The 144,179-nt window shown below is 43.8% G+C and overlaps 1 protein-coding gene across 1 annotated transcript; it reads right to left on the bottom strand.

The window, feature by feature from the left end:
• Nucleotides 1-12,386: 12,386 nt before the first annotated feature.
• Nucleotides 12,387-58,166, bottom strand: CDC23 (cell division cycle 23). Its single transcript, XM_077265542.1, has 16 exons — nucleotides 58,016-58,166; nucleotides 53,788-53,860; nucleotides 52,182-52,319; nucleotides 51,755-51,797; nucleotides 50,255-50,360; nucleotides 50,041-50,173; nucleotides 41,274-41,451; nucleotides 41,095-41,192; nucleotides 40,921-41,002; nucleotides 40,691-40,844; nucleotides 31,675-31,794; nucleotides 30,849-30,924; nucleotides 29,948-30,009; nucleotides 14,579-14,657; nucleotides 14,373-14,492; nucleotides 12,387-12,830 (listed from the first exon to the last, which is right to left on the bottom strand). The coding sequence occupies exons 1-16, from the start codon at nucleotides 58,123-58,125 to the stop codon at nucleotides 12,654-12,656; spliced, it is 1,749 nt and encodes a 582-aa protein (XP_077121657.1). The 5' UTR covers nucleotides 58,126-58,166; the 3' UTR covers nucleotides 12,387-12,653.
• Between the last annotated feature and the right edge of the window lie 86,013 nt (nucleotides 58,167-144,179).

A 144,179-nucleotide genomic window follows, 5' to 3' on the forward strand; every position in this document is an offset into this window, starting at 1 on the left:
ATGGCTGATAACAGAGAAATAGACTAACAGCAGGATGGGGGAATGGCTGATAACAGGGAGAATAGACTGACAGCAGGACGGGGAATGGCTGATAACAGAGAGAATAGACTGACAGCAGGACAAGGGAATGGCTGATAACAGAGAGAAATAGACTGACAGCAGTACGGGGAATGGCTGATAACAGAGAAATAGACTGACAGCAGGACAGGGGAATGGCTGATAACAGAGAGGAGCTGATATTATCTGACTTGACAAAACCTGTTTTCTAGTGGGCTCGTAGGCGTTGGCATAGTAACTGGATCTGACTGCGCATATCAATGAGCTAATCAGCCAGGTGGCAGTTTGCAGTTATTTTTAGAAATTGCCTCAGAAACCAGGCCATTATACCCTATGAGGAAATTTCCGTATTGAAATGCATTGAGACAATGCTTTCCAATGAGGGGAAAACAATTTTAAAATGCAAATTGCGCCAAAACTACAAATCCGATCGACACGAAAAATACTTAGCACACCTCTCGTGGACGCTGGCTTCGAAATGACGCCTCACTGGAGTCTGTGAGTGCAGCGGTATGGGCCGCATTAATTGCGGAAAAAAGCCTAATAATAATAAGAATAAGAAGAAGTTTACCACGATGGAATAACAGTATAGTGCTTTGTTCCAAAGCACTATAACAATGTGCAGCAATAAAGACACCCCTAATTAACCCCTTTACCCCCAAGGGTGGTTTGCACGTTAATGACCAGGCCAATTTTTACAATTCTGACCACTGTCACTTTATGAGGTTACAGCTCTGGAACGCTTCAACGGATCCTGCTGATTCTGAGAAGGTTTTTTCGTGACATATTGTACTTCATGTTAGTGGTAACATTTCTTCGATACTACTTGTGATTATTTATGAAAAAAATGGAAATATGGCAAAAAAAATTAAAATTTAGCAATTTTCAAACTTTGTATTTTTATGCCCTTAAATCAGAGAGATATGTAACAAAAAATAGTTAATAAATAACATTTCCCACATGTCTACTTTACATCAGCACAATTTTGGAAACAACATTTTTTTTTTGTTAGGAAGTTATAAGGGTTAAATTTTGACCAGCAATTTCTCATTTTTACAACACCATTTTTTTTTTAGGGACCACATCACATTTGAAGTCATTTTGAGGGGTCTATATGATAGAAAATACCCAAGTGTGACACCATTCTAAAAACTGCACCCCTCAAGGTGCTCAAAACCACATTCAAGAAGTTTATTAACCCTTTACGTGCTTCACAGGAACTGAAACAATGTGGAAGACAAAAATGAACATTTATCTTTTTTTTGCAAACATTTTACTTCAGAACCATTTTTTTTTATTTTCACAAGTGTAAAAACTGAAATTTAACCATAAATGTTGTGCAATTTCTCCTGAATACGCCGATACCCCATATGTGGGGGTAAACCACTGTTTGGGCGCACCGCAGAGCTTGGAAGAGAAGGAGTGCCGTTTGACTTTTTCAATGCAGAATTGGCTAGAATTGAGATCGGATGCTGGGGGTAAGCTGCAGCCTGAAAGAGTTTTGCTATCGACAGATATATCTTTTGCTGATCAGGACAGGGCGGCTTTTGCCAGTAATTATCTATATGTGTATACTATTTGATCATCTGAGATATTTGATGTATGAATATTGGGCAGTGTTGGGCACACGTATATGGAGGGAGTTTTGTATGTATGGTTTTAATTGTTTTTATATATGTTACCAATAAAGCTTGTTTGATTCATTATAACTTCTGGTGGTGTGCATACAGTATAATGGCTCTCTTTTTCTTGTTTATTATGAGATCGGATGCCATGTCACGTTTAGAGAGCCCCTGATGTGCCTAAACAGTGGAAACCCCCCACAAGTGACACCATTTTGGAAACTTGAGCCCCCAAAGAACTTATCTAGATGTGTGGTGAGAACTTTGAATGCCCAAGTGCTTCACAGACGTTTATAATGCAGAGTTGTGAAAATAAAAAATATTTTTTTTTCCACAAAAAAGATTTTTTAGCCCCGAAGTTTTTATTTCCACAAGGGTAACAGGAGAAATTGGACCCCAAAAGTTGTCCAATTTATCCTGAGTACGCTGATGCCCCATATGTGGGGGTAAACCACTGTTTGGGTGCACAATAGAGCTCGGAAGGGAGGGAGCACCATTTGACTTTTTGAGCGCAAAATTGGCTGTGGCGTTTAGAGACCCCCTGATAAACGGTGGAAACCCCCCAAATCTAACTCCAACCCTAACCCCAACACACCCCTAAGGCTTCTTTCACACTTCAGCTGTTTGGCGTCAGTCAGCTCCGACATAGTGACGGATCGACGGTTCTTATGGATCCGTTTTTTTGACGGATCCGTTACTTGGCGGTTGTCTGGGAAAAGTATCTACTTTTTGGAGCACGCGCAATTGAAAAAGCGGATTGGGGCGACGGATCCGCCGAAATGACGGTAACAACGGATCCGTCGCCCATAGGCGGCCATTCTATGGAATGACGAACACGACAAATCCGTCGCGAACCGCCATTTCGGCGCAGACAAAAACGTTACAATGGCCGTCAATGTCTAGATGACGTCCGCCAAATCTCGACGGATCCGTCGCATGGCGGATGGAACGTACGACCATCCGTCGCAATCCGTCGCTAATACATGTCTATGGGAAAATAGCGGATCCGCAAAAAAAAATGGCGGATCTGCTATTTGATGGCGGTTTCAGACTGACGCCAAAAGACTGAAGTGTGAAAGAGGCCTAACCCTAATGCCAACCCGATCCATAATCCTAATCACAACCCTAAGGATAATCGCAACCCTAACCCCAAAACAACCATAACCCTAATCAGAACCCTAAATCCAACACACTCCTAATCCTAATCTCAACCCTAACCTCAAACCTAACCCTAATCCCAATACACCCCTAATCCCAACCCTAACCTTAACCCTAATCCCAAACCTAACCCTAATCCCAAACATAACCCTAATGCCAACCCTATTCCAAACCCTAATCCCAACTCTAACCCTAACTTTAGCCGCAACCCTAGTCCTAACTTTAGCCCCAACCCTAACTTTAGCCCCAGCCCTAACCCTAAATTTAGCCCCAACCCTAACCCTAAATTTAGCCCCAACCCTAGCCCTAACCCTAATTTTAGCCCCAACTCCTCTCTCCTGCCGGCCGCCAGATGGCAGCAGAGAGCGGGCGCACTGCGCATGCACCCGCCATTTTCTTTCCATAGGAAGAAGCCGGACGGCAGGAGAGGACGCAGGAGGACCCAGGGACACCGGTAAGTATGATAGGGTCCCCGACTCCCCCTATTTCTCTGTCCTCTGATGTGCGATCACATCAGAGGACAGAGAATTACACATCGCTTTTTTTTTTTTTTTGCGGTCGCCGGTAAACAGTCAATTACCGGCGATCATGTTCTTTGGGGTCTCGGCTGCTGGGGGTTGCCGAGACCCCAAAGAACATGATCGCCGGGTGCTGGCCAGCGGGCGCACTGTGCATGCGCCAACCATTTTTTTGCCAGAAGAAGATGGCGGCGCCCATCGGGAGCCACGAGGAGCACCGGGGGAGACAGGTGAGGGACCCCATTTCTCTGTTCTCTGATGTGCGATCACATCGGAGGACAGAGAAATTAAATGGGAAATCTTGTTTTGTTTTTGTTTTGCGACCGCCGGTAAACGGTTAATTACCGGCGATCGCAACTCGGGGGTCAGTAAAAAAACCCCGAATCATGTTCTCTGGGGTCTCGGCTACCCCCGGTAACCGAGACCCCAGAGAAAATCCGACTCTGGGGGGCGCTATTCACTTTTTAAGTACCCTTAGCGGCCGCCATTAAAAGGCGTATCGGCGGTCGTTAAGGGGTTAAACTGTTCATGGAACATCTTTAGCTGTGGTTCAGACTCCGTCCAGATGATTAAAATGTCATCAATGTAGCGGTAGTAGGCCAGAGGCCTGATGGGACATGAGGACAAAAAGTCGCTTTCAAGCTTGGACATGAAAAGATTTGCATACTGTGGGGCCATTTTACTTCCCATTGCTGTGCCAGTCTCCTGTAGATAGATCTTTTTGTCAAATTCAAAGTAATTGTGGGTGAGGATGAATTTTATAAGTTTCACCACAGAATGGATCTACCTGTGGCAATACATTTTTGTCTCCCAAATCATAACATTATGGACATGAAATTACTTGTGTTAAAAGGTAGCTTCAAATCTAAGAGAGACAGAAGAGTCTGGGAATATAAACTGATGACGACCTTTGACTGTCTTAGTGGTGGAATGAATGTGTCGCATGGATTTATGTCTTTTTACATCAACTAAGGAACTTGCCCCTCAGACTATGAGGGGTCATCACAACAGAGACCCCAGAGGAAAATAAAACATTCCTTATCTAAGAACTGGCCCAACATTTATGGACAAAACTGTTTATCACTCATGGTAATTCTGCTTCATGCCACTTGTCTTACCATGGTTTTTTTTTTTTTTCTGTGCTATGTTGTGCATAAATATGTGATTCTTCAGATTTTGTATTAGTCTTTGCCTGATGAAGAGACCTGTGTATTCTCGAAAGCTTGCAATTTGTTACAATCTTTTCAGTTAGCCATTAAAAGGTATCAACCACTGAGGACTCTCAATTCTAAACATTTTTCTATCTACTGGCTAACACGGTACCAAGATATATATCTTTCCTGTAAATAAAAATGAACATTTCACTTTTTTTCACAAAAAATTTACTTCAGCTCCAATTTGTTATATTTTACCAAGGGTTACAGGAGAAAATGGACCCCAAAGTTGTTGTACAATTTGTCCTGAGTATGCCGATACCCCATATGTGGGGGTAAATCACTGTTTGGGCGCATAGGAGAGCTCGGAAGGGAAGGAGCGCTGTTTGACTTTTAAATGCAAAATTGACAGGAATTGAGATGGGACGCCATGTTGCATTTGGAGAGCCACTGATGTGCCTAAACATGGAAACCCTACACAAGTGACACCATTTTGGAAAGTAGACCCCCTAAGGAACTTATCTAGAAGTGTGGTGAGCACATTGACCCATTAAGTGATTCACAGAAGTTTATAACGCAGAGCAGTAAAAATAAAAAAAATCATATTTTTTCACAAAAATGATCTTTTTGCTCCGAATTTTTTTATTTTCCCAAGGGTAAGAGAAGAAATTGGACCACAAAAATTGGTGATCAATTTGTCCTGAGTACGCCGATACCCCATATGTGGGGTAAACCACTGTTTGGGCGCATGGGAGAGCTCGGAAGGGAAGGAGCGGTTTGACTTTTCAATGTAAAATTCACAGGAATTGAGATGGGACGCCATGTTGCGTTTGGAGAGCCACTGATGTGCCTAAACATTGAAACCCCCCACAAGTGACACCATTTTGGAAAGTAGACCCCCTAAGGAACTCATTTAGATGTGTTGTGAGAGCTTTGAACCACCAAGTGTTTCACTACAGTTTATAACGCAGAGCCGTGAAAATAAAAATTATTTTTTTTTCCACAAAAATTATTTTTTTGCCCCCAGTTTTGTATTTTTCCAAGGGTAACAGTTGAAATAGGACCCCAAAAGTTGTTGTCCAATTTGTCGTGAGTACGCTGATACCCCATATGTGGGGGGGAACCACCGTTTGAGCGCATGGCAGAGCTCGGAAGGGAAGGAACGTCATTTGGAATGCAGACTTAGATGGATTGATCTGCAGGCGTCACATTGCAGAGCCCCTAATGTACCTAAACAGTAGAAACCACCCACAAGTGACCCCATTTTGGAAAGTAGACCCCCTAAGGAACTCATCTAGATGTGTTGTGAGAACTTTGAACCCCCAAGTGTTTCACTACAGTTTATAACGCAGAGCAGTGAAAATAAAAAATCTTTTTTTTTTCCACAAAAATTATTTTTTAGCCCCCAGTTTTGTAGTATCCCAAGGGTAACAGGAGAAATTGGACCCCAAAAGTTGTTGTCCAATGTGTCCTGAGTACGCTGATACCTCATATGTCGGGGTAAACCCTTGTTTGGGTGCACGGGAGAGCTCGGAAGGGAAGGAGCACTGTTTTACTTTTTCAACGCAGAATTGGCTGGAATTGAGATCGGACGCCATGTCGCATTTGGAGAGCCCCTGATGTGCCTAAACAGTGGAAACCCCCCAATTATAACTGATACCCAAATCCAAACACATCCCTAACCCTAATCCCAATGGTAACCCTAACCACACCCCTAACCCTGACACACCCCTAACCCTAATCCCGACCCTATTCCCAACTGTAAATGTAATCCAAACCCTAACTTTAGCCCCAACTCTAACTGTAGCTTTAACCCTAGCCCCAACCCTAACTCAAAAATGGAAATAATTTTTTTTAATTTTTCCCTAACTAAGGGGGTGATGAAGGGGGGTTTGATTTACTTTTATAGCGGGTTTTTAGCGGATTTTTATGATTGGCAGCCGTCACACACTGAAAGACGCTTTTTATTGCAAAAAATATTTTTTGCATTACCACATTTTGAGAGCTATAATTTTTCCAGATTTTGGTCCAGAGTCATGTGAGGTCTTGTTTTTTGCAGGACGAGTTGACGTTTTTATTGGTAACATTTTTGGGCATGTGACATTTTTTGATCGCTTTTTATTCCAATTTTTGTGAGGCAGAATGACCAAAAAACAGCTATTCATGAATTTCTTTTGGGGGGAGGCGTTTATACCATTCCGCGTTTGGTAAAATGGATAAAGCAGTTTTATTCTTCGGGTCAGTACGATTACAGCGATACCTCATTTATATAATGTTTTTATGTTTTGGCGCTTTTATACGATAAAAACTATTTTATAGAAAAAATAATTATTTTTGCATCGCTTTATTCTGAGGACTATAACTTTTTTATTTTTTCTTTGATGAGGCTGTATGGCAGCTCGTTTTTTTGCGGGACAAGATGACGTTTTCAGTGGTACCATGGTTATTTATATCCGTCTTTTTGATTGCGTGTTATTCCACTTTTTGTTTGGCGGTATGATAAATCGTTTTTTGCCTCTTTTTTTTACGGTGTTCACTGAAGGGGTTAACTAGTGGGACAGTTTTATAGGTCGGGCCGTTACGGACGCGGCGATACTAAATGTGTACTTTTATTGTTTTTTTTTTTTATTTAGACAAAAATGTATTTATAGGAACAATATATATATTTTTTGGGGGAAATTTTTTTTTTACATTTTTTTTTTACACATGTGATTATTTTTTTTACGCTATAACATTGCCCCGGGGGGCATCATGTTATAGTGTAAGCTCGCTGATCTGACACTTTGCAATGCACTATGTCAGATCAGCTATCTGACGTGCACTCCTGGAGGCTGTGAAGCCACCTCCCTGCAGGAGGTGAGACCTCGGAGCAACGCGATCACATCGCGTTGCTCCGGGGGTCTCAGGGAAGCACGCAGGGCGCCCCCTCCCTGCGCGATGCTTCCCTATACCGCCGGAACACTGCGATCATGTTTGATCGCAGTGTGCCGGGGGTTAATGTGCCGGGGGCGGTCCGTGACCGCTCCTGGCACTTAGCTGACACCCGGCCGTGCTCCCCCCGTGAGCGCGGCCGATCGCATATGACGTACTATCCCGTCGGTGGTCATACGGGCCCACCCCACCTCGACGGGATAGTATGTCTAATATCAGAAAGGGGTTAATACTTGGCTGCACATCATTTGGCACTGATAACTGTTATCAAACGTTTCTTGTAGCCATCTGTAAGCTTCTACTTCCCAGCTGGTATTTTCTCTCACTCTTCCTTTGCAGTTTGTTCAAGCTCTTGAATATATGCAGGGTTCTTTTTCCCAGTGGCAGATTTCAGCTCATCCCAAAGATTTTCAATGGGATTGAGGTCAGGACTAGTGATGATCGAGTATACTCGTTGCTCGGGTGATCTCAGAGTATTTGTTAGTGTTCGGAGATTAAGTTTTCATCTCCGCAGCTGAATGGTTTACAGCTATTAGCCAGGCTAAGTACACGTGGGGGTTGCCTGGTTGCTAGGGAATCCCCACATGTAATCAAGCTGGCTAATAGCTGTAAGGCTACTTTCACACTTGCGTCGTGCACTGCACGTCGCAATGCGTCGTGCACTGCACGTCGCAATGCGTCATGCACTGCACGTCGCAATGCGTCATTGTGGCTAAAAAACGCATCCTGCAAAATTGCTTGCAGGATGCGTTTTTTGTCCATAGACTAACACTAGCGACGCATTGCCACACGTCGCAATCGTCGTGCAACGGTTGCGTCGGACCGTCGTCACCAAATAAGTTGCATGTAACGTTTTTTGGTGCGTCGTGTCCGCCATTTCCGACCGTGCATGCGCGGCCGAACTCCGCCCTCTCCTCCCCGCACCTCACAATGGGGCAGCGGATGCATTGAAAAACAGCATCCGCTGCCCCCGTTGTGCGCTTTCACTGCTTGCGTCGGTACGTCGCAACGACGCAATTCGTCGTGCGTCGTACGACACTAGTGTGAAAGTAGCCTAAATCATTCAGCTGCGGCGATGAAAACTTAATCTCCGAACACTAACAAATACCCGGGAAAACCCGAGCAACGAGTACACTCGCTCATCACTAGTCAGGACTCATTGTTGGCCATTTAAAAAATTTTTTTTTTTCTTTTTCAACTATTCCTGTGTAGTTTTGGATGTGTGCTTTGGGTCATAGTCTTGCTGAAGGACCCATGGTCATCAACTCAAACCAAGTTTCCTTACACAGGGTAGAATATTTCACTCTAAAATCTCTTGATAATTCTCCGATTTCATGATTCCTGTGATACAGTCAAGACCTCCAGTACCAGACAATGCAAAGCATCCCCATAGCATTATGGATCCTCCACAATACTTTACTGTTGCTAGGGTGTTCTTTTGCTTATACGTTTCATTGCGCCGTCTGTAAGGTGTTGCTTTGCATTGCCAAAAAGCTCTATTTTTGTTTCATGTGTCCCCAGAACATTTTTCCAGAGGGATTGTAGTTTGTCAAGGTACTCTTTGGCAAAGATCAGTCTTTTCTTTTTATGTATTTTCTTCAGCAATGGCTTCTTCCTTTTTCTTTCGCCCATAAAGTTCTGCTTTATTTAGTGTGCGTCGTATGATACTTGTTGAAACAATGACCCCAGACTGTTCCAGGTCTTTGGATGTTTGACGTGGTGTTTTTTTCCCACCAACCGAAAACAACTAGTCTTTTTTCCGCTTTCTGTCACGTCCGGGGAGGTTCTTGATGGTTCCTTGCTTGGCAAATTTCTTAACATTGTGCACTGTTGAAACTGGGATACCAAGGTTGTTGGAGATGGCTTTATGCCCTTTAGAAGTCTTGAGTTTGCTAATAATAGCAGTTCTGATGTCCTCAAACAGCTCCTTTGTCTTCACCATTGTGACAAAGGATCCAGGCCTACCATGTGGCTTTTTAAAACACTGAAATCATCATTCATTGGCTAATGTCACAAGTGATTCTCATTTGTGATTTACCACAGGCATGTCAAAATGTGTTTCCATACTAATTTAATGTAAAGGGTGCCAATACCAGTGTCACAGCAAGCTTCAGGCTTTTCTATTTTTCCCTCCCATTGTTTGTTTTAAATTATTGTTTATCATTTGCTGTTTTGTATTTAACACGAGTGCTCTAGCCAAAAAACTGTTTCACGTGATTCATTTTTTCAGGACATATTCCACATTATGTACTTACACTTCATGGGTGCCAATAACGATGAGCATGACTGTAAGTTTTCCCTTTTAGTTGGGAGGTCAACTGTTCAAACCGCTGAATCCCAGGCCCTCCTCAAGAATATTTCAGCTTTCCTATCCAGAAGGTTCCTAAAGGAACCAATGTCGTCAAATAGGGGAGATTTCCTAGAAAGTATACATTTTTGGTGCCCTATCCATTCAGGCAGGCTCAAATTCATAAAATGTATATTTATGCTTAACACTTAAGTATAAACATTTTTAAGGTTTCTTCCATTCTCTTAATTAAATAGGAAACAGTTTTACTAATGAAGAAAGAAAGCCTTCTCCTAACGTCCAGGCTACCAAACGTGCTGTCCTGGATGGATCTGGATTCCTCAGGCTCCTCAACATTCACTAACTGCTTTTAGTAGTAAATCTAGCTCTTCAGATGGAAAGAGTTTTTCCCTCTTTGCCATCATCTGTGGAGGAGGAAGACATGGAGGAGTTGTATGAGTCCATTTCACCCCTTTCAACCAGATGCCAAATTCTTTTCAGAACTAAACAAATCAGAGTAATGCCCTGTCTTTAAACCAGATCAAACTTCACTTTTAATCAGCTGCTTAATATCTCTAACCATAGGAGACAACTGAGGGGCGATCTAATAACCATATATAAGGGAACAATACAAATATCTCTCCGAGGATCTGTTTATACCAAGGAAGGTGACGGTCACAAGGGGGAATTCTCTGCGTCTGGAGGAGAGAAGGTTTTTCCACCAACACAGAAGAGGATTACTGTTAGGGCTGTGAGAATATGGAATTCCTTGCCTGAGGAGGTGGTGATGGTGAACTCAGTCAAGGGGTTCAAGAGGCCTGGATGTCTTCCTGGAGCGTAACAATATTGTATCTTACAGTTATTAGGTTCTTTAGAAGGATGTAGATCTGGGGATTTAATCTGATAGAGTATAGGCTGAACTGGATGGACAAATGTCTTTTTTCGGCCTTGCTAACTATGTTACTATGAGATTCATCAATACTCTTTTTGTAAGGCAATTTATAATAGGCTATACCCAGCTTAATTTTACATACAGCACATTCCTTATTCTTTGTTTTTGCAGTGTGCGTCCTATGTCTGCCCTGCAATTTACTCACCCAAACCCAGAATACCATAACAGAATGGGTTGAGGGATCCAGCTTTTCCTAGACTCTCCATGCTTTCAGTCCCAGAAGCCTCCCAAATGTGACAGGGACACGATTAAACCCTAGACCCTCCTTTTTTATAGTATAGGCGATCACTGGGTTGGCCGTCATAGTTCGTCCGTCCTACCTATCAGCTGAGAAGTGAGCGAACAGAAAACATGGCAAATCCCAGCATCACCCGCCCAGCCATGCCGTTGTCTTCCTACTGTCCACGCACTTCCAGTCTGGGCAACCTACTCTTTGACTTCCAGAAGTTGAATCATGTGACATCACCCACTGAGTCATCCAGCAGCATCCAGGACCTTCGGGCTGTTCAGCAGGTATGCTACAGAGCAGCTAAAATGAGGGTAGATTAAGCAACAGCTTTCTACCGTCTTCCAGGACCACCAGGAGAAAAAAAACTGGAGGTAAAACTATCCCCCTACCATGTCCAGATAACACCCAGATCCTACAAATGTTCACATTCGAAGATAGGAAAATACTGAGAGAAGTTGGGAGGCGCTGCCTTAAACCTACAGATTTCCACACCAAGGAGGCGGACCCTCTATAGTATAGTAGTGCTGTCATTGCGATGGGGGATTTCCCATGAATAGGCTAGGGGATAACTTGCTGAGCATCTGACCACTGGGACCCTCTAGTGATCCCAAGAATAGGGCTCTGCAGAGTCCAATCTTAAGTGGAGCAGAGGTGCCCATGGCTCAACCTCATTGTCTATGGCAGGGGTGTGGAATCTTTTTTCTGCCAAGGGCTATTTGGATATTTATACCATTCTTCGGGGGCCGTACAAACTCCGTCCACAAAGTGCATCCTGACTCTGGCACTGGTTTCAGGATGTAATCTTTCACTGTATGCCCTTCAGTGTTCAGTAGTGAACACTGCATGTGTGTGCTAACAGAGCAAGAAGAAATTAATGATTTGGTTGTACTCAAAATACACCTCTCTGCCCAAGAATGCGGTCCCTGAGAATCTTTTTGGGGGCCTGATAAAAGGTCATTGAGGACCGTAAATGGCCCAGGGGCCTGAGGTTCCCCACCCCTGGTCTATGAGTCTGCCACAGAAAGTTGAGTACAGTTCAGTTATTTTTTTGTAGTCCCATTGACAAGCCATAGGACAGAGAATAACTTGTGATTTTGGAAAATACCGTTACCTAGGTTATCTCAAAAGGGTTAGGCTTGTGACAAAGGAGTTTCCGCTCGCCATTACCCAGAACAAAACTTTATTTGAATGGGCTTTGTGAAATACTACTTTATCTCTGCAGAGTGGCATTTTTCATAGAAGATGCTGTAATGATAGTACAAGGTTCTGTACAGCTGGGACAAAATGCTCTACGGTTCCTTTGCCTATCAAAATCTTTTACGAAAAAATTTGTTTGAGAAACCGCATACACATAAAAGCCTACCCTGTTCAAATGGATTAAATTTATTGAACCATACTGGAGCCTGACTGTAGGTTACATTGACACCTACATGTATAAGAGTTTAGGGTGTAATCTATCCAAATAAATGCATTTGAGGTCACAGTATAAAAATTTATTGAGAATAAATTGCAGATAATCTTATTAAGGTAAGAAATCTGCCTCTCATAGCACTCTCTAAAGCTCTGTCTTGTGCCAGCACAAACCCAACCAGTCCGACATCGATATCTCAGCATGATTTGTTTTTTTTTTGTTTTTTTTCACCAGACGAGCACTAAGTGGAGCTTCAATAGAAGCAACTTCTCTCCACAGTTGTTGCACTGTTTTACTGCAGGCGAAGCACCAAGGATCCTCTTGGAGGATGCTACTATGGAGTCACTGAGGAAAGGTTTAAAGGAGAAACTCTTCTTGTAGGGGTGTTGCTGGCAGAAACGGACTGTGGGAATAAAAATGGAGCGTTGGCTGGCAGGTCGGCAGAGGGGCTTTCATTTTGGTTACGGAGCTGCAGAATCTGGCGCAAAAGTGCTTTGCCTTCTTCTCTCGTCTGAAAAAGTAACACTACATGTTAATACTAGAGCAACACAACAGAAGAACATATGATTGTGATGTATATAATTGATGTCATGCTCCTTAAATAACCTTCATTAATTTGTAGAATAGTCATCAAGATTTTTTTTTTCAGAATCAAACATTTTAAAACGGATTTACATCATCTGTACAGACAGATGCTACTACTGAAAATAATTAAGTTGACTAGAAATGGCAATACTTTAACCTAATCATCTTTTATTATTTTATAACATTCCTTGCCTTTTAACATTTTTTATTGTACGTTGGACAATACTTTTAAGTAAGGATTTTAACTGCATGTAAATTCCTATGAAGATTATAAATACAATTGGTGTACATTGGCTATTGCCAATGCGCTTGGAAACTCCTCTTCAAATAGTCTGTGTTTGCCTCTGTCAGTGTAGTAAAAATTGAGCCCCTAGTCTCCATCTTTCCTTGGCATAAGTCCCAATCACCCCCAGGAGGTATAACCGGCATGTCCCATTTTCTAAGTAGACACCACAGTACCATTCCGTAGTAGTCACTGCAGCCACCCACCACACCTGCACATCACACAAGGCCTTGTCATTCTCGTAAAAGAACCAGCAACAAATTCCTGCAACTATTTAATTGCAGCACCATGTGTTAAAAGAAATGCATTTGCATTTTAAACAGTCATTTACAAAGAGGTCAATTCCTAAAGAACGACAGAATATAATTACCGTATATACTCGAGCATGTCAGAGTATAAGCCGAGGCACCTAAATTTGCCATGAAAAACTGGGCAAACTTATTGACTCGAGTATAATCGGGTATGCATTGTCCCCTCATCCCTATCCTGGTATGCATAGCTCCCCATCCCTGTCCTTGTATGCATGGCTCCTTATCCCCTACCCTTGTATGCATGGCTCCCCATCCCCGTCCTTGAATGCATGGCTCCCCACCCCTGTATGCATGGCTCCTATCCCCATATCCCTGTATGCATGGTTCCTATAAAAAAAAAAAAAAAAAAAAAAACTGAACAAAAAACACATCCTACTTACCTTCCCTGCATGCCCTCACTGCATCTCATTCCGACGCCAGCAGCTCTTCCTGCCGAGCGATCACGTGTCACCGCTCATTAAGGTAATGAATATTCACTCCACGCCTATGGGAGTGGAGAGACGTGAATATTCATTACCTTAATGAGCGGGGGACAAGTGATTGTTCAGCCGGAAGAGCTGCTGGCGCCGTCCGGAACTAGTTGCAGTGAGGGTGCGCAAGGAAGGTATGTAGGATATGTGTTGGAAACCGGCGGCTGCAACTACGCGCTAAAAGAGAAATTAATATTCACTGCCAGTGCAGTGAATATCCATTTCTCTTTAGCAGTAGGCACAGGCTTCAGCTGCAGCCACTGGCTCCTGCTTCTATGACCTGCTGCTCTGCCACTTCCCCTCCCCCCCATCTTTCTGGGACAATGACTCGTGTATAAGTCGAGGGGGGTGTTTTCAGCACAAAAATGTGCTGAAACACCCGAGTATATACGGTACATACTTACATCATTAAAATTAAAACACTTTTGGGCGCATGCGGAGGCCTCATCCCACAGTTTACACTTGAAGTAATACTGAGCCAGGTACCTATACGCTGTGCTCACTTCTTGATGTTCCACTCTCTCCTGGGAAAAAAAACAAAACAATGTAAACTACTGTGAGATGATCCACACCAAAAAGGCTAAAGACAGACTGTAACTTTTACACTTACCCCACAAGAGTATATATCCTGTATATATTTAATGTAGCACTGTGCAGCCTGTTCAGACTCATTCAGCTGTTCATGGAGTCTTCAAGAAGAAAGACAAAGACACAGCTTGTTAGCAGGTCAAAATCACCATTACCATAATTAATCAAGATATCAATTATGTAATGCATGTGTCCAGATTAAAAGGGAATCCGTCACCAGATTTTTGGAAAGTCATCTAACAGCAGCCTAATGTAGGAGGAGACCTGATTCCAACAGTTTACTGGGTGAAGCAACTGTGATACAATTAAGAGTTTTTAGATGTAGCATGCAGCAGAGCTCAGAATGTCAACCCTGCCCACAACAGGGTCTCTGTGTACATAGTCTATTGACAGTGAGCTACTTATCAGATGAGGAGGCACAGTCTGTCAACTGCTCACACAATCACCAGTCCTGAAAGTGATAATGTCCTGTTGACACACCGCCTAACAAGTAAGGGTACTGTCACACTCTGCGACTTTCCAACGATCACGACCAGCGATACGACCTGGCCGTGATCGTTGGAAAGTCGTTGTGTGGTTGCTGGAGAGCTGTCACACAGACCGCTCTCCAGCGACCAACGATGCCGAAGGCCCCGGGTATCCAGGGTAAACATCGGGTTACTAAGCGCAGGGCCGCGCTTAGTAACCCGATGTTTACCCTGGTTACCATCGTAAAAGTAAAAAAAAAGGAGATTTTTGTTTACTTACCGTAAAATCTTTTTCTCCGAGCCAATCATTGGGGGACACAGACCGTGGGTGTTATGCTGCTTGCCACTAGGAGGACACTAAGTGATACAAAGAAAGTTAGCTCCTCCCCTGCAGTATACACCCTCCTGCTGGCCCTCAGCTAACCAGTTCGGTGCAAAAAGCAGTAGGAGATCAGTAACAACATATTAGCTTACAGCATGTCATATTATATATGAGAGTATAGCATATCGGATTGTAAAAAACAAGCATAAGCCAATACTAGGGTGGGAGCTGTGTCCCCCAATGATTGGCTCGGAGAAAAAGATTTTACGGTAAGTAAACAAAAATCTCCTTTTCTCCTACGCCTCATTGGGGGACACAGACCGTGGGACGTACCAAAGCAGTCCCTGGGTGGGGACAACATCAGATCAGGCTCTGTGTAACCGCTACTTACAAGTGCGCCACCGCGGCCTGCAGAGTCCGCCTGCCCAGAGTCACATCTGTGGAAGTCTGGGAATCATAATGCTTCAAGAATGCATGCGGACTGGACAAATCCGCAAACCTGCAGGCGTGTCTTGTTGACGCCTGGTGCCTGGAACCCACGATAGACGGGGAGATAGGCTGTCATCTAACACGGAAGGACTACTGGATGTTGAAAGAATACACCAGGCTAAATGGCCGATGGAGACGGCCAAACCCTTCCTGTAAAAGTCAGGAAGCCTTCCTCTTACCGGTAGGAAACCCAAGATACAGTGTCCAACCTTCGGAAGGACGCCGTCCTCAAGACATGCCTAGTCAGAGCACTTGCTCTGTCCGGAATATGGGGACCTCATTCCATTTTGTGGAGTGGTGCCAAAAGAGATGAGGGAGAAACTATGCCCTCATGACAGTAGTAATACAATACCACCTTGGTAACTAGGGACAGGGAAGGCTTGAGGACAACCTTGCCTTGAAGGAAATAAGAGAAAAAAGTCTGAAAAGACCCGTTAGCACCGAAGACTCGTCAGGATGAGGATATAGCCGAGAGAAAAGGACAACCTTCCCTAATAGAATAGATCCCAATGATCTAACGGTATGCAATAGGGAAGAATTACATGTGAAAAACATCCTGCGAGGTGGTCCCTACTTGCAGTTTTGTTGCAGAAATACAGAAAGCTACCAGCTCCGCAAGCGAACTGGCGTGGTCAGTACGGATTTACGAGGATCACTGGGGCCCTTTCTGCTTCTGAAAAGCTTTCGGAAGTGGAAACTGGTACCACGGAATAACCGGAGCATGCAGTGCGAAGGCTCCTGGATCTCGAGGCCGAACAACCAACTCCAGTACGCCGGCGATAGTCAGGACGCTATCCGAGCTACAACTGTAGAGCTCCAGTGAAGGCGGGTCTGATGGAATACTTCCGGTGAAGTTCCCACTCACTTGAGATGAAACCCTGACGACTAAATATGTTCGCAGCCCAGAGTTCTACTTCTGGGATATGAACTGCCAATATCACCGAGTGATAGATCTCGGCCCATGTGAGGTACTTTGGCCATGGTGCTTGAACGTGGGTACTCGCTAAATGATTGACGTATGACACAGCCGTGGCGTTGTCCAATTGAATTCGGATGGGTTGACCCGCCATAAGGAGTGGACCTACTATAGGACTACCCTTGAGATCTCCAGAGCAATGATCGGGAGAAGAGGACTGGCATTGGAAGTTACTAGTAACCATGGAACCGGGAGAAAAAACTCCGGATGAAGAAGGAACTCCGAGACTATCGTCTGAAAGGCTGCTTGACTTGCTGAAAACTAACGGAGCAAAGGAAACTGTTTCCATTGTCGTCTCCGTTTTTTTTTTTTTTTGAACCCTCCCAGCAAATCAAATGAAATGAGGGGATGAGTGAGCAAGAGCGCGAGCTCCCTGTTGAAAAACCATGACCTTGTCCGGAGGGAGATTTACCACCCTTCTGGAAGAATATTGGATCATCCTCAAAAAGGATATCTGCTGGGCTGGAAATGAGAAGTTGTCTAAGTCTAGCCACCAGCCCAGGTGAGAGGGTATCGCAAGAGATATAGACGACTTAGCGTAGTCCTGCAAGGGTGGGTAAACAGTCGGTCAAACAGGATAGGACGACCACGCCGCTAGGTGCAAGATGACAGCCACCATGACCCTTGCGAACACCCTGGATGCGGTAGCAAGGCCGAAGAACAATGTCGTGACTTAAATGCTATTCACGAATGGAAAAGCAAAGGAATTTTTGAAGAGGTTAGGCATCCCGAATGTCGATGGATGCCCGAAACTGCACCTTTTTTGTTGAAGTAATGGCTGAACGGATGAGACTCCATTCGAAGAAGAAGAAGAACCTTGTGAAAAGATTGTTAGAAGTTTGAGGTCCGGAATCGGTCCTACTTATCGTTCCACCTTTTAGTAACCAAGATCCCTTAGATCTAGACTGTCCTGGACAACCCTTTCACTGTTGGTCGGGGCTGCGGAAACGTACGATTGTTCGTTAGTCCCCCGCTCAAGAATATGATTGACCAGCTGAACTGTCTTCAGGAAAGGGATACTGGTGTGAATCAAAGTAGTTAAGGGCTCTAAGCAGGAGACCGTTGCTCTAGCATCCATGCGGCGGATAGGGAGGTTAAAGGGCTGGATGCTATTTGACAGATCGTGGCATTTTTAATTGAGGACATATCGGGCAGGGATACTGGTAGGTAACCCATAGGAGATTATACCCGGTTAATCTGCCGAGTGGCAGAATGCGCCGCTGCTTCCATCAGGTCATTGCAGAGTTAAAAATTAGGAGCCTCGATCCACCATCCTCTTAACAAGGAAGTGGAGAGGGAAATTCGCCTACTTGCATCCTCTGTTAAATAGTGGTGATGCAGAGAGGGGTGCTCAGACGCCCGAAAAAGCGGATGCCTCTGTACATCCACAGAGTACAGGTCTCCGGGTGGACAGGACAGGCTGTCTGGCGTTAGGCATGGGCCTTCGAGTGCCCGTCTGTTGATGGTGTGGGGAGACCGGCGCCCTTTAAAGTGCCTGTCGCCCTTAAAAATCAGACCAGGCATAGCGTCCCGCGTAGAGGCTTCTGTCCAGTGAATCGCATATCCGGACTGGATGGAAAAAGCTCTACGAGGGAGTATAGGCTGAGGGAACTAGTTACACTGGGATAAACTGGGATCGGCGGCAGAGGGCTCCTCATCTATGACCAGTTTCGGATTGGTCATGGTGCCCTCAAGACCAGGGAATACTGGTCGTGTGCCGTTAAGACCAGGGAAAACTGGTCGTGTGCCTTTAAGACCAGGGAAAACTGGTCGTGTGCCTTTAAGACCAGGGAAAACTGGTCGTGTGCCTTTAAGACCAGGGAAAACTGGTCGTGTGCCTTTAAGACCAGGGAATACTGGTCGTGTGCCTTTAAGACCAGGGAATACTGGTCGTGTGCCCTTAAGACCAGGGAATACTGGTCGTGTGCCTTTAAGACCAGGGATTACTGGTCGTGTGGCTTTAAGACCAGAGAATGCTGGTCGTGCGCCTTTAAGACCAGGGAATACTGGTAGTGCGCCATTAAGACCAGGGAATACTGGTCGCGTGCCTTTAAGACCAGGGAAAACTGGATGTGTGCCTTTAAAACCCGGGAATTCTGGTCACGCGCCCTTAAGACCAGGGAATACTGGTCACGCGCCTTTAAGACCAGGGAATACTGGTCACGTGCCTTTAAGACCAGGGAATACTGATCACGCGCCTTTAAGACCAGGGAATACTGGTCACGTGCCTTTAAGACCAGGGAATACTGGTCACGTGCCTTTAAGACCAGGGGATACTGGTCACGTACCCTTAAGACCAGGGGATACGGGTCACGTACCCTTAAGACCAGGGAATACTGGTCACGAGCCTTTAAGACCAGGAAATACTGGTCACGTGCCTTTAAGACCAGGGAATACTGGTCACGTGCCTTTAAGACCAGAGAATACTGGTCGTGTGACTTTAAGACCGGGAATACTGGTCATGCGGGTTTAGGTAAAATCTCGCAGCGAGCGAGAAGCGCCAATTTAGGGGGCGGAGCTACAGGCACGATGTGGTCGGAGCCTCGAAACTTCCATGATAGGCCCCAGCCGGGGCGTAAATTTCTGCAGCCGGCGTCAGCGTAAGAGTTAGGGGTGGTCACCCGTTGCTCGAGAAAATTGAGCGCTTCCGCGTCAGGCGCTAAGCGCCGGGAAAAAAGGCTAAGCCGCCTTGAGGCGACACAGTGCGCTTCTGGAGGTGCGGACTACACATCGGCCGAAGCCGGGAGCTAAATTTGTTAGCCGGCTGGAGCGTTACCTCAGGGAGGTGGCCACAGGGAAGTCTGAGACTGCCTGTCAATATCCCGCTGCAGAAGCCCATTGCTGGCAGGATCCACTTACCAACGGTGCGCGTCCCGGCATGGAGCCGCCGCGGATGTCGGGTATTGCAGCGTGGACGGTGCAGGGGTAGAGAGATAAACCTCAATCCATCATCCCTTTATTAGGGAGGTGGAGAGGAACCGTCCGCCTCCTTGTCCGCTTTCACAGTGGTGGAGGCTGCCCGGACCATGGAGAGGGGCTTCTGTACATCCACGAAGTTCAGCCCATCGGGACCATGAAAGCACCTCCGCTCCTGAAAGGGATTTCACTGCGGCCTAGTCCGGCTGCAAAAGCCGGGGACTAAATTTATGGAGCCTGCCGGTGGAGCGCGTCGGCGGGCCGCGCGCCGAATGATTGCCGCTGGCGTACCGGCCAGTGGCACCCCCAGGACCGCATCTTCCAGTCAGGCAGCGTGAGGAAGCATGGCTCCCGAGATCTGCAGGGCGCCTCTCGTCCCAGACGAGAAGCGCCGATATAGGGGGCGGAGTTACGGCCGTGGGCGGATCTAATCACTGCGGCCTAGTCCGGCTGGAAAGCCGGGGACTAAATTTTGAGGGCCTGCCCGGCGATGCGCGGTGTCGGCCGCGATGGAGCGCCGCTAACCGCCGCTGACCCCTGCTGGCGGCGCCTCTCCCCAGGGACCCGGACCGTACCTCATGCCGCCAGAACATCCTCCTGAAGAGCTCCGGAGCGTGGAGGAAAGGGAGGAGGAGGGGGGGGGGAGTATGTACTCACAGCCTCCAGATGCGCAGGTCCCCTTGACACAGTGAGTGTACGCTCTCAATCCATGCACCTTGGTGAATGGAGAGAATTCTTCTTCCAGATGGAAGTGTGCAAACGCCATATAATGTGGGCCTTGTCTGTCGGGCCCCGGAGAGGAACATTAGAGCCAGGCTCTATGTGCTCGCCGTTTTGCAGGGGGGAAGGGAGATCGGAACCAAGGAGGGAACCGTCGCCCCAAAATTGGCGTGCTCCAACGTCGCAGGAGAGGGACGGGGAGGTATACTCGCCGTGCTCGCCTGTTGCTGGTTCGGGGGAGAGCGGGTCCCATAAAAAAGGATCCGTCGCCCCCTTCACTCCGTTGAATAAAAAATAAAAATTTACAGAAAAATAAAAATTAAAATTAAAATAAGAAAGTTGGGGTCTGAAAACAGACCCAAGTGCCTCCTACAGACACTAAGCAAGAACTGGTTAGCTGAGGGCCAGCAGGAGGGTGTATACTGCAGGGGAGGAGCTAACTTTCTTTGTATCACTTAGTGTCCTCCTAGTGGCAAGCAGCATAACACCCACGGTCTGTGTCCCCCAATGAGGCGTAGGAGAAAAACAAACAGTACATACTCACATTCCGGTGTCACGTCCCTCGCAGTCTGCTTCCCGCTCTGACTGAGTGCCGCCGTAAAGTGAAAGCAGATCACAGCGGTGACGTCACCGCTGTGCTCTGCTCTTACATTCCGGCCGGCAGTCAGTCAGAGCGGGAAGCAGACTGCGAGGGACGTGACACCGGAATGTGAGTATGTACGGTTTGTTTTTTTTTACTTTTACGATGGTAACCAGGGTAAACATCGGGTTACTAAGCGCGGCCCTGCGCTTAGTAACCCGATGTTTACCCTGGTTACAAGCGAACGCATCGTTGGATCGGTGTCACACTCACCGATCCAACGATGACAGCGGGAGATCCAGCGACGAAAGAAAGTTCCAAACGATCTGCTACGACGTACGATTCTCAGCAGGGTCCCTGATCGCAGCTGTGTCAGACACAGCGATATCGTATGGATATCGCTGGAACGTCACGGATCGTACCGTCGTAGCGACAAAAGTGCCACTGTGTGACAGTACCCTAACAGATCCCTAAAATCTGTGTTTCAGCCACTACCTCGTGCGGTCTTAAAATTACATAGTAAACAGCTGCTGACAGATTCCCTTTAAAAATTGCATATGTATGATTTATCTAGCACTGTCTGGGATGTCTCTATAATTCAGATGAGGACCACAACGCTGAAACTGACCGTTGGCTCTCCTGACTCAAGCATGACGTTATGTATTTCTATGCAGCGGTCATGCTCGGGTTGAGAGAACCGATAGCCAGTCCAAGCATTGCGTTGCGGTCCTCAGCTGAGTTATATGGCCATCTGACTATCCTCTAAGGGTGAGCTTTTTTTTTTTGCTTAGCTTTTAGAGCAGAAACTCTCCAAATGTCCAATTAAAACTCATTCTTTTAGCCGTTTTTCTTTGAAAACTAAAAAAAAAACTCACTATGAACACACCCTTAGAGTCTGGAACTGCTGTCACAATTCTGCTCACTTCACAGCAGAAATCCCACAGCATTACTTTAAATATTCCCTCCATCCTGCCCATCCATCTCATCTCCTCCGCTGATCTGTTCTTTAACATAAAATCTTTTGTCTCCAAGCACAGACACCTCATACCCTCTCCTGCATCCACGTACAAACACTTTCTCTGTTCCTCCTCCCTGCTGGTGATATCTCTCCAAATCCTGATGCTCCTCACCACATCCCCACAGTCAATTCCACCTCCCATCTATCACAAATTTCCACAACCTCTCTAGCCTAATACCCATTCACCCAGCCTCCGCTTCTCCAGTCCCTTATGGAACGCTTGCTCTGCAACAGACTTTCATATATCCATTATCTTTTCATTACTAAAATAAACCCTCTCCTTCCTTGGCATCACTGAAAGCTCGCTCATCTCCCCCCCCCCCCCCCCCTCCAGACACAGCCTCTTCCCACAATCACATACTAGATTTCTCCTGTAGATCCCCTCTACTCCAACATCAGACTCTCGCCTTCCATGGAAACCTTCAAAAGGAACCTGAAGACTCGCCTCGTCCGACAATCCTACAACCAGCAATAACCCTTGTTCCATAATACCACTGCACAACCAGCTCTACCCTAACCTACTGTATCCTCACCATTCATCCCTTGTAGACTGAGCCCGAGCAGCAGTATCCCCTTTCCTTCTGTACCAGTCGGTGACTTGTATGGTTTAAGATTATTGTACTCCTTTTTTATTATGTATACCCCTTTCACATGTAAAGCGCTATGGAATAAATGGTGCTATAATAATAATGTCATCTTTTCGGAGCATCTTCTGATTGTATGCCATTTGAGAAGCGTAGTACCAGACACTGTACAGTTATCTGATGTAGGAAATACTAAAGCTGGTAAGGTACATAAGATATTTATAGTCTAAATAATTGAACACGTGTGCATATTTTATACAATGAGAAGACAGACTGCCAGGTACTACTGGTAGAAGCTGATCTGTCAGTACAACCAAGGATTGTGCATGTTGAAATCTAACATACATGATCCTTCTCATTCACATCTGCCGTTTGAGGCCTCTTATTCACATCATGCTTGATGTGACATCTGAAAATGAGTGCACACAAATGTCTCAAAAAAACTAACAGTTTATTAAATATACTTCTAAAAGATTTAAATACAAAAGACATACATATACCAAAACAGAATGTTCCTAGAAGTGGCACCAGTAACATGTACAAAGTGAGAGATGTAATGTAACACGACAGATTCCAAATTCGGATAAAGAACCCCCTCTACATATTCAAGTCAACTAACAAGTTGAGGCTTTGTCAGGGGGTGAAACGTGAGTTTGGGCTGGTGGATCAGGACTGATGTACAAGAACCCCCCTTTTTCACTGACACACCATCTTGTGTGTAAGTACTTACCTTATGCATTTTTTCACTAAACTATTTAGTACTAGTCATGACACTTGTTAGTTGACTTGAATTATTACGTAGATGGGGTGCTTTGTCCTATTTGGAATCTGTCGTCTTACTTTAAATCTCTCACTTTGTACATGTTACTGGTGCCACTTCTAGGGACATTCTGTTTTGGTAATATATATATATATATATGTGTGTCTTTTGTATTTAAATATTTTTTAAGTATAATTAATAAACTAAGTTTTTATGAGACCCTTGTATGCACTCGTTTTCAGATTTTGGTTGGTAAATTAGATTTAGAGTGTGTCTCCTTAATATTTTCTTCTTGTTTGCGCAGTCTTTTGTGTTGGTATTCATTAATAGGCTGTAACAGTAGCACATGTTTATATAAAAGTTATTTAAACTATGCTCTCATAAGTTTATATTGATCAAACTTATGCTAAATGAATGCCATAATAATGGCTTTACACAGTCTTGCAACAATACGCTTGGCATTTACGGGGAATTTACATCAAAAACATAGTTGTGGTAAATAAATTGATTACATATTCTTTACGGCCAACTTAATCTATAAGATCTCAATGTGTTAGGGATGTGTCTGACATCAATCTTGGTGACCCTTACCAAAACTCCTGATGAGCTGGATATATGTAATGCAATATCATAACATAATCACTTATGTATCACTTTAAGTAAACATTTAGCATTAACCCCTTCACCCCCAAGGGTGGTTTGCACGTTAATGACCGGGCCAATTTTTACAATTCTGACCACTGTCCCTTTATGAGGCTATAACTCTGGAACGCTTTGACGGATCTTGGCGATTCTGACATTGTTTTCTCGTGACATATTGTACTTCATGTTAAATGTAAAATTTATTCGATATAACTTGCGTTTATTTGTGAAAAAAATGGAAATTTGACGAAAATTTTGAAAATTTTGCAATTTTCCAACTTTGAATTTTTGTGCCCTTAAATCACAGACATATGTCACGCAAAATACTTAATAAGTAACATTTCCCACATGTCTACTTTACATCAGTACAATTTTGGAACCAAAATTTTTTTTTGTGACGGAGTTATAAGGGTTAAAAGTTGACCAGCAATTTCTCATTTTTACAACACCATTTTTTTTTAGGGACCACATCTCATTTGAAGTCATTTTGAGGGGTCTATATGATAGAAAATACTCAAGTGTGACACCATTCTAAAAACTGCACCCCTCAAGGTGCTCAAAACCACATTCAAGAAGTTTATTAACCCTTCAGGTGTTTCACAGGAATTTTTGGAATGTTTAAATAAAAATGAACATTTAACTTTTTTTCACACAAAATTTATTTCAGCTCCAATTTGTTTTATTTTACCAAGGGTAACAGGAGAAAATGGACCCCCAAAGTTGTTGTACAATTTGTCCTGAGTACGATGATACCCCATATGTGGGTGTAAACCATTGTTTGGGCGCATGGCAGAGCTTGGAAGGGAAGGAGCGCCATTTGACTTTTCAATGCAAAATTGACTGGAATTGAGATGGGACGCCATGTTGCGTTTGGAGAGCCCCTGATGTGCCTAAACATTGAAACTCCCTACAAGTGACACCATTTTGGAAAGTAGACCCCCTAAGGAACTTATCTAGATGTGTGGTGAGCACTTTGACCCACCAAGTGCTTCACAGAAGTTTATAATGCAGAGCCGTAAAAATAAAAAATCATATTTTTTCACAAAAATGATCTTTTCGCCCCCAATTTTTTATTTTCCCAAGGGTAAGAGAAGAAATTGGACCCCAAAAAATGTTGTGCAATTTGTCCTGAGTACGCTGATACCCCATATGTGGGTGTAAACCATTGTTTGGGCGCATGGCAGAGCTTGGAAGGGAAGGAGCGCCATTTGACTTTTCAATGCAAAATTGACTGGAATTGAGATGGGACGCCATGTTGCGTTTGGAGAGCCCCTGATGTGCCTAAACATTGAAACTCCCTACAAGTGACACCATTTTGGAAAGTAGACCCCCTAAGGAACTTATCTAGATGTGTTTTGAGAGCTTTGAACCCCCAAGTGTTTCACTACAGATTATAACGCAGAGCCGTGAAAATATATATATTTTTTTTTCTCAAAAATGATTTTTTAGCGCCCAGCTTTGTATTTTTACAAGGGTAACAGAATAAATTGGACCCCAAAATTTGTTTTCCAATTTGTCCTGAGTACGCTGATACCCCATATGTGGGGGGGAACCACTGTTTGGGCGCATGACAGAGCTCGGAAGGGAAGGAGCGCCATTTGGAATGCAGACTTAAATGGATTGGTCAGCAGCCGTCACGTTGCATTTGCAGAGCCCCTGATGTACCCAAACAGTACAAACCCCCCACAAGTGACCCCATATTGGAAACTAGACCTCCCAAGGAACTTATCTAGATGTGTTTTGAGAACTTTGAACCCCCAAGTGTTTCACTAAAGTTTATAGCGCAAAGCCGTGAAAATAAAAATTCTTTTTTTTTTTTTCACAAAAATGATTTTTTAGCCCCCAGTTTTGTATTTTCACAAGGGTAACAGGATAAATTAGACCCCAAAAGTTGTTGTCCAATTTGTCCTGAGTACGCTGATACCCCATATGTCGGGGGGAACCACTGTTTGGGCGCATGACAGAGCTCGGAAGGGAAGGAGCGCCATTTGGAATGCAGCCTTAAATGGATTGGTCTGCAGGCGTCACGTTGCATTTGCAGAGCCCCTGATGTACCCAAACAGTACAAACCCCCCACAAGTGACCCCATATTGGAAACTAGACCTCCCAAGGAACTTATCTAGATGTGTTGTGAGAACTTTGAACCCCCAAGTGTTTCACTACAGTTTATAATGCAGAGCCGTGAAAATAAAACATCTTTTTTTTCCCACAAAAATGATTTTTAGCCCCCCAAATTTTTATTTTCCTAAGGATAACAAGAGAACTTGGACCCCAGAAGTTGTTGTTCAATTTGTCCCGAGTACGCTGATAACACATATGTTGGGGTAAACCCCTTTTTGGGCGCACGGGAGAGCTCGGAAGGGAAGGAGCACTGTTTTACTTTTTCAACGCAGAATTGGCTGGAATTGAGATTGGACGCCATGTCGCGCTTGGAGAGCCCCTGATGTGCCTGGACAGTGGAAACCCCCCAATTCTACCTGAAACCCTAACCCAAACACACCCCTAACCCTAATCCCAACGGTAACCCTAACCACACCCCTAGCCCTGACACACCCATAATTCTAATCCCAACCCTAATCCAAACGTAAATGTAATCCAAACCCTAACCCTAACTTTAGCCCCAACCCTAACTTTAGCCCCAACCCTAACTTTACCTCCAACCCTAGCCCTAACCCTAACCCTACCCCTAACCCTAACCCTAAACGTGACTGAAATACGTGGCACTGAAATACGTGGCACTGAAATACGTGGCACTGAAATACGTGGCACTGAAATACGTGGCACTGAAATACGTGGCACTGAAATACGTGATACGTGGCACTTAAATACGTGGCACTGAAACACGTGGCACTGAAATACGTGGCACTGAAATACGTGGCACTGAAATACGTGATACGTGGCACTGAAATACGTGGCACTGAAATACGTGGCACTGAAATACGTGGCACTGAAATACGTGGCACTGAAATACGTGGCACTGAAATACGTGGCACTGAAATACGTGGCACTGAAATACGTGGCACTGAAATACGTGGCACTATGACTGTCAGAAAATGTTCATTAAACGGTTAGGGGTGAGGTTAGGGGTAGAGTTAGGGTTAGGGTTTGGATCCCTTTATCACCTTGATGGTGGTGGGTGGCTTTTCAGTGTGTTTTCTGTTTTTTTCGATAAAAATGCATGCGTTTTTAATGCAAACAAACGCATGTGCTTAAAAACGCAAGAAAATACTGCAGGTTGTATTTCTGAAAATGAACGCATGCAGAAAAAAACCGCATGCGTTTTCAATGTTAAATATAGGGAAAAAACGCATGCGTTTTTTTGTGCAAAAAACGCTGCAGACAAAAACGCAAGTGTGAAACCAGCGACGCTTTTTATAGCAAAAAAGTTTTTGCGTCTCCACATTTTGAGACCTATAATTTTTCCACATTTGCTCCACAGAGTCATGTGAGGTCTTGTTTTTTGCGGGACGAGTTGACGTTTTTATTGGTAACATTTTCGGACACGTGACCGTTTTTGATCGCTTTTTATTCCGATTTTTGTGAGGCAGAATGACCAAAAACCTGCTATTCATGAATTTCTTTTGGGAGAGGCGTTTATACCGTTCCGGGTTTGGTAAAATTGATAAAGCAGTTTTATTCGTCGGGTCAGTATGATTACAGCGATATCTCATTTATATCATTTTTTTTATGTTTTGGCGCTTTTATACGATAAAAACTATTTTATAGAAAAAATAATTATTTTGGTATCGCTTTATTCTCAGGACTATAACTTTTTTATTTTTTTGCTGATGATGCTGTATGGCGGCTTGTTTTTTGCGGGACAAGATGACGTTTTCAGCGGTACCATGGATATTTATATCAGTCTTTTTGATCGCGTGTTATTCCACTTTTTGTTCGGCGGTATGGTAATAAAGCGTTGTTTTTTGCCTCTTTTTTTTTTTTTTCTTACGGTGTTTACTGAAGGGGTTAACTAGTGTGGCAGTTTTATAGGTTGGGTCATTACGGACGTGGCGATACTAAATATGTGTACTTTTATTGTTTTTTTTTTTTAATTTAGATAAAGAAATGTATTTATGGGAATAATATTTTTTTTTTTTTTTCATTATTTTGGAATATTTTTTTTTATTTTTTTTTACACATTTGGAAATTTTTTTTTTTACTTTTTTACTTTGCCCCAGGGGGGGACAATACAGATCGGTGATCTGTCAGTTTGCATAGCACTCTGACAGATCACCGATCTGCGAGAAGTGCAGGCTGCTTCACAGTGCCTGCTCTGAGCAGGCGTCTGTGAAGCCACCTCCCTCCCTGCAGGACCCGGATCCGCGGCCATCTTGGATCCGGGTCTGGAGCAGGCAGGGAGGGAGGTAAGACCCTCGCAGCAACGCGATCACATCGCGTTGCTGCGGGGGGCTCAGGGAAGCCCGCAGGGAGCCCCCTCCCTGCGCGATGCTTCCCTGCACCGCCGGCACATCGCGATCATGTTTGATCGCGGTGTGCCGGGGGTTAATGTGCCGGGGGCGGTCCGTGACCGCTCCTGGCACATAGTGCCGGATGTCAGCTGCGATATGCAGCCGACACCCGGCCGCGATCGGCCGCGCTCCCCCCGTGAGCGCGGCCGATCGGCTATGACGTACTATCCCGTCGGCGGTCATACGGGCCCACCCCACCTCGACGGGATAGTACGTCAAATGTCGGGAAGGGGTTAAATATTAGGTGTATGTTAGCACATTTTGAGTAATGTGACTTTAAAAAGCTATTTCCCAATATATTTCTAAACACTTCTCCATGATACTATCCCAATATTTTGAAGGTGTAATAATAATATTAGCAAATACCTCCAGTGAGAAATGTAGTACAGTTCTTCAGATTTGTTATGTCGCTTACCCCATGTAGGGCATTGCAGTAGCTTGGGTATCCATGGTTACAACCACTCATATAATCACATTTAGACAGCTCTTAGTGGTCGTAACCATGAATACCTGAGCTCCTGCAATGCCCTACATGAGGCTAAGCGACATAGTGAATCAGAAGAACCTTACTAAATTTCTAGTGGAAATATTTGCTAATATTATTACACCTGCTACATACTGAGATAGGATCTTGGAGATGGGAATACCCCTTTAAGGATGGAGTCTATTAACTAGAGGAATTCTTTTATTGTGCGTTGACATTCAATTTATTACAGCACTAAAATTAGGGAAAAAATCAGCTAGTGTATTACCGCACCTCAAAAGATCTGTAGTTACATATTAATTTTATTATTTCCATCTTCAGTAAGTAGTGGTGACTGCAGACAACAGAAAATACTATAGGTATTAGAAGTAAAATATACATAGCTACTGTTCTGCAGTCAAGGAGATTTTTCAATTAAAGCTCTAAATTTTCCTCATGTAATAAGCAGCTGATCTATTCTGAAGCATTGACATGGTCTTATATGCTGAAAATATGTCTGTATGTGCCCAATTCATCAAAGCTTTCATGCCAGAATTCTCAGAGCTGCGCCTAAATGCTGGCAACTTCTGGCATCTTCACAATTTCTCGCAGCTCTGCCAAAATGAGTGGGGCTGCGGCGGGACAAGGGCGAAGCGCACGCCTCTTAATGAGGCAACAGTGTTTGACTCCAGGACATCTTCTCATCAAGCCTGGCATGAACAATGCCTATCTTGATGAATCGCGCCCTATATTTGAAGTTATCGTAGACAGATTCAGCTCTAACAAGCATTTTAGATTTTGATTGCAAAGATAACTGATGATAAACGTAGATAGCATCAGTCACCAAGAAGCTAGAAAGAACAACGGTTCATTTTCAGCACAAAATATTTCTGAAGAAAATGAGTCATTCCCTAAATTATGTTGTCCCTCATTAACAGTCCATTCTAAATAATTACAATCGTTAAGTGATAAATGTAAAACTTACTTTGCCAGCTTAACTAAAGCCATTTTTTCCACATCACCAACAGCATAGGCCCTCCAGTAGCACTGTCATGGGGAAAAATCACAACATTGCTCTATCAATGACTGACAGGCACTATATACATTTAATAGTAATACATGCAGGTCTTGTTCCCACAATCTGAAATATTTTACATTCAGCCTTTATATAGATTCACATTTTTCAAAACTGGTGCAAAGGAAGAGGGAAATGGCCTACTGCGTCCAATCAGCTTTCTACTTTCCTTCTCCTATAAGTGCTCTGAAAAATGAGAGGCGAGATCCAATTAGCTGTAATGTGTAGCCGCACCGTTTTTCCTTTACATCTGGCCCAGCAGTCTTTTACAATGGGAAGTGTGCTTGAAGTAGTCCATGACTGTCTTATATGCATCTGTACAAAATGGTTATTGGCCAAAAAGCAATAAGTACCGATACTCTCCTTCCATTCTTCAAACATAACTTACATTAGCAACAAAAAAGCATTTTCAAGCTCGGACTATAGCAAATTTATAAAATGAAAATGCATAACCCCTAGTATTGTTTCAGGGACCTGTGTACTCCACCAGAATTACTTCATGGAGTAAATATCAACAGGTTAACTATATGTGCCTACTATCCTTCCCTTACGCATAGAGGCAGTTTATAGACTTGCTCCAAAGAGCTATTCTTCAAAGAGCATTTCATTTGTTCCTTTTTTTTAGTGCAATACTTGCTAGAAAAAGAATGGTCTATGTACTCTGCTACAGCAAAAAAAGGCTGACTTCACATCTACAATTCAAACTGTAATAATCATCTGCAGAAAAATCATTTCCAGCTTTCAAAATTTTTTTTTATTCCTTCACTAGAAAACAATTGCACGGCTCATTAAAATGAACTTGAAAACATACTTTTTTAGCTTCCACAAGTTGGTTCAGTTTTTCATAACATTCACCTAAGGCAACGAGCATCCGGGAGTCGTTTGGTCTGAAAAGAGATCAAAGATTCTTTGATTTTTTGTTTTCAGATCAACTCATGGACTGGGCAGTTGCATCACAATAGTTTTTACACGCATTACAATGCCTTCATTCCGGTCACAAATACAATTTTAAACATATTATAGACTTTAAGATTTACATTTCCAATGGCATTTGCATCACGTAGATCGTTCCATGTAGCATCAGCATAAGCAGCACAATTGCTTAATAATGGGTCATAGAGAAGTGTATGAAAAATCATCAGTTTTATCCTGAAAAATCGGAAGCTTTTCATCTGTGTCAATTTTTTTACATTACCTCTACATTAAAAATGTACATTATGAAATACAGTTTCCAACAAATGAGATGTATCTGCAAAAATCAGATGCCACAAGGATGTTATGTGTGGGATCTGATTTTTTTTAATTAAAGTCAGACTTGAATGGGCAAGTCTCATCCAATACTTAGAATAGTGCACATTGACATTTTGTTATTACAGTTAGACTGAGAGAAAAATTGGCCATCTGACAGCCTCCTTGAATAACATGGGTCAGTGTGCCATCAGATGTCCGATTTATACGCTTGTCTGCACAAGCCCTGTGTTGGACTGTGCTGAAAAAAATAAAATGCAGCAAAAAGGTCAAATTATTTCATTTCAATTCATTCAAATTCACATGAGGTAAAAGTACATATGAAATGTAGTAAGTCTTTAGTCTGTGAATTTGTATACGTAGGTTTTTAATAAATAAACATGCAATACCGTAGCTGGTGGGCACGTCTATAATAATACAAGCAGTAGAATGGCATCTTTAGGATCTCATAGGTCTGTCCCAATCCATACCATGCCCGATAATCTCGCTTATTGACCTCAATTGCATGCCTGTAAAAAATAAATAAATAAATAAATAAAATGATCCTTCATTTATGGCTATTTTTAAATCCCATTTCTTTGTCTTGTGGTATTTGTTGATGTTCTTATGATGTGCCAAAATTATTCAAATTCACATGTGTGGTTTATGAATTTTGAGCAAAATCAAACCTGCTCTTAATTTTGGCATTTGACCGTTTTTGTGCCTTTTTATGGTACAACGTTGCATGTTGTGCTAAAATGTTGCAAAAATTTCAGGTATAAATAAAATCATTCCAGAGGGGGAACTGGAGCACAATTGCACAAAAGTTTTTCAATCTTAACCCCTTCATGACCCAGCCTATTTTTACCTTAATGACCTGGCTGTTTTTTGCAATTCTGACCAGTGTCCCTTTATGAGGTAATAACTCAGGAACGTTTCAATGGATCCTAGCGGTTCTGAGACTGTTTTTTCGTGACATATTGGGCTTCATGTTAGTGGTAAATTTAGGTCGATAATTTTTGCGTTTATTTGTGAAAAAAATGGAAATTTGGCGAAAATTTTGAAAGTTTAGCAATTTTCAAATTTTGACTTTTTATTCTGTTAAAGGAGAGAGTTATGTGACACAAAATAGTTAATAAATAACATTTCCCACATGTCTACTTTACATCAGCACAATTTTGGAAACAAAATTTATTTTGCTAGGAAGTTATAAGGGTTAAAAATTGACCAGTGATTTCTCATTTTTACAACAAAATATACAAAACAATTTTTTTTTTTAGGGACCACCTCACATTTGAAGTCAGTTTAAGGGGTCTATATGGCTGAAAATACCCAAAAGTGACACCATTCTAAAAACTGCACCCCACAAGGTGCTTAAAACCACATTCAAAAAGTTTATTAACCCTTCAGGTGCTTCACAGCAGCAGAAGCAACATGGAAGGAAAAAAATGAACATTTAACTTTTTAGTCACAAAAATGATCTTTTAGCAACAATATTTTTTTACCCAAGGGTAAAAAGAGAAACTGGACCCCAGAAGTTATTGTACAATTTGTCCTGAGTACGCAGATACCCCATATGGGGGGTAACCACTGTTTGGGCGCACGACAGGGCTCGGAAGGGAAGAAGCGTCATTTGACTTTTTCAATGAAAAATTGGCTCCAATCTTTAGCGGACACCATGTCGCATTTGGAGAGCCCTTGTGTGCCTAAACATTGGAGCTTCCCCACAAGTGACCCCATTTTGGAAACTAGACCCCCCCAAGGAGCTTATCTAGATGCATAGTGAGCACTTTGAACCCCCAAGTTGCTTCACAAATTGATCCGTAAAAATGAAAAAGTATTTTTTTTTTTTTTTCTCACAAAACATTTCTTTTAGCCTCAATTTTTTTCATTTTCACATGGGCAACAGGATAAAATGGATCCTAAAATGTGTTGGGCAATTTCTCCTGAGTACACCGATACCTCATATGTGGTCACAAACCACTGTTTGTGCACACGGCAAGGCTCGGAAGGGAAGGAGCGCAATTTGACTTTTGAATGAAAAATTAGCTCCAATCGTTAGCGGACACCATGTCGCATTTGGAGAGCCCTTGTGTGCCTAAACATTGGAGCTCCCCCACATGTGACCCCATTTTGGAAACTAGACCTCCCATGGAACTAATCTAGATGTGCGGTGACCACTTTAAACCCCCAAGTGCTTCACAAAAGTTTATAATGCAGAGCTGTGAATATAAAAAATCATTTTTCTTTCCTCAAAAATTATTTTTTAGCCCTCAATTTTTAATTTCACAAGAGTAACAGGAGAAATTGGACCCCAATATTTGTTGCCCAGTTTGCCCCGAGTACGCTGATACCCCAATATGTGGGGGAAAACCACTGCTTGGGCACACGTCGTGGCTCGGAAGGGAAGTATTGACGTTTTGAAATGCAGAGATTGATGGAATGGTCTGCGGGCGTCACGTTGCGTTTGCAGAGCCCCTGATGTGCCTAAACAGTAGAAACCCCCCACAAGTGACCCCATTTTGGAAACTAGACCCCCCAAGGAACTTATCTAGATGTATGGTGAGAACTTTGAATCCCCAAGTGCTTCACAGAAGTTTATAACGCAGAGCCGTGAAAATAAAAAAATCATTTTTCTTTCCTCAAAAATTATGTTTTAGCAAGCAATTTTTATTTTCGCAAGGGTAACAGGAGAAATTGGACCCCAATAGTTGTTGCCCAGTTTGTCCTGAGTATGCTGGTACCCCATATGTTGGGGTAAACCACTGTTTGGGTGCACGTCAGGGCTCAGAAGGGAGGAAGCACCATTTGACTTTTTTAACGCAAGATTGGATGGAAACAATGGTGGCGCCATGTTGCGTTTGGAGACCCCTGATGTGCCTAAACAGTGGAAACCCCTCAATTCTAACTTTAACACTAACCCCAACACACCCCTAACCCTAATCCCAACTCTAGCCATAACCCTAATCACAACCCTAACCTCAACACACCCCTAACCACAACCCTAACCCCGACACACCCCTAACCCTAATCCCAACCCTAACCCTAATCCCAACCACAACCCTAATCCCAACCCTAACCACAACCCTAACCCCAACACACCCCTAACCCTATCCACAAGCCTAATCTTAACCCTATTTCCAACCCTAGCCCTAATTCCAACCCTAACCCTAAGGCTATGTGCCCACGTTGCGGATTCGTGTGAGATTTTTTCCGCACCATTTCTGAAAAATCCGCAGGTAAAATGCACTGCGCTTTACCTGCGGATTTCCAGTGTTTTTTGTGCGGATTTCACCTGCGGATTCCTGTTGAGGAACAGGTGTAAATCGCTGCGGAATAAGCACAAAGAAATGACATGCTGCGGAAAATACAATGCAGCGTTTCCGCGCTGTATTTTCCGCACCATGGGCACAGCGGATTTGGTTTTCCATAGGTTTACATGGTACTGTAAACCTGATGGAAAACTGCTACGAATCCGCAGCGGCCAATCCGCCGCGGATCCGCAGCCAAATTCGCACATAGCCTAACCCCAACTCTAACCCTAGTGGAAAAATAAAAGTAAATATATTTTCTTTATTTTATTATTGTCCCTACCTATGGGGGTGATAAAGGTGGGGGGGTCATTTACTATTTTTTTTATTTTGATCACTGTGATAAAACCTATCACAGTGATCAAAATGTACCTGGAACGAATCTGCCGGCCATTTTGAAAGATGGCGGCGCCCATGGAGCAGACGGACGGACACTGGGAGGCTCGGTAAGTATGAGGGGGGGGGGATCGGAGCACGGGGGGGGGGGGGGGGGGGGGGGGGGGAATCGGAGCACAGGGGGAGCGGAGCACAGGACGGAGGACTGGGGAGGTAATCGGTGGTGGTGGGGCAGATCAGGGTTTCCAGCCATGGCCGATGATATTGCAGCATCGGCCATGGCTGGATTGTAATATTTCACCAGTCTTCATAGGTGAAATATTACAAATCGCTTTGATTGGCTGTTTCACTTTCAACAGCCAATCAGAGCGATCGTAGCCACGGGGGCTGGAGCCACCCCCCCTGGGCTGAAGTACCACTTCCCTGTCTTAGCAGATCGGGTGAAATTGGAGTTAACCCTTTCACCCGATCTGCAGGGACGCGATCCCTCCATGACGCCACATAGGCGTCACAGGCCGGATTGGCACCGACTTTCATGACGCCTACGTGGCGTCACAGGTCGGGAAGGGGTTAAAAAAGTACCAATTTATGAATCAGCTAATAATAATCTTTATTTATATAGCGTCAATATATCCCGCATCGCTTTACAGTTTAACAGTTTCAAACACAACAGCCATAAGTAACAACGTTAATAATATAATGATTAAAGCAAAATAGGACGACCCTGCTTGTCAGAGCTTACAATCTACAATGAAGTGGGGGAGATACAAAGTACAGGTGTGTATTTACAATGATGGTCCAGACATCTTGAGGGAATGGGGGATAGATAGAGATAGTGAATGGGCTACACGCACACATAAAATGACTGATTAGTGAACATGATGGGCCGCTCTGAACAAATGTGTTTTGAGGGAGCGCCTGAAACTGTGCAAGTTGTGGATGGTCCTAATTTCTTGGGGTAGAGAATTTCAGAGGATTGGCCCAGCACGGGAGAATTCTTTGAGTCGGGAGGTACAGATTAGTGCAGAGGTTAATCAAAAGTCGTTTGCAGAGCGCAGCAATCAGCTAGAAGACAGACAGAAATGAGGGAGGAGATGTAAGGGGGTGCTGCACTGTGAAGAGCTTTGTGGGTGAGAACAAGTACTTCGGGATCCTGTAGTGAATTGGTAGCCAGTGTAACGACTGGCGAAGAGCGGACACGTCTGAGTACCGATTAGCCAGATGGACAAACCTGGCTGCTGCATTAAGGATGGACTGGAGAGGGGAAAGTTGAGTAAGGGGGAGGCCAATTAATAGAGCTTTACAGTAGTCCAGGCGGGAGTGGATCAAGGCGACAGTGAGGGTTTTTGTTGTTTCCATGGTGAGAAAAAGGGCGGATTCTAGAGATGTTCTTAAGGTGTAAGCGGCAAGAGCGGGCAAGAGATTATATATGGGAGGTGAAGGAGAGATTGGAGTGAAACATAACACCCAAACAGCGCTCCTGCTGCCGGGGTGTTATTATGGTGCCACCCACGGAGAGGGAAATGTCGGATTTAGGGAGGTTAGTAGATGGCGGGAGCAGAAGTTGTTCAGTTTTGGAGAGCTTGAGTTTCAGATAGAGGGCGGACATGATGTTGGAGACTGCAGACAGACAATCACTGGCATTCTGTAGTACAGTGGGGGTAGTGTCAGGGGATGACGTGTATAGTTGTGTGTCATCAGCATAAAGATGGTACTGAAAGCCAAATCTGCTGATGGTCTGTCCAATTGGGGCCGTGTAGAGAGAGAAAAGAAGGGGGCCAAGGACTAAGCCCTGAGGTACCCCAACAGTGAGAGGAAAAGGGGATGAACTGGAGCCAGCGAACAAAACTTTAAGGAGCGGTCAGAAAGATAGGAGGAGAACCAGGAGAGAGCAGTGTCCTTAATGCCTAGTGACTGGAGCCTAGAGAGTAGGAGATGGTGGTCAACAGTGTTAAAAGCTGCAGAAAGGTCAAGAAGAATGAGCAGAGTGGTCACCATTATGTTTTGCGGTCAGAAGGTCATCGGTCACTTTGAGGAGTGCAGTTTCTGTCGAATGTAGGGGGTGGAAGCCAGACTGTGAAGGGTCTAGGAGTGAGTGAGTGGAGAGGTAACGAGTAAGGTGGGAGTAGATGAGGCGCTCCAAGAGTTTAGAGATGAAGGGGAGACTGGAGACTGGTCTGTAGCTAAATACATCTGTAAACATCTGTAATCCCCAAACATTGTCGACAATTGGGAACATAAAAGAAAAACACATGTTGAACACATAGAATAGATGTTAAAAAAGTGCAAACTAAAAGAATAAAAGGTGCAAATGAAAAACAGGCTAAAACTACCAAAAAACTACAAAAAATAATGCACAAAATAATGCACAATTGGGAACCTTCCTTTCTTTGATGGCAGCACATGAAACCAACACAAACTATAAAATTTTAATACCAGGAATAAACATTTCAAAACAAGAGAATTCAGTAAAAGTAATACGTTTACATCAAATTATTATTTTTTTTTTTAAACCAGTTTCTCAGGTATTCCATGGCTTTACAGCTCTTAAGGTACCGTCACACTCAGCGACGCTGCAGCGATATAGACAACGAGCCGATCGCTGGAGCGTCGCTGTTTAGGTCGCTGTAGAGACGTCAAACACAGCAGCTCCAGAACGATGCAGGAGCGATCCTGTGACGTAACGGTGACTCACTTACCGTTCTCACAGGTCGTTAGCTCCATCTAATACATTGCTGGCATCGTTGCTTTTGCTGTCAAACACGACGACCTGACGACCAAATAAAATTCTGGACTTCTAGCTCCGACCAGCGATATCACAGCAGGATCCAGATCGCTGCTGCGTGTCAAACACAACGAGATCGCTATCCAGGACGCTGCAACGTCACGGATCGTTGTCGTTCTCGTTGTAAAGTTGCTGAGTGTGAAGGTACCTTTACACTAAAGAAGCACAGATGCCAATTAAACCTTTTCCTCAAGACGAAGTATCCCTTTAGTAAATTGGTTTTATTTTCTTTCTATGGTAAAGTCTTCATTTACGTAAAAATAAAGCTTGCTGTAGTTAACTGCTGCCTCTAAAGTGCCAAAACTCCGCTGTTGAACGCAGTGTTTGTTTATATGATGGCAGTGGTGACTACTTGATTGGCTGTTGATTGATCAGTCACATGATCACAATACCGCTACAGTAATAACAGCAAATACCAGTGACAGCAGAGTAGATCTGGCGCTGGAGATGCTGAGGTGAATGAAGCTTACTTTTATATTTTTGCATATAAGAAGTCTTTGCTCATATATAAAAAGTATATCAGGTAACCTCTAACTCTTAAAGAGATGCTAAATAAAGTAACAGTGTATTGTAATTTTCATGTGTGTAAAAAGAGGTAAAAGAGGTAAAGATAAAACAAGTAGCACGTTTCATAAAGAAGTTATTATGGAACAGTATCTATACACTGAATAGTCACCTGGAGACAAACTGAATTAGCAAAGTTTGATCTTCATAAAATAATACGGGGCAGTTTGCAAGAAATTGTAAAAAATTTTAGCAACCCCTAGAAAAAGGGAATGTTTTAAAAAGACAACCTCTTTTAAAATATGAAAGTGATGTGGTGATCACTCGATAGTAGCAAATCCAGCTTCTATCACCTCACAATAACCAACAGTAAGTGGATATAAAAAGTCTACACATCCATGTTAAAATGAAAGGTTTCTGTTATGAAAAAAAGAAAAAGTGCATACCAAGAAGAATCATTTGAGAACTTTTTCTACATTTTATGTCAGCACAAACCAGCACACAGATATTTGAAGCTCCTGGTGCCTCTAGAGTCCCTTGAACCTCAAGGTGTAGGATCCTTCAAAGGCTTGCTTTGGTTCATAAACCTACTATTCGGCCACCCCTAATCAGTGTTCACAAGCAGAAACGGTTGCAGTGGGCCCAGACATACATGAAGAATAAATTTTCAAAAAGTCTTGTTTACTGATGAGTGTCGAGCAACCCTGGATGGTCCAGATGGATGGAGTAGTGGATGGTTGGTGGATGGCCACCATGTCCCAACAAGGCTGCGACGTCAGCAAGGAGGTGGAGGAGTCATGTTTTGGGCCGGAATCATGGGGAAACAGATGGTAGGGCCCTTTAAGGTTCCTGAAGCTGTGAAAATGACCTCTGCAAAGTATATAGAGTTTCTGACTGACAACTTTCTTCCATGGTATAAAAAGAAGAAAAGTGCCTTCAGGAGCAAAATCATCTTCGTGCATGACAATGCACCATCTCATGCTGCAAAGAATACCTCTGAGTCATTGGCTGCTATAGGCATAAAAGGACATAAACTCATGGTGCGGCCACCATCTTCCCCTGACCTCAACACTATAGAGAACCTTTGGAGTATCATCAAGCAAAAGATCTATGAGGGTGGGAGGCCGTTCACATCAAAACAGCAGCTCTGGGAGGCTATTCTGACTTCATGCAAAGAAATACAAGCAGAAACTCTCCATAAACTCACAAGTTCAATAGATGCAAGAATTGTGAAGGTGATATCAAAGAAGGGTTCCTATGTTAACATGTATCTTGGCCTGTTAGGATGTTTTGGCGTTAAATAGCTTTTTGTTCAGTGAATGTGACCTCCTAATGCTGCAAATTCCACAAATGAGCATTTTCAGTTCTTTAAAAATATCAAATGTTTAGAAATTCTACTGTGCCTAATTATTTGGAACAGTGCATTTTGAGTTTTTATTCATTTTGGAGATTATACTGTTATCATTGGGAGGTTTCTTCAATAAAATTCGATGTATACTCTAACGGGTGATGACTTATTAGACTGACATTTGCACCGTCCATTTAGGAAAATCCGAGAAAAATGTAATTTGCAGATTTGTAGATGACGTCTCTGTTGTGCCAGAATTAAGCCACTTCTTGATGACAGTCTTTACAGTTTTCTAAGGCTACGTTCACATTTGCGTTGTGCGCCGCAGCGTCGGCGCCGCAGCGCACAACGCAAACAAAAACGCGGCAAAACGCACGCTAAAACGCTGCGTTTTGCGCCGCATGCGTCGTTTTTGGCCGAAAGTTGGACGCAAAAAAAATGCAACTTGATGCGTTTCTTGCGTCCAACGCTTGCGGCCATGCGGCGCAAAACGCAGCACAACGCATGTCCATGCGCCCCCATGTTAAATATAGGGGCGCATGACGCATGCGGCGCCGCTGCGGCGCCCGACGCTGCGGCGCTGACCGCAAATGTGAACGTAGCCTCAGGTATACCTAATGCCCTGGAATTGTCTTTTTCTTACTCTTCACCCGATTCATTGTTGAAAGTTGTGTTGTAATCGGTTTATGGCTTTTGCTGTAAAATTCAACTAAGAACCTGTCAGGAAACTCCTACTAGAACTAATCTTTATATGGAGTTAAACAAAATCACTTTAAATAATGGCAACTGTGTACTGACTACTATTTACCATTAATTTAAATGTGATTTGCAAATTCTGAACACATTTTAGTTAGTTCCCCAGTCACAATTGGTTTCCCAATAGATTTGATCAGATTAGGATTGACATTAAGGTAGAACATGTTGTGAGATGATGATAGACTTTTTATATCCACTGTATCTAAAGGGGATGCTGGGTCTAGACTTACATTTCCCCAGCAGTGGAAATGTAGCATCATATGCCAGCTTTTCAAATGAATAGCCAGCCAAGTAATGTAGTGAGGCAGTGGCTCTGGAATAATGCGAGTGGCACATAAAGGTGGACCTGAAATCCCACTGTAAGCCCATAAGTGATTTTGTCATACCTGTAAGCCTGTATGGCTGCAGATGTGTTCTTCATTTCCATATACTCATGACCCATTAGGGTCCATGCACCAAGATATCTGGGATTGAGTTTCAAGGCTCTTTGAAAATAGAGAGCTGCCTTCTCATGCTGAGAGCGCAAGCTGTAATAATTCCCTACAAGAAACAGATGGTATATTCAGGGAAACACAGACCAAGTTGACATTATTGACTAGATATGTGTATTACTTACCAATCACACAGCAGGTTTCCACACGATACTTGTCAATATCACATAAGTTATGTGCCAAGTAACTCAGTTCTGGTTTTAGACCCTTGGGAAATAGAATATAACAATTGCTGTAATGCATTTTGAAAAAAGCACTGCAAAAAACAAGAGACAAAGCTAATAAATGTGATTCCTTACTCTGACATACAGCAGGTTAGAAAAAGTGTCCATGTTTTCTATTCTATAAGGGTCTTGTTTTCGTAATTCATTGAAAATAGAAAGAGCTTTATCAATATCTGTCAAAAGCAAATAGCCATTAGGTCAGGAGATACACAAATGTCCTAAAGTAGAAGATAGCCAGAATTCTGCAGACCTACCTCGAATATTATGATATGCAACTGCGATCTGAGAAATAATGTAGGTACTTTTGGAGAATCCAGCATCAATGAGACTCTGATATTTTTGCAAAGCTTCTTCAATCAGTTGCTGCTCTGTGTATATATGTGCTAGGAAAAATTCCTTTATCCAGCAGTCTGGCAATGACAAGAACTTCAGCTGCAAAGGTTAAAAAAAAAAAAAAAAAAAAAGATGATGTGACATCTGGTCTGTCAGTTAAAGCCAAAAGATAGAGGGAAAGTATAAAATGCCTCTCCTGCATGGACACAAACAGAATAGGGCTTTCATTTCTTCTTCATTTTTGTTTTCTTACATGGAATATATGATATGAAGGAATCACTGTGATCTGTTAAATTTTTTAATTTTTTTTTTTTGTTAAATCCGTAGTTTCTAAACCTTTACAATAAGTTTTGTTCTTGGGGTGCATTCACACGTGTCAGCTGCAACCTTTAAACAGTTGCCAGTTGGCTGCACGTAAGCAGGGTGTTTAATAGCCTGTTCAGAAAGAAAGACTGCATTTCTATGCACACTGCCTGGTCTTTAACACTCGTTCTGTGCACATAAAAAATAATTTTTCTCGGTGGGATATCCTTTTTTCACAGGACAATGTGCTGAAGAGAACTATTAAAAATCTGGCTGATTTACTTCTCAAGCATCAACCATTTTTTTCTCATCTGTTTTTTTTTTTCTCACTGAAGTCAGTAAACTAACTTTATAATTTTAAGCCATTATTTCTTAATGTATCAGTTAGAAACAGAAGAAACTTGAATGGAGCTCTGAAGTACCAATTATGTTTTCAGTTTGTCGTCCATTTTATACGGATTCCAATAGACCGTAATCACGGAGTCTAAACAGCAGGAAAAACAAACAAACAGCACAAGGACGAGTCACACAAATGTAGCCCTATCTCCAACTGAGCAAGCACAGAATAGAAGCATTTTGAGAATTGCCAAGTAATGAGTACTGAATAGAGAGGGAAAAAATCTAATTAAACCACCAATGAAATTATTTAAAAACCCAAGGGGACTTTCAGCAACTATAGTTGACAGTTATAATTGGAAGTCACAGGGTAAAAGCAACATGGCCGCCTATATACACCACGTTCCATATTATTATCTAAATTGCATTTGTTCTATAAAGATGTAATTTTTTGTTTTTCAAATAAACCCATGTATGGTCTTGTGACTCGGGGTTCTTTGGATCCCTGAAATCAATCTCAAACACCTTTGATAATTAGTTTGCCAGATGAGCCAAGTAAAGGAAAACTACTTAAAAACTTTACATATTAATTAGACCACAGGTTTCAAGCAATATGGGGAAGAAAAAAATCTCTCTGCTGCTGAAAAACATCAAATAGTGCAATGTGTTGGACAAGGTATGAAAACATTAGATAGTTTAAGAAAACAAGCATGTTCATTGTAGTGTGGGTTTGTGCAGATAAAGGCATAATGAGGAAGATTTCTGCCAAATTCATCAGTTTAAGAAAGCAGCTGCTAAAACACAATTATCAGGTAGAAAACATGTATTATAAGCTGTTGGTGCACTGGAGTCCCATAAACCTCAAGGTGTAGGATCCTCCAGAGGCTTGCAGTTGTGCATAATCCTGCTATTCAACAACCCCCTAAACACTGCTCACAAGCAGAAATAATTGCATTGGGCCCAGACATGGATGAAGATGAATTTTAAAACAGTCTTCTTTACTGATGAGTGCAACCCTGGATGGTCCACATGGATAGAGTAGTGGATGGTTGGTGGATGGCCACCATGTTGCAACAAGGCTGCGACGTCAGCAAGGAGGTGGAGGAGTCATGTTTTGGGACAGAATCATGGGAAGAGAGCTGGTAGGCTCTTTTAGGGCCCTGGAAAGTGTGAAAATGACCTTGTCAAATTATATAGAGTTTTGGACTGACCACTTTTTTCCATGGCACAAAAAGAACTGTGCCATCCGTAGTAAAATCATCTTCATGCATGACAATGCATCATCCCATGCTGCAAAGAATACTCTGAGTCATTGGCTGCTATGGGCATAAAAGGAGACACTCGATGTGACCACCACCCTCCCCTGACCTTAACCCAATTGAGTATCCTCAAAGTGAATCTGTCAGTAGGATTTATCCCTACAAACGAAAGGCATGGTTATAATGGCGCTGTGATGCTGATTAATATGATACTTGATGTGAAGGGAACCACTCAGTGGCTGAATACTCACCTCATGAAGTATTCAGAAAACAAGATTTATCTTTACTCATCGTGAAATCTGTTTCTCGGAGCCTTCATAGGGGGACACAGGAAACCATGGGTGTATGCTGCTGCCACTAGGAGGCTGACATTATGCACAAAAAAAGTTAGCTCCTTCTCCATAGTGTACACCCCTCAGACTGGCACTAGGTTTATCAGTTAGTGAGAGAAGTAGGAGAAGCAAAATGTAAAAGAGAAAGAAAACGCACAAACTCACACTGTAACAATATAATTCAGTAAACAGAGCTGTTAAACTTCGGAGGGTGCTGTGTCCCCCAATGAAGGCTCCGAGAAACAGATTTTACGGTGAGTAACCAAAAATCCTGTTTTATCGCTTCATTGGGGGACACAAGAAACTATGTAATGTCACAAAGCAGTCCGATGGGAAGGAACAGCAGAAAACTCCATTCAGGTAGGAGAACTAATCATTGCCGCCTGCAAGAGCCTTCCACCTAGGCCGGCATCCGCCGTAACATACAGAGGGTATGGAAAGTATTCAGACCCCTTTAAATTTTTCACTTTGTTTCATTGCAGCCATTAGGTAAATTCATAAAAAAAAATGTCACATTAATGTACACTCTGCATCCCATCTTGACTGAAAAGGGCGGAGGCCCTATGGTGTACCGCCAGGAGGCGCCCACTGCCCGTGTAGAGTGTGCCTTAAACCCAGGAGAAGGCGCTCTGTTGTGACCCGATATACCTCCAAATTGCCATCTGGATACAGCGAGCAATCGTTGCCCTAGAGGCTGATAGGCCTCTACGCACACCCTCGGGAATGACAACAAAAGAGTCCGTCTTCCGAAAGGGGGGCAGCCGACGCCAGATAGACACGCATCGCCCTGATCAGGTCTAACCTGATCAGAGAATGCTACGGAGGATGAGTCAGAGCCGGATGAAAAGGGAAGATAATATCCTCGTTCAGGTGAAAGGCAAACACCATGCTGGTAAGGAAAAAAGGTATTGGGTCGCAAAGCCACCTTATCCTGGAGAAGAACTAGAAAAAAAAAAAAAGAGTCAACAGGAAAGAGCTGCCAACTCCGAGACGCGCCTAATGGAGGTGATAGCCACCAGAAACACCACCATCCAAGACTGAGAGCCTTCATGAAGTGGTTCAAAGTGTGAACTCCTAAGGGCTTCTAGGACTAATTGAGGTCCCAGGAGTCTGATACAGGGGCACAGCGAATTCTGGTGACAGATCGGCCTTTAGGAAAGTTCCGGTCTGTATGGGAGCCTCCAGCGGGCGTCCACGAGAAGACTGACAACTTCTGTGTCCTGGGCCAATCCGATGCTAAAAAAAAAAAGAGACCAACACCCCTTGAGACAGGAATTCGAGAACAATGGACAGGCCTTCCAGGGAATGAAAAAAAGGAAGGAGTAATGATGAGAATGTCAACGAGGTACAGGAAGAGCACTGGACCTCTGATCCACAGAATGTGCAAAACCGCTGTCACAATCTTTGAGAAGACCGAGAGCGGTTGAGAGCCAGAAAGGGAAGGCGACTAAAAATGGTCCTACCCACCCTAAAACACAGGAGTTTCTGATGCCCTGAGGAAATAAGGACATGGATAAAGGCTTCCATGGAGAACGGTGACTCCCGCCTCCTCCTGTGGTTCCAAGGAAGCAATTACTAAACGAAGAGACTCCATCCTGAAATGACACAGAGGGACTCCGTTTGTTCAGTAATCTTAGATCTATGATGGGTAATGCGGAGGACAATCTGCCAGGACTGGTCCTGGGAGATCTACCCTGCACATTACAGGAATGCCCGGAGAATTTAAAAAGAAACCTTTTTCCTAACCTGGCGAGCCTGTGGCTTCTCTTGACGGAAGAACTCCTCTGTCGAAGGGAAACGGTCAAGGGGCCGAAAGTACCGAAACTCGCGAGTCAAAGGAGTAAGGTGATGTTTGGCAGAGATTGTCCCTCCGATGGCCTCTTTAATAATTTGATCCAGCTTGGAGCCTAAACTGACGGGAGCCCTGGAAAGGCAAGTTGGTAATGGACTTTTTTAAGGATAAGACCGCCTGCCACGCCTTGAGCCAAATGATCCTTCGGATGGCCACCATATTGCTGGATGCCTGAGCAGCACATGTAGCAGTGTCCAGGGAGGTGGATACCATGTACTTTCTTTTCTGCATGAGCAATTTGGTCCGCGAGGTCGGCCAATTCCTCCAGTTGGGTTCCAGAAAGTATGCTCTGACAGACCTGCTTAGCCCATGCGGGTAGACTGCCACCCAGGTGGAGGCAAAGACAGGGCACAATGTAGAAGCAGCCACTTCAAAGGCTGACCTTGCAAAGGAATCCATGAGCCTGTCATTGGTTCTTTGGTGTCCTTGAGGGATGCTCCATCCATAAGAGGAAGGACCGTGTTGGTGGACAGTCTGGAAACCAGAGGGTCCACAGTAGGAGAAGCAGTTCAGTTTGCAGTGAGCTCAGGGAAGAAGGGACATAGGATGCCGAGGCGCTTCCCTCTTTGTAAGCGGTCGGGTTGTCCCACACCCTGGAAAGTACCTCCTCAAATTCCCCATGAGGGGCAAAGACCTTAAGAGCTGGTCTCCACCGTCTAAACAAAACTGTCTGTTCTGCAGGTTCCGTAGCAGTATCCTTAATGTTAAAGGTCTGGTTGACAGTCACAATGAGGCTCTGGACCATGTCTGTCAAATTAGAGGCCGGGTCAGAATCCGGGTCCGAGTAATCCTTGGACAGTACATCCGAAACCACCATGGCTGACTCCAGAGAAGAGGATAGGTATGAAGTTGTTGGCTGGAGAGGCTAGAGGAAGCGGGAGGAAGATCTAGAACGACGCTCCTGCCTAGATCTACTACGGCCCATATTGGTAGGCACAGCCGGAGAGTCCTGTGATCTGCTAGTAACGACTGAGACAGCAACGGGCAATCTGTCAAGAAAGGATTCCAGGGTCTGCAACACCCTGGTGAAGTCCGTCACAGATTGCGACAGAGAGTTAGCAAACACTGGGATAGGGGCACAACTCTCTCCTGGGGCAGTAGGCGATACCTGGGTAGCAGGTGTGGGGGAAGGGCTGGGGCAATCCTGACAGAAGGGAGAGGACTGACCTGAAGGGAGTTTGCATTTGCATCTAGAGCAAATAAAGTGCCTGACAAGAGCAGAAGAAAAAGCAGGAGGGCAAGAGCGCTCTCCCTTAGGATTAGGCATGGTAAGAAGCAGACCAACTAACTAATGCCATAAGGGTAGGTGACAGACAAGAATATGCTGAGGACTGCTTCCAGGCAGTAGAAGGGCACCAGGAGCAAGCAGGGCTGCAGGGGAAGATGCCGAGATCCCTGCAGAGAGGCGCCACCATCTGGGTCCAGATGTCGGCAAATGGCAACTGCAGGAAGGAAAAGGAGAGCCCGCCAAGAGGAAAAGTGCTTGCAGATTGCGCGCCACTAAGAGGGAAGGAGGGGGCGAGATCAAAAAAGCCCACTGGATTGAGGCCTGAAGGGGGCAGAGCTAACCAGAGACACGGAGAGGAGGCGCGCCAACGACGGGCGGGAGAAAGCCCACCCGAAGATGCCAGAAGGGGGCGGAGCTAACCGCCACAAACTAAGTCATGTTGAAGCCGGGGCCTAAAGTAGAAAAAACTGCTGCCAAGACAAAGGACGTTGGCATGGAGGCCCATTGATTACCAAAAGGTAATCCTGCGCCACCAACCTAGCTGGAGGTAAAGAAGGGGGACAGGCCCGGTATAGACCAAAAAGGTCTATACCGGCATAGAAAGCCCTAGGAAAACATACCTTGCACCCGTTCTAATAAAGAACCCCATTCTAATAAAGGAACCCCATTCTAATTAAGGAACCCTAGACTAAAAGCGGGATCAGGGGAGCAGGAAAAACCTAATTCTTTTTCTTCATCCATCTCTTCTTCCTTATTTTCTGGTTTATCTTCTTCTTTATCTGAATCTTCTCCTCTGTCGCCTCTGGACCGGAACCTGATGGAGAGAGAAAAAGGACATGTACCTCTTCATCCTGAAGACTAGTTCATTATTAGACGTCCGACATGTATTGTAGGATGCCCATGCCTCCTGAAACCGACAGGCTCTGGTGGGCGAGTGTGTAGGAGACGGGGGCCAGGGCCGATATTCGGATCATCTAAACACTCTTCGTGTGTTAGGGGTTGGGGTCCTTCTGGCTAGATGTATGAGGATACGTTGCCATCATTGTGTGGGCCGTGCATGCTCAGTGGGAGCTGGCGTCCAGTGTGCAAGACTTCAATAAAATGGTGCGGTAGCACAGAATTTTAAAAAGGAGGCAAGTCACTGAACAATCAGTGACCTGCACAAGAAATAGAGGAGCAAAGAACGAGAAGACGACCCTGCCCCCCACGTCCTGCCCCAAAGCATACAAAACAAAATTTTCTGAAAACTTCATAAGGTGAGTGTTCAGCAGCCACTGAGCGGATCCCTTCAAATCAGGTAAATTCTGCCTACAGGTTCGCTTTAAGCAAAAGATCTATGAGGGTGGGAGGCAGTTCACATCAAAGCAGCAGCTCAAGGAGCCTATTCAGACATCCTGCAAAGAAATTCAAGTAGAAACTCTCCAAAAACTCACAAGTTCAATGAATGAAGAATTTGTGAAGGTGATGTCAATGAAGGGTTCCTATGTTGTCAACATGTAACTTAGCCTGCTAAGATGTTTTTGATTGCATAAGCTTTTGATTTCAACAAATGTGACCTCTTAATGCTGCAAATTCAACAAATTACAATTTTCAGTTCTTTACAAGCTATAAAATGTTTGTAAACTCTATATTGGAAGGTTTGTCCAAGAAAACTGATTTATACTCGGTTGAGAACGGTTGATGATTTGAATTTTATACTGTCATTTGCATAGACCATTTAGGAAAATCAGAGAAAAATGGCATTTGTATAACTTGGAAAGCAGCGTACAGTGCTGTGTTAAAAGAGATCCATGAGTGGTAGTAAATGCATAGAAAGAATATTCCTAGTAAAGTTATTTTCGCATGGGGCAATTTCTTTACAGAAGTAAAAACTTGATTGTGGGCAACCCCATTAATGAAAAGGTAACAAAACAGATCTTGTGATGGAAATATACACTCACCGGCCACTTTATTAGGTACACCTGTCCAACTTCTTGTTAACACTTAATTTCTAATCAGCCAATCACATGGCGGCAACTCAGTGCATTTAGGCATGTAGACATGGTCAAGACAATCTCCTGCAGTTCAAACCGAGCATCAGTATGGGGAAGAAAGGTGATTTGAGTGCCTTTGAACGTGGCATGGTTGTTGGTGCCAGAAGGGCTGGTCTGAGTATTTCAGAAACTGCTGATCTACTGGGATTTTCACGCACAACCATCTCTAGGGTTTACAGAGAATGGTCCGAAAAAGAAAAAAAATCCAGTGAGCGGCAGTTCTGTGGGCGGAAATGCCTTGTTGATGCCAGAGGTCAGAGGAGAATGGGCAGACTGGTTCGAGCTGATAGAAAGGCAACAGTGACTCAAATCGCCACCCGTTACAACCAAGGTAGGCCTAAGAGCATCTCTGAACGCACAGTGCGTCGAACTTTGAGGCAGATGGGCTACAGCAGCAGAAGACCACACCGGGTACCACTCCTTTCAGCTAAGAACAGGAAACTGAGGCTACAATTTGTACAAGCTCATCGAAATTGGACAGTAGAAGATTGGAAAAACGTTGCTTGGTCTGATGAGTCTCGATTTCTGCTGCGACATTCGGATGGTAGGGTCAGAATTTGGCGTAAACAACATGAAAGCATGGATCCATCCTGCCTTGTATGGAGCATCTTTGGGATGTGCAGCCGACAAATCTGCGGCAACTGTGTGATGCCATCATGTCAATATGGACCAAAATCTCTGAGGAATGCTTCCAGCACCTTGTTGAATCTATGCCACGAAGAATTGAGGCAGTTCTGAAGGCAAAAGGGGGTCCAACCCGTTACTAGCATGGTGTACCTAATAAAGTGGCCGGTGAGTGTATATCATATAGATCTCACTTGCGTAGATACTCCTATATAATTATATATACTCATGTATACTTATATATCCACAGCTAAATATATACACTATAATCAATTGCTTAAAATGGTTGACATAAACTGATATAAGCTAGACAGACTGTTTGGGGATTTCCAGCCATAAAGCGGAACAGCACCAGATGTACTAAATGGTGATCAGATGTCTCAACTTTGTCCTAGATGCAGAAAGATGCAGAGAGCTACACTTTAGTAGCTTAATCAGCATTCATATGTGCATTAATCACAATATTCCATATATATTTAGATAACCAATAACAGAGGAGCTAGACAATATGGTAATAAACTAACCACCCCTAACCACCTCCTTTCTATATGCAATTATAAAACCATGTATGTACAATAAATCATCAGTATTGGTGGAATGTTATTGTCACAATAGTGCACGGTGTCATTCTTGAGTGCTCAAAATACTCAGTCTTATTGGGAACAGCCGCAGCACACACAGGGATAGATTTATCCGAACCAAATTTCCATAACAATCTTACCATTTCCTTGTCTGTGATTAGGTTACATAGTTCCAACCAGGTTCCCCAATGCAAAGGCAAGATATGTGTCGCCTCCACGAAAACATCCAAAGCCTCCTTCACCAGATCCAATTTTCTCAGAACTACACCATATCTGTAAAACAAAAAGTATATACAATTTCCATAAAATAATGTTTCAGTTCAACAAAAGCAGGGAAAGAGCTCGGCAACTCACAGGTAAAGACCAAATCCATCCAACTCTCTGGCCTTATGTTTCTTACTGAGCTCAACACGCAGCTCACGCAGGGCCTCATTCTTTACTTGTCCTTTCTCAAGAGGACCTAGAAAGACAGTAATATTCCACAATAATCTCCATGTAACAAGGCTACTATTAAAAATATTTAAAGGTGTTGATCCCTTTCTAAAAAGTTAAGTCAGAGGTTAGTCTTCCGATTGGAACAACCCTCTAAGTCAGAGCACAGAACTGCTGCTAAATTCAGCTCCTGCTTCAGGTTGCTCAATATGACTAATGCAACAGAAAAGTGAAGGGTGCTCCATTGTTTGTTATTCTATAAATCAAATCGTTAACCAGAGGAGCTTATACTACTAACCTACTGGGGTTGTGCAGAAAATAGGCACAATGCTAGAAACATCTGGGCTGGGATAAGTACAGCTCCAAGCTGGTGTGGGCTGCTTCTCTACGGGATTGGGATTTTCCAAGGCTTGTTGCCATCGGGATATAAACAAGTTCCAGGGGAAGTAAACAGGCTATATTCGCACAATCCAGCCAAACACACGATGCCTGCGAAGTAGTTGTACAGATGCAGAAGAAAGGGTTTTAATCCAAAAAAGCTAAGCAATGTGTTTTGGTGCAGCAGTCTTTTCACCTTCAAGAGGGTTTTCAAGTACAAGGGAAAACAACATATTTATATCTACTTGCGTTTGGGAGAAGCCAAAGAACACACCCGATCACTGCGATGTCAATGTGTTCTTTGAATACTCCCAAGTGCAGGTGTATAGATATCTGCGTGGTTTCCTTACTTGTAAGACATGATGAAGGTGCAAGGGAGATGTGTCACTGCACATACTGCTATCAGTGATGTAAAATCAGAATATTTTTCCTCGAGCAACACATATGCCAAGAGGGTTAATTTAAAGTGGTATACATGGGCTGGTTTTATGTGGGCACCCATAGAGTGGGAGGGAGTGTGCTCACCATATCTCCACTTGCAAAGCGGACACCGGCATGTGTACGGACAGGACCTACGGTGATGTCATGGTCATGTGATCATCACATGGTTCTGGTTAAATACCTGGACATGAGAGTTAGTCTGGGTTGTGACTTGGGAGAGGAAGGACTCCCACATGGCTCCAGGAGGAGCTGAGGACATTGTGGTGTCTGCAGGTGAAACCGGCAGAGAAAGGACACTTTTGTACTTTGCTTGTTTTGTTTTCCGTTAAGCCAGGAAAGCTCTGCTAATTTTTCCTGAACCCTGCTTTGGTCCTTATGACTATAATATACCAGCATGTAATTTACTATCAAAGCGTTCCTGTGTCTACCTTAAGAAGCAGCTAAGCGTGTCAACCCCTCACACAATAAATAAAAATGTTGAGTCAAACACAACCTTCCCCAACAATTTAATCTTACATACTGACGAAGCGTTTCTTGAACATTCACCTAGCTATGAAAGACTATACTACAAGTAGCCCACCCTCCGAAGATGATTGTACTCACCCAAGCTATCTACAGTCTCATCATCTTTCCTCTTCTCTCCAGACTACAAGGCAAATGTAATCATTAGCATATAAAAAAAAAAAATTAATATTTATTTTATTCCCCATACAGCATGCTAATCTCCTAGCATACTGGATAATTGAGAGGTTACCAGGACAATGACTTTGAAATGGTAAAAAAAAACAAAAAAAAAACCACGACTTGAGAAAACTTAACAGTTGATTCAGAGTAGATGTCAAGAGGATTTTTATCACCTAAACAGAAATTGATTGGTCACATTTAAGACCTGTGGGCTTCATTCTACTGGAATGGAGCATCTCACTACTTGTGATCATCATACATAACAATCGAGTATAGTTCAAACATCAATTATATAAAGACAGACATGTCAATAATAAGCACAAACACATATAAACTGCGTTCTTACCAAATACCTGGAGTACATATACAAAAAGTAGGCTTTCTGGCTTTTACACCCTCGGAGGAAATATGCAGCTCTGTCATATTCTTTTAAGTCGAAGTAAGACTTGGCCAGTGTATATGCATCCAGATCTTGGGCGTCCTCCTAAAATAAATATATATAATACATATATATGTAAACCGTTTCAGCACATGGCAGTGTGCCCCAAGATCATTAACTCGGAAGGAATTGATGTGCCTTCCAGACAAACTTCGAGAGGTATTGCCTGCTTCGGGTGCCCTCTATGAGCCAGAGCAGAGATACACTAATAAAGTAGTGTTTTTCACTACGAAAAAGCCGGTAGATCCATGTTTCACAAACAGTCATTAATTTAAATGCTCACATGTAAAACTACGTTTCAACTTTCATAGCCACTGCATGGAAGTATGTTGGTATGTGCACAAGACATCTCTATCAGGGAAGATACCGCTTGGCATCCACCTGAAGCAGCCCATAAAATGTATGTAAGGTACAGAAATGTCAAAAGGACATTCCTGTGCACATGTTGTCTTATGCCCCTTCTTTTAACCACTTCAGGGTTTGGAAACTCCCAAGCAGTTAAAAGAAGTGGCATGCTCATTCTTCAGGCAGACCCACAAGAACAACGGCAGCAGTGCTGGCGCCTAAATAACACCATGAGCACAAATACTATAGCTAGCTGCACTTACTTCCCCTTGCAAAACCAGCTGCTTCACCAGTGTCTTGGGAAGCAAACTGGCAGTGAAGAGTCACTCTCATACTAAATGAGAGCTGTGATGAGGCATTTCCCTTTACTTCTGCACTAAATCCTATTTCCAGGTTACCTCAGTTTGGCTGTTCGGCAAGAACATAAAAAGCTAAATGGGTTTTCTACTTTCCGCAAAGTGAACCTCCAACGCTTGCAAGATGTAAAATAGCAAAAACATATGGTACTTATCCTCCACAAGTCCAGGGTTGACTCCAAACTGTTTTGGCTGTGGCAGTGACTCAATGTAGACATTACCCATCAGCGCTGCACTTAATCACTGAGCTGGGCTGGGCTGGGTTGCAAGGTCTAAGGGTGTGAAGCATCTGGTTTTGTTATTTTACCTGCCTGCAAGTATTTGGGATCCACTTTGCTGAACGTGAAAGACCCCTTTAAAATCAATGGATAGTAGTCCTTAGCCGGTCTTAAATGACTAAAATCAATCAACTGCTATCTGTGAACAGAGACGAAAGCCGAGAAAGGCCTTTGTACATCACAACATATTCCTTACTACAACAACTGAAACAGAGCTTCTATAGTCCAATATACATCATCTGATGAATCATGTTGTGATTTCGTATACGGTCTCTATAAACCCTGCTTATTACTGCTTGAAGCTAACATTAGATTATGATGCCAAATATTGTCATACATTTAAACCCCAGGTAGGAAATTAGACAATCATCGAGTTGTTATAAGAAAGAAAAAGAAAACTATGCCTTAGACTTCCCTTAACAAATCTTGTAAATGTACCATGGGCTTCATCGAAACACATCAGATGTTGTTTGATCCTGCCAAAAAGCACAACTGTATCTTTATAGATAAACAAACTGATGACTTTAAACCTACCTCTGTTAGTGCAGGTGTAGACGGCAGCTCACTTAAAGGGATAGATTCCAAAGAAAAAGCCAATTCAGATGCCCTGAGAAGGAAAAAAAGTTTCAAAGTCAAACTTATGTGAATATTCTTAAAATGTTCTAAAGTTGAAGACAATGTGTCTGATTTACCAAAATTGATGCAAAAGGACACAGAGCAGTTGCCTATGGAAACCAGATTTTATACATCAGGGATCTTTCTGGAAAGGAAAACAGTAATCTGAATGGGCCTACCACACTGTATAGATGTAACCTGGAGGCGCAATGTTTGCAGCCTAATGAGACTGGATTACAAAATACAAAGTATAAAGCGATACCTGCATTCTAATCCAGCCACCTAACCTGACTTCTCAAGGAAGGAAAAAGGCAGGTAGCAGGTCTTACTGCTCTACTGTTTATGGACTTTTCCTATTCGGTTCATGCACCAAACGGAGTGGTGCTTAGCTCAACGGTTGGCACTGTAGCCCTGCACAAAAGACAACACATGCATGGAATAGGCTTGTCAGATGATGGCATGGAAGAGAAGGATCAGCAGGTGGAATTTACACACACAATCCTTTATTTCTCTCACTAGGTATGCCTCTCCCAGAGGTGTCTGACAATGCTTTCCTGTGAAAACACATGAACGTTGGCTGTACCAAAAGGCTAATGAATTCCAGTGAGATGGTTGTTGGGAAGAACCAGCGTTCAGCTGACAGCTACCTGGTGTAAGTGGACACCTTTACAATGCCAGGCCATTCAGTAGGAGTGGATACGAGCAATTCCAATGTTTGTACAGCTCTGTGGAATATGTCTGCACTATATAAGTTACAGTAAACAATACGTCACATGCACAATATCTGGCTCTGCAAACACCATCATGAAAAAGGTCCTGTCAACCAACTTCTGCCATGATTCTATTATCTCAAATGAATACTGAATAAGGCTATGTTCACAAGTTGTGTTTTCCTGCAGCACAAAACCTGCTCTCTTGGCAGTAAAGAAGCTGCTTACAAAAAGAAGGCTTTGAAGTGTTTTCCAGGATCCCAGAGTTCAGTTGTGCTTCTACTATAGAAGCATGAACAATGCAAGGTGTTAGGTCACCAATGCAAGATATATGTGTAACCATAAAAAAAATTTTGGGGAAAAAAATACACAATTACAAATGTAACAGTGGAGGGAGTTGAATAGGTTGGGAATAGTTTATAGTGATGAGCTTATATACTCGTTACTCGAGATTTCTCGAGCACGCTCGGGTGACCTCCGAGTATTTTTTAGTGCTCGGAGATTTAGTTTTTCTTGCCGCAGCTGAATGATTTACATTTGTTAGCCAGCATAAGTACATGTGGGAATTCCCTAGCAACCAGGCAACCCCCACATGTACTTATGCTGGCTAATAGCTGTAAATCATTCAGCTGCGGCAAGAAAATCTAAGTTTCCGAGCACTAAAAAATACTCTGAGGACCCCCCGAGCATGCTCGAGAAATCTCGAGTAACGAGTACATTCGCTCATCACTAATAGTTTAGCTAAGAGTATGTGCAGACGATCAGGAATTGGCAGCGCTTTGGTCACAGTACATGTTCGCTGCATCCAAAGCGCTGCCGGCTATTGAACACAGGTGAATACACGTGTTCACTGAACCATGCGGATTCACCATATCCAATACATTGTATTGGTGAAATTCCTCTTGCGGAGACAGAGTCTTCACAAGACAAAGAGACATGCTGTGGTCTGGAGAGACGCGCCACATGTCTGTTTCTGCAGGTAAGCCGTGGGCATCTGTGGATGCATAGTGGGATTTCTTGAAATCCCATCCACTATACTGTAACATCTGGATGCTGCGGGTTAGACGCTTCATAAGTACACAGCATCCATCCTACAGCGTTTACTGATCATGTGCACCTACCCATAAGACATTGGCAGAGTGCTGAGTTGGTAGGACCCTGTTCACTTTCACATTGCATTGGTCGGGCATTGTTCAATTTCACACCCTGGTCGGCCAATGTTTACTTTTTACACATCACTCATTTAATTAAACTGTACTAATCATAAATGCTATTCTAAGGTGAGGACACCAAGACATTGTGGTTTAAAGTTCTCAAAAATCACAAAAATAAATGGGTTTCACATACTGCTGTACCTAATATCACTCCATCTAACAGAGCCGCTCAGGGAGAGACCTGGCTTTTCTGATGCAATCTCTATCTTCTCCTGCCAGGCTCCAGTTGATTGGCAGGTCTCTCTCTCTATGTACACACAATGGAGAGATCTGTCAATCAATTTGGAATGGGACAGATCAGTCCACGACCAGTTCTTGAATCTAATAACAGGTCACTTTTAAAATAAAAAAGTGCAATGTCCACCAGTATGCACATCACAAGCTGTTAAGAGCAATGACTGACTGAAAAGGTTACGTGGCTAGGCAGTGTGTGACCAGCTGCGAAGACACAAAAACTAGAAAGGTATTTATGTGGAATGTTGCAAAATTCATTTGCATGCATGATGCTTCTAAATTGCTAAAGCTGTCCCCTGCCAGTCTCCCTACCTAAAGGCTACTTTCACACATCAGGTTTTAGCCGTCAGGCACAATCCGTCGAATGTTGAAAAAAACGGATCCGTCGCAGATTGTGAAAAACTGATGCGACGGATCCGTTTTTCGATGGATCCGACTAGCATATCCAGATAATTGGATTAAAAAAAAATTGGAGCATGCTCAGTTTAAAAAACGGAATCCGGAGCCGGAATCCGTCATTTTCCGGATCCGATACCTTCCGGCTCCCATTCTAGCAAAAAGCTGGAAGCGCCGGATCCGGCTTTTTCGCCAGAGACAAAAAACGTTACTGTGTAAGTTTTTTTCCTAGAAGCCAGAAACGAAAACCGGACAAAACGTAAGGTCATCCAGCGCTAATACAAGTCTATGGGAAAAAAAAACGATTCAGTGGCAGTTTTCGCCAGATCCAGTTTTTTCAAAATTTGCCGGATTGAGCCTGACGACAAAAGACGGATGTGTGAAAGTAGCCTTACAGTAGTGGGTGGTGACATTAATTAACTTCAGCAGTCATATTCCATCACAGCAATAATGAACAGTTTCCTTGCTCTTTCTGAAAATGACAGCTGCAGTGGTAACATGTCAGGAGACTGGTGGGGGACCCCGGCAGCAGTACAATGGGGTGCGGATCTGCTAGGTGGGTATATCCCCATATAAGATCCCCACAATCCCATTTTTAAAATACAAAGTAGTGCTCAATCCCTTCTATTTATAGTAAAATTCTGCTAATAATCCACAACCTAACAAAACTCTGCAAAAGTAAAAATGCCACTATATGGGCTATTGTTTATCACTGCTCACATAAAGAGCTGATTGTATCATTAAAGAGGTTGTCCCCGTTCAGAAATCCCTGTCTCTGGACCAAGTTATAAGAAACAAAAAAAACTGTACTTTTCTCACCATCCACAGGTCAATTGCGGAGTCTCCATCTCTGCTCCCTGTGTCCGATATTGGCTGCAGCGCTGACGGAGCATTGGTGTCAATCACTGAGCTCAGCCTCCATCTACACAGGACCATACCCTGAACTCAGTGATTGGCTGCAGCGCTCTCGATGTGAGCACCGTAGCCGATATCAGGAGCCGCGATAAATGTGATTGGCTGCAGCGCTTGATGTGAGCACCGTAGCCGATATCAGGAGCCGCGATAAATGTGATTGGCTGCAGCGCTCGATGTGAGCACCGTAGCCGATATCAGGAGCCGCGATAAATGTGATTGGCTGCAGCGCTCAATGTGAGCACCGTAGCCGATATCAGGAGCCGCGATAAATGTGATTGGCTGCAGCGCTCGATGTGAGCACTGCAGCCGATATCAGAAGCCACGATGGACCCACGGAGGGTTGATAAAGTGCTGTTAGTTCTTTTTAATAACATGTTCTGGAAGGGAACAACCTCTTTTAATAGTGATGGATGCGAATGGCAGAATGGTAGGTAACTGCTGCAGCCAATCTCAGTGTCGCCCCCTATGGAAGGGCCACCTACACAATCCTACCTCTCAATGCTGTGCTCGGTCCCTGCAGCTGACCTTAGTAATGGAGGGGGATTTTACACTTATACTCAGCCTCAGTGATGACAGGGAACAATACATGTTAGTAACAGCACACACCCAGGAGCTGTCAGTGACTGCACGTACACACGCCTGCCTCTTACACAAGGCCTGTGCTGTGCAGCCTCTCACCATTTCACGCTGTGCATGAGGCCCCGCTCCCGGCACAGCCAGCTTATGCTCAGCAGCTGCTTCTTTATTTCCCGTAGGTCAGAAAACAGACTGCTTGAAGCCGCCATCATGCTCTCCTGGCGTCAGCGCGGCAGCTGGCTAACGTCCGCCAATCAGCAGTCAGCTTACTACGAGGACGTCAGAACAACGCACGTCATTACGCCAATGCAGGCGGTTGGTAGGGGAATCCTGATTGGCTAGATGTGCTGCTCAGGAAATGGGCGCCAATTACGAGTAGCGAGAGAACGTGGAGGCGGCGCCGAGTTGTTTCTTCTTCTGCAGGAGAGGAGAGAGAACGTGTGGCACTGTCTGTGTGGGCTGCTGGTCTGTTAGGGCGCAGGCTAGCAGCTCTGGGAAAACTGTACTGTAGCCAAAATGGTGAATTAGATAGCCACAATCCCGAGTGTAGTACTGCGCATAGATGCCTGTGCGATGTCAGAACCGAACCTCGGAATTATACATACATTATACAGACTGGAGAAGCTTATTAACCCTACAAGGATCTGGGAAGTTTTTATTTTCTCCTTCCCATCTTCCTAACTCTTACCTTTCCTGCCACACGAGGGAGTTGTAGTCGTCAATGACGCCATTAATTTTACCCTTCATTCTTCTGAAAAACTGGGAAGAGCATTCAAGTGCGGCCTAATTGTGGGAAACAATGCAATTCTGCTGTTGGTTTTGGGCTTTTGTCTTTATGGCTTTTATTGTGTGGAAACTTTTCAGGTGTAATTACCAAACTGGCATCGAGAGAACCTGTCAGCAGAATTGGGCTCTATAAAGTAAAGGCGCGGCCATAATGGGGTCCGATCAGTGGCGGATTATTAGCCTCTAAAGTATATCCGTGCATCGGGGTGGGTCCTGGAGGGCAGGGGCTTTTCTGCTCCTCTACCAGCCTCCTGTGATTGCTCTTACACTGTTATTCAGTGGCCTGCCTCCTTTGCTCCCCTGTCGTTGATCTGGGCAGCACATATGCAGTGTGATTCCACAGACTGTTTTCAGGTCTACAATAAAATGGTGCCAGGATCAGTGCATGTGCACAACGAGATCTCAACTCAATGGCGTCTTCATTAAGCTGAAATTTCTATCTCTGCATGCGTTGCTTCCTGTGCCATTTTATTAAAGACCTGTGTCAGTGGAATCGCACAAGCCGCTAACCCCACTGACGGTGGTGGTGCGGAATTTAAAAAGGAGGCAGGTCACTGAATAATCAGTGACCTGTAAAAGAGTCACAGGAGGCTGGTGGAGGAGCAGAAAAGACCCTGGCCCACCTCGATGTATAGATACTGTTATTTGCAGACTTTAAGACGCACCCCAAATTTTGAGGACAATAGAAAAGCATTTTTTTAAATAAAGCGCGGTCCATCTTTTAGGCTACGTTCACATTTGCGGTCTGCGCCGCAGCGTCGGGCGCCGCAGCGTCGCCGCATGCGTCATGCGCCCCTATATTTAACATGGGGGCGCATGGACATGCGTCGCACTTGCGTTTTGCGCCGCATGCGTCACTGCGGCGCCCGCGTCCGGGCGCAGAGGACGCAGCAAGTTGCATTTTTGCTGCGTCCAAAATCAATCAAAAAAAGGACGCATGCGGCGCAAAACGCAGCGTTGTGCATGCGTTTTGCTGCGTTTTTGTTTGCGTTGTGCGTTGCGGCGCCGACGCTGCGGCGCACAACGCAAATGTGATCGTAGCCTTAGTCCGAATTCACAGTAGTGGGGTCGTTGTTGCATTAAGCCGGCGGAGGCAGGAGAGGGGCAATGCTGCAGGCCCCAGGCTGGGAGGATGTGTTGTCCCGGCGGTGCAAAGCTGCAGGCCTTGGTTTTCCTCAAGATGCCGGCAGTGAGGCAGGAGTGCAATCACTGCTCTGCGAGTTCTAAATGTTAAGGGTTTTTTTGGGGGATCCGGGAGTTGAGTAATGAGGACAATGAGCTTACTGGGAGACCAAGGCTGGTATGTTTCTATTGGCCATACCTGAGGATGATGGTGTACTGGCTGGTTATCTCCTTCCACCCCCATGGGTGTAAACTGTACATGAATGGTGGTTCTCATAGGTAAAAGAGGCACCTTGTGCATTATTGCTGGGCGTGAGGACCCACAATAGAAGCAATAGTTAGCCCCGGGGGAATTCTGTTGGCCTCAAGACCTATAAATCCATCCTGTTGATCCTGTATAAGATGTGGGTGCAGGCTTTACATCTAGTACAGGGACTTTAGTGGTTTCAGGGTTTTTCATACTATCATAGATTACGTACACAGTGCCTTACCCTGTTTCTTTTGATTTATGCTCACTCATTGAGAGACACTTGGCTACTTCTCACCATTTCCTAGGCTGCTCAAGTTTGTTCTTACCTTTCAACCATCCTTCCCAATTACAGATACACTTCTCACATTCGTTCTCTTCCAGATATCCTTACTTACCCATATCACATTTCTCCAGTATCATTTCCCATTCTTCTGCTTCTTTTCCTTTCAACCTCCACAATCTTACATGCTGGAACCAGGGCCATGCCCTTCTGGTCAGTTAATTTCTTACTGTTGCCAGTCCCCATAACCTCAACTCCTATGCCTTTGTTAGCCATGGAGCTCTTTTTTTTGGCACAATTTGAGTATCTCATTTTTAATTTAATCCTGTTCCAGTCTCCTCTGAGACAATACAGATTTTTTAATTTAAGGAAGTCCTAACATCGCTTGTCTAGCCCTGTGAGCTAGGGAGATTCTTACACACAACCACATAACCAACAATATAAAGCTTACTGCTCCAATAGCAAAAAGGAAAAGAAAAAAGTTCCAGCACCAGGCGTCTCTTCATAAAATCTTCAGTACTTTATTCTCATGTCAAGAGAAAAAAACATCATGCGGGGACGCAGCCCCTAAGGCTGGAGTCACACTAGCGATTTTAAAAACGGTCCCATTCTGTTCTTGCAAAGTCGGATGAGTGTAATGCAAGTGTCATGCGAGTTACATGCATTTTTCATGGGAGTACAACCCGTTTTTTCACACCTAGCATCCAAATGCAGTGTGATTGCTATCTGACTGCAATGTGACTTTACATCATTTTCAAAGGAAATATTCTTCAAAACATAAATATGTACAGTGTCTTGCAAAAGTATTCGGCCCCCTGGAACTTTTCAACCTTTTCCCACATATCATGCTTCAAACATAAAGATACCAAATGTAAATTTTTGGTGAAGAATAAACAACAAGTGGAACACAATTGTGAAGGTGAACAAAATTTATTGCTTATTTTAAATTTTTGTGGAAATTCAAAAACTGAAAAGTGGGGCGTGCAATATTATTCGGCCCCTTTAACTTAATACTTTCTTGCGCCACCTTTTGCTGCATTTACAGCTGCAAGTCTTTTGGGGTATGTCTCTTATCAGTTTTGTACATCGAGGGACTGAAATTCTTGCTCATTCTTCCTTGTGAAACAGCTCGAGCTCACTGAGGTTTGATGGAGATCATTTGTGAACAGCAGTTTTCAGCTGTTGCCACATATTCTCTATTGGATTGAGGTCTGGACTTTGACTTGGCCTTTCTAATACCTGGATACGTTTATTTGTGAACCATTCCATTGTAGACTTTGCTTTATGTTTGGGATCATTGTCTTGTTGGAAGACAAATCTCCGTCCCAGTCTCAGGTCTTTTGCAGACTCCAACAGGTTTTCTTCAAGAATGGTGCTGTATTTGGCTCCATCCATCTTCCCATTAATTTTAACCATCTTCCCTGTCCCTGCTGAAGAAAAGCAGGCCCAAACCATGATGCTGCCACCACCATGTTTGACAGTGGGGATGGTGTGTTCAGGGTGATGAGCTGTGTTGCCTTTACGCCAAACATATCATTTGGCATTGTTGCCAAAACGTTCAATTTTGGTTTAATCTGATCAGAGCACCTTCTTCCACATGTTTGGTGTGTCTCCCAGGTGGCTTGTTGCAAACTTTAAACAACACTTTTTGTGGACATCTTTGAGAAATGGCTTTCTTCTTGCCACTCTTCCATAAAGGCCAGATTTGTGCAGTGTACGATTGATTGTTGTCCTATGGACAGACTGTCCCACCTCAGCTGTAGATCTCTGCAGTTCATCCAGAGTGATCATGGGCCTCTTGGCTGCATCTCTGGTCAGTCTTCTCCTTGTTTGAGATGAAAGTTTAGAGGGACGACCGGGTCTTGGTAGATTTGCAGTGGTATGATACTCCTTCCATTTCAATATGATCGCTTGCACAGTGCTCCTTGGGATGTTTAAAGTTTTGGAAATCATTTTGTATCCAAATCCGGCTTTAAACTTCACAACAGTATCATGGACCTGCCTGTTGTGTTCCTTGGTCTTCATGATGCTCTCTGTGCTTCAAACAGAACCCTGAGACTATCACAGAGCAGGTGCATTTATACGGAGGCTTGATTACACACAGGTGGATTATATTTATCATCATTAGGCATTTAGGACAACATTGGATCATTTAGAGATCCACAATGAACTTCTGGAGTGCGTTTGCTGCACTGAAAGTAAAGGGGTCAAATAATATTGCACGCCCCACTTTTCAGTTTTTGAATTTCCACAAAAATTTAAAATAACCAATAAATTTCATTCAACTTCACAATTGTGTGTATATATATATACATCAAAAAAAATAAAGGGAACACTAAAATACCACATCCTAGATAACACGGAATGAAATATTTACATGATCACTGTAAATCAAAATTAATATCCCACAGAGGTCTGGATTTGGAATGATGCTCAAAATCAAAGTGGAAAATCAAATTAAATGGCTGAACCAACTTCAGTGGAAATTCCTCAAGACAAGAAAATGATGTTCCATTGTGTATGCGTTGCCTCCATGTGCCTGTATGACCTCCCTACAACGCCTGGGCATGCTCCTGATGAGGTGGCGGATGGTCTCCTGAGGGATCTCCTCCCAGACCTGGACTAAAGCATCCGCTAACTCCTGGACAGTCTGTGGTGCAATTTGACGTTGGTGGATGGTGTGAGACATGATGCCCCAGATATGTTCAATCAAATTCAGGTCTGGGGAACAGGCGAGCCAGTCCACAGCTTCAATGCCTTCGTCTTGCAGGAACTGCTGACACACACCAGCCACATGAGGTCTGGCATTGTCCTGCATTAGGAGGAACCCAACTGGCCTGTCTCCTGGTAGCGCCTCCAACCTCTGGACACTACGCTGACAGACACAGCAAACCTTGCCACAGCTCGCATTGATGTTCCATCCTGGATGAACTGCACTACCTGAGCCACTTGTGTGAGTTGTAGAGTCTGTCTCATGCTACCACGAGTGTGAAGGCACAACCAACATTCAAAAGTGACCAAAACATCAGCCAGAAAGCATTGGTACTGAGATGTGGTCTGTGGGCCCCACCTGCAGAACCAATCCTTTATTGAGTGTGTCTTGATAATTGCCAATAATTTCCATCTGTTGTCTATTCCATTTGCACAACAGCATGTGAAATTGATTGTCAAACAGTGTTGCTTCCTAATTGGACAGTTTGAATTCACAGAAGTTTGATTTACTTGGAGTTATATTCTGTTGTTTGTGTTCCCTTTATTTTTTTTGAGCAGTGTATATATAATAGAATAAAAGTTGGCAATTCAGCAGCCGCATAGTGTGATATCACAGCAGGAGCTGACGGGATAGAATCGATGGATTAAATATAGCAAGTACTGTGATGCTGTGACCCCTGTTACAGCTAGGGGGCACTGTAGGTGCTCCCTGGGATGCGCATGGAGGCGTATATGTGATTATGATGGTGAAACAGTGACCGGCAGGATTGTAAATGGCCGGTATGTGTTGCAAAGGGAGTCTGCGCTGTAAGCCAGTAATGTTGTTGTTCTTGGACCTGTAGTCCTACAAGTGTTTGTATAGTTTATAAAGTTTATAGTTTATAAAAGGAGGCTTGCAGGGCTAGGCTACTTTCACACTAGTCCGTCAGTACGGGCCGTCCGCCCGACGTACTGACGGACAGTGTGTTAATTAAGCACAACGGAGGCAGCGGATGCAGTTTTTCAACGCATTCGCTGCCCCATTGTAATGTCCGGGGAGGAGGGGGCGGAGTTCCGGCCACGCATGCAAGGTCGGAAATGGCGGACACGTCGCACAAAAAAACGTTACATGTAACTTTTTTTGTGCCGACGGTCCGCCAAAACACGACGCAACCGTCGCACGACAGTTGCGACGTGTGGCACTGTGTCGCTATGTATAAGGCTACTTTCACACTTGCGTCGTTCGACGCACGTCGCAATGCGTCGTTATGTAGAAAAAATGCATCCTGCAAAGTTGCCCGCAGGATGCATTTTTTCTCCATAGACTTATACATAGCGACGCATTGTGACGAAGTGCCACACGTCGCAACCGTCGTGCGACGGTTGCGTCGTGTTTTGGTGGACCGTCGGCACAAAAAAAGTTACATGTAACTTTTGTTGTGCGTCGTGTCCGCCATTTCCGACCGCGCATGCGCGGCCGGAACTCCACCCCCTCCTCCCCGGACATTACATTGGGGCAGCGGATGCGTTGAAAAACTGAATCCGCTGCCCCCGTTGTGCTTAATTAACACACTGTCCGTCGGGCCAACGGACTTTCACGGACTAATGTGAAAGTAGCCTATGTCTATGGAGAAAAAACGCATCTTGCAGGCAACTTTGCAGGATGCGTTTTTTTCTACATAAAGACGCATTGTGACGTGCGTCGAACGACGCAAGTGTGAAAGTAGCCTCAGTTGGAGAGCTGGACGGGTCTGGCTAACCACACACCACCCATCTATGGGAGTGGTTACAACTACAAAATGTGACCATGGTGTGGTCACATGGTCTCTGTAATGGAGAGTGTGTAGATCCTGGACAGCTTGTGTATTGGGAGGTCCTGTGTGTGGACCGGATCCCTGAGTAGCGCACTGAGAGACTTGTGTGTTGGATGGTCCCATGTGGGGACACACATCCTGAAGAGCGCATGGAAAGGCTATGTATGCAGAGTCCGCAACGGTACTGCGTTGGGGGAGCTACAGCCCTTCTGAGGATCTGGACTGTAAGGTGGCTTGGTGAGCAAGGCATTGTCTGGGACGGTGATCCCAGTTCGGCAGCTTCCCTGGGAGAGAGTGAGCTGACCAGCAGGGTGCAGCAGGAGCTCCCATAAGGTACCTCCACAGACTGTTGGTGCTTAAAGTGTTCCATGGATATTGATGAACTGTTCGGCTTACGGTCACCCATGGTAACTGGACGAAGTGAGATGTCCAGCATGTTTAGTGTCTAAGATGAAGCTGTATATGAAGTGATGTAATGAACTGTGCATGACCCGGTTTATGCTGCATAAAATAAACCGGATAGACTGTTTTGTGTTAAAAACCGTGCCCATGTACATTTATCCTGTTGCCAAGCGAGTGTCCCCCAACACATTCAGTAAGCGCTATCTTACAATACACATAGAATAGGTAGATATATAGATGTCAGTGACATATACAATTAGTATAGTGTGTATGCAGCTTACTGTACATGTATTTAATTAATAAAAGATTATTTATCTGAAAAAATGGCTTGGGCTCCCACGTAATTGTCTTAACCAGCAGAGGGAAAGCAGATGGCTGGGGGCAGATGTTTGTAACCTGGGAAGGGGGTAATACCCATGGAGTTTTCCAGGCTATTAAAATCAGCTCACAGCTGTATGCTTAGGTTTACTGGCTATTAAAATGGGGACTCCCCAAAAAATGACTTTGGGTCCCCCTATAACTAATAACCAGCAAATTTTATGCAGGCAGCTGCAGGCTGATATTAGTCAGCCTGCAGTTGCCTGCATAGGAAAGGGGCCATGGGTACTGCCCCTACCCAGGCTAAAAACATCAGCTCTCAGCCGCCCCAGAAAAGGCTCATCCATAAGATGTGCCAATCCTGGCATTTAACCTCTCTCTTCCCACTTGCCATGTAGCGGTGGCAAGTGGGGTGATAGCTGGGGGGTTGATGTCACCTTTGTATTGTCAAGTGACATCAAGCCCAGAGGTTAGTAATGGAGAGGTGTCAATAAGATGCCCCCATTACTAACCCCATAGTCACATTGTATGAAAACACAGACCCCCTGGAATAAAGTCATTTAATTGAAAGAATGACACAGACTCCTTTAATAAATTTTAATTACAGAGGTGTAGCTAGCCTTTCCAGCACCCGGGGCAAAGGATCAGTTAGGCGCCCCCCCCCCCCCAAACCGTCCCCCATTTGAACCTTAACTCTATTGCCAAGGTACATTCCTGAATCTCCATAATGTTAAAATAGATACCAATAAAAGTAAAATTAATTGAGACATCAGTAGGTTAAGTGTTTTTGAATATCCATATTGAATCAGGAGCCCCATTTAATCCTGCATAAAGGTTAATAATGGCCCCATAAGATGCTCCATAGAGACATTTGCCCCATATAGTGCTGCACAAACGTTATGGCCCCATAAGATGCTCCATACAGACACTTGCCCCGTTATAGTGCTGCACAAATGTTATGGCCCCATAGATGCTCCATACAGACACTTGCCCCGTTATAGTGCTGCACAAAGGTTATGGCCCCCATATAGTGCTGCACAAACATTATGGCCCCCATATAGTACTGCACAAACATTATGGCCCCCCATATAGTGCTGCACAAACATTATGTCCCCCATATAGTGCTGCACAAACATTATGGCCCCCATATAGTGCTGCACAAACATTATGGCCCCCATATAGTGCTGCACAAACATTATGGCCCCCATATAGTGCTGCACAAACATTATAGCCCCCATATAGTGCTGCACAAACATTATGGCCCCCATATAGTGCTGCACAAACGTTATGGCCCCCATATAGTGCTGCACAAATGTTATGGCCCCATAAGATGCCCCAAACAGATATTTGCCCCATCTGCTGTTTCTGCGATAAAAAAAAAAATCACATACTCACCTCTCCGTCGCTCAGGCCCCCGGCACTTTCAATATTCACCTGACTTCGTTCCAGCCACCGCTCCATCTCCCGCCTCCTCTGCACTGACGTTTAGGCAGAGGGCACGCACTAACTACGTCATCTCGCCCTCTGACCTCAGCGTCACTGCAGAAGACGGACCGGCGACTGGAATGAGGAGCAGGTGAATATCGCGCAGCGCAGCGCTCCCCTCCCTGTTATACTCACCTGCTCCTGTCACGGTGCAGTCCCTGCTTCCCGGCGCTGCTGCTTCTTCCTGTACTGAGCGGTCACCGTTACCGCTCATTACAGTAATGAATTCATTACTGTAATGAGCGGTACCATGTGACCGCTCAGTACAGGAAGAAGCCGGGGCGCCGGGCAGCCAGGGACCACGCCAGGAGTAGGAGAGTATAATTAGTAGACAGCCCCTGCTCCCTGGCCCTGCCAACCCCCTCCTTGGACCGCCGCATCGTCAGGTGGCCCGCTGGCACCCCCCTGTCGGCTGCGCCCGGGGCACATACCCCGGCTGCCCCCCCCTGGATATGCCACTGCTTAATTAAACCATACTGCTGTTTTTTTATTTTTAACTCTTTTGCAGATGACTAGGGCGTCTGTGGAATGGGCGAGGTCGTAAGTATGGTTTAATTAAGATTTATTAAATAAGTCTGTCATTCTTTCAATTAAAGGACTTTATTCTAAGTGTCTGTGTTTTCATACAATGTGACTATGGGGTTAGTAATGGGGGTGTCTTATTGATGTCTCTCAGATAATAACCTCAGGGCTTGATGTCACCTGACAATACAAAGGTGACATCAACCCCCCAACTATCACCCCACTTGCCACCGCTACAGGGCAAGTGGGAAGAGGGAGGCTAAGTGCTAGAATTGGCACATCTTAGAGATGTGCCTTTTCTGGGGCGGCTGAGAGCTGATGTTTTTAGCCTGGATCCATGGCTTCTTCTTAGGCTATTAATATCAACCCACAGCTGTCTGCATAGCCTTAGCTGGTTATTAATTATAGAGGAACCCTACGTCATTTTCTTGGGGGGTCCCCCATTTTAATAGCCAGTAAAGGCTAAGTATACAAATAAGAGCTTATATTTATAGCCTGGGAAGCTCCATGGGTATTACCCCCTTCCCAAGCTACAAACATTTGCCCCCAGCTGTCAGCTTTCCCTCTGCTGGTTAAGAAAATTACATGGGAGCCCATGCCATTTTTTCTTCTCAGAAAAATAATCTTTTAGAAATTAAATACATGTTCAGTAAGCTGCACACACACTGTACAAACTGTATATATCCCTGACATTATTATAACTATTCTATGTTTATTTACTGTATGAAATCCATCTACTGGCTCCTGCAGTGATTTTACAGTACATGGCACATGAATTGCTGGCTTTTCTTCTATCTATGTATCTATGTAATATATATACTGTAGGGATTTCACTCACTCAGGTGCGATGGCTGACACTCAGGAGGCACATTCCTTTAAAGTTCAGAGGGTTTATTGCGTCATAAACCACATGGAAAAATAACAGCAAACCAAAATAGCCTTAAGTTCAGGAAAAGAAAACAAAGTGTCCAGTCCACCAGGCTCACTCTTGTAGCCTTAACACACTCAGGAGGGTTTCACCTCCACACATATCCCCTGTGTAGAGCATTTGCCTGTCTTATATAGAGCTAACCACACCCAGTAACCCATCACATGATTAGCCATGTGGTCTGACATCACCACAGGTCCTGAAGCAGATATATACATGGTTATATACAATAAAGAAATAGACCGGGCTACATTACAGCAACAAGGCACTTATGTGGCACATACCTCCCATCGACTACACACCCTTTAGCCATGCTACATACCTCCCCCCTCTGCCTAAAGCCGTGGGGCTTGGCACTTTTCCCCACTAAACAAGGGATTCTTGATAGGGCATCCGCATTACCGTGCAGCTTTCCGGCCCTATGTTCCACATGGAAACTGAAGTCCTGCAGGGCTAAGAACCAACGGGTGACCCTAGCATTTCTACCCTTTGTTTCCCTCATCCATCTAAGTGGGGCATGGTCAGAGATTAGTCTGAATTTACGACCCAGCAGATAGTACCGTAACGTGTCCAGTACCGTAACGTGTCCACCGCCCACTTTATGGCCAGACACTCTTTTTCCACGACTGAGTAGTTCTTTTCAGATGAAGACAGCTTTCTACTCAGATAGAGAACCGGATGCTCCTCCCCATGTAGCTCTTGGGAAAGGACTGCTCCTACCCCAACATCTGAGGCATCTGACTGAAGAATAAATTCTTTATTAAAGTCTGGGGCCATCAGAACGGGTTGCTTACAGAAAGCCTCTTTCATTTCTTGGAAGGCTGACTCTGTTTCTTCGGACCACTTAACCATTACTGATTTTGTCCCTTTTAGCAGGTCAGTCAGAGGCGCAGCCATCGTGGCGAAGTTTGGGATGAACCTCCTGTAATATCCCACAATTCCCAGGAAGGCTTTAACTTGCTTCTTGGAAACTGGTTTTGGCCATGTTTGAATTGCCTCCACTTTACTGATTTGGGGTTTTATTTCTCCACGACCCACTATGTATCCAAGGTACTTAGCTTCTTCTTTACCCAAGGCACACGTCTTCAGGTTTATTGTAAATCCGGCCTCTCTTATAGCATCAAACACCGCTTGGACCTTTTCCAGATGACTCTCCCAGTCCGGGCTAAAGATGACAATATCATCCAGGTACGCAGCAGCGTATGCTTTATGGGGTGCAAGGATTCTATCCATAGCCCTCTGAAAGGTCGCCGGAGCTCCCTGTAGGCCAAACGGCATCCGGACATACTGGAAACATCCATCTGGTGTAGAAAACGCCGTCTTCTCCTTGGCTTCCTGTGCCATGGGGATCTGCCAATAACCCTTCGTCAAATCCAAGGTGGTTATGTACCTGGCGGGCCCAAGCCTTTCGATGAGCTCATCAACGCGGGGCATGGGATAAGCGTCAAACTTGGAGACCTCATTCAACTTCCGATAGTCGTTGCAAAACCTCCACTCTCCATCAGGTTTTGGGACCAGGACAATTGGGCTCGACCAACCGCTCTTGGATTCCTCAATGACTCCAAGCTTCAACATACGCTCCACTTCCTTGGAGATAACTTCTCGACGAGCCTCAGGTATACGATAGGGCTTCACATTCACCCGCACATGTGGCTCTGTTAGGACCTCGTGCTCTATGAACTTCGTGTGTCCTGGCAACTCTGAAAACAGGTCCCTGTTTTTCTGGAGTAACTCCCGGCACTGTTGTTTCTGGGTCTTCGATAGCGTCTCCGCTATAGTAACCGCTCCAACCTCACCTTCTGGGTTGCTTAACAACGATGGAGTTACTGTCGGCTCTCTATCTTGCCACGGCTTGATGAGGTTGACATGGTACACTTGGAATGGTTTCCGTCTTCCTGGTTGATGAATTTTATAATTTACTTCACCAAGTTTCTCGACAACCTCATATGGCCCTTGCCATTTGGCCAAGAACTTGCTTTCCACCGTCGGAACTAACACAAGAACTCGGTCTCCCGGATTGAACTGCCTCACTCTTGCAGACCGGTTGTAGACTCTGGCCTGAGCTTCTTGTGCCTGGAGGAGGTGTTCTTTCACAATAGGCATCACCTTTGCAATCCTCTGCTGCATCAGGGCCACATGCTCAATGACGCTTCTGTGGGGCGTGACTTCGGCTTCCCAGGTTTCCTTGGCTATATCCAGGAGTCTTCGTGGATGTCGGCCATATAGAAGCTCAAACGGTGAGAATCCTGTGGAGGCCTGTAGAACTTCACGAATAGAAAACATCAGGTAGGGTAAGAGACAATCCCAGTCTCTACCATCTTTCTCTATAGCTTTTCTCAGCATGCTCTTCAGTGTCTTGTTAAATCTCTCAACAAGGCCATCTGACTGGGGGTTGTTCACCGAGGTCCTCAACTGGGAGATTTTCAGGGCTTTGCACAACTACTTCATCACCTTGCTCATGAAAGGTGTCCCCTGGTCAGTCAGGATCTCTTTCGGCAGACCTGTCCGGGAAAAGACATGGACCAACTCGCGGGCTATATTCTTTGAGGAAGAATTTCTCAGAGGAATTGCCTCAGGATAGCGTGTGGCATAGTCCAGGATGACTAATATATACTGATGGCCCTGGGCTGATTTAACTAAGGGATCGACCAAGTCCATGGCAATTCTCTCGAACGGCACCTCAATAATGGGCAGGGGCACAAGAGGGTTCCGGAAATGAGGAGTGGGAGCAGTTAGCTGACATGTAGGGCAGGACCTGCAATAGTTCACTATTTCCCGGTGACACCCAGGCCAATAGAACCTCTGCACAACCCGTTCCTGCGTTTTTTCCACCCCTAGGTGTCCACCCAAGATGTGTGAATGGGCCATGTCCAACACCTTCCGTCTATATGGACCCGGCACTAACAACTGCTCTACAAACTCCTCCCTTATTTTCGTGACCCGGTACAACAACTCTCCCCTCATCAGAAAATGGGGAAATCTTGTGTCTGCCCCCGGCTCCTGTTCCACCCCGTCAATAACCGTGACATTATTAAAGGCTTCCCTCAGAGTGGGGTCCCTATGTTGGGCAGTCCCAAAATTTTCACCGGTTACCTCTAACTCCATAGTGTCAGATGCAGGGGATACTTCCTCCTCATCCCCAACCAGCACACAAAAAGGAAACCTGTCTGTCTCTGGGTGTGGTGACACCCTTCCAGAGTTCATTGGTTCCCTACTCTTGCTAGGGAGCTCAGAACCTTTTCCCCACAAATCCCAAAACAGACAGAAATCCCGGCCAATAATTATAGGGTGCAACAAGTCCTGCACGACGCCGACTATGTGGGACTCAGTGCCACATGCCGTTTCAATGTCCACCCTGGCCAAAGGGTAGTCCTTGGCATCACCATGTATGCACCGCACGCCGACCTTCTTTCCCGGGAGCAGGTGGAGAGGGAAAGTGGCCCTCACCAGGGTCACTAAGCTCCCTGAGTCTAACAGCGCCGTTGCTGCTCGACCGTTCACCTTTACGGGACACGCTTGAGGTCCCTCATTGGGCGGAGAGTTCACACTGCAGGCTGGATACGCATAGTATGAACAACGGCGTCCCATGCTGCAGTCCATCTGCTCAGTGGTCTGGGAACAACGGGCAGCTATGTGTCCTGGCCGGTGGCACCTCCAACAAATAACATCACCCGTAGGGACCTTGGGCACCACCTCCCCCGCCCTTTGTGACCTTGGACGCGCCACCCCTTTTTGGGACTCAGCTCCCTTCTGGGACCCCCAGTACGGCATGGGTTGCCTCCCGGAGGAGCCTTCCAACCCTTGGTATCTCTCAACCAGTCCAATCAGCTCGTCGGCATTCTGGGGAACACCCTGGGCAACCCAAGTCTGTATGGACCTCGGGAGGGAATGCACAAACCGATCCATCATCACGCGTTCCACCATCTGTGCAGGTGTACACGATTCTGGCTGCAGCCATTTCTGGACCAGGTGCAACAGATCAAACATTTGAGAGCGAGGCGGTTTGTCCCGGTGATAGGCCCAGCTGTGAACTCGCTGTGCCCTGACAGTCAGTGTCACCCCCAAACGTGCGAGAATCTCGACTTTCAACTTGTGATACTCTTTGGCATCCTGCAAGGTCAAATCATAGTACGCCTTCTGGGGTTCTCCCGTCAGGTATGGCGCCAGTACCTCTGCCCACTGCTCTGGCGGGAGTTTTTCCCTCTCAGCGACCCTCTCAAACACCGTCAGGAAGGCCTCAACATCATCCCCGGGGGTCATTTTCTGCAATGCGCGTCTTACCGTCTTCCGGACGTGGGTGTCATCAGCCAAACCTGGGGTTGGGGCACTCAACTTGCCCTGGATGGTGGTTGCCAGAAGCTGCATCTGCTGCTGGCTCTGTTGTATCTGCTGCATCAACAGCCTGTTGGTCTCTTGCTGCCGTTGCTCCTGCTGGCTCTGCGACTGGACCAAGTGTTTCAGCAGTTCCTCCATTTTCCCCGGCTGGCTTACAACAGACTTGACCCAGGACATTCAATAACAGACTTTTCGTCTCCGCTGGGAACGCTGCCCGCACGTCTACCACCAATTGTAGGGATTTCACTCACTCAGGTGCGATGGCTGACACTCAGGAGGCACATTCCTTTAAAGTTCAGAGGGTTTATTGCGTCATAAACCACATGGAAAAATAACAGCAAACCAAAATAGCCTTAAGTTCAGGAAAAGAAAACAAAGTGTCCAGTCCACCAGGCTCACTCTTGTAGCCTTAACACACTCAGGAGGGTTTCACCTCCACACATATCCCCCGTGTAGAGCATTTGCCTGTCTTATATAGAGCTAACCACACCCAGTAACCCATCACATGATTAGCCATGTGGTCTGACATCACCACAGGTCCTGAAGCAGATATATACATGGTTATATACAATAAAGAAATACACCGGGCTACATTACAGCAACAAGGCACTTATGTGGCACATACCTCCCGTCGACTACACACCCTTTAGCCATGCTACAATACATATACTGTATATATATATGTGTGTCACTGATATCTACATACGAATTCTATGTGTATATTTCTATTCTAACCTGTTACGCTGTGATATTACTGTACGCAGCTGCTGAATTGCCAGCTTTTCTTCTGTCTATGTAATATATGTACATACAGTGCCTTGTGAAAGTATTCGACCCCCTGGACCTTTTCAAACTTTTCCCACATATACTTCAAACATAAAGATACCAAATATAAATTTTTTGTGAAGAATCAACAACAAGTGGAACATAATTGTGAAGTTGAACAAAATTTATTGGTTATTTTAAATTTTTGTGGAAATTCAAAAGCTGAAAAGTGGGGTGTGCAATATTATTCGGCCCCCTTACTTTCAGTGCAGCAAACTCACTCCAGAAGTTCATTGTGAATCTCTGAATGATCCAATGTTGTCCCAAATGCCTAATGATGATAAATATAATCCACCTGTGTGTAATCAAGTCTCTGTATAAATGCACCTGCTATGTGATAGTCTCAGGGTTCTGTTTGAAGCACAGAGAGCATCATGAAGACCAAGGAACACAAGAGGCAGGTCCTTGATACTGTTGTGGAGAAGTTTAAAGCTGGATTTGGAAACAAAATGATTTCCAAAACTTTAAACATCCCAAGGAGCACTGTGCAAGCGATCATATTGAAATGGAAGGAGTATCATACCACTGCAAATCTACCAAGATCAGGCCGTCCCTCTAAACTTCATCTCAAACAAGGAGAAGACTGATCAGAGATGCAGCCAAGAGGCCCATGATCACTCTGGATGAACTGCAGAGATCTACAGCTGAGGTAGGACAGTCTGTCCATAGGACAACAATCAGTCATACACTGCACAAATCTGGCCTTTATGGAAGAGTGTTAAGAAGAAAGCCATTTCTCAAAGATATCCATAAAAAGTGTCGTTTAAAGTTTGCAATAAGTCACCTGGGAGACACACTAAACATGTGGAAGAAGGTGCTCTGGTCAGATTAAACCAAAATTGAACTTTTGGCAACAATGCCAAACGATATGTTTGGCGTAAAGGCAACACAGCTCATCAACCTGAACACACCATCCCCACTGTCAAACATAGTGGTGGCAGCATCATGGTTTGAGACTGATTTTCTTCAACAGGGACAGGGAAGATGGTTAAAATTGATGGGAAGATGGATGGAGCCAAATACAGGACCATTCTTGAAGAAAACCTGTTGGAGTCTGCAAAAAACCTGAGACTGGGACGGAGATTTGTCTTCCAACAAGACAATGATCCCAAACATAAAGCAAAGTCTACAATGGAATGGTTCACAAATAAACGTATCCAGGTGTTAGAATGGCCAAGTCAAAGTCCAGACCTCAATCCAATCGAGAATCTGTGGAAAGAGCTGAAAACTGCTGTTCACAAACGATCTCCATCAAACCTCACTGAGCCCGAGCTGTTTGCCAAGGAAGAATGGGCAAGAATTTCAGTCTCTCGATGTACAAAACTGATAGAGACATACCCCAAGCGACTTGCAGCTGTAATCGCAGCAAAAGGTGGCGCAACAAAGTATTAAGTTAAAGGGGCCGAATAATATTGCATGCCCCACTTTTCAGTTTTTGAATTTCTACAAAAATTTAAAATGACCAATAAATTTCGTTCAACTTCACAATTGTGTACCTCTTGTTATTAATTCTTCACCAAAAATTTCCATTTGATATCTTTATGTTTGAAGCATGATATGTGGGAAAAGGTTGAAAAGTTCCAGGGGGCCGAATACTTTTGCAAGGCCCGATGTATATATATATATATATATATATATATATATATATATATATATATATATATATATATATATATATATGTATATATATACTGTATATATATGTGTCACAGACATCTATATATATTTATTCTTTGTGTATATGTCTATTCTATCCTGACACTCTGTGATTTTACTGTACCCGGCACATGAATTGCCAGCTTTTCCAAGGAGAACGGTGTGAAAAATCGGACAGCACTCACATGGTCCGAGTGTTGTGCGATTTTTTTTTCTCGCACCCTTTGACTTCTATTGCGGGATGCGATCCGATTTCCTATTACAGTCGTAGCATGCTGGGAGTTTTTTCCAGTCCGGTCGTGATCCAATCCGAGCTGTAAACAAAAATGCAGATGAACACACAATGATAGAATAACATTGGTCCGAATGCAATCTGATTTTTAATCAAATTGCATTAATCCGATTTCATCGCATGTGGAAATGAGCCGGAAGGCTGCATTCAGTGCTCCTTTCAAAGAGTGCTATTATCAATTTACAGGGGATATATTATGCCCCCAGAGTGCTACCTTACCGTGAATTATTCCTCTGTTATAGACAGTCACACTTCCCTATAGTACCAATTTTTCTCTACACCACATGTGAAGGATCCCTTATCAATCAGAGACTGTAGTCCCTTATAGGCAACCCAAATATCATCCAGTCCCACATTCAAGGAACCTCATAGTTTACACCAATATTATTCTGAAATTACGGTCATAGGTAGAACTGCGGAGGCACCTGAGTCATTAGGCAAGGTTTGATACTTGTCATGATTCAATTTTCATTCAATCGTCATTTATACATCTAAAGACACATTCAAACATATAAGACCACAAATTATACACACAAAATTAAAAACTGGCAAGGGTTCAACAGAGATTGTTTTGTTAGGATCACCAATTACCGTGCTCATCCTAGAGCTCTCTAGGTAACACTGAATTATTAGTAACACAATGGGTTACATACTGCGGTTTTATTCAGTGGTTCCCAGACAGATCCTTGTGGTCAGAAACAAATGGGGTCCAGTTATGACAACCCAGGATTCCAGGCACCATGTACTATGGTGGAAATCCTTCTTTATGGAGAGCTTTAAGAGTAGATCCGAAAGGGTCTGCATGTTGCCAGGTGTTGTTTTAGATCAAGTCATCGAATGATGGAGTCAGAACAAACATACACACGTGTCTGCATATAAAGCCTTGATCGACTCCTCCCTTTCATGCACTAGGTTTTATTATTTTTCAGAAGAACAGGAAGTTAAAGTACATTAGCAAAAAAGATAATCTATAAGCTGTAAAAAGAGCAAGCATATTTCCTGTGGCTAAAACCACATTCATCTGTCAAAAAATCTGAAGATGGAAACTGTTGTTTTAGTCAGTTAGCTTCATGACACAGCAGTAACTTAACCCCTCACAACTCATTTTTGGAGTTGTGACAGCTCTGGTTCTGCTTTAATTTAAACGTGGTTTTTACTTTTGTGCCAGCAAGGGTTAATGTCAGTTTCCTTGCTGCCAGCAGCCGCCGTGCTGCTGGTCAGCTGATGTGGGTGGTGACCATTCCCACCATCCTTTTCTAGCCGCATGAAGCATCAGCTGACTGTTGGTGATAGTTTGTCTCTGAAGACCAGCCTAGGAGTTGGGAGCTCTCTGGTGCTAGCAGTGTATCAGCTGCTTCGGTGGAGTTGGTGAACCTGGTTCCGTGTTCTTTGCTTAAGAGCTTTGCAACAGAGGCTTGAACTAAGTTTTTGTTCTCTTTCCTTGTCTGTCTCGTGCTTGTCACTACTCCCTGTGTTCACACCGTCTGCAGTGGTGAGGCTGGCATTCTTGCCGGTCAGTGCACTAGCCAGGGTTTAGTGAGGTGACAGCTAGAGACTAGGCATGTGATGGCGGCGGGGGGGAAAGACCCGCATAAGGCGTTAGGGGAGCTGGGGGATAGGCACAGGCTGTGTTAGGAGGTGCACCATCCCTAGTTCCCTACTGTTAGGACCTTCCTCTCCCTTTTTCTATCCCGTTGTTGGTGTCTGTTGTGCCGTCCACTTGACCGACCCTTGTGAGTCGTGACATTACCAACCATACGATTCTTCCGGCAAACCAATGGTGCAAGCGGAAGCTTTTGCTTGCCTGATCCAGACCCTCACGAATGAGGTAGCGGAGCTGTGGTCTCAGGTGGTCAGCAGTTTCAGCAGGTGTCTGGGTTCTTGGTCTTGGCTCATGTCCAGGCTCAACCGGGACCCAAAATACCTGACAGGTTCTCTAGCGGGAGAGATACTTTTATTGTGTTCAAAGAAGCCTGTAAATTATATTTCAGGCTTTGCCCTCTTTCTTCAGGGAGTGAGGAACAGCGTGTAGTTTCCCTTCTCAAGGGTCATCCCCAATCCTGGGCCTTCTCCCTGCCGACCGATTCACCATCTTTGCAATCAGTGGACGAGTTATTTGTGGCATCGGCACTGTTGTATGGGGATCCTGATGGCATTTCCCTGACTGAGTCTCGACTCCATAAGATCAAGCAGGGGGGCCAGTTGGCTGAGGAGTACTGCTCAGAGTTTCGGAGATGTGTGGTGCCCCAGGGTCCTTGTCATTACAGTAGCATTGCTTACCTCATGGGGAGAGTGATGTTACGTTTGGAAGCGATGAAAGATATCTTTTATCAGGTAACCACCATACACATAACATGTTCACACTCCAGGCTACAAAGGGGGAGCTTTTGATCCTATTTTCTAGGCGACTCCCCTATATATATAGTGGCTTTGGAGGGAAAGAGAGGTCAGATTGTGGGAGAGACAGAAGGGAGCAGACCGACATAGTGTCAGAAGGTCTGAAGGGGCCGTGTAGTCTGAAGTACTACAGCTCCTGGAAAGAGACATACAAAAAGCCGAACATTGTTCATTGAGCCTGAAAGAGAGCGAAGCACAGAAGAGTAACATCAGGGAAGACCAGCTAAGAGCAAGCTGCCTCCCTCTAAGGCGCAGATAACTGGTAGCCTTCTATCCATGTGCTTTATTCCTATGCTCCCATGCAATCCACATTCACCGCCCAATACCCCCTCCATCACAACTCATGTACATCAGCTCCTCTCTAATTCCCTCTCTCATGTACAGCTCCCATGCACTTCTCACCTTCCTGAAAAACCTCAGCCCATCTTGCCCAAACACACTGCACAAAAAACTTCATACAATTCCAAAAACTACTTGCTCTTTATCTTCCTACTCCTATTGATTTCAGGGGACATCTCCCCCAACCCTGGTCCACCATCCACCAACCTCAACCCCTACCCCACCTCACATCGAAACCTTAATAATCTTACTAATATTAATTGCACTCCTTCATCTCCTTCTTTTAATTGTGCCATTTGGAATCCACAGTCTGTATGCAACAAGCTTCCTTTCATACACAATTACTTTCTGAAAAACTCTCTGAATCTGTTGGCCCTCACGGAAACCTGGATTCAGGATTCTGACACTGTCTCTCCTGCTGCCATTTTCTGTGGTGGCTTACAATTCTCACATTCCCCGAGACCCACAAACAGACATGGTGGTGGAGTCGGCATACTCATTTGCCCACAATGCACTTTCCAGGTCATCCCCCCAGTTTCATCACTCATTCCCTTTTTTTGAGGTCCACACCATCAGGCTCTATCGTCCCCTCTCCCTGAGAGTAGCGGTCATATATCGGCCCCCAGGCTCACCCACCCACTTCCTGGACCATTTCTCTGCCTGGCTGCCACACTTCATGTCCTCAGAACTCCCAACCCTTATCCTGGGAGACTTCAACATCCCCATTAACAGCCCCACTTCCACTTCTGCATCCCAACTTCCATCACCACTTCTCTAGGCCTCTCACAGCTCTCAACCTCTGAAACACACAAAGACGGTAACACCCTGGACCTGGTCTCTGTCCGGCTCTGTTCAATCTCCTACCTAGATAACTCACTGCTTCCCCTCTCTGACCACAACATTCTCTCTTTCATGCTCACAAATCCTCGCTCACTCCAGCACACTTCTACCTACCACACATTCAGAAATCTACATGCTATTAATCCTCACGCACTTTCAGACTCCCTACACTCATCATTGTCCCCAATCTCTTCTTTTTCCTGTCCTGATCTGGCTGTACATCACTTCAATGACACTCTTAGAAGCACCCTTGACCAAGTAGCTTCCCTCACTCTCAGAACCTCCAAACACAGAGTGAAACAGCCCTGGCTCACATCGCAAACCCGATTTCTCCAGCGATGCTCTAGGTGTGCTGAACGCTTATGGAGGAAAACAAGCACACCAGAAGACTTTATACACTTCAAATTTATGTTAAGGACCTATAACGCTGCCCTTCACCTCGCTAAACAGACCTACTTCACCACCCTGATCTCCTCACTATCCAACAACCCCAAGAAACTTTTTGACACCTTTCACTCCCTCCTCAGGCTAAAAGCACAAGCCCCTATCACAGACATTTCTGCTGATGACCTGGCCTCCCACTTTATAGAGAAAATAGACAATATCCATCAGGAAAAGTGCAGTGACTCCCATCCCTCCCTGCATCTCCCTGGCTCACTCTCCACATTCAATCACATCACAGAAGAAGTGTCCAAGTTCCTCTCCTCGTCCGACTACATGCACCACCGACCCCATTCCCTCACACCTCCTCCAGTCTTTCCAGTTGTCACAACTCACTTAACTACAATCTTTAATCTCTCCCTCTCCTCTGGCATTTTCCCCTCCTCCTTCAAACACTCTATCATTACTCCATTACTAAAGAAACCCACCCTCGACCCATCCTGCACAAACAACTAAGACCGGTCTCCAATCTCCCCTTCATCTCTAAACTCTTGGAGCGCCTGATTTACTCCCGCCTTACCCGTTACCTCTCCACTTACTCCCTCCTAGACCCTTCACAGTCCGGTTTCCGCCCCCTACATTCGACAGAAACTGCACTCATCAAGGTGACCAATGACCTTCTGACAGCAAAATGTAATGGTGACCACTCTCTGCTCATTCTTCTCGACCTTTCTGCAGCTTTCGACACTGTTGACCACTCTCTCCTACTCTCTAGGCTCCAGTCACTAGGCATTAAGGACACTGCTCTCTCCTGGTTCTCCTCCTATCTTTCTGACTGCTCCTTCAGTGTTCTGTTCTCTGGCTCCACTTCATCTCCTCTTCCTCTCACTGTCGGGGTACCTCAGGGCTCAGTCCTTGGCCCCCTTCTCTTCTCCCTCTACACGGCCCCAATTGGACAGACCATCAGCAGTTTTGGATTTCAGTACCATCTTTATGCTGATGACACACAACTATACACGTCAGCCCCTGACTCTACCCCTGCTGTACTACAGAATGCCACTGACTGTCTGTCTGCAGTCTCCAACATCATGTCCGCTCTCTATCTGAAACTCAACCTCTCCAAAACTGAACTTCTTCTGCTCCCGCTGTCTACTAACCTCCCTAAATCTGACATTTCCCTCTCCGTGGGTGACACCATAATAACGCCCCGGCAGCAGGCGCGCTGTCTGGGTGTTATGTTTGACTCCGATCTCTCCTTCACCTCCCATATACAATCTCTTGCCCGCTTGTGCCGCTTACAAATAAAGAACAACTCTAGAGTCTGCCCTTTTTCTCACCATGGAAACAACAAAATCCCTCACTGTTGCCCTGATCCACTCCCGCCTGGACTACTGCAATGCTCTATCAATTGGCCTCCCCCTCACTCGACTTTCCCCTCTCCAGTCCATCCTTAATGCAGCAGCCAGGGTCGTCCATCTGGCTAATCGTTACTTGGACGCGTCCGCTCTTCGCCAATCATTACACTGGCTGCCCATTCATTACAGAATACAATTCAAAGTACTTGCTCTCACCCACAAAGCTCTGCACAGTGCGGCACCCCTTACATCCTCCTCCCTCATTTCGGCCTAACCGACCATTGCTCTCTGCAAATGACTTTCGACTAACCTCTGCACTAATCCATACCTCCCACTCCCGACTCCGAGACTTCTCCCGTGCTGCGCCAATCCTCTGGAATGCTATTGGAGCGCCCCGTCAGGGCAGTAGGGTACTCGGTACTGGGTCCTGCAGTTCACAGGGGGATGTCACGGTGGCTGACCTGGTTCGTGGCCCTGGGACATCCGTATAAAAGGGAAAGGTCTTTAAAGGGATAGAGTTTATGTTCGTGACCCCACCTGTGGTATTCGGTCAGGGTGACTGACGCTGCTTTAAGGGGTCTGCTGGGGTGATGTTATGGCAGCTAGATGGTATACCTTCCCACAGATGAAGTATCCCCAGGGCTTCCCAGTGTGTAGATGGTGGTATGGTGAGAGGTGCAGAGAAGAACAAAGACACAAGGTTGCAGTCTCTTTACCTTTACTGAAGACTTCAGCATCCGCAGTCCAGAGCAACAGACCACAGGGCAGGCAACGTCCGGCCGGTTTGGAGGCAAGTCCAGAGTCCCCTTGTCCAGGTGGAGAATAAAAGCCTTCCTTTGCGCTGTAGTGGTGTAGTCCCTTATTGCCTATGGCTTCACATAAGGTCCTCACAGATGTTATCTCTCTCTCTGTCCCCCGGATAGGGTAGGACAAAAAACGTATGACTGGTGACTTGAGCCTGTTTATAGGATCTCTTAGATGACCCGGCTCTATGGGTGTAACCGTGCCTCCTGGGTGTAGGTGCGGACATGTAACGTGCAATTAGCTGTCCTGCCGGACTTTGATGTAAGGCGTAGAGGTCCTCACAATCTCGGTGTTCCGGCTACTGGCGTTTCTGCGCCTCAGAAGGAGGCAGCCTGCTCGGGGCTGCTCCCCTTTTGGTATCCTCTCCTGTGCTTCCTCTCCTGCACGCTCGCTGCAAACAATTCGGCCTTCAATGTCTCTTTCTGGGAGCTGCAGCTCTGTGGGCATGCACAGCTCAGTGAACCCTGTCCTCTGACAGTAATTCGCTCCTGCCAAGAACAGCTTCTCTAAAGGACTGACTCACTTTCCCTACAGACCACCAGTTATATATATGTGGGGAGTGACCTAGTAAATAGGAGCAAAAGCTCCCCCTGGTGGCCTGGAGTGTGAAGTGTTGCATGTTTGTGGTACCTGGATGCAGTTATCCTTCCTTGCCTCCAAACTTAGCATCACTCTCCCCGAGAGGAAAGCAATACCACTGTGACCACCAGGACCCTGGGGCGCCACACTCTACCACACGATATTAGGACCATCCAGAATTTGCATAGTTTTAGGCGCTCGCTCAAAACACATTTGTTCAGAGCGGCCTACCACGTTCACTAATCAAAGTCATTTTATGTTTGTGTGTGTGTGTATTAGCCCATTCACTACTTCCATCTATCCCCCACCCCCTGAAGATGGCTGGACCATCATTGTAAATACATAATTGTAAATACACACCTGTACTTTGTATCTCCCCCACCTCATTGTAGATTGTAAGCTCTCACGAGCAGGGTCGTCTTATTTCACTTTAATTATTGTATTGTTAACGTTGTTACTTATGACTGTTGTGTTAGAAACTGTAAAGCGCTGCGGAATATGTTGGCGCTATATAAATAAAGATATTATTATTAATATTATTATTAAGGGACTCTAAGACTTACATCAGAGACCGGCAGGACAGGTGAACTGCAAGTTACCTGTCTGCCACACACACCTGAGACACAGTAACACATAGAGCCCGGCGCGTGCTAGATTCCCTGTAAAAAGGCTCGAGTTACCTGTCATGCAGGTATTGTCCTATCCTATATGGGGGACAGCCAGAAAAACTGAGAACCTTATCTGAAGCCATAGGCAGTAAGGGACTACAACAGTCCCTAGTTATACCATCTAGCTGCCATTACATCACCCCAGAGGACCCCTTAAAGCAGCGTCGGACCCCACTGACCGAATACCACAGGTGGCGTCACGAATATAAACTTTATTCAATTTCTCCTTTTACATGGGTGCCCAGGGCCACAGACCGGGTCGCCGCCGTGATACGTCTCCTTAAGTTCTGGACCCGGTACCGAGTACCCCACGGCCCTGGCGGGCGACTCAGATGAGCTACTGACACTCAGTGGAATGACCCTGCTTTTAGGAGCCATTTTTGTCAGGGTCTGTTAGTAAGGCTTCAGGATACTCTGGTGCATTATGCTACTACTGGGTCGTTGAAGGCCGCCATGGCCCTTGCAATCTGGGTGGATAGATGCCTCAGGGAGAGACATACACCGAATCAACCCCCTGTTGTTCTTTCCAGGGAGGAGGACTCACTGGTGCAGACAGATGAACCTATGCAGGTGGGAGGAGTCTCTTCTCAAACTGGGTTGCCTGCGGTTCGCCATGGGATGTGGGCATGTTTCTACTGTGGTCTTATGGATCATTACATCAATATCTGCCCATCTTGCACTAGAGTTGATACTTCATCACCAAAGCTGCTTTCCCCTGGTCGTATGGAGGTAGGTGACCAGTGTGTGTACATTTCCTCCACCTTCACTCCTCAGTTTTCCATTTCTACTGAAGTGGTTGGTGGGGAGACTGAGACAGTACCGGTTCTTGTGGATAGTGGAGCTGGGGTCAATCTGGTGGATTCTCGCTTTGTTCAGACTCACGGTCTGATTGGTAGGAGGACCCACGAGTGATTCATGTGAGTCATTCATGTGATTGACTCTGTCCCTCTCAGCCAGAGGAGTTTGACTCAAGTCGTAGACAATATTAACCTGCATATAGGGACTCTTTATGAAGAGTCCTTGTCGTGCTACGTCTTGGAGGGGATGCCAATCCCCATCGTCTTAGGCCTTCCCTGGCTGAAGACACAAAATCCAATCATAGATTGGCTGTCCAGGGAAGTGGTGAGTTGGGACCAGTCTTGTAAAGACTGTTGCCTGGGAACTACGGTCTCTGCTGTCCATTTCAACTCTACCTGTTCTTCTCCGGTGGAGCCAGCTAAGGTGCTACCGGGGAATAGGGGCAGGATTCAACCCTCACCACAAGTAAACCCTGAGTCTTGGGGTCCTCTCAGGAGGAGGGATCAGGAGAGGTGGTGGTTCCCCCTAAATATAGTGAGGTTATGAGTTTGGTGAAACGGCGTGACACCTCTGTTGTCTGTTCCTCAAGAAGATTACCATCTGTTGGCAATCGCACGCACGGAAATAAACATTCAGGTCCGGACCTGTGTGTGAATGACTACATGTGAGTGTCCACTAAAAACAACAAGTGGAAGTACGCATTTGGGACCTGGAGTTCTAGGGTGATCAGGCCATATCGGTTGCCAGCTGTTCACAGCCCTAGGACCTTCCATTTGGAGTTATCCCCAGTAATGCAGGTACAGAACGTATTCCACGGGTCGTCGCTCTGGAGATTTGTTGCGTCTACAGTTTTTCCATCACTATCGGGCTACGTTTGCTCTAAATCTGAGGATCAGGTGAATGCGGAGGTGAATCCTAGTGGGTTGTGGTGTCCTCACCGTACGTCATTTCCAGTGTAATCTGGGGTTAAGGGTCCAGAGGCCCTCACTGAAAGGGGGCTTCTGTCATGACTCATTTTTGGAGAAAGGGAGGCAAGGGAGAAAGGAGAAATTAAAAGAAAATATCAGAATATTCTATGTGTTTTCAACTTAATTGTCAGGGTCCAGACACTTGTCAAAAAAGGGGGAGTTGTATGTGTATACTATTGATGATACACGTCCCCTACTCTGAGACTGCCTAACAGCGGGGGTTGACATCCTAAATAAAGCGGGAGTGGCTGTCCCTCGCTGGACGTTAATTTCAATTGGCATAGTGAGAAGAAGAAGATGGTAGATAAAGTGCTGTGTGTAAAATATAGATGAACTATGAGAAAGCTAAAATATCACTCCGTAGATTGTAAATAGATAACAGATACATAGGTTATCTTAATACTTCACCAGGATGCCCACTGAAGAAATGATATTCAGAAAAAGAATAAGGTGCCATAATAGATTGCCTATAATCCTATCAAAGGGGAGACCCTCTGATACAGGAATGATACAAAAAATCTGTGAACTGATTTTTCCATTCATCTGTTAAGGTTAGACTTCTAATACAATTTTTTAATATGGCCAAACAACACCACTAAGTGAGCAGCAGATGGTGCTGTAATCTAGTCTTGGCCAACAAAAGATAATGAAATGTGATTGCCCCATGTACTGTAATTCAATTTCTTAAGTCTGGCATCTTGATAAAAACCCATTATTCACCCTGTCATTCTACTGTATGATAAATGCTGCTTTCTGGAGTCGCCAGGGGCCGACATTAAAGTTTTGAACCTAATTAAAATCTCATTTCATGTTGTTGATGATGACTTTTCTAGCATATAATTGTTATAGGAAACACTTGAAATTTGTGGCATTTCCAAAATTTCCCGATTACAGATTTCTGTTACAAGTATTATCTGGCAATATAATATTTTTCATTAGCACAATTCTAAATTTCTGAAAGCCTCAAGAGGAATTTTTGTGTAACTGATTATAGTAGATGTTTATATAAAAAAATGGAATAGACAATGGATATTGCTTGAAGACAAAAGTGGTAGAACTGAATTAACATTTCTTTTCCTGGAAATGTATACCTCTAAGGCCGGGTTCACATTAGCATTTCTGTGCTCTGCGTATGACCTGTATACATCCGCATGCGTCATCCGTACATATCTTTAACATGGGGTACGCAGGGACATGCGGTCGCATGCAGATGCATACGTATGCGTTGTTTCGTGGTGTCCGGCGAACGCAACATGTCGCAATTTTTGAAGTGTCAAATATTGCCAAATCGTCCGCATGCGGACAATTGCGGATGATTGCGTAAAAAAAACGCATTACTGTTTATGGGAACGCATTGGTATGCAAGGACATGTGTACGCATGCATTCGATATGCATGCGTACTTCACACTAATCATGTCCAGGAAATTATGTTACCACCTGCAAAATCACTGAAGTATTAAATTGGGTCTGGAGACAGGTAGTCCATTACTCTCAAGACTGGATGGAAGCACAAGACTCTGGATGTAAGTATAGAAGCTTTGAAAATGTCTGTTTGTGTTTACAGTCTGTAATCTGTACTAATTTTTCCTGTTCCCTGTAAACTGTTTGCTGCTCCGGTCCTGTTGCTGCTGTCCTAGTGCTGCCGCCTTCCTGTTGCTGCTGTCTTTCTGGTGCTGCCGTCCTGGTGCTGCTGGATGTAAGTATAGAAGCTTTGAAAATGTCTGTTTCTCTTTTCAGTCTGTACTCTGCACTAATTTTCTTTCTGTTCCTTGTAGACTATTTGTTGCTCCGGTCCTGGTGCTGCCGCCGTCTTCCTGTTGCTGCCGCCGTCTTCCTGTTGCTGCTGTCTTTCTGGTGCTGCCGTCCTGGTGCTGCTGGATGTAAGTATACAAGCTTTGAAAATGCCTGTTTCTCTTTGCAGTCTGTACACTGTGCTTACTTTTTTCTGTTCCTTGTAGACTGTTTGCTGCTCCTGTCCTGTTGCTGCCATCCTGTGTACTCTGTACTAATTTTTTTTATTTTTCTTGTAGACTGTTTGCGGCTCAGGTCCTGGTGCTGCTTCCGTCTTCCTGGTGCTGCCGCCTTCCTGTTGCTGCCGTCTTTTTGGTGCTGCCGACCTGGTGCTGCTGGATTTAAGTATAGAAGCTTTGAAAATGTCTGATACTCTTTGCAGTCTGTACTCTGTACTAATTTTTTTCTGTTCCTTGTAGACTGTTTGCTGCTCCGGTCCTGTTGCTGCCATCCTGTGTACTCTGTACTAATTTTTTTCTGTTCCTTGTAGACTGCTTGCTGCTGCCGTCCTGGTGCTGCTGCCGTCCTGGTGCTGCTGTCCTGGTGCTGCCTGACTGCTGTGCTGTTGGACTACTACCTGTAATGTAAATATTGGTGTACATTGTTCTTTTTTTGTGCTACATTGTGTTTGGCTCTTAATAAGTTAAATTTTTCTTATCTGTTCTTTTCTCTAGTGTTTCACTTGACTGCTGCCTGCTCTTCCAACATGTCCTCCACTGAAGCTTCCGAAAGTGGACGTGACACAGATTATGTAATCACATTTGATTTACTAATTGGTATGTATTGACTGTCAATACTAGACATGTGTTAAATCATGTATTTTCTTTACAAGTACCTGCCAGTGCAGAAGAGCACTAGCAGTCTAGTGGAAATGATTCTTCCCAGGGTCATCGGCCTCAAGTTGCTGATAAGGAAAGACGGGGTGTAAGTAGCCTTCATCACAGCTGTAATTGAATTTGTTTTTAGTTTTATTTACTATTTTTTCTTTTGTATTTCATCTATAGGTTCCACAACGTGAGGAAGGACAACCGGATATTGATAATGACGTCCTTATTCAAGCTGTGCAAGAGTGAACAGCGTTGTGGGACCCCCGTGATCGGAATCATTCCGACTCAGCCTTCATCCGACGACTCTGGGAAGAAGTGGCCAGATTGCTGTTGGATGATTGGGACCATGCAAAGCCACAAGTCAGAAAGGTTTTTCGTAAGTATTGCAATGTGGTCTTTTACGCGTCGGTTTTACTGTAAATGGTGTCCTTTTACAATAATTTTTTTCACTTCCCCTTCACAGTGAAGAGAGTAAAAGTTCGTTGGCACTCGATGAAGGATCACTTCGATAAGCACATGAGAGGAGATTCGGGTTTGAAGTGGTGCTACTCAAAAAGTCAGAAAATGTAAGTACCATCAGCAGCTTTTTTTTCTGAGTCCTGCGCTTGCTCAGCGAACGTGAGTATCTTTTGTGTTGTCTTACTGTTATTTAAACTTTTACTAATGTTTTTCATTTATTTTCCACACAGAACCTGGTGCAGCACCGCAGAACCTGGATCGTACTCTGTTGGAGCGGCCCCTTATCGACCAGCCAACGAACAGGCCCAGTCCCAATCATCCACCAGCGATGGAACAACCAGGCAGGCTTCATAGGCTGGGAAACAGGAAGCCAGTCCATCTTGTTTTCCCCTCTCCCAGCCCTCTGCCACTACTTTACTTGGGTCTGCTCGCCAGCGGCAGAGGGCCTGTGAGAGGTCAGTCATGCCCGAGTTTATTCACTTAAGTTCGGTCTTCCAGGCTGGGAAGAAGGCAGTTGTAGAAAGGCTAGATAGTGGATTCACTCATGTGAACACACTTTTCCAGGACGTCCAGAAGCCTTGACCACCTGGAAGCCAACCTTAATAGACCGGCGCAACCTTATTTTTCCTCTATAGAACAGGGCATGAAGAAAAACCTTAGTCCTGATCTCCAGCTATATGTGATGAAGGCCTCTCAGGATGCTTACACCGAGGCAATGCAGTGATCCCGATATCGGCAGCAGGCACCAAGTTCTTTCCCTACAGGGTAACAAGCTCCAGGACAGCATCAGTGGCACTATCCACCACCACTGGACGTTAGGACTGTTCCAACAGTACTCAGCTACACCATGCAGCCGAGTGCAGCAGCCCAGCCTTCCCCTTCAACCACACAGCCGAGTGCAGCAGCTCAGCCTTCCACTTCTACCATGCAGCCAAGTTCAGCAGCCCAGACTTCCACTCCCACCACGCAGCAACAGGAAGGAAAAGGCTGAGGAATCAGCAAAACAAAGTCCCGGAAACGTAAAACTGCCAAAAAACATTACCCACCCCCTCCACTTTACAGCTGAATGTGTCTTTTTTTTCAAGTCTGTCAACACCTTCCCTTGATTCTTTCCCATCCAATGTATCAATCCCTTCCAACTCGTTTTCCACTTCTAATGTGTCCTCTGCCAATGTTTCTGCCCCAATCCTCCAGTTGTCTGCCACTTCCACTTCCTCTACTTCCCCAACCACTCCAAGCCTACCATCACAGCCCGACATCCCCCAGGTTCACCATGTCACTCCCTCCCGCAGAACCCAAAAGTAATCACATATTCATTTTTTTTTATTTAAAATTGTTTTTATTTTTGTTAATAAAAATTATTTTTATTCACAATAACTGTCTCACTGTGTTTTCTTTAGCTCTTTATTTAAACGTGTGTGTTGTTGTGTATTGTTGAGTTCAATATTTATCTATTTAAACGTGTGTATTGTTGAGTGAAGTATAAACGGGTGTTACAGTTAAGGTGTTATTAGAGTTAAATTCAAGGAGTCAATCTTACCGTCAGAAAAAAGTACAGGTACATAACATTTCAGGTACATTTGACTAAACCATTTCATCTTGCCATGACACACGTCCAATATCAGAGACAAAGTAGGCAGCCAATTTATTCCTCATTTGGGCAACTTCCACTGTAGTCCTCAGAAGGTGAGCATGATAATCTGGTAATGTGGCACTAACAGGTTCCTCAAGTTCAAAGTGGGGTTGCTGTTTTGCCAGGATGTAATCATGCAGAACAACACATGCTTTCACAACCTCATCAATTGTCTCTAAGATTGATTGGGGTTCCCAGTATGCGCCCTTTAGCTGCTAGCAAACCAAAGGCACACTCCACAGTGCTTCCTGCCCTTGTCAGTCTGTAATTGAAAATCCTTTTGGTGTGATTGAAGTCCTGACTTGAGTATGGTTTTATGAGGATGGCACACATTTGAAACACTTCATCCCCAACAATGGCATTGGCGGTCTTCAGTGTTCAGAAGAGGTTGTGGCGGTGGAAAATTAAAATTATTAGCATACAAAGATTGTCCCATGTCAGAGTTTTTGAAAGTCTGTGAGTCATTTCCTCGTCCAAATGAGCCAATGTCAACAGCGACAAAGCGACATACAGCATCCGCTATCGCCATGAGAACAATGGAAAGGTATTTTTTATAATTGAAGTACTCAGATCCACTTCCAGCAGGTTTTAGAATCCAAATGTGTTTGCCATCCACAGCCCCCAGACAGTTTGGAAAATTACAAATTTCCTTGAACTTTTCAGCATTCAGCCAGAGTTCAGTTGTAGGTTGGGGGTGGAATTCTGCACACAGATCGTCACACAATGCACACAGGTGTTTCCAACAATCACAGAAAGGGTGGACAATCCAATCCGAAATTGAAAATGTAAAGATCTTAAGGTCTCTCCGGTAGCCAGGAATCTGTGGAAAAGAAAATGGGGAAAAAAAAGTACATGGCTTTTATGACAAGAATATTAATGATAGGTGTTTCTTTTTCAAACTTACGTACCTTAGGATCATCAACAGACGTTCCTCAGCAGGAATTGCTCTACGTAGCTGTGTGTCCTGCCTGGTGATGGATCCTCGGACACTTAGCAGCAATTCTTTGAAGCTCTGTTGCGTCATTCTCGTGTACTTGAAAAACTTTTGCAGGTTTTCATGAAGCTCGGTGAACAATGAGTTGTAAGCTCCACGGCTGTCTCAGAGTTCAGCAATCGGATGTTGCCAAGGCTCCACGGCTGTCTCGGAGTTCAGAAATCGGATGTTGTCAATAGCGTCAACGTCTTCTCCGTCTTTCTCTTCTCCTTTCTTCCTCACAAGCCACAGCAAAAGCCAATTTCAATGATAAATCCAGATCCAGATTGAAGCTCTCCACACTAAGATCCATCTTGCAGCAGGATACAGCATCAAAAGACATTCTTGTTTTTTTTTTTATGGTGTTCACTAAAGGGGTTAACTAGTGGGACAGTTTTATAGGTCGGGTCGTTGCCACACACACCTGAGACACAGTAACACATAGAGCCCGGCGCGTGCTAGATTCCCTGTAAAAAGGCTCGAGTTACCTGTCATGCAGGTATTGTCCTATCCTATATAGGGGACAGCGAGAAAAACTGAGAACCTTATCTGAAGCCATAGGCAGTAAGGGACTACAACAGTCCCTAGTTATACCATCTAGCTGCCATAACATCACCCCAGAGGACCCCTTAAAGCAGCGTCGGACCCCACTGACCGAATACCACAGGTGGCGTCACGAATATAAACTTTATTCAATTTCTCCTTTTACATGGGTGCCCAGGGCCACGGACCGGGTCGCCGCCGTGATACGTCTCCTTAAGTTCTGGACCCGGTACCGAGTACCCCACGGCCCTGGCGGGCGACTCAGATGAGCTACTGACACTCAGTGGAATGACCCTGCTTTTAGGAGCCATTTTTGTCAGGGTCTGTTAGTAAGGCTTCAGGATACTCTGGTGCATTATGCTACTACTGGGTCGTTGAAGGCCGCCATGGCCCTTGCAATCTGGGTGGATAGATGCCTCAGGGAGAGACATACACCGAATCAACCCCCTGTTGTTCTTTCCAGGGAGGAGGACTCACTGGTGCAGACAGATGAACCTATGCAGGTGGGAGGAGTCTCTTCTCAAACTGGGTTGCCTGCGGTTCGCCATGGGATGTGCTTTATCATCATACCACAGAGCAAAAAGTGCAATAAAACGCAATAAAAAAGATGGATATAAATAGATATGGTACTGCTGAAAACATCATCTTGTTCTGCAAAAAAACAAGGCGCCATACAGCTCCATCAGTGGAAAAATTAGAAAGTTATAGCTCTCAGAATAAATTGATGCAAAAATAATTATTTTTTTTTACAAAATACTTTATTATGTAAAAGCACCGAAACATAAAAAACCATTCAAATGAGATATCACTGTAATCGTACTAACCTAAAGAATAAAACTGCCTTACCTATTTTACCACACACAATGGTATAGCCCCCAAAAAGAAATTCATGAATTGCTGGTTTTTGTTCATTTCGCCTCCCAAAAATCAGAATAGAAAGCAAACAAAAAATGTCATGTGTCCGAAAATGGTACCAATGAGAAAACATCAACTCGTCCTGCAAGAAAAAAGCCCTCACATGACTCTGTGGGCCAAAATATCATTAAAAAGCATATTTTAGTGTATGATAGCAGAGACATACAAACCCGATCTAAATCTGGTATCGCTGTAATTGCACCGACCTGAAGATTAAAGTCACCTAATCATTTATACCGCACGAGGAATGGCGTAAAAAATAAATATAACCAATTCTTCACCTGCTGTTGATTTTTTCATTCTGTCTCCCAAAGATCACAGTAAGGCTTGGCACACATTTATCCTGCACACTGCACTGAGCGCTTGCACCGGGGTTCACGTGCAAATCTTTGAAATATGTGATTCAGACGGAACCTCTGGACCTCAGTTTTTTGTAATAAAATTCCTATTAGCCCTTAGAAAAATTAAAAACTTGGGGCTAAAACAACATTTTAGTGGTAAAAATTTTATTTATTCTTTCTTCACCGCTCAGTGGTATAAAGTTCTGTGAGGCACATGTGGTGTCAGTATGATCACTGAACAACTAGATTAATTCATCGGGGAGTGTAGTTTGTACAATAAATTCACATATAGGGGGTTTCTGTTGTTCTGGCACCTCAGGATCTCTGCAAATGTGACATCGCACCCTCAAACCATTCCTGCAAAATCTGAACTCCTGAACTGAATATGTTCTTCCCTTCTGAACTTTGCACTGTGCATCAAAAGTAGTATTCCCCCACATATGGGGTATCGGCGGTGTACTCAGGAGAAATTGCACAACAAACTTTATGGTGCAATTTCTCCTGTCACCCTTATGAAAATGCAAAATCTGGGGCCAAAATAACATTTTTGTGGGGAAAATGTGACTTTTTTTTTTTTTAATTTTCACAGCTCAACATTATAAACTTATGTGAAGCACTTGGGAGTTCAAGGTGCTCACCACACATCTAAATACATTCCTTCAGGGGTCTAGTTTCCAAACTTGGGTCATTTTGGGGGGGGGGTTTCACTGTTTAGGCACATCAGGGGTTCTCCAAACGTGACGTCTGCTAATGATTCCAGCAATTTTTACATTCAAAAAGTCAAATGATACTTCTTACCTTCTGAGCCCTACCGTGCGCCCAAACAGTGGTTTTCTCCCCCATATGGGGTATCGGCATACTCAAGAGAAATTGCACAACAAATAGTATGGTGCAATTTCTCTTTTTACCCTTATGAAAATGCAATATTTAGTGCTAAAATTATATTTGTGGAGACAAATTTTTATTTTTACGGCTCAATGTTATAAATTTCTGTGAAGCACCAGAGGGTTCAGTGTGCTACCACACATCTGGATCAGTTCCCTGAGGGGTCTAGTTTCCAAAATGGTGTCAATTGTGGGGGATTTTCATTGTTTAGGCACATCAGAGTCTCTCTGTAATGACGCTGCCTGGTGTCGTAGAGAGGCAGTCTAAGGGGGGCACTAGCGGGAGCATAGGGAGAGGGAGGAATGAGGCACGAAAGTGCACGCAGGACCTGGACAAGGCAGGTCACAAGATCACTGCATGGACGAAGGGGGCGATGCTACCGTGCGAGAACGGAGGGTCTTACAAAAAACGCAGGACACAGTGTACTAAGACAGAGACGTAGTCAAAGGACAGGCCGAGGGTCAGGAGCGAGGTAACAAGGGGCAAAACAGCAGATTAGTCAGACAAGCCAAGGGGACGGAAAGCCAGGACAGACAGAGAAGTACCAGGCAGAAAACAGGGGCAGTAGTCAGGGGGCAAACCGGGTCATACACAGCAAGGCACACACGCACAGAGGCACAACGATTACAGACGAATAACCTGGGTCAGCTATCTCAAACCGAGTAGAAGGAAGAATAATCCACTCAGAACCCAGAAACTTCCAGCATTAAATAGCCTCCCCAGAACCAAAAAGAGGTGGACTAATTTAACCCAGACCTGACCAGGAAGGAGCCAGAACCAGCCCATGTGTGGTATTTCCTGATGAAGGGGACATGAGACCCCTGAAACGCATTGAATAAAACCACTGTGAATCAACTATACTCTCCTAAAATTCATCTTAGCGTCAGCGAAGAATTTTAACTACAAATCTCCCTTTGAAGACATTATTTTCTCTGGTCGGTGAAGACCTGTGGATCTGCAGCAGCCGCTATCTATATGCTCTAATCTCATCCCAACCAGGTGAGCAAATTTGGTGTATATTCTCGTCTGTGTAACGTGGATAAGACCCTATTACGCTCTTTGTCTCCCCATTGTTTTGCAATAGCATCCAGAGTCATGACACTCTCCAAACGCGACATGGCCTCTGCCAATTGTTCCAGCAAGTTTTGCATTCAAAAAGTCATTGTGTTCTTTCCCTTCTGAGCTCTGAAGTGCGCCTAAACAGTGGTTTTCTCCCTCACGTGGGGTATCGGCATGCTCAGGAGAAATTACACAACAAATTTTGGGGTCATGTGGGAAATGTTACTTAAGTATTTTGTGTGAAATTTCTCTCTGTGATTTAAGGGCATGAAAATTCAAAGTTGGAAAATTCTTACATTTTCAAACTTTTCACCAAATTTCCATTTTTTCACAAATAAACGCAAGTCATATCAAAGAACTTTTACCACTATCATGAAGTACAATATGTCCAGAGAAAACGTTCTCAGAGTCACCGGGATCCGTTGAAGCGTTCCAGAGTTATTGCCTCATATAATGACAGTGGTCAGAATTGTAAAAATTGGCCCGGTCATTAACGTGCAAACCACCTTTGGGGGTAAAGGGGTTAATATTTTACAAGGTGGGATATACTATTGTTCATCCTGAACTTTCTGATTCAGGAACAAAATGCCAGAGGTAAAGAAAACTAACATTGCTATGTATTATAGCAAGTTTATAATTTATTCATGGTCTATGAGTACATTTATGAATTTCATTGTGTGATGTATCATTAGCTGATCTGGTTGAGATCTATGGCATTTTAAACCTGAGCTTACAAGATGCACTCTCACCTCTAGACAGGCAGTGTAGGAGGGGAAGTATAGTAGAGCTGACAGTGTTATGAGAGTAGGAGAGCTGATAGAAGGGTTTGCAATGTGACACATCTAAACTCAGTTGTGCTGCTTTTCCCACCACATCAACAATATCAGAAAGGTGTGAGTCATCTGTACAGTATACCCAGCACTGTTTAGTTATTCAGGAGGTTACACCAAGAAATCAGAGCTGTCATTATTTCTCACACAATGAGAAACGTAAAAAGAACCTGTAAGCAGGAATATCTATATTAAACTAAAGGTATGGATAGACTGGCGCTGTGATACTGATTTAATACATACTGTACCTTTAGTGTAAAAATCTGCAGCCTGGTTTTCATTAAATCACCATGATAGATTTCATTTTCCTCATCTATTCGTGCTTCGGGGTGGGACTGTGGGTAGTGTCTTCAGCTCAGAGGGCTCAGCCACAGCCCCTCTGCTGCCACTGTTGAATCGATCATCTTTGTAATCTGTAGGCTGAGCTTTCCCAGATTCAGCTGGCAGCGGTCTTCATGAAAATGACAGAATTAAATTGTGATACATTCCCTTTAAAATGGAGAGGCAGTGCAGTTGCTCGATTCAACTCCTCAGGAAAATTCCTGTTTTTGTTGGCACCCACACCATATTAAAGAGTCAATAGGTGATAATTTATGTAAATTGGAAATTTCCCTTTAAGGGCATGTACACATGTAGCAGACAGTCAGGGGATTTTCTATGTGGAGCTGTGGGTGGAAAAAACAATCTAATATGTCGCCCCTCAAGGCCGTGGGGTACCCGATACCAGCTCCAGTGTTCACAGGGGGATGTCACGGTGGCGACACGGTCCGTGGCCCTGGGCGCCCATGTAAAAGGGGAAATTGAATAAAGTTTATGTTCGTGACGCCACCTGTGGTATTCGGTTAGTGGGGACCGACGCTGTGTTAAGGGGTCCTCTGGGGTGACGTTATGGCAGCTAGATGGTATAACTTCCCACAGGTGAAGTATATCCCCAGGGGTCCCGGTGTGTAGATGGGAGATGGTGAATGGTGCAGCAAAGAACGAGGACACAGGTTTGCAGTCTCTTTACCTGGTTTACTGAAGACTTCAGGCAGTCCCAGTCCAGGGTACTAGATCACAGGGCAGGCAGGGTCCGGCCGGCTTGGAAGTGAATCCAGAGTCCCCTTTACCAGGTGGAGTTAAAAGCCTTCCTCTAGCGCGGTGGTGTTGTAGTCCCTTACTGCCTATGGCTTCAGATAAGGTCCTCACAGTTCTCTCTGTCTCCCATATAGGATAGGACAATACCTGTATGACAGGTAACTCGAACCTTTTTACAGGGACTCTATCACGCCCCGGGCTCTATGTGTTACTGTGTCTTCAGGTGTGTGTGGTGGACAGGTAACTTGCAATTCAGCTGTCCTGCCGGTCTCTGATGTAAGAGTCCTTACAACCTCGGTGTGCCGGCTACCGGTTATCTGCGCTTTGCCAGGGAGACAGTCTGCTCGCTGCTGTCCTCCCCCTGGTGTCCTCACCTGTGCCTTGCTCTCCTTCACTCTCACTGAACGATGTCGTTTCCTTCTGTATCACTATCCAGGAGCTGCAGCACTCTCTCTTGGCTGCACGGCCCTTCATACGTTCTTCCTGCCTCAGACTGCTCCAGTCTGCTTCCTGGCACTATCGCACTAACTTTCCCTCCAAACCACAATATATATGGGGAGTCACCTAGGAATAGGATCAAAAGCTCCCCCTTGTGGCCTGGAGTGTGAACATGTTGTGTGTATGGTGATTACCTGATAAAAGATATCCTTCATCGCTTCCAAACGTAACATCACTCTCCCCGTGAGGAAAGCAATGCTACTCTGATGACCAGGACCCTGGGACGCCACACTAACATATTACAGTATTAGAAAATCTAATTTAGGTTCAATTCCCTTAAAGAGTTTTTGATGCAAAAAATGCAGCATCTTACACTTCTAGCAAAGTGGATGGGATTTTTAGAAATGCCATGCCTACTGTGTTTCTTTTTAAACTGCACCATGTATCAAGTATAAAAAAGCAGCTTAAATTAAAAGATGACCCACCAAAAGGAGACAAAGACTGCAGTATCAAATATGTGATATAAAAACCCTTGTGAAAACAACACACTCAAAAACACAGGTACCCTAATTTAGCTAGTAGGTGCAGAAATGTTGTAGAAAATGTGCAACATCAAAAACCCGCCAAATACTCATCTTGGGAAAATAGCCTTATCTTCTGAAATTGACATGCTATGCAGATTTACAATGCAAACTTTAAATCTGCCTAGGTTACCAACCACTTCTGCAGTCTATTAGAGTGGCCAGTTTCCTAGGAAAGGAGCATGTGCTTAAAAGTTGTTCGCTATACAGTTTGCAAGCGCTACTCTGAAGCTGACCAGATCGCTGCATCTGGCCAGCCTCCTTATCAATGTGTCTATCTGATGCTGCATAGGTAAAGGTGCCTCTGAAGCTTTGGGTAACACACAATTCGGCCCAGAAACACAACATTGCTGCTTTTTTGAACTGTCAATTATCAGGAGTGCACCACATCTATCTCTGTCTATTGGGCCAGGTCCACTGCACGATAACCTAAATGGCACAAAAACAATTTCAGCCTGCTCTATCTGACAGTTGCTTTCACAAATTGTTAAATTCATCTTCAAATCTGTGTAAAAATCTGCTTTCAAAATATATCACAAACCAACTGCCTTATGTGAACGTAACATAACATTACAAATGTTACCATAAATTTGACTACAATTCTACTTTCTGTATTGCTGAATACAGTTGGGTCCTGCTCTTCAACTGGAATATTTCTACTGTTCTGAACTTTTGTACATTACAATGAAAAAAACCTACAGTCTTGTCCTGTGTTCAGATTATACAGTTACGTCCATATATATTTGGACAGAGACAACATTTTTCTAATTTTGGTTATAGACATTTCCACAATGATTTTTAAACAAAACAATTCAGATGCAGTTGAAGTCCAGACTTTCAGCTTTCATTTGAGGGTATCCACATTAAAAGAAAATGAAGGGTTTAGAAGTTTCAGCTCCTTAACATGTGCCACCCTGTTTTTAAAGGAACCAAAAGTAATTGGACAGATTAAATAATTTTAAATAAAATGTTCATTTTTAGTACTTGGTTGAAAACCCTTTGTTGGCAATGACTGACTGAAGTCTTGAACTTATGGACATCACCAGATGCTGTGTTTCCTCCTTTTTGATGCTCTGCCAGGCCTTCACTGCGGTGATTTTCAGTTGCTGTTTGCTTGTGCGCCTTTCTGTCTGAAGTTTAGTCTTTAACAAGTGAAATGCATGCTCAATTGGGTTGAGATCAGGTGACTGACTTGGCCATTCAAGAATATTCCACTTCTTTGCTTTAATAAACCCCTGGGTTGCTTTGGCTTTATGTTTTGGGTCATTATCCATCTGTGGTATGAAACGACGACCAATCAGTTTGGCTGCATTTGGCTGGATCTGAGCACACAGTATGGCTCTGAATACCTCAGAATTCATTCGGCTGCTTCTGTCCGGTGTCACATCATCAATAAACACTAGTGACCCAGTGCCACTGGCAGCCATGCATGCCCAAGCCATCACACTGCCTCCGCCGTGTTTTACAGATGATGTGGTATGCTTTGGATCATGAGCTGTACCACGCCTTCGCCATACTTTTCTCTTTCCATCATTCTGGTAGAGGTTGATCTTGGTTTCATCTGTCCAAATGTTCTTCCAGAACTGTGCTGGCTTTTTTAGATGTTTTTTTAGCAAAGTCCAGTCTAGCCTTTTTATTCTTGATGCTTATGAGAGGCTTACACCGTGCAGTGAACCCTCTGTATTTACTTTCATGCAGTCTTCTCTTTATGGTAGATTTGGATATTGATACGCCTACCTCCTGGAGAGTGTTGTTCACTTGGTTGGCTGTTGTGAAGGGGTTTCTCTTCACCATGGAGATTATTCTGCGATCATCCACCACTGTTGTCTTCCGTGGGCGCCCAGGTCTTTTTGCATTGATGAGTTTACCAGTGCTTTCTTTCTTTCTCAGGATGTAGATTTTGCCACTCCTAATATTGTAGCAATTTCTCGGATGGGTTTTTTTCTGTTTTCGCAGCTTAATGATGGCTTGTTTCACCTGCATGGAGAGCTCCTTTGACCGCATGTTTACTTCACAGCAAAACCTTCCAAATGCAAGCACCACACCTCAAATCAACTCCAGGCCTTTTATCTGTTTTATTGAGAATGACATAACGAAGGGATTGCCCACACCTGTCCATGAAATAGCCTTGGAGTCAATTGTCCAATTACTTTTGGTCTCTTTAAAAACAGGGTGGCACATGTTAAGGAGCTGGAACTAATAAACCCTTCATCCAATTTTAATGTGGATACCCTGTTAGGGGTCGAGTTCCCACCTCCGCACAGGGGGAATCTCCGCTGCGGTCTCCCATTCTTCTCCTGCCGCAGTGGAGCCTGCTCAGTGGAGGCGTCGGTCCCAGCGTCTCCCTCAGTCTCATACTGTGCAAAGGGTTGCTGCTGCCTTTCCAGCTTCTGCTATTGTAGCCAGTACTGGTCAGCGGCAAGCAGACGTCTTTGGGACTAAGTCCTACTTTTCCCCTTCTGAGCATGCCCAGGGTAAGATCTCTCATTGGAGATCAAGGGTCACATGATCAGGTACTGCAACAACTCCCATTGGTCCTCTAGGAAGGTCCTGAAGTTGCTCAAGTTCTGTGGCAGCCTCCCATTGGTCCTTCTGGTAAGGTCCTGAAGTAGCTGCAGCTATAAAAGGTTCACATGACCGCATGGCCATGCGCTAGTATCAATCTATGTTATGTGCTTTGCGCCAGTGTGGTCTTGTGTGTATGTATTTAGGGCCCCGGCTGAAATAAGCCCCTAGAATACCAGCACGTCCGGTGAGGAGTTTGTGTGTGTGCAAGACCACTGTCTGCTATCAGCTCAGCAGTTATCTGGGTACTCCTGTGAGTCTAACAGGGCACAGTGCTTTCTTTTGTCGGCGACTCTATGATGTAGCAGAGTTCGCTTATACCGCCATATAGTGCCATTTGCTAGCAGCAAGTTCCTCCTGCACGGTGGACCCCGAGCTGCGAACGCACCAATAACTTCATCCATTTACTCGGTGCGTTCCACTAGCCCTAACATATCCTCAAATGAAAATTCATTTCGTTTTTCAGATGCAGCAATATTAGCAACAGTCATATATGAGTATATCTACTAAAGTATATTTATGCTTGTCTCTACCCAATTTAAATAGGGGCTCTTTCCCTTCTCTTCCTTTCCCTTCTTTTACCCCTTTCCCTCTAGCTATCCCTTATGCCTCCTTCCTATTCCCAGTTGTAATAATAAAAATTCAATAAAAAACATTTGAAAAGAAAATTCATCGTGGTAATGTCTATAACCAAAATTAGAAAAATGTTGTCTCTGTCCAAATATATATGAACGTAACTGTATTTGGCTATCTTGTAGAAGCTGAAGAAATTCACATTCTGCAGAACTGATAAACATTACTGCCCCAACTATGAAAAATTAAAAAAACCATGAAAAATAACAATAGAAATAAAAAAGACTGTCACAACCGCCAAGGGGAGACTATGGGCAAACACTTTTTAGACAGAAGTTCTTAATCATTGCATACAGAAACAGCACGTTGGTCTTCGTTTTATGTCCTTTTTTGTTAGAACTCATGATCAAATATCTCCAATCATAGAAAAATTAAAAAACGTAATGAGAAACAAATAAAAACAAAAAACTAAATGTGCAATGTATGGGATAGCAATTCATTCATAATGGTAAACATGATCATGTCTTTTATCCATTCCAAATGGCGTCCTTGTATTTAATACACAGATCCACCATGATTCCTGATTAAGCAGCTTTTTCTGATGGTCTCCTCCGCTATAGGGTTTATTAACCCGTTCTATACCCATAATAACGCAGGAAGAGGTATTAACATTGTGTTAAATAGAAAAGTGTTTGACACTTTGATGTCAATTTGTTTGCCGCATCAGACAAGTGTCATCTGGATATGTAGCACATCAATCTAATCTTTGTTTAAAATAATACTCTGCTTCTGTTCACTGTACGGTCCTGTACGTTACTTGGTCATTACAATTGTATCTTCTACCATATTCATATTAAAGCTGAGCTCAGTTATCCTGCACTGTGCTCTGCTCCACTTCCACACTGAAGTTTGAAATAACCATAGACACACAATGATTTTTTGTTGTTGTGACATTAGGTTGGATGTGTGGGGTAGAATACATTCAGACTTACACTAGGTCCTGAAAATTGACTGATGATACTGATTTGAGGTCTACTATTGTCATTTTTGAATTGATGATGGTAAAGATCAATTTAAACCAATTTTATCAGCAGCTTTACATCTAGTTCCTTGGAATCACCCAAAGATATTAATTTTAAAACCTCACCAAATTAAGGAACCTCTGGTGGGCCTCTTCATCCCTATCAATAGACCAATGAAATCTAGTCTTGGCCACTCAAATCACATCAAAGTAATTAGTTTTAATAATATATAAAACATAACTTCATATGAGGATTATTTTACTCTGTGAAATGTGACTTAAACTGTGGGAAAGTAGTTTTACATATGTATCTAATTATAATTTAAGACCTCCCACATCTAGTCTTACCCTATTAATCAAATTTTGAGATGCACCCATGGAATAGGCCTCATAGTGATTTTTGCAAAACTAACAAAAAGCTGTTTGAATGCAATTTCCTTTTTGGCTGTTCATCAATGTTCACTAATAGCTAACATATGTAATGTCAGAGCATTATCTAGAATATGTGCCAAAATTGTAGAAAGGACTCAACTTACTGCTTAAAATGCAATGTTGCTATTTAAAAAGAGGAAAAAACATCTTGGCTGCATAGATGATTTTTTTTTTTCTCTAATACTTGTTTTATTGTTTATAGAAACTGTCATAGAAGAGCCCTCAGTCAGCCTCTGAGATTGAGCCCGCAGCTCAATCTCACACTCGCCGCTCAGGCTACAGATTTGAGCACTACACATACCCCCAACCAATCCATACACCCAAGACACTCAATGCTGCCACCACTTGCCAAAAGGTTGAAAATTCCAATGCCATGCACAAAATGTACTTCCTACCCACAGAAAATTCACAGGTCTCATGTACAAACTACCACCTGGTCTTTGCAGAGATGCTCAAGTTCTTTAGGCAAGTCAAAACTTTTAAAGTTTTAGACTTTAACCCCTTAACCCCCAATGGTTTGCACGTTAATAACCGGGCCAATTTTTACAATTCTGACCACTGTCCCTTTATGAGGTTATAACTCTGGAACGCTTCAATGGATCCTGATGATTCTGACAATGTTTTCTCGTGACTTATTGTACTTCATGATAGTGGTCAAATTTATTTGATATTACCTGCGTTTATTTGTGAAAAAAATGGAAATTTGGCGAAAATTTTGACAATTTCGGAATTTTCCAACTTTCAATATTTATGCCCTTAAATCACAGAGATATGTCACACAAAATACTTACCATAATAAGTAACATTTCCCACATGTCTACTTTACATCAGCAGGAGTTAGGGAGTTATAAGGGTTAAAAGTTGACCAGCAATTTCTCATTTTTACAACACCATTTTTTTTAGGGACCACATCACATTTGAAGTCACTTTGAGGGGTCTACAGTATATGATAGAAGATACCCAAGTGTGACACCATTGTAAAAACTGCACCTCTCAAGGTGCTCAAAACCATATTCAAGAAGTTTATTAACCCTTCAGGTGTTTCACAGGAATTTTTGGAATGTTTAAATAAAAATGAACATTTAACTTTTTTCACAAAAAATTTACTTTAGCTCCAATTTATTTTATTTTACCAAGGGTAACAGGAGAAATTTGACCGCAACAGTTGTTGCACAATTTGTCCTAGTATGCTGATACCCCATATGTGGGGGTAAACCACTGTTTGGGCGCATGGCAGAGCTCGGAAGGAAAGGAGCGCCGTTTGACTTTTCAATGCAAAATTGACTGGAATTGAGATAGGACGTCATGTCGCATTTGGAGAGCCCCTGATGCGCCTAAACATTGAAACCCCCCACAAGTGACACCATTTTGGAAAGTAGACCCCCCTAAGGAACTTATCTAGATGTGTGGTGAGCACTTTGACCCACCGAGTGCTTCACAGAAGTTTATAATGTAGAGCTGTAAAAATAAAAAATCATATTTTTTCACAAAAATGATCTTTTTGCCCCCAATTTTTTATTTTCCCAAGGGTACTGGAGGAAATTGGACCCAAAAGGTTGTTGTGCAATTTGTCCTGAGTATGCTGATACCCCATATGTGGGGGTAAATCACTGTTTGGGCGCATGGCAGAGCTCGGAAGGGAAGGAGCACCGTTTGACTTTTCAATGCAAAATTGACTGGAATTGAGATAGGACACCATGTCACGTTTGGAGAGCCCCTGATGTGCCTAAACATTGAAACCCCCCACAAGTGACACCATTTTAGAAAGAAGACCCCCTAAGGAACTTATCTAGATGTGTTGTGAGAACTTTGAACCTCCAAGTGTTTTACTACAGTTTATAACGCAGAGCCGTGAAAATAAAAATTCTTTATTTCCCACAAAAATAATTTTTTAGCCCCCAGTTTTGTATTTTCCCAAGGGTAACAGGAGAAATTGGACCCCAAAAGTTGTCCTATTTGTCCTGAGTACGATGATACCCCATATGTGGGGGGAAACCACCGTTTGGGCGCATGGCAGAGCTCGGAAGGGAAGGAGCGCCATTTGGAATGCAGACTTAGATGGAATGGTCTGCAGGGGTCACATTGCGTTTGCAGAGCCCCTGATGTGCCTAAACAGTAGAAACCCCCCACTAGTGACCACATACTGGAAACTAGACCCCCCAAGGAACTTATCTAGATGTGTTGTGAGAACTTTGAACCCCCAAGTGTTTCACTGCAGTTTATAATGCAGAGCCGTGAAAATAAAAAATCTTTTTTTCCACAAAAATTATATTTTAGCCCCCGGTTTTGTATTTTCCCAAGGGTAACAGGAGAAATTGGACCCCAAAAATTGTTGTCCAATTTCTCCTGAGTACGCTGATGCCCCATATGTTGGGGTAAACCCCTGTTTGGGCACACGGGAAAGCTCGGAGGGGAAGGAGCACTGTTTTACTTTTTCAACGCAGAATTGGCTGGAATTGAGATCGGACGGCATGTCGCATTTGGTGAGCCCCTGATGTGCCTAAACAGTGGAAACCCCCCAATTCTAACTGAAACCCTAACCCAAACACACCCTTTACCCTAATCCCAACCCTAACCATAACCATAACCACACCCCTAACCCGAACATGCCCGTAACCCTAATCCCAACCACATCCCTATCCCCAACACACCTCTAACCCTAATCCCAACGCTAACCACACCCTTAACCCCAACACACCCCTAGCCCTAATCCCAACCATAACCCTAACCACATCACTAACCCTAATCCCAACCCTAATCCCAGCCGTAAATGTAATCCAAACCCTAATTTTAGCCCCAACCCTAACTCTAACTTTAGCCCCAACCCTAACCCTAACTTTAGCCCCAACCTTAACCCTAACTTTAGCCCCAATCCTAACTGTAGCCCTAACCCTAACTTTAGCCCCAACCCTAACTGTAGCCCTAACCCTAACTGTAGCCCCAACCCTAACCCTAATGGGAAAATGGAAACAAATACATTTTTTTTAATTTTATTATTTTTCCCTAACTAAGGGGGTGATGAAGGGGGGTTTGATTTACTTTTATAGCGGGTTTTTTAGTGGATTTTTATGATTGGCAGCTGTCACACACTAAAAGACTTTTTTTATTGAAAAAAATAGTTTTTGCGTCTCCACATTTTGAGAGCTATAATTTTTCTATATTTTGGTCCACAGAGTCTTGTGAGGTCTTGTTTTTTGTGGGACGAGTTGACGTTAAATTGGTACCATTTTCAGGCATATAACACTTTTTGATCGCTTTTTATTCCGATTTTTGTGAGGCAGAATGACCAAAAACCATCTATTCATGAATTTCTTTTGGGGGGTGGGGGCTTTATACCGTTCCGCGTTTAGTAAAATTGATAAAGCAGTTTTATTCTTCGGGTCAGTACGATTACAGCGATACCTCATTTATATAATTTTTTTATGTTTTGGCGCTTTTTTACGATAAAAACTATTTTATATAAAAACTAATTATTTTTGCATCACTGTATTCTGAGGACTATAACTTTTTTATTTTTTCGCTGATGATGCTGTATAGCAGGTCGTTTTTTGCAGGACAAGATGACGTTTTCAGCGGTACCATGATTATTTATATCTGTCTTTTTGATCGCGTGTTATTCCACTTTTTGTTTGGCGGTATGATAATAGAGCGTTGTTTTTTTGCCTCGTTTTTTTTACGGTGTTCACTGAAGGGGTTAACTAGTGGGACAGTTTTATAGGTCGGGTCGTTATGGACATGGCGATACTAAACTTGCGTACTTTTATTTATTTATTCATTTTTATTTAGATAAAGAAATGTATTTATTGGAACAATTTTTTTTTCTTTATTTAGGAATTTTGTTGTTTTTTTTTTACACATGTAAATTATTTTTTTTTTACTTTATAACATTGCCCCAGGGGGTCATCACTATATATTGTCAGATCGCTGATCTGACTCTTTGCAGTGCACTGTGTTAGATCAGCGATCTGACAGGCACTGCAGGGAGGTTTCCCGGCGCCTGCTCTGAGCAGGCACTTGCAAGCCACCTCCCTGCAGGACCCGGAAGGAGTCCTGTGGCCATTTTGGATCCGGGGCCTGCAGGGAGGAGGATGTAGGAGACCCTCTGAACAACGCGATCACATTGCGTTGTTCTGAGGGTCTCAGGGAAGCAAGCAAGGAGCCCCCTCCCTGAGCGATGCTTCCCTATGCTGTTGGAACGCTGCGATCATGTTTGATCGCAGTGTTTCGGGGATTAATGTGCCGGCTGTCAGCTGTAATAATCAGCTAACACCCGGTGGCGATCGGGGGGGAGCGCGGCCGATCGACTATGACGTACTATCCCGTCACTGGGAATTAAGTCCCAGGTCACCTCGATGGGATAGTATGTCATATGGGATTAAGGGGTTAATAAACAAAAATACAGTGCTTTTTTTAATATAAATAAGGAAATAAAGGACATACATAAGAAACCCTGCAAAAACAGTTATAAAAACAAAATGAAGAAAAAAGCAGGAACATTCTATACTTAATAGTTGGCACATGGGCCAGAACATGTACACAGATTCAATTGGCTTGGGTCCCTTTGTGTCACCCTAGGGAAAATAATCCATTGATTTTATACAGTTCATGATTAGTTATAGGTTGAAACATTATTTTTGTTTTTCCCTCGTACACCAATGGGGTGGGAGTTTTTCATGCACACCGCCTCCTACCTCCTTCAACCATCCAATATAAGATATTATACACATGGTATCAACCTTGCATAAAAAAAGATGTTACAGTCAGAGGATGTTGCTCATTTGGGGTAGCAGTCATACGCTTCTATAATGGGTTGGACGGCAGCTGTGGATGCACCACCACGCTACAGGAAAATGAGGACTTTGGCCGGATGTGTGTGCTACTGTTACCTTGGCGATACGCCTCTAGAGACCGAATGCTGCCGCTTGACATGGTAGGCCAGAACTGGATAATATAGAGATGAATAAGGGAGACCAGAGTCCAAGCATAAACTTTTCTATAACGAACAACTTGATGAGAAGTACAGTGCGTTGCAAAGTATTCGGCCCCCTGGAACTTTTCAATCTTTTCCCACATATGCTTCAAACATAAAGATACCAAATGTAAATTTTTGGTGAAGAATCAACAACAATTGTGAAGTTGAACGAAATTTATTGCTTATTTTAAATTTTTGAGGAAATTCAAAATCTGAGAAGTGGGACGTGCAATATTATTCGGCCCCTTTACTTTCAGTGCAGCAAACTCACTCCAGAAGTTCATTGTGGATCTCTGAATGATCGAAAGTTGTCCTAAATGCCTAATGATGATAAATATAATCCACCTGTGTGTAATCAAGTCTCTGTATAAATGCACCTGATCTGTGATAGTCTCAGGGTTCTGTTTGAAGCACAGAGAGCATCATGAAGACCAAGGAACACAACAGGAAGGTCTGTGATACTGTTGTGGAGAAGTTTAAAGGCGGATTTGGATATAAAATGATTTCAAAAACTTTAAACATCCCAAGGAGCACTGTGCAAGCAATCATATTGAAATCTTCCAAGACCCGGCCGTCCCTCTAAACTTTCATCTCAAACAAGGAGAAGACTGATCAGCGATGCAGCCAAGAGGCCCATGATCACTCTGGATGAACTGCAGAGATCTACAGCTGAGGTGGGACAGTGTCCATAGGACAACAATCAGTCGTACACCGCACAAATCTGGCCTTTATGGAAGAGTGGCAAGAAGAAAGCCATTTCTCAAAGATATCCATAAAAAGTGTTGTTTAAAGTTTGCAACAAGCCACCTGGGAGACACACCAAACATGTGGAAGAAGGTGCTCTGTTCAGATGAAACCAAAATTGAACTTTTTGGCAACAATGCCAAATGATATGTCTGGCGTAAAGGCAACACAGCACATCACCCTGAACAAACCATCCCCACTGTCAAATATGGTGGTGGCAGCATCATGGTTTGGGCCTGCTTTTCTTCAGCAGGGACAGGGAAGATGGTTAAAATTGATGGGAAGTTGGATGGAGCCAAATACAGCACCATTCTTGAAGAAAACCTGTTGGAGTCTGCAAAAGACCTGAGACTGGGACGAAGATTTATCTTCCAACAAGACAATGATCCCAAACATAAAGCAAAATCTACAATGGATGGTTCACAAATAAACGTATCCAGGTTTTAGAATGGCCAAGTCAAAGTCCAGACCTCAATCCAATCTAGAATCTGTGGAAAGAGCTGAAAACTGCTGTTCACAAACGATCTCCATCAAACCTCACTGAGCTCGAGCTGTTTGCCAAGGAAGAATGGGCAAGAATTTCAGTCTCTCGATGTACAAAACTGATAGAGACATACCACAAGCGACTTGCGGTTGTAATCACAGCAAAAAGGTGGCGCAACAAAGTATTAAGTTGAAGGGGACGAATAAAATTGCACGCCCAACTTTTCAGTTTTTGAATTTCCACAAAAATTTTAAAATAAGCAATAAATTTCATTCAACTTCACAATTGTGTTCCACTAGTTGTTGATTCTTCACCAAAAATTTACATTTGGTATCTTTATGTTTGAAGCATGATATGTGGGAAAAGGGTGAAAAGTTCCAGGGGGCCGAATACTTTCGCAAGGCACTGTATATACTGTACATCAGATAGCAAACACAACACTTCAAGAATACTACTTCTGCACAATCCAGAGGCAGGAACATTATGATTACACGTGGCTGCACATTGCTTCCATTACATGTTGCATCAGTCCAGAAAACGATAATGGAAACCTCTATATTCTCCTTTGAATACACGAGCCGCGGTGTGTAGTTATGGACTCTCCCAGCTAGTCTCAAAGCCCAGTTGATTTGAGAGGACCTCACATGTATTCTTCACTACTATCCAAGTGCATTCGATAAGGGCCACACTCTCCTTGCTCTGCCACTGCATCTTCAGCTGTCCATAGGAGTTCTCTTGTCCCAGCCTGGCTATTTTCTCCTCAATGACCCTCAGGCCTGGCTACTCTCTAGCTTCTTATCTAGTATAGATAATCATTTGCTTTAGGGTACCGTCACACAGTGCAATTTTGATCGCTACGACGGCACGATCCGTGACGCCGCAGCGATCATATGATTATCGCTCCAGCGTCGTAGACTGCGGTCACACGTTGCAATCACGGCGCTGGAGCGATGCCGAAGTCCCCGGGTAACCAGGGTAAACATCGGGTAGCTAAGCGCAGGGCCGCACTTAGTAACCCGATGTTTACCGTGGTTACCAGCGTAAAAGTAAAAAAAAAAAAACCGTACATGCTCACCATCTGATGTCCGTCCGGTCCCTTGCCGTCCGCTTCCTGCTCTGACAGATCCGGCCGTACAGTGAGAGCAGAGCGCAGCCGTGACGTCACCGCTGTGATCTGCTCTCACTTTCCAGCCGGCAGACAGTCAGAGCGGGAAGCGGACGGCAAGGGACCGGACGGACATCAGATGGTGAGCATGTACGGTTTGTTTTTTTTTACTTTTACGCTGGTAACCACGGTAAACATCGGGTTACTAAGCGCGGCCCTGCGCTTAGTTACCCGATGTTTACCCTGGTTACCAGCGAACGCATCGCTGGATCGCTGTCACACACAACGATCCAGCGATGTCAGCGGGTGATCAAGCGACGAAAGAAAGTTCCAAACGATCTGCTACGACGTACGATTCTCAGCAGGATCCCTGATCGCTGCTGCGTGTCAGACACTGCGATATCGTAACGATATCGCTAGAACGTCACGAATCGTACCGTCGTAGCGATCAAAATTGCACTGTGTGACGGTACCCTAAGACCAGTTGCCTGAGATAAGGAACCCTTCCTTCAGCTAGTCCTTGCTAGGCCTCATTGCTTGAGATCAGGAATCCATCTGCCATTTAGTCCTTGTTTCCTTCAGGACATAGTACCCGATATGGCCTTCCTTTTTTAGCTCATAAATGCATGTTTTAATGCAGGTCTGCAAACAGCAAGACCATAGGTCTCATCACTTCTAAATATTTCCCCCTATCTGCCTAACAACAGGAAACTGCATTCCCTTGTGCCCACCTAACTTCACCTATCCTGGGCTGGCCCCAATATTTAACCCTGTCTGCCCCTAACCCACTGATGCAGAATACAAACCAGATAATACAACATTTAAAACATGGCAATGCATTATATAAGCATAAGATCTTCAAGGGGGTGTGGGACGCTCCTCCACTACTTTAAAGTTCATGTCACGGGTCTACCGTGACAGAGAGGGGCCAGAAGACTGCAGCATCTGATTTCTGCTACTCATTTTTATGGTGTAAATTTCTTTGGGCAGTGCAGGGGTTATTCTGCTCTGTTGAGAGCTCCTGGAGCTAAGGCTCTCGGCTGTGTACTGTTAGCCACTCCCATCTCCTATATAATATAGGTCATGGTTAGCACTCATTGTCAGAGATAGTTTTTTTTCTTCATGGTGGGAGGTTGCTCTTGGTGGTTATTTGAGTAGGCAGTTGGTGGTTTTATTTGTGACTGTTGCTAGGTTTTGAGTGTGTGATAATTCCCTTTCTTCTCCTACTTTGGCTTAACCCCATTCTCCAATCCCCAGTGCATACCTCTGTAATATGTGTGTGTATATTTGTATCTTTGATATTTTTCATTCCTCCTCTGTGTATTACCTTGTTAGTCTGGTTGTTGTATTACGGTACACTACTACTCACCTCTTCTTTGGGTAGGGGAAGGGTACAGACTGAGGGTGGATTCAGAAGCTAAGGCAAGAAGTAAACTGGGGAACAATGCAAGCTAGGGCGACCCTAGCATTCAGGACAGGGAAGGAGCCCTTGGTCCCGGGACACCCAACAACAGAGTCGTGACAGTTCCACTAGCTTACACTTTGAATTACCACAGTAAAGGTGGTGTGTGAGGTGTCAGAGGCGGAATTCGTGCAAACTGTTCCAACAAAGTAGATAAGGGATCGTTAGACATTTGAGAATCAGTGGAAGATATGGGGATTTGGAAATGAATAATATTTCTATACAAAACCATACTATACTAGATGGTGGCCTGATTCTAACTCATTGGGTATTCTAGAATATGCATGTCCACGTAGTATATTGCCCAGCCACGTAGTATATTGCCCAGCCACGTAGTATATTGCCCAGCCACGTAGTATATTGCCCAGTCACGTAGTATATTGCACAGCCCACGTAGTATATTGCCCAGTCACGTATTATATTGCACAGCCCACGTAGTATATTGCCCAGCCACGTAGTATATTGCTCAGCGACGTAGTATATTGCCCAGTGACGTAGTATATTGCCCAGCCACGTAGTATATTGCCCAGTGACGTAGTATATTGCCCAGCCATGTCGTATATTGCCCAGTCACGTAGTATATTGCCCAGTCACGTAGTATATTGCCCAGTCACGTAGTATATTGCCCAGTCACGTAGTATATTGCCCAGCGACGTAGTATATTGCCCAGCCACGTAGTATATTACCCAGCCACATAGTATATTGCCCAGCCACGTAGTATATTGCCCAGTAACGTAGTATATTGCCCAGTGACGTAAAATAAAAAATAAACATATACTCACCTTCCGAAGTGCCGTTGAAGTCCTGGCGCCTGTGTACAGTGCACGTGGCAGCTTCCGGTCCCAGGGTTGGTATGAGCGCAAGACCTGTGATGACGTCGCGGTCACATGACCGTAACGTCATGGCAGGTCCTTCTCGCATAGCATCCTTGGCACCGGAACCTGCCGCTTGCACTGCCGAGGACACCGCGCCACGTCGGAGGGTGAGAATAACCTTTTTTTATTATTATTTGTAACAGATCTTTTTACTATTGATGCTGCATAGGCAGCACCAATAGTAGAAAGTTGGTCACACAGGGTTAATAGCTGCGTTAATGGAGTGCGTTACACCGCGGTCCATTAACGCTGGCATTAACCCTGTGTGAGCGCTGACTGGAGGGGAGTATGGAGCGGGCACTGACTGCGGGGAGGAAGGAGCGGCCATGTTGCCGCCGGACTGTGCCCGTCGCTGATTGGTCGTGGCAATGGTCGTGGGCGTTTTGCCACGACCCATCAGCGACTTGGATTTCCATGACAGACAGAGGCCGCGACCAATGAATATCCGTGACAGACAGAAAGAAAGACAGACAGACAGAAGGACAGACAGAAAGACGGAAGTGATCCTTAGACAATTATATAGTAGATGGATTACAGCAGTCTATCTTTACTTTAGAGGTGTTTTTAAAACTGTTAGAACAATCAGATAAAAAATTTTAAGGGGTTGTCCACTGATAGGACAGCCCCTTCTTAATCTCAATGTTTGCCCCTATTAAAATATGTCAGCTCCATTCCATTGGTATCAGCACCCGCTCTCCTGGGGCTCACGTGAGATCATTACATCATAGGAGCTCTGTGCTCAATCAGCAGCAGCTTGACTTTCCCCTTTGTCAAAGAAATCGAACATCAACAGGAAGTCAGACAGATCCTACATTATTCCTCAAGAAGGTCAAAAAGGTCTAAATGCATACCAGAGTATTCCTCAATGTACAGTTCCAATATGTCAGCTATTGCCAGAGAGTAGCATGCATCTGCATATCTTTATTTCTTTATTTTTTTTTATATAGCGCTAACATATTCCGCAGCGCTTTACAGTTTTGCACATTATAAAAGACTATGGCAATCTCTCCCTCAGAATATTCTCTCTAACACAACCAAATATAACAGTGGTCTAGAGTAAGTTTGCGGAGTGGGTAGTTCTAATTCAGGATCATTACTTACTTCAGAAGTTCTAATTCCACTGATATCTTCATCCATGGCCTGCAAAAGACCTATAAAAGCTTTAAAGCTGTAATTTTATTACTCATTGTAAGATTTATGTTCTATACATATTTGCATTACTTCCATGTTCTCTGTGGTATCTAATATGTTTTACTCATGTTTCAGAAACAAATTAAGACGGAAGTATGTCTCTCTTGACAGACTGAATTTCCTCATAAGAGTAAACAGGAGTTGTGTGTAAGTGGGGTACACTCCATTATAAAGTCTGTTAACGTGGATAATGGACAGCATCGTTTGATTTTTCCAATCGTTTGCTTCAGTGTTCTTCAGGCTCAGTCCCCAAGGGATGGTTCATAATAGACATAGCAGAAGAAGAGAAGAGAGCTGCCTGATTGAAAACAGCTTAATAACATCATTAGAAAGAAGACAGGCTCTCGCTGCTCCACCAAAAGACCCTTTTAGTCCTGACCTAACGCTAACCACATATTGGCCTGTCTGTTGCTTTACAGCATAAGATTATTTGGTAGACCATTATTTTTCTTTAAGAGCCAATTTAAGGCTTGGAAAAAGCTTATATACTAAGCATAGACTTTTTATGATGTCGGTGTGTAAATCTATGTGACGGCATATGAAGGTTAACATCATGAAATATATAGTGCACAAACTGAAGAAGCCCACAGAGAATATACTGGAAACATTTCAATGGCTTATTTTATGTATACCAGGAAAACCTATTGTTAAGGCTCAACCGGTGTGGTGAATCCCCTAAGTCTCTGGTCCGAGTGGTCACAAGGACCCTGGGTGTTGGTGCAGATTCCTGAAGGACACATGGTACAGTGATGATTTAGCCAGTCAGCAATCACAGAAGCAATAGGACAGATGAAGTGGAATGCAGCAAAAATGAATGGAAGTTAAAGCACAATAAACAAATATGGTGGAGCACACCATACATATGACTCTGGAGTCTAAACCTAAGACACATGTTTGTGGTTTAGAGGGCTTTATATAGGATTAGGGAGGTGATGTTATTGAGCCAGGCTGGGCAACCTGCAAAGCCCGATGTGGAGTACAACACATGGCTGCGGATCGAGGTGAAGGAAGCAGAGCTTGGGATACCCGGGACAGGTGTGCAACACCTATTGAGCTCTACTGTTTCCCCTAATTATCATCTGTAGTGCGAGTGCAGCTCCGACCATTTACTTTTTTGGAGTATATGAGAACAGATGAGAAAATTGTGATAGGTGTGGGTTCCAGTGTCAGTCCTGTGGCTAGTCTGAGATGAAACAACCCTTTAAATCAAGCCAAATAAAGGAGTTATCTAATGAAGACAACTCTTGTCCACATGCCCTAATAGACCATAGGCACATTTAAAGTGAGTACCCTTTCTATAAATGAGCACTGAAAGATGCTTGATATGAGTGGAAATCTGCTTTGGATTACTTGGGTTGTCCATGCATTGCATAAATGTACATTAATGTAACTTGCCACCATGTAATTCTACATTAACTCTGCAGGGCTGTTGCAAAAGAAAATGGCCAGCCGCTTCTTTTTAACATATTTATTAATGACCTTGTAGGGGGCTCACAGAGTAGAATTTCAATTTTTCAGATGACACTAAACTCTGCAGGGTAATCAATACAGAGGACAATTTTATATTACAGGATGATTTATGTAAACTAGAAGCTTGGGCTGATAAATGGCAAATGAGCTTTAATGGGGATAAATGTAAAGTCATGCATTTGGGCAGAAGAAATAAGATATTATGTGCTTAATTGTAAAACACTGGGCAAAACCATCAATGAACAAGACCTGCGTGTATGGGGGAATGACAAACTCACTTTTAGTGGCCAGTGTCAGGCAGCTGCTACAAAGGCAAATAAAATAATGGGATGCATTAAAAGAGGCATAGATGCTCATGAGGAGAACATAATTTTACCTTTATACAAGTCACTAGTTCGACCACACTTAGAATACTGTGCACAGTTCTGGTCTCCGGTGTATAAGAAAGACATAGCTGAACTAGAGCAGGTGCAGAGAAGAGCGACCAATGTTATTAGAGGACTGGGGGGTCTGCAATACCAAGATAGGTTATTACACTTGGGGCTGTTTAGTTTGGAAAAACGAAGACTAAGGGGTGATCTTATTACAATGTATAAATATATGAGGGGACAGTACAAAGACCTTTCTGATGATCTTTTTACTCATAGACCTGAGACAGGGACAAGGGGACATCCTCTACGTCTGGAGGAAAGAAGGTTTAAGCATAATAACAGACGCGGATTCTTTACTGTAAGAGCAGTGAGACTATGGAACTCTCTGCCGTATGATGTTGTAATGAGTGATTCATTACTTAAATTTAAGAGGGGACTGGATGCCTTTGGTTTTTTTGCCTTCCTCTGGATCAACATGTTAGCGCATGTTAGGTTAGGATATGCATTGAACTAGACCTTCAACCTTAATAACTATGTTACTAAGGACAACATCTGCAAGGAGTTTGTATGTTCTCCCAGTGTTTGCATAGATTTCCTACAGGTACTCCGGTTTCCTCCCACATTCCAAAGACATACTGATAGGGAATTTAGATTGTGAGCCCCATTGGGGACAGCGATGATAATGTGTGCAAAACTTTAAAACACTGCGGAATATGTTGGCGCTGTATAAATAAAGAGATTATTATTATTATTATTAGAAGTGGCCAAACACATGAGAAAGCTACCTCAATTGACTCCATACAGTTGCACACCAGTCCAAACGTACATGTGTTTAACCCATTTACAACATTTGACGTACCTATAGTGATTGTTGGATAGGGGTTCCCGACCAATGATGTATAGGTAAGTCATGGCATTCGTACAAGGGCTGTGCCAGTGCGATCGCTGCTGAGATATGTGATAGCCGAACCTCACCCCAGCTGCTTAACCCCTTAAATGTCAAAACCCCTTAAATTGCAACATTTAGGCCGGGGTCACACTTGCGAGTGCAATGCGAGAATACCCGGCACTGCCGTTGGCACTCAGGACCAGAGTGTTCAGCTGCTTAGAAATACATGCAGCTGCACACTCCGTTCCCGAGTGCTGGAGGCAGTGCCGGGTATTGATGCGAGTTCCTCGCATTGCACACGCAAGTGTGACCCCGGCCTTATGAGGCTAGGAGAGGGAGGTGGGTCCCTCTCCTTTCCGATTGCCCCCACAAGCAACATTATCGCAAGTGCCCAATGGTCATCATGGCAACCCAAGGTCATCATGAAGACCTCTGCCAGTCGGCCAGCAATTAGAGTAATGAAAATTAAAGTCCCGTAGAGGGACTAAGTAAACAAGTAATTAAAATAGTACAAATACAGTATTTTTTTATAAATTACAAAATGATAAAAAAAAATATAACAAATATAACCATAAATATATTTACGTAAAAATAAAGGTACACATATTTGGTATTGCCGTGTCCGGAACAACCTGATCTATAAAACTGTCACAGTAATTAACCCTTCATTGAACACCGTGAACAAAAAAAAATTTAAACACTTGGCAAAAACTATGCTTTATTATTGCTGAACAGAAAGTGGAATAAAACACAATCAAAATGTTGATTGAAAATAAAAATGGTATAGCTGAAAACGTCATCTTGTCCTGTAAAAAGCAATCCACCATAATGCTCCATCAGCAGACAAATAAAGTGATACAAAAGAATCTGAGAATAAAGTGATAAAAAACAATTATTTTTTCCATATGTATAAACAAAACAATACAAAATTTGTCTGGCTAAAAAGCCATGGCCAGCTCACCGATCACTTGCAGGAGCACGGAGCTTCGTCTCGGATCCAGACGAGGATAATGGCGAAAGTAGAAACAGGAGGCGCTCCAGCTCCATAAAAAACGATTCTTTATTCAATTGTTAAAATCTTCAAACATGATAAATCCTTGCCTTGGTACAAATGTTAGGGTGCAGAGCACATGCAACGCGTTTCGATCGCTCCCGATCTTAGTCAATGCATTGACTAAGATCGGGAGCGATCGAAACGCGTTGCATGTGCTCTGCACCCTAACATTTGTACCAAGGCAAAGATTTATCATGTTTGAAGATTTTAACAATTGAATAAAGAATCGTTTTTTATGGAGCTGGAGCGCCTCCTGTTTCTACTTTCGCTATTTTTTCCATAGTTTGAATTGTGTAAAAGCGGCAAAACATAAAACAATTATATGAATGTAGTATCGCTGTAATCGTACTGACATGAAGAATAAAGTTGTGAATGCCATTACAAAAAAAAAACAGTTCCCGAATTACTGGCTTTTGTTCATTCTCTGTCCCAAAAATCAGAATGGAAAGCGATCAGAAAATGTTATGTGCCCGAAAATGATACCAATAAAAACGTCAACTTGTCCCACAAAAAACACGCCTTCTATCTGCAGAAATATTGAAAAATAATAGCTCTTAACCCCTTAGTGACCAGGCCAAATTTTTTAAATCTGACCAGTGTCCCTTTATGTGGTAATATCCCTGGAAAGCTTGAACATATCCCAGTGATTCTGGGAATGTTTTTTCGTGGCAACATTGATAATGGTAAATTTAGGTCGATATGTTTTGTGTTTATTTTTTTTTAAATATCAGAAATTTGACAAAAATGTAAAAAAAAATGGCAATTTTCAAACTTTGAATAATTATCCTTTTAAGGCCGGGGTCATCCGAGAGCATCGGATGCGATATGCTAATGACCCTTGGCTCCTTCTCTGCTGCGAGCAGGAGCTGAGTGTCATGCTACTGTGCTAGTGTGACCCTGGCCTAATTCAGATTATCTTACCACAGAAAAAGATTAATAAGTAACATTTCCCACATGTCTGCATACATCAGCAGTATTTATAAAATGTTATTTTATTTTGTTAGCATTTTAAGAGGTTTAAAATTTTAGCAGTAGTTTGTAATTTTTTCAAGGACATTTACAAAATTTATATTTCTGAAGGACCTATTCAGGTTTGAAGTGACTTTGGGGGTCCTATATATTGGAAAACCTACAAAAGTGATACAATTTTTAAAACAGCACCCCCCGACATATTGAAAACCTCTGTCAGGTAGTTTATTAACCCTTCAGGTGCTGTTCAGGAATGAATGCAAAGTGACATGACATCAATGAAAAAGTGTATTTTAACCACCTAAATATCGCTAACTTCTGAACAGGCCACTGTAGCCGGCAGCCTCTATGGCCGCTATTTGAATTGCCATGGCAAACATCAGCACCACACAATCATGATCTCAAGGTGCCGATGGGGTTAAAGAAGAAGCCCAAACACTCTTTTAACCATTTATATGATGTAGTCACTATTGACAGCAGCATCTAAGGGGTTAAAGAAATATGGACGGTGCCAACACTAATCGTGCCTGCTATAGCGTACAGCCAACAGCTGCTGGATTGTCACCTGTATGGGGAGGCTGTTCCCTTACATCTTAGATCAGTAAAAAGATGGATTGGTGGTCATTAAGGGGTTAAAATATGGAGATGCAAAACCTTGCTTTTGAAAATAAAGCATCTTTTAGTGTGTGATAGTAGCTGGACATAAAAACACGATATAAATCTTGTATCGCTGTAATCATATGAAACCGAAGAATAAAGTCATCTAATCAGTTATACCGCCCGAGTAATGGCATTAAAAAAAAAAAAAACCAATTCTTTACCTGTTGTTGATTTATATATTCTGCTTCCCAAAGATCACAGTAAGTCTCAGTACACATTTATCCTCTGCTCTGCGCTGTACACTTACACCAGGGTTTTCACATAAATCTCTGAAATACGTGACTCAGACAGAAAACTCGACTAAAGATTCCCTATAATGAGGCAGATGGAGACACTGTGGACGCTGTCTGGCCTATGATCCGGCAGCGTCCATCTTTTTAAGCGTGCATAAAAGTGCGGTCGGCCACAGATTTGTGCTCTTCTGAAAAGGACAGCGATGAACAGAGGCCAGACGGAGTAATGCTGCTGCCTCATTATAGTGATTGTATCTATTGGTGGTTTCATCTGAATCACATCATTCAGACATTTAAATTGAAAGCCTAATGCAAGTGCTCAATGTAGAGTGCAGGATAGATGTGATCCAAAATGTTACGTAAAATGTTCCCAATAAAAACTTCACAAATCCCTCTCAAATCTGTCAATGGAAATATAGAGGGTTTCCACATTACCGGTAGCACAAAAGCTATAGAAAAGCGCTATGGCCCCTTACCCCACAAGAAAATCCAGTGAATTTTGCCCCCACTCCAAACTCAAATGCCCCTCTCCCTTCTGAGCCCCAGTGTTCCAAAGCCACATTTGGAGTCCACATGTTTGGTATTTCTGTAGCAATGAGATCCCAGATAATTTACGGGTGCATGTTTTCAGAAACAAAAGCCAGGCATAATGTACTGGGAATTGCAATGTATGGGTTTAATTTCCAAAATAGGGCCATTTATGGGGGTTTCTGTCATTTTGGCATGTCATGGGCTCTTTAAATGTTACATGAAATTTGCAATATATGCCAGCCAAAATTGCCATCCAAAATTCATTTGGGGCTCCTTCCTTTCCAAGCCCTGTCATGTGCCCAAACTTTTTTTGAGGGAAAAATGTGTTTTTTCATTTTCACAGGTCAATGTTATAAAATTATGTAAAGCACCTGTGGGTTCAAGTTGCTCACCACACCACTAAATACATTCCTTGAATAGTGTAGTTTTTAAAATTGGGTCACTTGTGGGGGGTTTCCACTGCTTAATAATAATAATAATAATAATAATTTTATTTATATAGCGCCAACATATTCCGCAGCGCTTTACAAATTATAGAGGGGACTTGTACAGACAATAGACATTACAGCATAACAGAAATCACAGTTCAAAACAGATACCAGTAGGAATGAGGGCCCTGCTCGCAAGCTTACAATCTATGAGGAAAAGGGGAGACACGAGAGGTGGATGGTAACAATTGCTTTCATTGTTCGGACCAGCCATAGTGTAAGGCTCGGGTGTTCATGTAAAGCTGCATGAACCGGTTAACTGCCTAAGTATGTAGCAGTACAGACACAGAGGGCTATTAACTGCATAAAGTGTATGAGAACATGATGCGACTGCATAAGAACAACAGAGGCTCTGCAAATACGACATGGCATCCTCTATCGATTACAGCCAGTGTTGCGTTCCCAAAGTCAAATGGTGCTACTCCCCTCCTGAACACTGCCTTGTGTCCAAACAGTAGTTTTTCACCAAATATTGTGTATCGGCATACTCAGGAGAAATTGCTCAACAATTTTATGGTCCTGTTACCCTTTTTGGGTAAATTTGGGGGGTAAAGCAATATTTTTGTGGAAAAAAGTAACATTTTCATTTTTTCTTTCATATTGGTTTAATTCCTATGAAGCACCTGAAGGGTTAATAAACTCCTTGAATTTGGTTTTGAGCACTTTGACAGGTACAGTTTTTAAAATGGCGTTACTTTTGGCTGTTTTCTGTCATATAAATCCCCTCAACGTCACTTCAAGCGTGATGTGGTCCCTACAAAATTTTGTTTTGTAATTTTTGTTGAAAAACATGGCAAATGTTAATTAGTAACTATTTTGAGTGATCATCACTATTTGGTTTAAAGGGCATAAAAATTAAAAGTTTGAAAACTGCAAACTTTTCAACATTTTCGACTAAATTCTGATATTTTCACAAATAAACGCAAAACATATCTACCTAAATTTATCCCTAACTTAATCCCTTCGCGCTGCAGCCCATTTTTGTTCTTGAGTTTCTGTTTTTCGCTCCCCTTCTTCCCAGAGCCATAACTTTTTATTTTTCCATCATAATGGCCCTGTGAGGGCTTGTTTTTTGCGAGACAAGTTGTACTCTTGAACGACACATTGGTTTTATCATATCGTGTAATCAAAAAAGCGAACAAAATTCCAAGTGCCGTGAAATTGCAAAAAAAAGACCTGCCATTATGATTCTCCGGGTCATTATGAGTTTACAGACACCAAACATGTCTAGGTTCTTTTTTATTTAAGTGGTGAAAAAAATATCCAGAATTTGTAAAAAAAAAAAAAAATTGCACCATTTTCCGAATCCATTTTTCGTGATTTTGGGTTAGGTGAGGGCTTATTTTTTGTGTGCCGAGCTGACGTTTTTATTGATACCATTTTGGTGCAGATACATTCTTTTGATCGCCCGTTATTGCAAAAAAAGGCTTTAAAAAAATATATATATATATAAAAGTTCAAATCACCCCCCTTTCGCCCCATTCAAAATAAAACAATTAAAAATAAAATCAAACATACACATATTTGGTATCGCCGTGTTCAGCATCGCCCGATCTATCAATAAAAAAAGGAGTAAACTATTAGCTATGTGGCGTAGCTAGAAAAAAAGTCAAAATGCCCAAATTACGTTTTTTTAGTCGCCGCGACATTGCATTAAAGTACAATAACTGGCGATCAAAAAATCGTATCTGCACCAAAATGGTATCATTAAAAACGTCAGATTGGCACACAAAAAATCATCCCTTACCCAACCCGAGATCACGAAAATTGGAGACGCTACAGGTATCTGAAAATGGCCAAAAGAAGAAAAATATCCAGCTCCACCAAATCCATGAAGATAAAAGTACAACTCGTCCTGCAAAAAATAAGCCCTCACATGGCCATATTGACGGAAAAATAAAGCTATGGCTCTGGAAAGAAGGGGAGCAAAAAACGAAAACGCAAAACTGAGAAAAACTCCTGGGGTCAAGGGGTTAAGTAGTAAAAAAAATTCAGAAAAATTAATTTTCACTTGTGTCACCATTTCGCGAGAGCCGAGATGTTCCCAAATTTCCAGATATGGACCTGTGTGAGGACTTGTTTTTCTGTGCCCAGAGTAGATGTTTTTATTGATATCACTATTTTTTTGCATTGGTCTTTTTCTTCTCCTAATATGTACTTTAGTTTCCATACAAGGTGTAGCACCCTGGTGATGTATTATTCCTGTCTGTGAAGTATTGTTTTCATCATGAGTGTACCCTAATTTCCATATACCATCACTTTGGAGTAGATATGATCTTTTGATCGCCTCATATTCCATTGTGTTGTGATGTTCTGGGGTTCAAAAAACTAATTCTGGCATTTTGATTTTTTTTTCTCCACATTATGCCGTTTACCAATCGAATGAATTTACTTTATATTTTTATATATCAGAATTTTACGAATGCAGCAACACCAAATGTCTGTAATTTTTTTTAGTTTTTTAATTTCACAATTTTTAATTGGGGAAAAGGAGGTACAGTATATGTAAACTTCTATTTTTTTATTTTTTTAAACTTTTCACTGAATTTGTTATTCCTATTAAGGGACTTGAAACTGAGATAATCTGATCGCCTTTGCTATATACAGCAATGCCACAGCATTGCTAAACTGTATATAGCAAAGATCACGGTCTTCTACAAACGATAGTCACAGGCTGATTTTCATCATGAGTACCTTCATTACAGGCACAGGGGTCTTCAGCAGACCACTGGCTGTTATCGCAACCCATAAACGCCTCCTGATCATGTCACAGGCTTGCTGATGGGTGCGTGGAATGACGTGATCATTTTTAGTTGTCTCTGATGCTATTCTTTTATATGTAAGATCAGTTTTCTGATTGAGAAAAGGGAATAGGGAATGGTTGATGTAGGACTAAACCCTCTTTGATTAATATTTATTTTTAATATCCTTCGACTTGATTGAGTATTCTTACTTTTACACATAAATGCAGCTATAAGCCTTTTTCAAATGGAAACATGAAGCAGATAATGAACTGATATAAGTGTATACATTTATGTGCATTGATAATGTAGAGCGATGGTTTGGTCTGAAGAGCAGTGAAATGAAAATGAATGACCCCTGAAATATTATTGCTTGTAGTTCTTACAATAGCGTGACTACTGTCCTGCTGATAAGTTCTGCTTTGACAGCGCTGTCTTTGCTTTCTGCACAGCACATCTACCTGAATCACGCAAATCTAGCTTTACATATATAATGAAGGGCAGTAAGTAAAAAGATCTGAAGGCAAAGAGTTTAGGCCTCAGGCCATAACCCTCATCCATGAATGTAAGCGTCGGCACATTGCGCTTGGATGATCCATTTATACTGAAAACACACAGCGTGAGTGAATCTACGTCCCTTTTTTGTTAAATGCCCCTGCAGCAGGGTTACTAGGTAAAATGCAGCAGTTATATTTGCTTGTCAAGGCACATCACATAGTTGAGATAATACGTGAAATGTATTTTAGAAGGGTTAATTTAAACAATATATATTTCAAATACAAAATAAAGTCTTTGGCCTTACATGAGAGTATGAAAATATTAAAGGAAAACTGTCAGTAAACATTAAAAGGTATCAACCACTGAGGACTCTCAATTCTAAATATTTTTCTATCTACTGGCTAACACGGTGCCAAGATATTTATCTTTCCTGTGTCAGTAAACTCAACACTCCTAATTCTTCTATATGGACATGTAAGACATACAGTAGAAACCTGAATAAAAAAAATACCTTGATAACCTATCGTGTTTGTAAGAAACAAAGTTCAGTTCTACAGTTCTGCGTTAGTTACATATCTCACACTGGTAACTCCCCCTTTTATTAAAACTAAGCTTTGCAGACAGATTCTCATGCAGATCTATGTCTGGCACATGGTTGTTAACAATTCACTTACAAATAAGAAAAATGTATATTTCTCTGGAATAAAACATCGGATCACAGATATCAAGGAATCACTTTATCAATTTCCTATGATCTATGAGCCCATATAGACAGCTTAAAAGCATTGATTCCAATGACAGTGTCATGACTCTGTTGTCTCGGGACCAGGGGCCCCTTCTCTGTCCCTAACGCTAGGAGAGCCCTAGCTCGCCCTGTTCCCTGGATTACTTCTGATGGTAAAGACGCCTGGGCCATGTACCTTGCCTTTGCTCCTGAATCCACCCTCAATCTGTACCCTTGCCCACCTAGGGAAGTGGGGAGCAATAGTGTACCATAATACACCAACTAGACTAACAAGGTAATACAAACAGGTGTAATGAAAAATATCAACCGCCTACTCCAATAATAACTACTAGTGATGAGCGAGTATACTCGTTGCTCGGGTTTTCCCGAGCATGCTCATGTGGTCTCCGAGTATTTGTGAGTGCTCGGAGATTTAATTTTCGTTGCCGCAACTGCATGATTTGCAGCTGCTAGACAGCTTGAATACATGTGGGGATTTCCTAGAACCCAGGCAACCCTACATGTACTCAGGCTGGCTAGCAGCTGTAAATCGTGCAGCTGCTTCAACAAAAACTAAATTTCCGAGCACTCACAAATACTCAGAGACCACCCGAGCGATGAGTATACTCGCTCATCACTAATAACTACTAACAACCTCCAGCCATGCAGAGGACAATGAGAGCTAGCCAGGACCCAGCTTATATAGGAGATGGAACTGACTAACAGTACACAGCTGAGAACCTAAACTGTCTAGGAGCTCTCAACAGAGCAGATTAACCCCAGCACTGCCAAAAGAAATTTACACCATTTAATACAAAGGTGAAGTGCTTCTATTCAGTTCAGGAGAAGGAAAAATCAGACACTGCGTTTTTCTGGCTTCTCTCTGTCTCGGTAAACCTGTGACAGACAGATTTAATTTAGAGATAATATGGATGATAAATATTCATACTTTTATCAAAGTATAGCTTTACATGCATGTACATGGGGTCTGTATTTCATCCGTATAATTGTCCTTATCTTCATGTTGTGCTGTTCTTCTATTGCTGTGCTGTGCTGTGTTCTGTATTCGGATTATAGATATTTTTATTTAGCCTCTTATATATATAGCCTCTCTTTCCAAAGACTGTTAAAGAGGACCTTTCACTATTTTTTCATATTGACTTGGGTATAATATGTAACAGTGGCTTCAGAACAGAATAAAACGTTTTTTATTTTTTTATTTTGCCTTTCTGTTGTGGAGATATTACCTTAGCAAACTAAGTATTTGGCACCAAATGAGTTAACTTTTGTTAAGTCCAATTAGGTATTATCAGTGTCGGGACCACACTCAGTCGGAGCAGCCTTTGGAAGTGGGGAATCACCAGAAATAATACACAAGACACGTCTCGTATAGTATATCACTGGGAAGCCTTTGAAGCACGCCTTGCCTTCAAGGTGCTATCCCCTCTTTATATAGTTGTACAGGTAGTTTCAGTGGTTATACAAGTTTTGCTTGTTTAAACAAAGAGAGAAAAGAAAAGACAAAAAAAACAGTTTCGGCTATGTGATAGTTTCACAACAAACAAAACAGTACAGTTTCGCCTAAGTGGCAGTTTCACAGACAAAAAATAGGATTTCACACTATAGCTAAAATGTCCTTGAATGGACAGGTCAATATTGATCACAAATTCTTTTTGGTTCATTGAGGTAACCATTTTTGTTCCGCTCTTCACAATCCCCCCTTTGACATATTCCATTCAAAACCTTGTCATATAGACGATTATTTTAGTCATTCTTTTTGTGATATTACAAAAAAAAACAAAAAACTTTATATTCTCGCATCCATTACACAAAATTTATTTGTGCATACCGAGATACCCTTGAGTACAACCTTGAATAATACATATATAATTACAATAACTATAACTGTATGTATTAGGCTTTGCATAATCCCGGTAACCCACCCACCGATCCCCCTGAACCAATTGGCCGGGTTAAGAAAAGAAAAGGTATCTGACCACCAGCTATCCTTATTTTGGTCATTGTCTTTGTCATACTGATCCCTGAGTCGTTGTACGTCTTCTAATTTAAATCTCATACTCATAGTACTATTCGGGTCTATATAATGACAGCAGGTGTGTCCGATGATTTGACACATACCCCCTTGTGAGGCAGTTAGGTAATCCAATACCAGGGTATGTTGGTTAGTGACTATTATAAGCTGATTCTGTACAGCTATACTAGTATTTAATATGTCCAATATATCCCAAATCTGGTCATCTAGATAATCCGTGGCTCTAACTAATTTATCCCACATCTGTGTTAACATTATTAACATCAATATCATGAGTCTTATACTGCTTTTTTGCAATGGCTTGCATGTATCCATGATGTCTTTCCTTCAAGCTTGACTGCTGTTGGAGTTGTTAACAGGACTTGGAAAGGTCCGTCAAATCTCGGTTCCAGAGTCTTTCTGGTGTGTCTTTTCACGTAGATTTGATCACCAGGTTCCAACTTGTGGCCTCCTTCGAGATTTTCTGGATCTGGAAGGGAAGCAAAAACTTGCGAATGCACTTTAGTTAAACGTTTTTGTAATTCTTGTACATAAGCAGTTAAAGTCTCAGTATTCAACATCAGTTGTTGTGGAAAATAACAACCCAAATTTGCTGCTCTACCAAAAAGAATCTCATGTGGTGACAGCTTAGCCTTCCCCCTTGGGGCGTTTCGGATGGAATACAGGGCAAGTGGTAGACACTCGGTCCAAGGCTTTCCTGTTTCTGCCATGGCCTTCTGGATTTTTAATTTTATTGTTCCATTTAATCTTTCCATTTTACCTGAACTCTGTGGGTGATACGGAGTGTGAAACTGGTTTTCTACTCCCAACATTTTCATAACATTCTGGAATATTTCTCCAGTAAAATGGGTACCCCTATCTGACTCGATCACCTCAGGCATGCCGTAACGGGGTATCAGTTCATGTGCTATTTTAATGGCAGTAGTTTTTGCTGAGGCTTTACGAACTGGATAAGCCTCTGGCCACCCTGAGAACATGTCCACACACACAAGCACATATTCGTATCCATTGTACCTAGGAAGCTGGATGTAGTCGATCTGGAGTCTTTGAAAGGGATACAGTGGTCTTACATGATGCTTGGTTGGGGTTTTAATGGTCTGACCTGGATTGTGTGCCAGGCATATAGCGCATGCAGCACACATGTTCCGAGCGAAATTACCAAAGCCTGGAGCCAACCACCTTTCTTTTACCTTGAGCGTCATACCGTTTGCCGATACATGCGTAGGTAGGTGGAGGTCACTCGCCACTGCGGGGTACCAGGCTCTGGGTAAACACAACAAAGTTCCTTTTTTCCATAATCGTTGCTGATCTTCTGCCCCTTTTTTCTGCCACTGCCCTCGTTCTTCGTCTTCTACCTGTTTCTGAGCTTCCTTCAATCTCTCCTCATCATCTTCAGAGCTATCTAGTGTGTGGGCATGATGTAAGGGTTTACGTGCTGCCTGTTTTGCTGCTTTGTCGGCTTTATCGTTACCCCTGGCTTCCTCGGTGTCGAGTCTCACATGTGCAGCTACCTTTATCACCGCTATTTCTTTAGTTTCTTGTGCTGCCTCCAGAATCTGTCTAATGAGGGAGGCATGTTTAACAGGTTGGCCTGAAGCAGTCATATAACCTCTGGCTCTCCATATTACGCCAAAATCGAAAATAATGCCATGTGCATATCTAGAATCAGTGTATATGTTTGCTGTCTGATCTTTGGCTATTTTTAGAGCTTCAACTAATGCCGTAAGTTCTGCTTCTTGTGCAGACTGATTAGCAGGGAGAGGTTCTGCTTTCAGCACTTCATGCTGAGTTACTACCGCATAACCTGTATGAAATTGTCCATTCATATCTGCATATCTACTGCCATCTATGAAAAGTTCAAATGTAGCATTACAGAGTGGTTTGTCACGTACATTACGTAAGCCCTGAGTCTCTTGTTCCATTAATTGTACACAATCATGCATTGACTCTGATGGGTCAAAGGAGTTGGAGAGTGCAGTTTCCTCAGGTATGGTACCCCCCTCAGACTCTAAAGGGAGCAAAGACGCGAGATTAAGAGTCTGAACCCTGGCAAAGGAAATGTTGGGCGGCAGTAGTAGGGAACATTGGAGACGGAGGTGTCTGGCCATTGAAATATGTTTAGGTTGGACCTGGTTAAGAATGCCATGTACATCATGAGTGGTCTGAACTAGAAGTGGGTGATCAAGAACAATCTCAGAAGCTTTATCTAATAACAGTGAAATTGCGGCTACTACTCTTACACAAGAAGGTGCGGCTCTAGCTACAGGGTCCAGATGAGCTGATATGTATGCCACAGGTCTCTGTTTGTTTCCATGTTTTTGTGTGAGCACCCCTGTAGCATGTGAGGATATCTCAGCTGCCATCAATTGAAAAGGTTTAGTGTAGTCTGGGAGTCCCAAAGCCGGAGCTGATACCAGTGCTGTTTTCAAAGAGGAAAATGACTGTTTAGCCTCTTCACTGAGTGAATATGGCGTGTTGGCAATACAGTCATATAAAGACTGCATGAGTTGACTTGCGTGTATGATCCACTGTCTACAGTGTGAAACAATACCCAGGAAAGCACGCAGCTGTTTGTGATTCCTGGGTTCAAGCATGTTACGTATGGCTTCCGTACGTTGAGGTGTGAGGTGTCTGATGCCCTGTGATATGCAGTGACCTAAGAACACGACTGTTTGTTGACAAGCCTGGAGTTTCTGTCTATTTACTTTACAGCCTTCTTGCGCTAGGAAAATTAAGAAATTAACAGTTGAGGTAACTGCCGTCTGCTCATCAGGGCAACAAATAAGTAAGTCATCTACATACTGTAGAATGACTACTCCTGGTTCTGGGGTGAAATTTTTCAGCACGGTCTGCATTGCTTCAGAGTACAAAGTTGGTGAGTGTACCATACCTTGTGGCAATCTTGTCCATGCTAATTGTTTACCCTTGAATGTAAAGGCAAACAAATGCCAACAGTTCTTATGTAGTGGCACAGAAAAAAATGCGTTTGATAAGTCAATTACCGTAAAATATGCAGCAGTGCTGGGAATTTGAGACAGTAAGGTATGAGGATTCGGTACCACAGGGGTGACCGGTGCCAAAACCTTATTGATTTCCCGTAGGTCGTGCACCATGCGATATTTCACCATAGTTTCTTTGGAGGAAACTTTCTTTTTAACAGGATATAAGGGTGTATTGGCGGGTGACCTGATTTCTACCAAAACACCTTGTAACACATAATCCTGAATTTGTTGAGAAATCGCCAGTTCTTGCTGGGCGCTGATGGGGTATTGCCTAAGCTGAGGTAAAATGGTTCCCGGGGCAGTTTCTAACAGTATAGGAGCTACTGATAAGAATCCTACATCAGTGTCTCCTTTTGCCCATAGGCTGTCAGGAACCCGAGACAAGTCAATTTTTGCTTGTTGAGTGTAAATTTCGGGAAAATCCTCCATTGCCTGTATTTTAACATATTGTTCCAGAGTTTCTGCATCTTCAGGGATGGTCAGCATAACTGTGCCATTTTCTCTAAAATGGATGTTTGCGTGCATTTTACTTAAGACATCAGTACCCAGCAAGCAGGTAGGTGCACCTTTAGCAAATAAAAATTTGGATACAAAGGTTTTAGGGCCAAAGCTCACATTTAAAGGTTTTGTAAAGGGCAACGCCTGAATTTTACCATCATACCCTTCTGCATATGTTACCTTTGAGGATATATTGTCAGGATATGGTAAAAAGTCTTGATTTAAAATGGAGGATGTTGCTCCCGTATCTATCAGAAAAGGTACATTTTTACCCTCAACCTCAACTTGTATTATTGGTCTTCTAGAAGGAAGAGAGACCTGCATAACCTTCAGTCATTCTGAGCTGTCTGTTTGATCAGGCGCTGGGTTATTTATCCTATTTTTGGGTACAAAGGTTCCTGAATCTATATCTGCTTTTCTCTTCCTACATTCCCTTTGGAAATGTCCTGGCTTCTTACAGTAATGACAAGTAAACTTTTGATTAGCAGAGCCAGTATTAGCCTGTGCAATTCTTACTGGCTTAGAATTTTCTCTTAAGTCCATTTCTATCCCTACAGCTTTCTGTCACTGTTTTTCAGACGTGGGCCGGCCCTCGGGGCTGCGGGGCGGAGAGCGGTGGACACATGCGCCGATACAAGCAGTGGTGTAAATACCCGGTCACATGACTGTCATGTGACGCAGGTCCTACAGGATATAAGGTTAGGTGTTTTGAGGAAATGACACTTCCCCTTGAGAAAGCCGCTAGGATAGCAGCGAAACGTGCGTCGGGGGTGACGCTCAGTCCAGGGATCCTCATGTGGGTAAGATTGTGCTTGTGCTCTGGGAGGTGGATTTTCTAACGCCGCATGGCTTGTTACTCTTGCTGCTCCTCCGGGCACTCTCCATGTTAGTCTCCATTGTGGATCAGGTTCTTGTATTGGCACCTATTCTAACTTCATGGTTGCACAGGCTTATATGTATTACTGCGGATATAGGGTGGTCATTGGGAACTGGGTCCACTTGGTAGGATTACATGGAGTTACCGCACATCTTCTCTTTGCACATTCCAATGGTTGGTTGTTAAAATGGGATATAATATGGATTCCTGGTACATTCATTTGGTGTCTTTTAAATGTGTGTGTTTTTAATTGTGTTTTTCAATAAAATTGTTACTTTTCTATATATACTCCCGTTGTCCTCCTCTTATATAGTTCCTATTGGGAGTTATACGCACAGGGGTGGGGACATTGTTCCTGACCACCTGTTTTATTATGAGTCTGGGTGTGGGTGGAAAGCTTTCTGTCTAGCCAGGTGTGGGTCTTCCAAGGTCCTCCAATCAGGGGTTGCGGCCTTAAGCTTTTCCTTCACTTTTGGAGACAATCCATCTATAAAGGTTTTTGTAACTAACCTCATCATTCCTGAAGCGGTTAGATCCATGCCTTCATCTCTGAAATTATTTTCTACACTTAGATAATATTCGTCTACTGATTGTCCAGATTTCTGAGCCACCACTCCCGTTGTTCCTCTCTGCCTCTGTTTTTCCCTCATGAAAACCATTAAGTGATCTACAAATTGCGTACCTGATTCTATCGTTTGTAAGGCACCATCTCCTGCCTGGGGCCTATGTACCTGTAGATTTGCTAATAGCTCCTGGAAGAGTCCAGGAGTCATTTTCATTCTACATAATTCTTCTCCATCTGCCCAAACTCCAGCGTGAGTCTGCATAATTTGCTGTATATATTGTGCAAATCTAACTGGACACTGGGTGGGATCTGGTGCGTTATGCAAGAGAGACATGCCTTCAGCGGGGGACCAAGGGAAATATTGTCGAGTTTGGTGATATCTAGTTCCCATTACTCCGTCAGCACCAGGTTCCCTAAAGGGTCTTGGTACTACCCTATCAGGGGCAAGTACAGCGCCATGTCTAGGCGTACCACAGGCTAGGCAATCATTTCTCCAGTCTGGATTTTGTTGTCCACAGTGCGGACATACCCATCCTCCTGGTCCGGCTAAACTTTGAGGTGGTGTTTGGAGAAAAGATGGGGCATGTGGGTTAAGGTATGGGGGTGGGGTGTTCTTATATTCCACATTTTGTTTTTCTCCATAGCCTGCGAGTCTAATACACCACTTTTTATTCTGTTGATTATATGTCCATCCCTCTTTTTCTGCTACCCTAGAGACATCAATCAACGCTTGGATCTGATCTATCCATTTCTTGTCTCTGATTATGCCTTTTTTTTTTTTTCCTGAATTCCTTCCCATTTTTTTCTACTAAAGGCTTCTGCCTTAGTAACTCCAAACTTACTAAAAATCTTTCTCAGCCCCTTAGTGGCATCTTCACCACTTCTCTCCTTTATGATAGTATAGATATCTAATTCTTCTGGTTCCGACTTTGTTTGCTTATTCCCCATTTTCTTATCCTGAGCTTTTTTCTTGCCCTAGGTGGCGTTTGGGTATGAGAATACCTCGTTACCTTCTTCCTAAGGAGCTAGGATGTTTAACGGCTTCTGCGTACCGTGTTGATGTAAGAAAATCCTGATTCTTACACCTATAGCAAACAACACAAATGCAACCAGACAGAGGATCAAAATACAACGTATCTTGTCCCAGGCTAATTTATCTGTCCTGGGCTCATACTATCATACACTTATCCGTCACCAGGTTTTCGTCAAAGACAGGATCAGAGATTGAACATAGGCGCGGAGGTCTCCCCGAAAGGACGCAACCACGTTGCCCAGTGGGACAGTCACTTCTTCTGTTTCAACACCCTGGGCGGCTTATAGGGCTATTCCCAACTTCCACACACCTTCTATTCACATTCACTCTCATTCAATGCCGTACTCCGTGAGGTGGTCAATTCCTAAGTAGTTCAAGAACCCGAGCTATAGGTATCCTCCTCTACTAGAACTACCTGCTAAAGGACACGACACAGAAAATCTTACGGACAGTGCAGGGCAGATATAAGAGATCTAACAGTGTCTCTTACCTGGCCAGGTTTTTATTCATCTGCCGTCCATTATCCCAGATTCTCTTTTCGTTCGTATTCTGTCAGTGTTCTTGAAGGAGTACACAGACCTCGGGTCCCTGTTCAGGCGCCAGGAAATGTCGGGACCACACTCAGTCGGAGCAGCCTTTGGAAGTGGGGAATCACCAGAAATAATACACAAGACACGTCTCGTATAGTATATCACTGGGAAGCCTTTGAAGCACGCCTTGCCTTCAAGGTGCTATCCCCTCTTTATATAGTTGTACAGGTAGTTTCAGTGGTTATACAAGTTTTGCTTGTTTAAACAAAGAGAGAAAAGAAAAGACAAAAAAAACAGTTTCGGCTATGTGATAGTTTCACAACAAACAAAACAGTACAGTTTCGCCTAAGTGGCAGTTTCACAGACAAAAAATAGGATTTCACACTATAGCTAAAATGTCCTTGAATGGACAGGTCAATATTGATCACAAATTCTTTTTGGTTCATTGAGGTAACCATTTTTGTTCCGCTCTTCACATCAGATATCTTTCTTCTGGAGCATGTACTTCTTCTCCCAGGCCTTTAGAGAATAGACAGTTTTCTTGCAACTTTGGATGATCCTCATTTCACCTGATGAACCTCGCCAACTATTTTACCTAGTAACTGGAGAAGACACAGTCCCCTCCAGGAGTTTTAGCCACCTTTGCAGCTCTCATAGCAATGAATGTACAATGTCCACAAGTAACCCAGCAACATTTATAAGTTGTAAATGTTGGTTGACCTTTAGTAAAAAACACACCGTGGAATAGAAAGGTTTAACAGTTTTCTATATTGTAGTTAATTTAAAGAGAATCTGTCATCAAGTTTATTCTTCCCAATCTGAGGGCAGCAAGAATAGGAACAGAGACCATTATTCCAGAACTAGGTCGCTTACTGGACTTCTTGTGGTAGGTTTGATAAAATCCCTATTTTACCCCTTCTCTGCTATTCACTTCAATGACGAGTTTGTTCTGGGCATCTGTCACGTTCTAGGGTTCAGAAAAAAAGTTTTCTTCTTTGTATTAAATGTATTGTGATAAATTGTGGCTTTTGCTAACTGTATGAATGGGGTTTGAAGGTATAAAGCTACGTATACCATCAATACATGATATTTACATATTTTTATAAGCTGATAAACTGCTTCAATACATTTTACATAAATCAATACAAGTGCAATGAATATAGGAAACTTTGTAATATAATCTTATCAGATAAATGTATTTCTTATTCCACTTATGAGACTCTTCTTTATTTTGAATCCATAACTCACTATCATTCTGCCAAAAAACTGAGGTGTCAGGTTACACAGCACATTGAAGTCTATGGATGGAGGGAAGGGGGATGGAGAAGATAGAATTGAGTGAGAGGCATAGAAACAGTGCAGATTCTAGCTTTCTCATTCTAGTGCTGGCTTCACAGCTACACTTCTCAGTATTGATGTATAATTTCCTCCATGTTTCTGCTGCTTCTTTGTGATACCAAAGTTTAAAGAGCAGGAATACCTCTTTCTATGTGTTTAGTGTATGGGAGACATTATAAGTCACAGTAAATTGCAGATTCAACATACAGCTCACAGAGTGGAAACTGGTTAAAATGCAAGATCCGAAACATTTAATACCCCAAAATAATGATATTCATCCTATACATATACAGGGGTTGGACAAAATAAGGGAAACACCTAACATTTTGGCATCATAATCTTCGAACACGTGATAAACATGCAAACCGTGACATATGGTAATGTTTTGTAGTTGATTATTTGTGTTATGTGATATGTGTATGTAAATTAACTGTTTGTTTAGCATAATTGTAAGAACATTGATGAGAACCTGATACCAATGGCAGACCTCTCGGATTTTCAAAGAGGCCAAATTGTTGGTGCTCGTATGGCAGGCTGTCATGATTCCCAATGGCAGGGACTTAGGCAAAAACGGACTAGCTCTAGGAAGATGGTAACTCAGATGACCGCGATGCTGAACCTAACACACAAATAACAATAGCCGGGGGCGTGCCTACGTTTTTTATCCCTAGATGTCTCGCACCAGCCGGAGATCTAGCTTCCCCTAGTAGAGGAATACACAGACCTGACTTGCCTCCAGGGAAACCCCAAAAGTGATAGTAGCCCCCCACATATAATAACGGTTAGGTAAGAGGAAAACACGTACGCAGTATGAATATAGGTTCAGCAAAGAGAGGCCCTCTGACTAGATAGCAGAAAATACAAAAGAGGACTTCGCGGTCACCTCAAAACCCTAATCAGCCATCCTGAAATTACTTTAACTCCGATATCAACTCATGACACCGGAGTAGTAATTTCAGATCACTAGAGCTTCCAGCAGCAAGAGTGTATAAATGCGTGCTGGACAAAACAAACACAAAAATACAAAAGATCCAACTTAGCTGAATTGCAGACTTGGAGCAGGTAGCAAGCAACAGAGGTGCTCTGATAACATTGATTGCCGGCACTAGAATGACTGAGAAGCCAAACTAAATAGGAAACTCCCAATTCCTGATGGAAACAGGTGCACTGGAAACAAAAGACAAAAGTAAGCCAGTACCACCAGTAGCCACCAGAGGGAGCCAAAAACAGAAATCACAACAGTATCCCCCCTTAAGGAGGGGGCACCGAACCCTCATGAGAACCACCAGGGCGATCTGGATGCGCCCTATGAAAGGCGCGAACCAAATCAGAGGCATGAACATCAGAGGCAGTCACCCAAGAATTATCTTCCTGACCGTATCCCTTCCATTTAACCAAATATTGAAGTCTCCGTCTGGAAACGCGAGAGTCCAAAATCTTTTCCACAACATACTCCAATTCACCCTCCACCAGCACAGGAGCAGGAGGCTCAACAGAAGGAACAACCGGTACCTCGTACCTCCGCAACAACGACCGATGGAAGACATTATGAATGGCGAAAGATGCTGGTAGGTCCAAACGAAAAGATACAGGATTAAGAATCTCCAAAATCTTATAAGGACCTATGAACCGAGGTTTAAACTTAGGAGAAGAGACCTTCATAGGGACAAAACGAGAAGATAACCACACCAAGTCCCCAACACGAAGACGATGACCCACACGACGATGACGATTAGCAAACTGCTGAGTCTTCTCCTGAGACAACTTCAAATTGTCCACCACATGAGTCCAAATCCGGTGCAGTCTATCCACCACAGTATCCACTCCAGGGCAATCCGAAGATTCCACCTGGCCAGATGAAAAACGAGGGTGAAACCCTGAATTGCAAAAGAAAGGAGAAACCAGAGTGGCAGAACTGGCCCGATTATTAAGGGCAAACTCTGCCAACGGCAAAAAGGCGACCCAATCATCCTGATCAGCAGACACAAAACACCTCAAATAAGTCTCCAAGGTCTGATTAGTTCGCTCCGTCTGGCCATTAGTCTGAGGATGGAAAGCAGACGAGAAAGATAAATCAATGCCCATCCTGGCACAGAACGCTCGCCAGAACCTAGACACAAATTGAGATCCCCTGTCAGAAACGATGTTTTCCGGGATACCATGTAAACGAACCACATTCTGAAAAAACAAAGGAACCAACTCCGATGAAGAAGGCAATTTGGGCAAGGGTACTAAATGAACCATCTTAGAAAAACGGTCACACACCACCCAAATGACGGACATTTTCTGAGAAACCGGGAGGTCCGAGATAAAGTCCATAGAGATGTGTGTCCACGGCCTCTTCGGAATAGGCAAGGACAACAACAATCCACTAGCCCGAGAACAGCAAGGCTTGGCCCGAGCACAAACATCACAAGACTGTACAAAAGTACGCACATCCCGAGACAGGGAAGGCCACCAGAAGGACCTGGCCACCAAATCTCTGGTACCAAAGATTCCAGGGTGGCCTGCCAACACAGAAGAATGAACCTCCGAGATGACTCTACTGGTCCACTCATCTGGAACAAACAGTCTCCCAGGTGGACAACGATCAGGCCTATCAGTCTGAAACTCCTGCAAAGCACGTCGCAAGTCTGGGGAGACAGCAGACAAAATCACCCCATCCTTAAGGATACCCGTAGGCTCAGAATCACCAGAGGAGTCAGGCTCAAAACTCCTAGAAAGGGCATCTGCCTTCACATTTTTCGAACCCGGCAAGTATGAAACTACAAAATTAAACCGGGAGAAAAACAATGACCAGTGCGCCTGTCTAGGATTCAGACGCCTGGCAGACTCAAGGTAAATCAGATTCTTGTGATCAGTCAAGACCACCACCTGATGTCTAGCACCCTCAAGCCAATGACGCCACTCCTCAAATGCCCACTTCATAGCCAAGAGCTCCCGATTACCGACATCATAATTTCGCTCGGCGGGCGAAAACTTTAGAGAGAAGAATGCACATGGTCTCATCACTGAGCAATCGGGACTTCTCTGCGACAAAACCGCCCCCGCTCCAATCTCGGAAGCATCAACCTCGACCTGAAAAAGGAGCGAAACATCAGGCTGGCGCAACACAGGGGCAGAAGAAAAGCGGCGCTTAAGCTCCCGAAAGGCCTCCACAGCCGCAGAGGACCAATTGGCAACATCAGCACCCTTCTTAGTCAAATCAGTCAGAGGCTTAGCAACACTTGAAAACCCAGTTATAAATCGGCGATAGAAATTAGCAAAGCCCAAGAATTTCTGAAGACTCTTCAGGGAAGTAGGCTGCGTCCAATCACAAATGGCCCGAACCTTGACAGGATCCATCTCAATAGAAGAAGGGGAAAAAATGTACCCCAAAAAAGAGATCTTCTGAACCCCAAAAATACACTTTGAACCCTTTACAAACAGAGAATTGGCCCGCAAAACCTGAAAAACCTTCCTAACCTGCTGAACAGGGCCGGCGTCAGCGGACGGCAGGGTCGGGCAGATGCCGGGGCCCCCTGACTTCTGGGGGCCCCCCGGCCCCCAGGATCCGACGGCAATTTTTTTTTATTTTTTTTTTCTTACTTGTGACTGGCCGCCGACTCGCCGATCCAGAGACAGAGGGGACGGAGGAGACGGAGTCCCCGCTGAAAGCCCCGCCCAGCCATATGTTGCCCGGCCCCTCCACGCGGAACGTCCTTCAGCCGTTGCTTGCTGGACCCGGAAGCGAGCCACTGCTGCACCCCGGCGGAATTGAATCCGGACGCAGAACCCGCCGGCTCGCAGGACACAGGTGGCTCTGTCTCTGTCTGACAGTGTCACAGTCACAGAGGCTCTGTGATATTGTAAGCTGGCCACCTGGTGTTAGTCACGTGAGTGGGCTGCGTTTCCATGCTGGGGCCAGGGACAGGAAATTGTGTTGTGGGTGTGCTTGTGCGACATTACTCCAGAATCCACAAGCACACCCACATCAACCATCAATTCTGATATACATGGGGCAGTACCACTCCCTTTAACCCTTTCAATAAGGAAGCTAGACCAGTTTTTACAAAGAATGTCCTTTTTATGCATGGTCAAACTGGTGAACAGAGAGTAATAGGTTAAGCATTCTTCATCACCCTTCCTGTAGTACACCAGCTCCTTTCCCAGAGTCACAGTTAGTATTTTGTTTCCGGCAACAGGTACTGCAAAGGAAGGAGGAAAAGTTTGGAATACGTGCTTTATCCTAGGTGTGGGGTCCACCACCGGCTCCAGACCACGGCCGTCGGCCGTCCACTTACTTGCCCATCTCGATCTCCCCATCTCCCCTCGTATCGGCAGGTTCACCGCCGCTGGCCCGCTGCACACCACTGTCACCACACCTGCCCGCCAGAACCAGCAGACAGCAGCCAGTAACAGTAAGTACTCAATTAACGTCCACTATGTATATACATATGTGTTACTGACTGTGTATATATCATATGTATTTGTATATATGTGTGAGTGTGTGAGTGAGTGTGTGCGTGAGTGTGTGTGTGTGTGAGTGCGTGTGCGTGCGTGCGTGTGTGTGCGTGGCAGCGTGAGTGAGAATGAGTGTGTGCGCACACAGCCAATATAATGAATAAACATTACTTTCCTTGACTGAACTACATGTGGAAGTGCTGCGTTATACACTATATATGGGGGAAGGGGGGGCCCCGGCCCAGGACCATTCTTTGAACATGGGCCCTTTGGCCTCTGTGTCCGCCACTGGTCCTATGTGACATAGGAGCGCAGACACAGGGAGCCGTCCGGTCCGCTGGAGCCACGGCGCATGGCAGCGCAAACTGAGCCGCTGAAGCCGCTGTGGAACATCAGCGCACACTCAACGCCGGGGATGCGAGCATCCTGTCCGCTGAAGCCACTGCCGCTCACCGCCTGACAGCATTTTTGTAAGTACACTGCATGGTATATATATATATATATATGACCATGCTAGTAACGGTTGGACCCCCTTTTGCCTTCAGAACTGCCTCAATTCTTCGTGGCAGAGATTCAACAAGGTGCTGGAAGCATTCCTCAGAGATTTTGGTCCATATTGACATGATGGCATCACACAGTTGCCGCAGATTTGTCGGCTGCACATCCCTGATGCGAATCTCCCGTTCCACCACATCCCAAAGATGCTCTATTGGATTGAGATCTGGTGACTGAGGAGGCCATTTGAGTACAGTGAACTCAGTGTCATGTTCAAGAAACCAATCTGAGATGATTCTAGCTTTATGACATGCACATGGCGCATTATCCTGCTGAAAGTAGCCATCAGATGTTGGGTACATTGTGGTCATAAAGGGATGGACATGGTCATCAACAATACTCAGGTAGGCTGTGGCGTTGCAACGATGCTCAATTGGTACTAAGGGGCCCAAAGAGTGCCAAGAAAATATTCCCCACACCATGACACCATGATGGATCCATGCTTTCATGTTGTTTACGCCAAATTCTGACCCTACCATCCGAATATCGCAGCAGAAATTGAGACTCATCAGACCAGGCAACGTTTTTCCAATCTTCTACTGTCCAATTTCGATGAGCTTGTGCAAATTGTAGCCTCAGTTTCCTGTTCTTAGCTGAAAGGAGTGGTACCCGGTGTGGTCTTATAATGGCGGTGATGTGGAGAAGCCGGAGATGATGGGGACATGATAGCAGTGAGGCAGAGAATAATAGTGGTGATGCAAAGATGATAGGGACATGTTGGCAGTGATCCACAGTATAATGGCGGTGATGCGGTCATGCGGAGATGATGGGGACATGATGGCGGTGATGCAGAGAATAATGAAAGTGATGTAGAGATGATGATGATGGGGACATGATGGTGCTGATGCAGAGAATAATGGCGGTGATGCAGAGATGATCGAGACATGATGGCGGTGATAGGAAAAATAATGACGGTGATGCGGAGATGATGGCGGCGATCCCTTTTTATTTTTTTTAGGCTAAAATGGATAGCACGGATCAAGGCCAAGAACTGGCAAGTCAACATGGACCTCCTACAAAGAAGTACAAGTCTGGAAGTCAGAAAAGAAAAGTTAAACAGTTATTGGGGGACAAAATCAAGAAGCTACCTTCTATTGATCGTTTCTTCAGGAAGAGTGCATCTAAAGAGAATGAAGAATCTGTGATTTCTACCATGTCTGATGTGCAGCCAAATGTTAGTGGCTCATTAGAAGCGTGTTCCAACATTGAGGAAATAGGTGACATGCCTTTGGATTCTCCAGACCAGCCAGTCCTGCCCTGTCATCCTGGACCTGTGCCAGAACTCAGTGATGATCCAGCAAAATGGCCTGATGTAATCACCAACCTTCAGAGATGCCAAACTATCAAAAGGGGACCTAAACAAGTAAATCTTCACGATTTTCCACTCACAGATTTTCCGGATGGTAGTAAGAGACGATTTTCTTCTGTTCATTATTACAGGGTGATAGGTACTGGAGAAAAGGTTCCATGTGATTGGCTAATATACTCAATGCTTGGTGACTCCATATATTGTTTTTGTTGTCGGTTATTTGACAATCAAAGTAGATCAATATTCTCCAGCCCAGGTGGATTTAAAGACTGGAAGCATGTCGGTGGTAAGGGATCTTTGCACCTCCATGAAGTATCTAGCAGCCACATGTCTAATTATGTCAAGTGGAAAGAGCTAGAGGCAAGCATCAGTTCAGAGAGAACTATTGATAAAGATTTGCGCCAACAACTCCGTTTAGAAGAACAGCGGTGGCGTGAAGTATTGTTGAGATTGTTAAAAGTTATTCGATGGATGGCAAAAAATAATCTGCCATTTAGAGGATCGTCAGATACAGTGTTTACAGAACAAAATGGAATTTTTCTGCAGTTACTGGAGTTAATCTCCGATTTTGATCTGGTTCTGAAGGAACACTTGCAGCGTGCTAAAGAAGGAACCAATGTCCACTACCTAAGTAAGGATATGCAAAACAAGTTCTTGCAACTGATCGCAGAAGCAGTGATTGAAATAATAATTCAAAAGGTAAAACAAGCTAAATTTTTCAGTATAATAGTGGACTGTACACCAGACATCTCCAAAAAAGAGCAGTTGTCACTTGTGCTGCGATATGTGGAGATTGATAAAATAACAAAAACAGTGGAGGTAAAGGAAAGTTTTCTGCAATTCGTTCATGTCACAGAAACAACTGGAAGAAGTCTTGCAGGAGTTGTTTTGGAAAGACTGAGCGAACATGGATTATGTGTATCTGACATTCGAGGTCAATGCTACGACAATGGTGCCAATATGAGGGGGCAATACAAAGGAGTGCAGGCCATAATTTTAGAAAAAAATCCCTATGCCTTTTTTGTACCCTGCTCGCCACATAATTGGAACCTTGTCATTGTACACGCTGCTGAAAGTTCGAGCCAAGCCAAACGTTTTTATGACGTCCTAAATCGCCTTTATACATTTTTCTCTGGAGCGACAAAAAGGTGGGAAGTGGCCAAAGAGCATTTGTCACAGTTGACACTTAAGGCTTTGTCTCAGACACGGTGGTGTGCTCGTCTTCAATCATTGAAAGCTGTTTTATTACAGTTTCCCCAGCTTGTCGAAGCCCTAGAAGTATTTGTACATGGTACTACTACTACATATTCAAGTGACACATACAGCGAGGCAAAGTTTTTATTAGACTGCATATGCTCATACCCTTTTGTTGTCGCATTATGTGTTTGGTATGATGTCCTTCTGCAGGTTAATCAAATTAGCCTGGCTGTCCAGACAAAGACCATTAATCTCGCTGATGTCCTTCCACTTGTCGAATCTGTGACTGCTTCTTTTAAAGAATATTTGTCATCAGGATTCAAAACAGCAGAAAGTAAAGCTGCTGGTATTTGTGAAAAGCTCGATATCCCGATTGTGTACCCAACTCACAGAATGAGAAAAAAAACTCGACAATGCAGTGATAAAGATTGTCAAGAGCCAGCATGCCAGCAAGCAAGTAGTGGATCGTCATTTTTAGACACAAGGACTGAATTTGAAGAAACTTACTTCAAGCCTCTGCTTAACACCGTCCTTGAGGAAATAGATACAAGATTTAATTTTTTGAAACAATTCACTACCAAATTTGGATTTCTAACGGACCTCAAGAAATCAGCCTCTGATGGATCGGTGCTGGAGCAACACTGTTTAAACTTTTCTGATCCAGCAGTTGATGGGGAGGATATGCTGGAAGAATGTAAAACACTGGCTAGGATGTTGCCAGATGATCATCTAAGCCCACAAGAGACTTTGCAGTATATAGTGTCTCACTCACTGTACTTGACATTTCCTAATCTTGTTTTAGCATTGCAATTGCTGTTAACTGTTCCTGTCTCAGTGGCATCAGCTGAAAGGAGCTTCAGCAAACTGAAGCTGATTAAGAACTACCTCAGGTCCCAGATGTCTCAGGACAGGTTAAATGCTTTGGCCGTTCTTTCCATTGAGGCAGAAGAAGCTGAGTGTGTAGATTTTAATGACGTTATACACCGTTTTGCTTCAGAGAAATCAAGAAGAAAGGTTTAAAGGAGCACCTAAGAAAAGTAACTACTGTTAAAGATCTAGCAAAAGGCATAAATTGTTTAAATTTGTTTAGAAGTTTACAACTTACAGAGAAGCAAATTTATCAAAAGTTTCCCTGATATATTGCACTTTCTCTATTTTGCACTAGTGTTTTTATAAAGTTTACATAGTTTTTTTCTAAATAAAATATTTGGGTCTCTGTGGTCCCTGCTGTTTTACTGTCGCCACATGATTTGCTCCACAAGGGGGCCCACTGAGGTTCTGTCGCCCAAGGGCCCATGAAAACCTGGAGCCGGCCCTGCTGCTGAACATGCGACTCCCAGTCATCCGAAAAAATCATAATATCATCCAAATACACAATCATAAATTTATCCAGATATTCACGGAAAATATCGTGCATAAAGGACTGAAAGACTGAAGGGGCATTAGAAAGACCAAAAGGCATTACCAAATACTCAAAATGGCCCTCGGGCATATTAAATGCAGTTTTCCACTCATCTCCCTGCTTAATCCGCACCAAATTATACGCACCCCGAAGATCAATCTTAGAGAACCACTTTGCCCCTTTAATACGAGCAAACAAATCAGTCAATAGTGGCAAAGGATACTGGTATTTGACCGTAATCTTATTCAACAGGCGATAATCAAGGGCCTCAGGGAGCCATCTTTTTTACCCACGAAAAAAAAAAACCTGCTCCTAAAGGGGATGAGGATGGACGGATATGTCCCTTTTCCAAGGACTCCTTAACATACTCTCGCATAGCAGCATGCTCAGGCACAGACAGATTGAACAAACGACCCTTAGGAAACTTGCTGCCAGGAATTAAGTCTATAGCACAATCGCAATCCCTGTGAGGGGGAAGAGAACTAAGTTTAGGCTCCTCAAAAACATCACAATAGTCAGACAAAAATGCCGGAACTTCAGAGGGAGTAGATGAAGCAATGGAAACCAAAGGTACTTCCCCATGAGCCCCCTGACATCCCCAGCTTAACACAGACATTGTTTTCCAGTCAAGGGCTGGATTATGAGTTTGCAACCATGGCAATCCAAGCACTAAGACATCATGCAAGTTATGCAACACAAGGAAGCGAATCACCTCCCGATGGTCAGGAGACATACACATAGTCACTTGTGTCCAGTATTGTGGTTTATTCCTAGCCAATGGTGTGGAGTCGATACCCTTCAAAGGGATAGAAACTTCCAAAGGCTCTAGGCAAAACCCACAGCGTCTGGCAAAGGACCAATCCATAAGACTCAAGGAAGCGCCAGAATCCACATAGGCATCCACGGTAATAGATGATAATGAACAAATCAAAGTTACAGACAAAATAAACTTAGACTGTAAAGTGCCAATTGCAAAAGACTTATCACCCTTTTTTGTGTGTTTAGAGCATGCTGATATAACATGAGCAGAATCACCACAGTAGAAGCACAACCCATTTTTACGTCTATAATTCTGCCGTTCATTTCTGGACAGAATTCTATCACATTGCATATTCTCCGGTGCCTGCTCAGAAGACACCGCCAAATGGTGCACAGGTTTGCGCTCCCGTAAACGCCGATCAATCTGAATAGCCATAGTCATGGATTCATTCAGACCTGTGGGCGTAGGAAACCCCACCATGACATCTTTAACGGCGTCAGAGAGACCTTCTCTGAAATTCGCCGCCAGGGCGCACTCATTCCACTGAGTAAGCACAGACCATTTTCGAAATTTTTGACAATATATTTCAGCTTCATCATGCCCCTGAGAGAGGGCCATCAAGGCTTTTTCAGCCTGAATCTCCAAATTAGGTTCCTCATAGAGCAACCCCAGTGCCAGAAAAAACGCATCCACACTGAGCAGCGCAGGATCCCCTGGTGCCAATGCAAATGCCCAATTCTGGGGGTCACCCCGCAACAAGGAAATAACAATTTTAACCTGCTGAGCGGGGTCTCCAGCGGAGCGAGATCTCAGAGAAAGAAACAATTTACAATTGTGCTTAAAATTCAAAAAACGAGATCTATCTCCAGAAAAGAACTCAGGTATAGGAATCTTGGGTTCAAACATAGGAGCATGTATAACAAAGTCTTGGATATTTTGAACTTTAGAGGCAAGAGTATTCAGGTTTGAAGCTAAACTCTGGATATCCATTTCTCAACAGCTGAGATCTGAGCCATTCAGGGATTAAGAGGAGAGAAAAAAAAACAAAAAAAAAAAACAGCAGATTGCAATTATGGCTAGACAGAACTTCTGAGTAAAAAAAAAAAAATGTCAGAAACTTCTTTTTTCTCTCTTTCTTCAGCCAATACCTTTAATACATTTTGGGCCGGCAATACTGTCATGATTCCCAATGGCAGGGACTTAGGCAAAAACGGACTAGCTCTAGGAAGATGGTAACTCAGATGACCGCGATGCTGAACCTAACACACAAATAACAATAGCCGGGGGCGTGCCTACGTTTTTTATCCCTAGACGTCTCGCACCAGCCGGAGATCTAGCTTCCCCTAGTAGAGGAATACACAGACCTGACTTGCCTCCAGGGAAACCCCAAAAGTGATAGTAGCCCCCCACATATAATAACGGTTAGGTAAGAGGAAAACACGTACGCAGTATGAATATAGGTTC

The sequence above is a fragment of the Ranitomeya variabilis genome, chromosome 5, assembly GCF_051348905.1.
Source record: "Ranitomeya variabilis isolate aRanVar5 chromosome 5, aRanVar5.hap1, whole genome shotgun sequence".
NCBI classification, from domain to species: Eukaryota; Metazoa; Chordata; class Amphibia; order Anura; family Dendrobatidae; genus Ranitomeya; species Ranitomeya variabilis.

What these genes read in the sequence shown, in the direction of transcription:
- CDC23 (XM_077265542.1), bottom strand. Translation starts at nt 58,125, where the DNA reads ATGATGGCGGCTTCAAGCAGTCTGTTTTCTGACCTACGGGAAATAAAG. An exon ending in GATGGATTTGGTCTTTACCT is followed by an intron (nt 50,174 to 50,254) that starts GTGAGTTGCCGA and finishes TTTGTTTTACAG; the next exon opens with ATATGGTGTAGTTCTGAGAA. An exon ending in AGGATATATACTCTTGTGGG is followed by an intron (nt 14,493 to 14,578) that starts GTAAGTGTAAAA and finishes TTTTTTTCCCAG; the next exon opens with GAGAGAGTGGAACATCAAGA.